The sequence below is a fragment of the Bubalus kerabau genome, chromosome 2, assembly GCF_029407905.1.
Source record: "Bubalus kerabau isolate K-KA32 ecotype Philippines breed swamp buffalo chromosome 2, PCC_UOA_SB_1v2, whole genome shotgun sequence".
Classification (NCBI taxonomy): domain Eukaryota; kingdom Metazoa; phylum Chordata; class Mammalia; order Artiodactyla; family Bovidae; genus Bubalus; species Bubalus kerabau.
This window is the reverse complement of record NC_073625.1, coordinates 93905373-94049551: the sequence shown is the minus strand read 5'-3', so window position 1 is coordinate 94049551 and position 144179 is coordinate 93905373. Positions and strand designations below refer to the sequence as shown.

At 37.1% G+C, this 144179-nt stretch overlaps 1 long non-coding RNA gene and 1 other non-coding gene across 4 annotated transcripts; both read right to left on the bottom strand.

The window, feature by feature from the left end:
* Nucleotides 1–60719: 60719 nt before the first annotated feature.
* Nucleotides 60720–131023, bottom strand: LOC129643477 (uncharacterized). Of its 3 annotated transcripts, XR_008710325.1 has the most exons (4): nt 130894–131023; nt 94725–94828; nt 63241–63321; nt 60720–61335 (listed from the first exon to the last, which is right to left on the bottom strand). It is a non-coding gene; the product is annotated as an uncharacterized LOC129643477 (long non-coding RNA). The 3 variants fall into 3 exon arrangements; XR_008710324.1 differs by lacking the exon at nt 94725–94828 and having other exon boundaries at nt 130894–130993; XR_008710323.1 differs by lacking the exons at nt 60720–61335; nt 63241–63321 and adding an exon at nt 93711–94298.
* TRNAF-AAA (transfer RNA phenylalanine (anticodon AAA)) lies at nt 109254–109325 on the bottom strand. Its single transcript has one exon. It is a non-coding gene; the product is annotated as a tRNA-Phe (tRNA).
* Nucleotides 131024–144179: the final 13156 nt, after the last annotated feature.

Here is a 144179-nt window from a genome sequence, read left to right as displayed (position 1 = left end):
TGCTACTGCTGTGTTAACTATTCAGATTTAAAATTACATACTATTTTCCCATGATGTTTTATTGATTTTCTCTTGGTTCAACTTCAGTGATTAAATGAGACAAAACATATGGTATTGAAGTTTCTCACTGATGTTTTCATCAAGACTGGATAAAATCCAAATGGTGCAGTATCTTCTGGCTTTCATAAAAGTCCTGCTTTTATGGGATAGTAATTTCGTTATTTATTTTTCTTTCAAGAGCTTCTTTCTTTCCCTTGTTGCTAATATTGCCATGTAGTTACAGAAGTGATTTTTAAAGCCTCACTTCCCCATATATGATAAATAATATATATGATATATATTTTAACAAAAATTGCTTAAGTCATTGTAGGTTCTAGAAACAATAGTCAAATGGTATTCTAGAGAGACAGAGATGGGAAAAAGAAGAGAAGATTAAGATTAAAAGAAAAAAATGATCATTTAATCAATTTAACTATCAAATAAATACTTGTCATTTGCTTTTATCTGTAGCTTTCTCCTTTCTGAAGATCCTAACTGTGTAAGTTGTATAACATAAGAATTTATTGTACTATAAGAATGCTACACAATATTGTAAATCTGTGAATTGTTTCATGTTCCCAGATGAATTTGTCTGGAGGAAGGCAACTTTATGTGCCTGTCAGAGATTTTGAGAGTGAATTAAGGATCATTTTAACATCTATGAAATATACTTAACACAAGTCTGAACTGCCAGCTTTCTCAGTTACCTTTCCTTAACTCTTGAGTTGTTCTTTTACTTAATAGTAAAAAAAAAAAAAAAAAAAAAACAAGAAGAAGAAGAAATGACCAGACCACCTTACCTGTCTCCTGAGAAATCTGTATGCAGGTCAAGAAACAACAATTAGAACCGGACATGGAATGACTGGTTCAGAGCTGGGAAAGGAGTACAATAAGGCTGTTTATTGTCATCCGGCTTATTTAACATACATGCAGAGAGCATCATGCAAAATTCTAGGTTGGAAGAATCACGAACTGGAATCAAGATTTCTGGGTGAAATGTCAACAACCTTACATATGCAGATGATATCACTTTAATGGCAGAAAGTGAAGAGCAACTAAAGAGCCGCTTGATGAGAGTGAAAGAGGAGAGTGAAAAGTTGACTTAACACTCAACATTCAAAAAACTAAGATCATGGCATCTGATCTATCACTTCAAAGCAAGTAAAAAGGGAAAGTTGAGTTCAGTTCAGTCACTCAGTCATGTCCGACTCTTTGCGACCCCATGAATCGCAGCATGCCAGGCTTCCCTGTCCATCACCAACTCCTGGAGTTCACTCAGACTCACGTCCATCAAGTCAGTGATGCCATCCAGCCATCTCATCCTCTGTTGTCCCCTTCTCCTCCTGTCCCCAATCCCTCCCAGCATGAGTCTTTTCCAATGAGTCAACTCTTCACATGAGGTGGCCAAAGTACTGGAGTTTCAGCTTTAGCATCATTCCCTCCAAAGAAATCCCAGGGCTGATTTCCTTCAGAATGGACTGGTTGGATCTCCTTGCAGTCCAAGGGACTCTCAAGAGACTTCTCCAACACCACAGTTCAAAAGCATCAATTCTTCGGTGCTCAGCCTTCTTCACAGTCCAACTCTCACATCCATACATGACCACTGGAAAAACCATAGCCTTGACTAGATGAACCTTTGTTGGCAAAGTAATGTCTCGGCTTTTGAATATGCTATCTAGGTTGATCATAACTTTCCTTCCAAGGAGTAAGTGTCTTTTAATTTCATGGCTGCAGTCACCATCTGCAGTGATTTTGGAGCCCAAAAAAAAAAGTCTGACACTGTTTCCACTGTTTCCCCATCTATTTCCCATGAAGTGGTGGGACCGGATGCCATGATCTTCATTTTCTGAATGTTGAGCTTTAAGCCAACTTTTTCACTCTCCACTTTCACTTTCATCAAGAGGTTTTTGAGTTCCTCTTCCCTTTCTGCCATAAGGGTGGTGGCATCTGCATATCTGAGGTTATTGATATTTCTCCTGGCAATCTTGATTCCAGCTTGTGTTTCTTCCAGTCCAGCATTTCTCATGATGTACTCTGCATATATGTTAAATAGCAGGGTGACAATATACAGCCTTGACAAACTCCTTTTCCTATTTGGAACCAGTCTGTTGTTCCATGTCAAGTTTTAACTGTTGCTTCCTGACCTGCATACAGATTTCTCAAGAGGCAGATCAGGTGGTCTGGTATTCCCTTCTCTCTCAGAATTTTCCACAGTTTCTTGTGATCCACACAGTCAAAGGCTTTGTCATATAAATAAAGTCAATAAAGCAGAAATAGATGCTTTTCTGGAACTCTCTTGCTTTTTCTGTGATCCAGCGAATGTTGGCAATTGGATCTCTGGTTCCTCTGCCTTTTCTAAAACCAGCTTGAACATCAGGAAGTTCATGGTTCACATATTGCTGAAGCCTGGCTTGGAGAATTTTGAGCATTACTTTACTAGCGTGTGAGATGAGTGCAATTGTGCAGTAGTTTGAGCATTCTTTGGCATTGCCTTTCTTTGGGATTGGAATGAAAACTGACCTTTTCCAGTCCTGTGAACACTGCTGAGTTTTCCAAATGTGCTGGCATATTGAGTGCAGCATTTTCACAGCATCATCTTTCAGGATTTGAAATAGCTCAACTGGATCTTCTCAACTGGAATTCCATCACCTCCACTAGCTTTGTTCATAGTGATGCTTTCTAAGGCCCACTTGACTTCACATTCCAGGATGTCTGGCTCTAGGTCAGTGAACCTACCATCATGATTATGATCTTTTTTGTACAGTTCTTCTCTGTATTCTTGCCATCTCTTCTTAATATCTTCTGCCACTGTTAGGTCCATACCATTTCTGTCCTTTATCAAGCACATCTTTGCATGAAATGTTCCCTTGGTATCTCTAATTTTCTTGAAGAGATCTCTAATCTTTCCCATTCTGTTATTTTCCTCTATTTCTTTGCATTGATCACTGAAGAAAGCTTTCTTATCTCTTCTTGCTCTTCTTTGGAACTCTGCATTCAGATGCTTATATCTTTCCTTTTCTCCTTTGCTTTTTGCTTCTCTTCTTTTCACAGCTATTTGTAAGGCCTCCACAGACAGCCACTTTGCTTTTTTGCAGTTCTTTTCCATGGGGATGGTCTTGATCCCTGTCTCCTGTACAATGTCATGAACCTCATTCCATAGTTCATCAGCACTATATCTATCAGATCTAGGCCCTTAAATCTATTTCTCACTTCCACTGTATAATCATAAGGGATTTGATTTAGGTCATACCTGAATGGTCTAGTGGTTTTCCCTACTTTCTTCAATTTAAGCTGAATTTGGCAATAAGGAGTTCATGATCTGAGCTACAGTCAGCTCCTGGTCTTGTTTTTGCTGACTGTATAGAGCTTCTCCATCTTTGGCTGCAAAGAATATAATCAATCTGATTTCAGTGTTGATCATCTGATGATGTCCATGTATAGCCTCTTCTCTTGTGTTGTTGGAAGAGGGTGTTTGTTATGACCTGTGCATTTTCTTGTCAAAACTCTATTAGTCTTTGAGGCAATGACAGATTTTGTTTTCCTGGGCTCCAAAATCACTGTGGACAGTGACTGCAGCCATGATATTAAAAGATGTTTGCTCTTTGGAAGGAAAGTTTGACAAACGTAGACAGCATATTAAAAAGCAGAGACATCATTTTGCCTACAAAGTTCTGTAGAGTCAAAGCTATGGTTTTTCTGATAGTCATGTATGGATGTGGGAGTTGAACCATAGAGAAGGCTGAGCACTGAAGATTTGATGCTTTGGAACTGTGGTGCTGGAGAAGACTCTTGAAAGCTCCTTGGACCACAAGCTTCCTTTAAGATTGACTGGATCCAACCAGTCAATCTTAAAGGAAATCAACCCTGAATATTCATTGGAAGGACTGATCCTGAAGATCCAATACTCTGGCTACCTGATGCGAAGAGCCGACTCATTAGAAAAGACCCAGATGATGGGAAAGATTGAAGACAAAAGGAGAAGGGGGAGGCAGAGGATGAGATGGTTAAATAGAATCACTAAATCAATGAGGGAATGAATTTGAGCAGACTCTGGGAGATAGTGGAGGACAGAGGAGCCTGGCATGCTGTAGTCAACTGGGTAACAAAGAAAGAGTTGGATACGACTTGGCAACTGAACAACAACAGCAACAGCAAATTGTATCCAACTGAAAACATATTACATTGGGAAGCATGTATTTTTTAGAGACAGTGATAGACGGTAGCTATATAGACTGCCCTACACAACTTCATAGGTACAATTTAGGCAGTCTGGGATATGAATGATGTACCCTGAAGTTCTATAACACAAGGACTTTAATGGTAAATTCTGATAACTAAGGATCTATTCACAACAGTAGTAATTTCTAATGATGTTATTAATGTCAATGAAATTTTAACACATTAAAAATTATATATCAATAAAAACCTGTTGATGAAAATCCTTTGAATTATTGGAAAAATGATTTCTATTTGTATATGTATAAAAATATTTCCAAAGAAATATAACTTCTTGAAGTAAATTACAAGGTCATAATAGTAAATGTCAGTCAGTTAATCAGTAATTTAGAAAGTACTACATATTTGTCAAATAGGAAAGTACTTAACACAGGAAATGAAAGGTTTGCAAGAGTTACGGCAGTGAAGATTAGGAAGCTCCAAACCGATTTCACAAAACTGGTAACAGTAGTGATTGTAATCAACTGCCACTGACATGCTCAACAGCATTCAACAGCTTTCAGCAACAAACTGAATGACTCTCAGAGGACAAATGGAGGTTTCTTGCAAAAATTCATAACTAAATCTGCCAAGCCACATGCCTGCTCACAGCTATTGGCTAAAAAATAATTACTTCCACTTTTCTCTCATTTTGCAAACATTTGAGGGTTCCTCTCATTGGTGGATAGAGCCACATGGCCAGGAGATAATGAGAAATCCAGTTTCTAAAGTCTAATTTCTGTCACGGATGTGAAAGGTTAGAAAGGAAGATTGTTATATTTTATATAGAACTTCATTTTGAATGCTTTGTACCACCTCAAACCTCAACTCACAATTTAGATTTTCCTCCTAATATTGTTTCTTTGTCTACTGTTAAAATTTAAGGCTCTTACAAAAATTATAAGATTATACAATTTTATTTTGTCATGTCCACCATTTTATTCCTAAATAATAGCCAACTTTTGCAATTATTCTCATGAAGCAAAGTTATAATACCTATATAGAGATTTGAAACAGCATGTGTGAAAAATACCTGAAAAAAATGAAAGTTTCTGGACAGATGTTATAAGAGTCTTGCAGAAAAAGCTATCAGCATTACAATCCAAATTCTAATTTACTTTACATCAGGCACTTAAATTTATTATCTTTAGGCCATATGTTCCAAATGGAGTTTGGTTCTATATTCATGAATCAGTTGACAATGAATAGTTAAGTTCTGCTAATTCAGAAAGGTGAAGTTGAGTGAGTTAATTTAAATGGCAGAATATTTGTAACTACAAATTCTACATACCATCAGAAAACTTTCCAGAAAGACTTGCCATATGTTTTAAACCATGATGAAAATGGTCTTCTTAAAAAAGCTGCAGCTTTTATGTAGCATATATTTGAGAATATCTTAGCATTTCCATTAAAATTCTATTTTGAGATTTTTAAACTTAGCTTTTAAAATTCATTGTATATTAAAATTTAACATGAAATATAAGTGAATATTATTTAACTGAATATTTTAAATTAAATGTTTTCCACATTTTATAGTTATTTAATACCTTAGCGGTATGTTTAGATTTAAATTCTAAAAATAAATTTGTGCCACATGAACAACTGGCTTTGACTGACTTAGGTGTGCTAACAGGCTGTCCAAGTAAGTATACCAGTCACAATCTACGTGAACACAGATTCGTTGCTGAAAAGAGTAAAAATGCCAACAGGTAGAAAAACTGGGGGTGGAAGGTAGTATCCTTTGTTTTCCTTTTTTAAATTAATTAATTAGTTTTAATTGGAGGATAATTACTTTACAATATTGTGATGGTTTTTGCCATACATCGACATGAATAATCCATGGGTGCATATGTGTCCCCACCATCCTTTGACTTTTAAATGGTTCTTAATTCATTTTCACATTACCTTAGCTCACACAATAAGCATTCAAGCCTTTTTGTAGGCCAAGTTCTTTGCTAAAAGCTGACAAGAAAAGAAGACATAAAATAAGTTTCTTGCTCTAAAAAACTTGTAGTTCCAAGGGTAAAGCTGATAGGAGTGAAATAATCCTAATAGCATGAGATAAGTGCTGATAAAGTCAGATGCACTATGCATGTATATCAGAGGGAAATGTTTGGGAAGGCTTCTTAGAGGACATAATGAAATAGGTTTAAAAAAAAAAAAAGTCGAGCATATGAATAAAGGGAAATAAAATTCTAATAGCAATAACAGCACATTCAAGTTGTGAAAACAAGAAATAATTTAGTTTGGAAAAGTCTAAAATTATAGTAGTTACCTATAGAGAAAGAAGGTTATACACAGAAAAGTCAGAAAGATTTCTGCTAAATCATATGGGAATCTGTCACAGAATTTTAAGTAGATAACTGGTAGAAATAGTTTTGAATAGGAGAGGGATTATTCTGGTAGCAGTGTAAAGAATAGTAAGATTGTAACCAGTGAGACGAATTAGGAAGTTATTCAATAATCCTAAGGAAATATCCAGAATTTCAGAGTTATGCAATCTTGGGAAATTTAGTTGGGATCTTAATTGACCTTTGTGAGCCTCCGTTTCATTAGTATTATATAAGTTTAGTGTTTATATTAGTATTCTGTAACTTTAACAACAATAGCAACGACAATGTGAGGCATATTACCTGCCAAAGATTGATACAAGGATTTTAAATTTAAAAACAAAAGAAAACCTATGTGACAGCAATGAACACTGGCCCATCATAAAGGAGCTAAACGTACTTGCTCTTATCTTTCATTCCAATCCACAGTGTTCCAGGTACATAAACACTTGCAGATGGATTTTTGAGCTGTTAGATATTTTGTTTGTGATCATTTGGGATCCAGGCAGAAAAGGGTGACAAGTGATAGATATCTACATCTGCTCTAGAGAAGAGTTTCTCATAGTTTATGTACAAAAAAAAAAAAAAAAAAAAAAACAACTGAGTATTTTGGTTAAAATGCAGATTCAGAGTGAGCAGGTCTTGAATAAGGCCTCAGTTCAGTTCAGTTCAGTCGCTCAGTCGTGTCCCACTCTTTGCGACCCCATGAATCACAGCACGCCAGGCCTCCCTGTCCATCACCAACTCCCGGAGTTCACTCAAACTCACGTCCATTGAGTCAGTGATGTCATCCAGCCATCTCATCCTCTGTCCTCCCCTTCTCCTCCTGTCCCCAATCCCTCCCAGCATCAGAGTCTTTTCCAATGAGTCAACTCTTCGCATGAAGTGGCCAAAGTACTGGAGTTTCAGCTTTAGCATCAGTCCTTCCAAAGAACACCCAGGACTGATCTCCTTTAGAATGGACTGGTTGGATCTCCTTGCAGTCCAAGGGACTCTCAAGCGTCTTCTCCAACACCACAGTTCAAAAGCATCAATTCTTCGGCGCTCAGCTTTCTTCACAGTCCAACTCTCACATCCATACACGACCACTGGGAAAACCATAGCATTGACTAGATGGACCTTTGTTGGCAAAGTAATGTCTCTGCTTTTCAATATGCTATCTAGGTTGGTCATAACTTTCCTTCCAAGGAGTAAGCGTCTTTTAATTTCATGGCTGCAATCACCATCTGCAGTGATTTTGGAGCCCCCAAAAATAAAGTCTGACACTGTTTCTACTGTTTCCCTATCTATTTGGCATGAAATGATGGGACCAGATGCCATGATTTTCGTTTTCTGAATGTTGAGCTTTAAGCCAACTTTTTCACTCTCCTCTTTCACTTTCATCAAGAGGCTTTTTAGTTCCTCTAAGGCCTACCATGATGTATTTCTAAAAAACAAAACAAAAAAGAAACTCTTGATGTTGATGCTTCTGGTCCATTAACCACCTTTTGAGTTACAAAGCTCTAAGAAATGCCTGTAATTTTGACCATGCTCCCAGCAGTTGGAGAGGTAGATTTTAAAAAGCAAATGCTGGAGATACAGAATTACCTGTACTGACTGAAATATTCCTGTGATTCATTTTGTAGATCAAATTCTATTTTCCATAACAAATTTTCCTTTTTTTTCTTTAAATGTATAGATAGCACATACATTAATTGTATGTTTTCATTACATACTACTTAATTTCTGAATTGAGAAGACATTAACTGCTTATTTATATTTTAAAATCACTCTCTCAAATGAAAGATTTCAAAGTACATTATCACAACACACTCAGGGCCCCTCAGCACACTGACTTCTGTGGAAGCAAGGGATATCAGGTGAAATTTGAGGATGAAAAAATTCAAGTGTCAGAACTGGGAAAAAAGATAATTTATTCTGCTACTTTTCCATAGATTTGGTCAACAGCATGGAATTTCATGTAGCAAGACTAAGAGGTATTTCCTGGAGTAAAAAAAAATGTCCTGTTGGCAGCTGAAAAGAAAAGTGATATCCAATTACCTTTGACTCAGGGTTAATGTAAAGAAAAGGACTTTGCCTTTTTTTTTTTTTTTTTTTTTTTTTTTTTTTTTTGCTTTATAATATCATATACTTTATTTATATATTTTCTATACAGAGACCAGCTAATAGAACTAAAAGGATAAAAAGACAAATCTAAAGTTATAACTATCTTCATAATGAGAAGAACTTGGGAACCACTGTCAACCAACATAACCAACATGATATTTATAGAACGTCTCCACTCAACTATACAAGAATATAGATTCTTTCAAATGTGCATGGAACATTCACCAGTATAAAACAAATTCTGAATCAATGAAAATAAATCTTATTAAAATTAAAAAGACTAAAATAATACAAACTCTGTCCTCTTTTCACAAAAATTTAGAAATTAAATCGCACACTTTCAAGTAACCAAAGATTCAAAGAAAAAAAAAAATCACAAGAAAAATTGAAAAATACTTTTAACTGAATGGAAATGAAAGCAACATAACAAAAAATTTAGGATGCAAACAAAACAATGATTAGAGGAAAATATTAGAGTATTAAAATTCTCATATGAGAAAAGAAGAAAGTTCTCAAATCAGTGATCTAACTCTCCACTTTAAGAAGCAACAAAGAGAAAATTAATGCAAAGTGTGCAGAAAGAAAAAAATATTAAATGCAAACATCCAATTGAATACAGAGAAAACACTGAGAAAACTCTACACAACCAAATGATAGCTCGTCAACAAGATAAGTAAAATTGATAAACAACTAGTTGGAATGATCATGAGAAAAAAAGAAGAAAGACAAATAACTAATATCAGGAATAAATAAGAAGGGAGAAATCACTATAAAACTTAAAAATACTTGAAACATGTAAAATATCATGTATGAAATGAGTTGCCAGTCCAGGTCCGATGCACGATACTGGATGCTTGGGGCTGGTGCACTGGGACGACCCAGAGGGATGGAATGGGGAGGGAGGAGGGAGGAGGGTTCAGGATGGGGAACACATGTAAACCTGTGGCGGATTCATTTTGATATTTGGCAAATCTAATACAGTTATGTAAAGTTTAAAAATAAAATAAAATTTAAAAAAAAAAAAAAAAAAAGAGATATTGATCTATACTTAGATATTTAATAGAACTCACCAGTAAATTCATATTGTCTTGGAATTTGAGTTTGAATGTGTATGTCTGTGTTTAGAAAGTTTTTAACTATAAATCTAAGTTAATTAATATGGGTTACTTAGGTTATCTGTTTCTTTTTAAAGTGGACTTTGGCAATTTGTGTCATTCAAGAAGTTGTTCTATTGTATTTGTTATCAAATTTATGAAAGTAAAATATTTATAGTATTTCCTTAAAGGACTTTGCCTTTGAGCTATGTGAGGAGTTTGGTTATTGAGCACTCTGATTGTTTCAATTTATAGGGAGTTAAGAAATAGGTATCATATAATGATACAGGATATATCAAAATTGCATTGGCTCAAAAATGTACTATATACAGTTGTGCAACATAGAGGTTAAACATACCTCAACATTTTCTTTTATTTGGATTAGAAATATTTCAAAGATATATATATATATATATATATATATGTATATATATATATACACACACAGAGATATATAATTATATAATAGTATGAAGCAAAGTTAGTAAAAAAAAAAAAAAAAAAGATGAGGATTGGCTTTTCAAACAAAAGTCCATGCTTTAGAACTGACCTCAAAATTTGATTACAACTGTTCTACATTTAAATGTATTTTAGTTTTTAATATTTAAAATGATTATTATAAAGGCATAAGGAAATCTATAAGGGTAAAAGACAGGGAAGCCTGGTGTGCAGCAGTCCACGGGGTCACAAAGAGTTGGACATGACTGAGAGACTGAACTGAAATGAACTGAACTGAAAAGACAGAAGTGCAGTGTTCCTTGCTGAACAGAGTATTAGCATCACTTTGTTCATGAGATTTACACAGGACAATATTTCAGTCAATACAGAAAAAGCCAAAATACATCTCCATATTTGTTTCAGAATGACCATTCTCTATAACACAATATAGAGAAGCATTTTGTAAATTTCATCAGTACCTAAAATGAAACCTGACAATACAGAGAATGACTAATCAGGTAACTAGGCACCTTTTGATATCATCCAAGGTCATAAATTCTATTTAAAAATGCATTGCAAAATCTAGTTTAAAATCTCTTTTTCATGCTTTATTTATGATAGAGATTGAAAAGTGATCAGTTGCAAAGAAAAGAAATTTAATGTTTGGATTAAACAAAATGTGCCATTTCTGGAAAAACTGCCATTTTCTTGTTGTTGTTTTTTTTTATTTTTCACTTCATACATCTGTGCTTTAGTAAAATAAAAGCTAGTTATCATGGCAACTGGAGAATCACATGTACCATCTCAGAGCTAAAATACACCTTGTTTGAAAAATATTATGTTCATTGTTTATTTGAATATGTGTAATACTAATTCAGAGGATAAAATATTTTATAGGTACCATATCATAAAATTATTCAATAATTTGTTTAACTGTTTCCCATAATTAATTTACTGTTATTTAAGCAATATATTTAATAGTAGCAATGAAGAAAACCCTGATACACAAAAATAAATTGAAGGAGATTAAAAATGTAACATTCTACTTTAACATATGAGGCAATAATATAAAATGAAAAAAAGTCTCCAGTAAATTTTGCTGGGAAAGTTTCACAGTAGTGTGTAAATTGGTGAAGTTAGAACACACCCTCACACCATGCACAAAAATAAACTCAAAGTGACTTAAAGACCTAAACATAAGACATAACACCATCAAACTCCTAGAAGAGAATATAGGCAAAACATTCTCTGACATAAATTATAGCAATGGCCAAAGGTCCGTCCCCCAAAGCAGTAGAAATGAAAATGAAAATAAATGGGACCTAATCAAACTTAGAAGTTTTACACTGCAAAGAAAATCATAAATAATAAAAACCAAAAAGACAACTTTTGTAATGGAAGAAAATATTTGCAAATGATGCAACAGACAAGGACTTAATCTCCAAAATATATAAACAACTCATACAACTCAACATCACAAATAAAAACAGCCCAATCAAAAAGTGGGCAAAATACCTTAATAGACATTTCTCCAAAGAAGACATACAGATGGACAGTAGGCACATGAAAAGATGCTCAATATCACTAATTATTAGAGAAATGTAAATCAAAACTACAATGAGGTACCACTTCACATTAGTCGGAATGGCTATCATCAAAAAGTCTACAAACAAGAACTGGAGAAACCCTCTTACATTGTTGGTGGGAATGTATTTTGATACAGAAACTATGGAGAACAGGATGGAGGTTCCTCAGAAAACTAAAAATAGAATTGTCATATGATCCAGCAATCCCACTCCTGGGAATATACCCAGACAAAACTAAAATTCAAAAAGATTCACACACCCCTATATTCATAGCAACAATGTTCACAGTAACCAAAACATGGAAATAATGTAAATGTTCATCAACAGATGACTGGATAAAGAAGATGTGGTATTTAAATACAGTGGAAGAGTACTTAGCCATAAAAAAGAATGAAATATTGCCATTTGTAGAAACATGAATGCAACTAGAGATGATCATAGTAAGAAAGAGAAAGACATAAGTGGTAATATGATACCACTTATATGTGGAATCTAAAATACAGCACAAATGAACCTATACATAAAACAGAAATAGACTCAAAGACATAGAGAAAAGACTTGTGGTTGCCAAGGGTGGGGGGAGGGGTGGAGGATGGATGGGGAGTTTAGAGTGGGTAAATGTACATTGGGTCCTAATGTATAGTTCAGGGAAGTCTACTCAATATCCTGTGATAAACCATAATGGAAAAGGATACAAAAAGAATGTATATACGTGTATAACAGTCAATTTGTTGAACAGTAGATCTTGGTACAACATTGTAAATCAACTATATTTCAATTTAAAAATGTAAGAAAAAATAACATCCTAGATAAATCTCAAGACAACTGAAGGATTCTACTTTCAATAAAGAGTATAAGTAATTTTCCTAAATATATTCAACTATAATATGTAAAGTTACTAAGGAAAAATTATAAGTTAAATAATAACAACAGCAAAACAGCATCAACATACGCTACAAAACTGCTTCATGTTTTACCATCATTCTATTATTCCAGGCATTTTATGTGACAATTTAAACCAATAAACATAAAGAAGAGAGTTATGGAATCAACTTCAAATTTTTAGGAGGGATAGGGTAATTCTGGATCTGGGGATGGATGAACCATGGTCCAGAATGCCAAGAGACTATTAAGTTTTGATTTTCTTTTTGAATTATCTCTATTCTCTCCTACTTCCTTCCTTGATCGACAAAGCAGGGTGCACCATCTATGACATCCACATATTTTTAATTTTTTTACTATTACTTTTTACTTAAAACATAACCACTTGACAGTCACAGATGATTCTCATGGGCCAACAGGTTCAACCACATCTCTAGGGCCCACCACAGTCCTACAGCCTCCTGCTCCAACTCCAACAGCATGAAAATGTGACCCTCGCACAAGGGGTCTTTTAAGTTTGGGATGATAAAGCTGCTTATGTCCTCCACAAATTCCATGTACACCCAACCAGCACTTACCATGAGCCTGTAACACCTAGCACCTTGGTGTCCCTGGCCAATTTGACTGACTACATGAAGCTCATGTTCATGATGGTGGTGTGGGAGGGGTTAAGTGGAGTTATAGTCTATTTTAAAACTAGAGAGAAAGGGAAATTTCCTTTCAGAAGGAAGAACAACCCTTCAAGAAACATCCTGTTTATGGTACTCTGTTCTCATTTAGTCATGATTAAAAAAAAAAAAAAAAAAAAAACAACTGGAGAACATAAATGAACAGAAATGGAATGGCCATGACACCTAGAACTGTATTGTGATGGACAGCTATAATCCTGAATCCAGTATGTATATTCTTTAATTACCCAGAAATCTAACACTGAATTCATCTTCTCTGAATTAAGTCATTCTCATTGTACAGGAATATTGCTTGCGTATCTCATACTCATTAAGGCCCATGTATATTTCATGCAGACTTTCTTTCCATATCAGGAGAGATGTGTTCCCTTGCTTTGCAGCAGTAGGGTGCCTGCTTCCATCCTCATTTCCATAGGTTTTCTTTACCATGCCTTAGGAGTGACTTATAATTTCAACATTTCAAAATAAATGAACAATGGGAGGTTTTGTGAAATAATTGGGTGTGTCTTGCTAAGAAAGCATAGTAAGAAGGATATTGATGGCCAGGAAATAGACCCCGAAATATTTTATCCTTGCATCCCCTGAAATCTTTATAAATAACCAAGGACTGTAAGTATTTGAATTGGAGAGAAGAAAAAAAAAAATCAACCTTTGTGTTGTTTGTAGAAGTAGAGGCATGTTTCATCATCGTCTTCCTCTCTTCAGCTTTGCCTTTATCTTGTCATTGTTTCTGTCTACCTCTTCAGGGAGGTATACATCAAACAAAATTCAGGGCGCTATAAATCCACAATGTGAGGATTTCCTTAAGATATATTTAGGATCGATAAACCAAACAAGTTAAATGACACCAAATAATTATATTAAAAAGCCCTTTCTCATATAGCTAATATATATACTTGTACAAATTAAAATTAAGTGCTTTGCCAGACCAAGTGTCTTCATGTGTGAACCTTAGATACCCCAAGTCAAACAATTAAGAATATAAACATTTATAAATCCTATTCATTTGACAGGACTTGAGCAATATCATTAACATGTTTGTGACCAGCACTGTAATTTATATGCATTGAGTAATGATGTTCCAGAGGCCATGCCAAGCACTTTCCATATATTATTTCATTTAATTGACACCAAACTCCACAGGGGTAGTTACTATGATTGCCCATGTTTCCTAGTTAAGGAACTACTGAAGATGTTAGATAAATTGCCTTAGAATATAGTTTAAACCTGCATGTGTGAGTTATGCAAAATTATCTTGAGTGCTATCTGTCTTTGGAAGATGAAAAATTATTTGCGATAATATGAAAATCTGTTTGATATGAAAAAGTGGTGGAAGTGGATGAAATTCAAGTAGGTCCTTAACCAGTGTGAATGCAGGATGATATACCACTGCTTAATTCTGACCCCTCTGTACTCAGTGATACTCAACTTAGCAATTGAAATAGTGCAGTTATAACTACCCTCTTCTATCTGCAATAAAATTGCTAGATATTCTCTTTTTTATATAAATTTCACAAGAAAAGTTAATGCATGAATATTGGCTAATGTCAATTAGAGTAACCAGTGCCCTTCTCTATTGACTGGCTCTTTCCTCAAACCCCAAACCCATCTCTTTATACATTGGAAAAGACATTATTATAGTTTGTAATTCATGTTGCCAAATTTCCTTCACAAAAATTAAAGTAAAACTAAATAGAAAATGCTATGTCCTTAATATAGAACACTCTGTATTAGGCTACCTATGTATGTACTCTCATCAAGTGTTTCAGGCTGCATAAAAACTGTCTTTGTTGTTTCATAACACTCGTATATTTGTTTTAGTGAAAGAATCCCAGGAATTATTTGTATTTATCCAATCCAATTTTCCAAAGCAGTTCTTAATTTTTTTTTAACTTTCTATTTTGTATTAGGGTATAGCTGATTAACAATGTTGTGATAGTTTCAGGTGAAAAGCAAAGACACACACGTATCAGCCATATATACACATGTATCCATTCCCCCCCAAACTTCCCTCCCATCCAGGCTGCCATGTAACAGAGCAGATTTCCATGTGCTCTATATACACAGTAGATCCTTGTTGGATCTATCTATTTTAAATATAGCAATCAAAACAGTTTATATACATGTAGCATAAATTCAAGGGGCCTCTCAGGTGGCTCAGTGGTAAAGAATTCGCCTGCCAAACAGGAGACACAGGTTCAATCCCTGGGTCAGAAATATCTCCTGGAGGAGGAAATGGCAACCCACTCCAGTATTCTTGCCTTGAGAATCCCAAGGACAGAGGAGTCTGGTGGGCTACAGTCCATGAGATGCAAAGAGTTGGACATGACTTAATGATTAAACAAAAACAACACAAACTCAAAGCGATATTAAAAGCTATCTTTTTTAAAATAGGGAGACATGATTCAAATACTTGCAAAATTCTGGATAAGTTTTAAAGTAAAAGTCTTTCAGAGTCTTTAATGTGTTAACTCACCATTAGTTTCCAAATAACAAATAGACAAACCTAAGTTGCTGAATTTCACAAAGTAAGTTAATCATGGATCTCATCATCCTCCCATTTATTCTCATGGGATCTTTTATAGGACTGATATTCCTTGAAACATATTTTGGGAAACATAGCTGTATGCATACTAATGTAAATATTATTTCCCAAAAAAACTTTGAAATAGTTTTCCTTTGCTCATATGATTTCTCCATACCTCAAATATCCTTTTGCTCTCTTCCTTTTCCAATTAATACCTGAACTTCTACTCATTTTTTAAGACCTAGATCAACTATCACATTTTCTACCAAATAGTATTTAACTTCTCTGGGCAAAAATAATACTTAGAACATTTTGAATATGTCTATTTTGACTTGTTTTTATAAAACTTTCTCATCAAATGAATGATAGTTCCATAAGAAGAGAGGGCATTTTTAATCTGTCTTAATTGCATTTTTAATTTTCTATTCATAGGAAAGGTTTTTGAGCAGAGAGTACTATAACCCAGCACTAAAGCAGTACTTTGAAGTGAGAACTGAACTTAAGAGAGATTATGGTTGAGTAACTGGTTAGAAAGTGATCACTGTCATACAAGTAAGAAGTGCTGTTGGTCCAAATAAGTGTCATTGAAAGAAAGTGAAAGTGAAGTTCGCTCAGTTGTCTCCAACTCTTTGTAACCCCATGGAATATATAGTCCATGGAATTCTCCAGGCCAGAATACTGAAGTGAGTTGCCTTTCCCTTTTACAGGGGATTTCCTAACCCAGGGATCAAACCCAGGTCTCCCACATTGCAGGTGGATTCTTTACCACCTGAGCCACAAGGGAAGCCCAAGAATACTAGAGTGGGTAGCCTACTCCTTCTACAGCATATCTTCCCAACCCAGTAATTGAACCGGGGTCTCTTGCATTTTTTACCAACTGAGCTATCAGGAAAGCCCGTCATAACATTAGGAATGGGAAACAGGAACAAAATGTGATTTGATAGATACCTGAGCCAGCTCACTGGTAGATTATGAAAATGGGAAAATGATCTGATGGCAAAGGATATAGGAAATGGAGGTGCAAAAGATGGCATGATGTTTCCTACCTGGCATCTTGAAATTTGTTAGTACTAGGGAGTGAAATTAGTAAAATAATGATTGTGTATCATCACATATAGGAGACTAAGGCCTTTAAAGAGATATAAGGAAAGAGGAAGAGTTGTGAGTAGTAGGATTTATATTTTCAGAGGTACTCTAAGCAGTGGTTAAGAACATCTCAAGGAAGGATACCTCTCTCACAATTTTTCTAAGAGCAGTCCAGGGGCATCCAGAAATAATTGAGAAATTAATGCAAAGTAGTGATTACAATTATTATAATTCTGTTCAACATTTTACATTTAATCAGTGTATGTTGTTTTCTAATCTATGTTTTGTATTTGTTCATATAGACGATCATAAAATAATTAAATAAAGACACTATTTCTGCCCAGGGTGAATAATTAGAATTCTAATCATGTTTCTATTAAATTTATAAGACATTTATTTCAGTTTAATTTTAAATTTATAAAATTTGTCCTATTTCCCTACCTCTAAGAATGGAGCTAGTGTGCATGTCTGCCCTTCAGATCACAAAAGGTAAGAATACATCTAGCTCTGATTCTACCCTCAAAGCCAATTCTTCACTGAAAATAGACAAATCCAGATGAAGTTGAAGTCTTTGAGCTATTGCCTGAAGCATGCATTCCTGCTCTCCAGCTTTGGAAAGCAGCTTTCAAAAGGCACATGTCTTGTGTAGATGTATGTACCGTATGTGAAAGAAGCAAAGGGCATGTAACTTTAGAGCAGTGTGACTCTGATAATGCTGAGCCTCTCCTTTCATGCCTTGGCCGTGTCTAAACATGAGACATCATAGCAACCAGGAAATTACAGTAAGTCTCATGAGGAAGCATGTTATCTCTTGTCACAGACTGAAATGGTTGTAACAGAAAACTCACTCTAATGTGTAGAAAAATCTTTCAATGCTCTCTTGTTTAACTCCTGTAATAATTTCTGCTACAGAATTCAAAGAAATGCATGCTCATAGGCAAATTTAATTTGGGTAATCAAAAGAAAAACTTTAAAATATATCCAAATGAATTACTAATTAAATATTGCAACTATTTTCCTCTATATTCTCACAATTATTTTTATATACATTTGGCTGTCATTATTTTTTGCATATTTCTTCCCATGGCTATGTCCGAGTATCCATTGATTCTTAGGATTGATGTATTTTTAATGTGCATGTTAATTTTTAGTAACAAAAAATGAGAGAATATCTATTTATATTTTTAAATATACTGACTCTGTTGGTTAGCAAAAGAAAACAATACTTAGGTTGTATATATAAATGATCCTTAGCATTATTTATTTTATTTTCATTTACACATGATCATAAAACAAGAATAAATTGAAGATATAGGTCATTCTCCCATTACATGCAATAAGCATTTTAAAAATATTAATTTCATGAGGTTGTGTTGTAAAAATGAGCCTTAATGAGGTAGACCTGAAACTTCTGCATATTCACTTTTTCCCTTAGGAAATAATCTTTACAGGAGTCTATGAATGAACTTAAGGACCAAAACTGATACATTTTTAAGGTATAGACTGAACTGTAATAAACTCAATTTTTAAACTAAACAAAGAAAATGAAAGTACTCAGGTTTAATTAATGTACTAGCCTCTCAGTATATTTTGAATGAAAGGAAGTAGCAGCCAACTTGTGAGTGTTTTGAATTTGAGGCTCAAGAATTAGACTTGTTTTATAGAGATATGTACAGATTTTCAAGCAGGGCCTGACATGAACAAAATACCATTTGAGGAAGATTAATCAGGCAATGTATTATGCAATGGATTGCATTACCAAGAGTCTTGAGGGAGGCAGTTCAATTAGCAGATAATTGTAATAGCCTTGGGATTATCTGATGGTGGCCTTGATTAAAGTAGAAGAGGGTGGGTCTGGAAGAGAGTTAAGGACAGTTATGTAAAACTCCATGGAGGAAAACTGGCAGGCCTTGATAAATGACTAGAAAAGAGAGCATGGGTGTGGGAGGAATGAAACATAGGTCAACTGATTTACCATCAATTGAGCTGTATCCTGATGTAGGAATTTTGGAGGAACAAATTCAAATGTGTAACACAATGATTGTTTTTTTAGTGAAATTATGATGTGTGTAGGGAAAAAGCACATGGCAAACAAATGAAGATGTCAGACATGAATTTGGGGGTAATGAGACAAAAACCTACCCTTCTTGAGAAAATATTCCAACAAAGTCTTGCTACTTGAGCATTGACTTTATCTCCCAGTCTCTACACCAGTGATCAGGCGATGTACATTACTCCAAATTTACAGAGCAACTCCAGTTCCACATGCTAATGATGTGCTCTGTGTAAACAGGAAATGTTCAATCCTCATCTTCATTTTTCTCTGGAGGGGAGGAAAATTCTACCCTGGAGTAAAGATTTTGGAGGTGACTTTCAACTCTTTTTTTCCACAGACATTTCTGAATTCTTACCTTGAGAGGAAAAGTGATTTACCTGATTGTTAGAGAAAAGGGAAAACATCTTTAGGCTCAATCCCTTTATAGCTTTCTCTTTTTGAAGCAGCCTGCTCTTAAATTAGACTCCTTCTCCTCTCCTTTGCAGTAACTAACAGGTCCCTAAATGAAAGAAAGATCTGCATTCAATCAATTTTGCCTGTAACCAAGCAGGTATGAAAGTGAAAGTGGAGAGTGAAAAAGTTGGCTTAAAGCTCAACATTCAGAAAACAAAGATCATGGCATCCGGTCCCATCACTTCATGGGAAATAGATGGGGAAACAGTGCCAGACTTTATTTTTCTGGGCTCCAAAATCACTGCACATGGTGACTGCAGCCATGAAATTAAAAGACGCTTACTCCTTGGAAGGAAAGTTATGACCAACCTAGATAGCATATTGAAAAGCAGAGACATTACTTTGCCAACAAAGTTTCGTCTAGTCAAGGCCATGGTTTTTCCAGTGTTCATGTGTGGATGTGAGAGTTGGACTGTGAAGAAGGCTGAGCACCGAAGAATTGATGCTTTTGAACTGTGGTGTTGAAGAAGACTCTTGAAAGTCCCTTGGACTGCAAGGAGATCCACCCAGCCCATTTTGAAGGAGATCAGCCCTGGGATTTCTTTGGAAGGAATAATGCTAAAGCTGAAACTCCAGTACTTTGGCCACCTCATGCGAAGAATTGACTCATTGGAAAAGACTCTGATGCTGGGAGGGATTGGGGCAAGAGGAGAAGGGGACGACAGAAGACGAGATGGCTGGACGGCATCACTGACTCGATGGATGTGAGTCTGAGTGAACTCCGGGAGTTGGTGATGGATAGGGAGGCCTGGTGTGCTGCAATTCATGGGGTCGCAAAGAGTCGGACACAACTGAGGAACTGATCTGATCTGATCTGAAGCAGGTATGATTAATAAAGGACATGGGGAGTGCCAGTCTGTTTGTGTCAGTAATTCTAGTCTCCTTCTGGTATCAGCTTTACAACTAATAAAATTAATATTTTGATCTTCTTATCTGAGTCCATTGTGCATTTCTTTTTTTCTTTTTTTTTTTAATTTTATTTTATTTTTAAACTTTACAATATTGTATTAGTTTTGCCAAACATCGAAATGAATCTGCCACAGGTATACCAGTGCTCCCCATCCTGAACCCTCCTCCCTCCTCCCTCCCCATACCCTCCCTCTGGGTCATCCCAGTGCACCAGCCCCAAGCATCCAGTATCGTGCATCAAACCTGGACTGGCGACTCGTTTCATACATGATATTATACATGTTTCAATGCCATTCTCCCAAATCTCCCCACCCTCTCCCTCTCCCACAGAGTCCATTTAGAATTTGGGAGGTAACCCCTGCCCCCAGTACACACACACAAACATACACACACAATTATTAAAGATTCCTTTTTCAGATTTCTATAATATCATCTAATGTAGCCAAAAGTTACCATTTTGAGTCTCTTTACTTATTAACAAGAGTAACCACTACTGGCATCCCACTTATTGACCAAGTCCTCTTACATGACTTGCCATCTACATAGAATTTCTTATGATCATATTTTTTATTCCCTAGGTTTTCCTATACATAGTATTTGTACAGAAGGATAAGATAAGCCATAAAACCTAAAAGTAAATTAAGTGCTATAGACATTTGGAAAGGGGGAACTAATGAGTTCAGAAGTATCTAGGGATGCCTTGTAAATGTAAGGGAATTGATGTGGGGCTTAAGTACATTTCAGAAATAAATAAACCATGAGTGGAAGGGATATAATTTTAGATACAAAAATTCACAGCAGGTAAAATATGAAATAAACTAAAAAGAAGCATGGTATATTTATGGAAAACATAAGGATTTAGAAGACAGAGATATTGGAGTTATTTTGCACTATTACTTAAATTATAAATATACTTAAAACACAATAGATTAATTTCAGATTGTGTGCTATAAAAAGCAGTTCTCAATATTCCATGTGTTCCTGTACATTTCTTACCATCTTATGATGTTTTGGGATTCCCTGGTGGCTCAGAGGGTAAAGTATCTGTCTGCAATGTGGGAGACCCAGGTTCAATCCCTGGGTCGGGAAGATCCCCTGGAGAAGGAAATGGCAACCCACTCCAGTACTCTTGCCTAGAAAATTCCATGGATGGAGAAGCCTGGTGGGCTATAGTCCATGGGGTCCCAAAGAGTTGGACATAACTGAGAAACTTCACTTTATGCTGTTTTATTAAGGGCTTATCACTAGTAATGGCCAACAGACTGAACAGAAGTGACATACGCCACTTTTAGCCGAAGGTAGATTAAAGATTGATATGTCTCTTCTATGACTATTTTTCCATGTCATGTGGGCCAAGTGTTAAAATAGAAGCATTACAAAATATAAGAGTATTTATCTGTTCACGAGATGGAAGAAAACTCTGGCCACCTACAATGAATAATATGTGATTAAGAAATAAACATTTGCTATGATAAGCAACTGAGATTGATTGAGGTAGATAATATTGCCTAAACATAACAAATATAAATTGCTAAGGAATTTAGAGTAATGGTAGGCTGAATATTCATTGGAAGGACTGATGCTGAAGCTAAAACTCCAGTACTTTGGTACCTGACTTGAAGAACTGACTCATTTGAAAAGACCCTGATGCTGGGAAAGATTGAAGGCAGGAGGAGAAGGGGATGACAGAGGATGAGATGGCTGGATGGCATCACCAACTCAATGGACATGAGTTTGAGTAAACTCTGGGAGTTGGTGAGGGACAGGGAGGCCTGGCGTGCTGAGTCCATGGTGTTACAAAGAGTCAGACGCAACTGAGTGACTGAACTGAACTGAACTGAGGCTGAACTGTTATTCAAGTCATTTCCTGGCCATAAATTAGCAAAAATAAGGCGTATCTAACTCAAGTAATAGTCTGCTGCTGCTGCTAAGTCACTTCAGTCATGTCTGACTCTGTGCGACCCCATAGATGGCAGCCCACCATGCTCCTCTGTCCCTGGGATTCTCCAGGCAAGAACACTAGAGTGGGTTGCCATTTCCTTCTCCAATGCATGAAAGTGAAAAGTGAAAGTGAAATCGCTCAGTTGTGTCTGACTCTTAGCGACCCCATGGACTGCAGCCTACCAGGCTCCTCCACCCATGGGATTTTGCAGGCAAGAGTACTGGATTCAGGTGCCATTGCCTTCTCCAAAGTAATAGTCTAGCTATGGTTTAAGTATCTTGCAGTGTGCTGAGCAAATATGTGCTGTGTGAATATATTCTACAAGCTAACCCTGCTACCGGACCACACTAGGAATGTGACGTTATCTGACCAATCTTGTGGGATACATTTTACAAAACACCTGGTGTCTTCTATTGGAACTGGGGAAAAAGAAGTCTATGAGAATTAATTCAATAACCTCTCTTCTTCCATATCATATGGGTAGATAGAGCAGTAATACAAAAACAACCAAAAAGCTAACACTAACCAAGTAATGTCAAATGAGTCTCCCATATGCTTATATCTGTTGTACCTTATGAAAGATGTTAGGATTTCAGTTACTCTTTGTAGGAGACATTTTAGGTATTTTGAAGATATGGGGGAAGAATTGCAAAAAAAAAAGGGGGGTGCTCAAGAATAGGTGAGGCTGACTTTAAAGAACTGTGACTAGAACAATTTGGTTGGCATGTATGAATGCTATGAAGGAATAGATAAATCAAATACTTAAGTGAGATTCTGAGGTCAGAATTTGGTAAATATTTGCAGTTTTGACTTTGTTTGAAAATAGAGACATTTAAAATATGTTGATGCAAGGGTTTACACATGCTGTTACTCTGGATTCTTATCAACTGCAGGAGATTTCTATTTCCCTTCCTTGGAAAAGTGATATAGGAATATATTGCTTTAACATCCTACTTATAACAATGACTACATCATTCAGACAGACCCCATGAACTGCAGAACGCCAGGCCTCCCTGTCCATCACCAACTCCCAGAGTTTACTCAAATTTATGTCCATTGAGTCAGCGAACAGTATGAGGACACTACCACTACCTAATTTTGTGCATATCTATCATTTCTGTACCAGGAAAGAAACATAACTGCCACCACTGCATTTTCTGCATTTGCACCAGTTCTGTTTCAGAAAGACCCCTTGCATTCACCCATGCCCCGAAAACCAAACGTCTCTACTACCTTCTTAACTGAAATGTACACAGTGTTTGAACCCTCACATTTCTTACTCAAGAGTCAACACTTCACCATGGTGAGTTTGACTGGTGGATTTCAGGTTATATGCCCATGCCCTAGATGTATAGAAAGCTGGAAAAGCCATTTTCAGACTTTAAAGAAAGTTGTTACTTAGAGATAGGAAAAAAAAAAAAACAAACACAAAAAACATAAGAACTCTGTATAAAGGGGCCTGAGGGCTGAATCCTACAAGAGTCCCTCATATAGGTTATAATGCACTCTACTTAATCTCATGGAGTTAATAAATAATAAAGGAAAAGAGACAAAATGCATATTAGTGTAAAAAGAGACTGTTGTAGTAGTAGTCTACTCAAAAAGCAACATGATCCTAAAGATACTGCCTGAGAGAAAACAGAGAGGATGCTAAACAAAGGCATTTAGAAGGTTTAACAGGGACTTGGACACTTATTTGACTACAGATGGAACCTGGAAGAATGCAGCATTTGTACCCCTAAAAGTTGGATCATGTGTATATAAAAGATAATGGGGCTTTCCAGGTGGTACAGTGGTAAAGAATCTGCCTGCTACTTCAGGAGACATGGGTTCAATCCCTGAGTCGGGAAGATCCCCTGGAGTAGGAAATGGCAACCCCCTCCAGTATTCTTGCCTTGAAAATTCCACGGACAAAGGAGCCTGGTGGGCTACAGTCAATGCGGTCACAAAGAATCGGACATGACTGAGCATGCACAGACGCACATATAAAAGATGACAGTATGATGAAAGCTAATTGATAATTAAAGAGGAGAAGCTAATTTGGAAAAAGAGGTATTGATTTTTCAGATTTATTGAGTTGGAGATACAGTAACACATGCAAATTATAAAATAAGTAAATTCAAGAAGATCATGGAAATTTTAAAGAAAACCAGTATTTTGATTAAATGAGTTTCTAAAATAAGATTAAGTTTAAGGAGGCCGAAGAAACAGGATGCTATTTAGTTTTAGCTGAGTAAACAAGGGCCTTTACCTATTTGATTTTAGGGATTAATTGCAGTGTTGTGTTGACCTATTGTTCTCTAATTCCACTGTGGCGAAACCATGGGAAATCAGTTCATTGGGAAGAGTATAAGGGCTGTTAGGCATGTGGGTGGACTACTCAGCTAGACTATGAGATATCTTCTGAAGATCTCTGCATATGAGATAGGACGTCTAATGGTCTGGCTTTATTTCGAAGCCATAAAATTTGCAGTCAGAGGATGAGGGACAATAGTTTAAGTTATTAAAATCATCTACTATATTGTAGTTCTAGAATTCTTTTAAAAGATTGCCCAGTTTTCACGAAATTGCATGTGCAGTTTAAGAAAGCCATTTCTTTACTAATGTACAAGAAGATCTCATGACTCCCTAGAAAACTCTACCTTAAACCACAAACCTCTTCTTAATGAAAAATGATTAAAAGCATTCTCCAAGGGTAAGAGAGAAAACTCTGTTTCCTACTAGTTTACCTGTAATTCTTGTCAAATATAATTGGTTTCTCAATCATAATGAGCCTAAAACAGCAACAAAAGATATTACTCTTTTTATTGACTGTTAGAGAATTGACCCCTTAAGTCCAAAACTGTTCTCAAATTCACAGGTGACTTGTTTAATTACATAAGATACAGTTATTGTAGTCATTATCTTTGGTTCTTGGTTAACCAAGAATACAGAAACAAAGCAGAAAAAAAATGTACTTTTAAAAACAGCTGTTCTCTATCACCACTCTAGGGAGTACAGAGAAGTAATAGTTAATAGTTGATTTAAAGTTCTGCCACCACAAAAACTACAGCAATAATAAGTTACATTAAAAGTAAAAAATGACTAGATGCTTTGTGCTTCTGAAAAGAAAATAAGTAATCATGTATATGAAGGCTTCTAAGATAAAATTTCCCAAGAGACATATGGGTTTAAAGAAGAGTGAGCTGACAGACAACTCTTCTCACAAACTTAAGCTGAATAAATAAGCTCAGGAAAAGACCCATAGGAACAAAAAGCTTAATTTGTGGAGCTAATGTGTCTGTAACTCTTAAATTGGTCAGGTTAGCTTAATTGAAATGGTGAAAGCTCTCTGCTTGTTTTAACAGACTCCAAGTGTCAATAGAATGGGATTTGTTGAGTACAATCTTTGATGGGAGACTGAATTCTTGGGAAGTTAATAATTAATCAGGCCTTACTCCCCCTAGAATCAGTATCCACGAAATGACTTTGGGAGCAAGAAGAGTAGAATAAGAAATTGTGGCTTTCCATGAAGAAACAAACTATTTTTAAAACAATGAATTAAATTCACACAGAGATTAACATTATTTTTTGCAAAGCTAAAGTTGCTAAGTCATGTCAAACTCTTTGAGACCCCATGGACTACACAGTCCATGGAATTTTCCAGGCCAGAATACTGGAGTGGGTAGTCTTTCCCTTCTCCAGGGGGTCTTCCCAACCCTGGGCTCAAACCCAGGTCTCCCACATTGCATGGAGATTCTTTACCTGCTGAGCCACCAGGGAAGTCCAAGAATACTGCAGTGAGTAGCCTATCCCTTCTTCAGCGGATCCTCCTGACCCAGGAAACAAACCAGGGTCCCCTGCATTACAGGCAGATTCTTTACCAGCTGAGCTACAAGGTGTTTGGCAAAATATCACTAATTTGACATGTTTTCCAATCCAAGTGCCTCTGGGAATAACACATGAGTTCAGGACAGCATCACACCCTCTGCTGATCTCTATGAATACATTCCATTGATATCAACAGATGACACCACCCTTATGGCAGAAAGTAAAGAGGAACTGAAGAGCCTCTTGATGAAAATGAAAGAGAAGAGTGAAAAATCTGGCTTAAAACTCAAGATCTTCAAAAAACTAAGATCGTGGCATCTGGTTCCATAGATCATGGCAAATAGATGGGGAGAAAATGGAAACAGTGAGAGACTTTATTTTCTTGGGCTCCAAAATCACTGCAGATGGTGATTGCAGCCATGAAACTAAAAGACGCTTGCTCCTTGGAGGAAAAGCTATGACCAACCTAGGCAGCATATTAAAAAGCAGAGACATTACTTTGCCAACAAAGTTCCGTCTAGTCAAAGCTATGTTTTTTTCCAGTAGTCATGTATGGTTGTGAGAGTTGGACTATAAAGAAAGCTGAGAACTGAAGAACTGATGCTTTTGAAATGTAGTGTTGGAGAAGACTCTTGAGAGTCCCTTGGAAAGCAAGGGGATCCAACCAGTCAATTCTCAAGGAAATCAGCCCTGAATATTCATTGGAAGGACTGAGGTTGAAGCTGAAACTCCAATACTTTGGCCACCTGATGCATAAACTGACTCATTGGAAAAGACCCTGATGCTGGGAAAGACTGAAAGTAGGAACAGAAGGGGTTGACAGAGGATGAGATGGTTGGATGGCATCACTGACTTGATGGACATGAGTTTGAGTAAACTCTGAGAGTTGGTAATGGACAGGGAATCCTGGCATCCTACAGTCTATGGGGTCGCAAAGAGTTGGACACGACTAAGCCACTGAACTGAACTGATATCAACAGTAATACAGTCATTCTCCTTGTTGAGATCATTATCAAATATTTATTGACCACATACTGGATGCTATGCCACTAGAAAGGTACACAGCTGTGATTTCACTAAGATGCACAGGAGGAATCACCTGCCTGAAAAGACTATGCTCCTTTTTGAGATATAGTGACTATTCTATAGTATAGGATAGCAGTATGGATGATTATACTGCTTTTCACAATAATTGCACCCGGGCATACCATTCTCAATCCCAGGGGGAAAAACTCATGCAAAGAATGAGATTTTACTGTGGTTGACAGTTCCTAATATTTGGATCAGTCTGGTAATGGTTCTGATTTGTGCACAGCTGTTTTCATTTCCCCTGGATGTCAGCAACCCTGGGAATTTGTTTTTAATTAGCCTGATAATTTGGTCTCTGTGGTAGACAGAATGATGCCACACATTATACTCTCCCCCCTACAACCCTATCGTCACCTCAGAGATCCAGATCCTAATCACTGGAACCCATGAATATGTCACCTTTCACGGCACAACGTGTATACCTGTGGTGGATTCATGTTGATATATGGCAAAACAAAATACAATATTTTAAAGTTAAAAAATAAAATAAAATAATAAAAAATAAATAAATGAAAGAAAAAAAAAAAAAAAAGTTCCATTCTCCAGAAAAAATAACAATAAATTTGTATTGCTTTAAGCAACTCAATTTGTGTTAATTTGTTACAACATCAACAGGAAACTAATATAGCCTCTAATATATAAAAGAGTCTTGGTATTTTTTAATTTATTTACATTTTTGAGATTAAAATGTATGTACTATGAAGTTAGATATTGTGTACAATTGTTTGCTTTTGACAACTAAACACTCATATAATAACTATGCAAATTAAGATATAGATTATTTCCATTCCCCTAGGAGGTTATTCTTGTCCATTCTGATCAGAAACTCATGTGCCCACAACCCCACCTCCTAAGCAACTACCATCTATACTGTCTCATATCTACCAGCTTAGATTAGTATGACTGTCTTTGGATTTTACATATGTAGGATCACACAGGATATACTCACTGGTGTCTGATACTTCATTCAATATATTTTGAGATTTTTGCATTCTTTCAAATTGAATAATTTTAGTATTCAATTTTCATTCTCTGTATTGACTTGTTGGCTGTATCTCAAATTTTTCAGTGGTTTCTCTAGGAATTACAATGTGTATCTTTAACTCCTCAGAGTCTATTTTAAAATAAATAGTATAATGCTTCACCAATAATGCAAGATATTTAAAACAGCGTAATCCATGTCTCTCAATTTTTGTGTTGTTGTCAATAGTTTACTTCTACATCTTATAAACCTTATGAACTACTTAACTTACATAACCAGCATTTTAACTTTAAGCCATTTAAAAACAGTGACTTAAAGTTGCTTTAATACTTGTGATTACTCTGCAAGAGACAAATTTTCTTACCTTCTGTATGAATATGCCTTATTATGCTTTCATTTGTGAATGACAGTTTCAATATGACAGTTTAAACATTTTTAGAACTTTACAAAATTTTTACAGTACTTAAAAAGTATAATTTTGTTGTCATCTGGCCTCTCACTTTTTCTGAGTAGTCACCCATCATTCTTATTGTTCGCCTAAATATAAGCAATTTTTTTCTGGTTGTATTTTTTTTCTTTTTACATATATTAATATTTTAGTAGTTTGACTTCGACTTTCCTCAGTGGTATTTTTTTTTTTGCATTTATTTTAATTGGATGCTTCTAAATGTCCTCAATCTGTGGACTGATATCTTTCATCAACTTCAGAAAATTCTCTACCAATATCTTGCCTCTACCCCATTCTCTCCTTCTTCTCTAAGTTTTCAACAACACTTTTATCAAAACATCATATTGTACCACATGTCTGAGGACCTGTGTTCACTTTATATGTTTTATTATTTCTTTTCCTTTGATAATTTCTATTGACTTATATTAAGTTCTCTCACCCTTTCTTCTGCTGTGTTCAATCTTCTGTTAAGCAATTGAATAAACTGTTCCTTTCTGATATTAAGTATTTCAAGTAAAGATGTTTTTAGTTTTCACTCTTTTATTCCCCATATATTTACAATATGTCATTATCTTTTAAGGTCTGTATTATTTATCTTGAGGACTTTCATGCCTCTTGACATACAGTATTGTTGCTAATCCTGTTTACTTGCCACTATGTGCTCACATTTTTCAAATAAATAGGAGAAAAAAATAAAGAAAAAAAAATGTGTGCCTTTTTGAAGAATGAACCCTAGATCAAGGAACTTCACAAGTGTACCTCTGACATCACCTGTGACTTTTTGATGAGTCTATCTCCAGAAGAGCGGCAACACACTAGAAATTGTTCTGAGACATGACCGACTGACTGTGTTCTGTACAAGCTTTAGTTGTGGCTGAGGTTTTAAGATCAAAGTTTCTAGCTTTCTGTTTTTGTACATCTCTGTGTGTGAACATAACATACTTCCTCTCTCTGTAAAAAAAGTTAGAGTTTAACAAGTCTGTTTATAACTAGAGCTCTCTTTTTCTCAACTTTTGAAGATCTATTTTCCACATCTGTAATTCCTACAAATGACAGGCATATCTATGGAAACAGATCTATCAGCAAAGGGTAGAAAATACAGTACACACTTCTAGTGACTTATGTAAATGTTTAATGAATATCAGTAGCCAGTGATAGAAACACTCTTCTACTGTGGTAAATCCTACTAGTGAATATTTTCCTCTTTTACCTAATAACAGAGCTACAATTTTGTAATAAGTAGCAACATGTCCAAGCTACAGTTTGTATTTTTTAAGAATTTCTTGCAGCTAAGGACAGCTACCTGATATAAATCAAACTCAGGAACCCAAAGTTTATCTCTGGACTTTAAAAAAGGTGTCTCTTTTGGATTCATGTGCTCCGAACCTGTTTCTTTCCTAATTTTGGCATTACTCTCTACGACGTTGTTTTTTTTTTCATTAGTTAGCAAAAGGAAAAAGATCTTTGTTATGGTTGGAGTAGCCATCTGGAGATCATACCTGAAGGGCTGATAAAACTCCAGTAACCTCAGTATTTATACCTTTGAGCTGACTAACACAGAAAATCCTTAATTTCCTTTTCTCGTGTAACAAGAAAAATAAACTCTTCTGTTTTTCAGAGTCCTTTTGATTTATTTTAATATAAATTTATTTATTTTAATTGGAGGTTAATTACTTTACAATATTGTATTGGTTTTACTAATGATTGAACATTAGTTTTAACTAACATAGTTGCCTGGAAATATTTATAATCTTACACAAGTTAGAAGCAAAAGCCCCAGAAAAAGACTAATAATAAGTGAAATAACTCATGCTGAGTTTAAATTGATATTAATTACTACAGAGATTAGAGTTCTAGTCATGGAAGAAAAACTCATACAATAAAACTAGAGATAAGCATTGCATTCTTTTTGCTAAAAAAAGTAAAATATATCAGTAGGGAAACAATGATGACATTCAGTAACAGAAAACATAATCAAGAGTATAAAAAGCCAATATTTTTTTTTATAACATTTGACAGTAATACATCCTGTTCAATATTTATTTTTCCTTAGTACTTAAGAACAAGCAGTATGTCATGTTCATCTTTGCTTCCCAAGTTCTAGTAAAGTGACTGAAAAACAGATTATGATAAACTTTTGTTAAATGATTGATGAATATACATATATATTTAGAGCAGAGATATAAGAGAAAAATGGAGAAACAACTTGATATATAATAGTAGATATTTCAAACTTAAGATGGTTGTCATCTAAAGATAAGAATGTTTTCTGAGCTGGAACTTGAAAAAACTGCAGCTGTACCTTGGGAAAATGCATCATCAGTGGTTTAATAACATATAAAATAGAAGAAAATTGATTCTCAGCTACAAAATACATGTAGTATGCCAAGAATGATACTAATTAAATAAAAGATAATGATTTAGGATGATGAAATAATGAATAGAAACAAGAAAGTACATAGAAAATTAATAATGAAGGATCAGCAAGACAATGAGTTCAGATAAGGAAATAAAGAAAAGATGTTTCTCAATATTAAAATTAGGGGAAATAAGTACATAATAACATTCTTTTCATAAATGCATAACTTTGGCTCAAGCTGAATGACATCTGACTATATATACTGAGTTTGAGGGGTTTGGAGACAGGGAAATTTAGGTAGAAGTTATTGGCAGGTGTAGAAAGTGAGGCTTTGAGAAAGGTAAACTTGAGACACAGTTTTGAGCTGAACACATTTAAACTACTAATGAATTAGCAGAAAAAGACTGATCAAAAAGAGAGAAGTATAATTTCTTTAATGAGGTGTTAATGAAAGTGAGGATATTGAGAGCAACCAAGAAGGAACTGATTTAGAACTAAAACAGGAATCACCATGAAGATTTCAAGTAGAAAGCGATGGTCATATAACAAGTGCCTTAGCAAGTTCAAAGAAAATTAGGAGTCATTCAAAGAACCCTGGATTTAATATTATAAGAGAATTTTATGTCATTGAAGAAAGAAATTTCAGTAACGGTACAGGAGCAGTTAGACTTTATTGTATTAAAGAGTGAATGACACACAAAGATGTGGAAGCAGGGCACATAGGTTATTCTTCGGTGATCAGGATGGTGAAAAAAAGTGAACAATATGAAATGGTACCTGAAGGCATGTTCCCATCATGAACTGTGAAATGTCTGAGAATTTATTCTATTTGCAAGTTAAAATGTTATCCTATCACAATTTCATAAATGCTGGCAGAAGATACAGACTCTTGGATGAGAGGAAAAATATTTTTTTACTTACGCTAGTAAAGTAGTAATGCTCAAAATTCTCCAAGCCAGACTTCAGCAATACGTGAACTGTGAACTTCCAGTGGAAAGCCAGATGAAAAGGCAGAGGAACCAGAGACCAAATTGCCAACATCTGCTGGATCATTGAAAAAAGCCAGAGAGTTCCAGAAAAACATCTATTTCTGCTTTATTGACTATGCCAAAGCCTTTGACTGTGTGGATCACAAGAAACTGTGGAAAATTCTTCAAGAGATGGGAATACCAGACCACCTGACCTGCCTCTTGAGAAACCTATATGCAGGTCAGGAAGAAACAGTTAGAACTGGACATGGAACAATAGACTGGTTCCAAATAGGAAAAGGAGTATGTCAAGGCTGTATATTGTGACCCTGCTTATTTAACTTCTATGCAGAGTAATCATGAGAAATGCTGGGCTGGAAGAAGCACAAACTGGAATCAAGATTTCCAGGAAAAATATCAATAACCTCAGATATGCAGATGACACCACCCTTATGGCAGAAAGTGAAGAGGAACTCAAAAGCCTCTTGAAGAAAGTGAAAGAGGAGAGTGAAAAAGTTGGCTTAAAACTCAACATTCAGAAAACTAAGATCATGGCATCTGGTCCCATCACTTCATGGGAAATAGATGGGGAAACAGTGGCTAACTTTATTTTTGGGGGCTCCAAAATCCATGCAGATGGTGAGTGCAGCCATGAAATTAAAAGACGCTTACTCCTTGGAAGGAAAGTTATGACCAACCTAGAGAGCATATTCAAAAGCAGAGCCATTACTTTGCCAACAAAGATCCGTCTAGTCAAGGCCATGCTTTTTCCAGTTGTCATGTATGGATGTGACCACAGAGTTGGACTGTGAAGAAAGCTGAGCACCGAAGAATTGATGCTTTTGAACTGTGGTGTTGGAGAAGACTCTTGAGAGTCCCTTGGACTGCAAGGAGATCCAACCAGTCCATTCTGAAGGAGATCAGCCCTGGGATTTCTTTGGAAAGAACGATGCTAAAGCTGAAACTCCAATACTTTGGCCACCTCATGCGAAGAGTTGACTCATTGGAAAATACCCTGATGCTTGGAGGGATTGGGGGTAGGAGGAGAAGGGGACGACGGAGGATGAGATGGCTGAATGGCATCACTGACTCGATGGACATGAGTTTGAGTAAATTCCTGGAGTTGGTGATGGACAAGGAGGCCTGGGGTGCTACAATTCATGGGGTTGCAAAGAGTCTGACACAACTGAGCAACTGAACTGAACCGAACTGAACTGAAAGAATTCACTTGCAATGCAAGAGACCACCTGCAATGCAGGAGACACTAGTTTGATCCCTGGGTCAGGAAGATCCCTTGGGGAAGGAACTGGAAACCCACACCAGCATTCTTGCCTGGGGAAACCCATGGAGAGAAGCCTGGAGGGCTACAGCCCATCTAGTCTCGAGAATCAGACATGACTAAGTGACTAAACCACCACCACTATTCACGACAATAGCTGTATCAGCAGAGAACCATCATTTGCAAGTGTTCCCTGAGCACCGCTTCTCACAAACAGCTAGCTGAGATGCCAGGTGAAATGTTTGCACATACAATGTGCATATAAAGGAAAAACTCAGAGCTTAGGGGACCCACTTATAAAGGATCATAAGCTTGTTTGACCTTTGTCATGAAAGGAGACATTATTATTATACTACACAGTAAAAAAAAAAAAAAAAAAAAACTTTCTTTATTCCAGATGGAGACACTATCTCTTTCTTCCATAGCTATTTGCTCTACAAACATCCTGGAAAAGATAACCCAAAATAAAGTCAATCAATACCTGATTTGCAAGACATACAGAAATGTGAGATATCCATGGAGAATTGTCTCCCTGTAATTATGTTGGAAAATAAAACTTTAACATGTGAGAAACTTTAGAATGTCTGTGGCAGAAAGACAAAATCTTTAGTGAAAACATTTTTAATAAAGGAGAAATTAAATACGTGAAAAAATAAATTACGGTATGGTCAAGCATACAGATAGTCAGAATTGCTAGAACTTGGTAGATTTGGAAATATTTTACTTTGGATAGGGAAAAAATGTTGCAGAGCCATGTTAATATTAACAGAAAATTAGGAGCAGAAGAAATTTTCTGTGACTCGGTAGATGTGTGAGAAGATAAATTTTTCAATGAGCATATATTAGATCTAAAGTTATTTAGTGAACAATGGCACCCCCCTCCAGTACTCTTGCCTGGAAAATTCCATGGACGGAGGAGCCTGGTAGGCTGCAGTCCATGGAGTCGCTAAGAGTCGGACACGACTGAGTGACTTCAGTTTCACTTTTCACTTTGCATTGGTGAAGGAAATGGCAACCCACTCCAGGCAAGGCCTGGAGAATCCCAGGGACGGGGGAGCCTGGTGGGCTGCCGTCTATGGGGTCACACAGAGTCGGACATGACTGAAGCGACTTAGCAGCAGCATGAAACGAAAAATTAGATCCATGGACATAATGTGAACTGAACAGCAAGAAATCCTCTATATATTGTTGAATTTAAGCACAAGTCTGTGGGTTATATTGAATCTCTCAGGCAGATTCTTGAGTTAACCTATGTTTCATCAATAGTTGTAGTACAACCTGGAACCACCAAATGCATGATTCTATTGAGTCATAGAAGATATTTGAACATTAATCACAATTTAACCTCAGAGAGATCATGAAATTTTACTAACATCTTTATATTTTGACAATCGTTTAGGTTTCCTTACAGGAATTAAAGTAGAATTGGTTTAAGTCAAGCTGCCCCACCCTGGGCACTGGCCCAGTAGTTAGATAATTGTGTGGTCTCTCGCATTCAGCATCTTCACTTCATATATTACCTAATATGTATTATTTACAAATTCAAGCAGAGGGGAACCATTTGGAGACAACTTACTCATGTTACACATACACTTAAGGGCAGATTTACCAAGCAGTTAAGTTAAATTTCCTAACTAATTGTTGGCACATTCAATTATGAGATGAGCTTTAACAATTGCATTCTCCTCACCAGAGTGTTAGTAAGGGATCGTTAATGTCTCATTTTCATTTGTCCTTGGCACTTTAACCAGTCAGTGTATCCACAGATGAAGAGGTCAGAAATCTATAAAAGCCTTAAAAAATCTCCTGCAGACAGCAGCTCCTGTATCTGTTATTGTCCATGTAATCTCTGTGTGGGCTCCCACCTTATCAACCTATAAGCAGTACTTGTAGATGCTGCAGGCCTGTCTCCCTGCACTAAGCTGTCCTATTACAGCCTCAGGTCCACAGATTCTGGCACTACTGCTTTCTTTGAACCATACCTCTCCCATTCCCTTGCCCTCTCTCATTGTTCTGCAATTCAAAATCCCTCAGCCTTTTCACTGAAAATCTCCCAGGGTAACTTCCCTACTGCTTGTTCACTGCACCCCCAGTCTTTTCCCATGCCCTGATAAATTTAGATGCATTCCAAAACTTTAAAATTTTTGAAATCCTAGAGTAAGTGATCACACATGTCATGCATATTTATGATTTAAATTAAAGCAGTTTCAAAAGCTTTTAATTTATTCAATAATTATTTGAGAGCTCTGTTGCTCTTGGTGCTATTTTTCAAGAATACAACCATCTGAGTCCAGGTTCGATGCAGGATACAGAAGGTTGGGGCTGGTGCACTGGGATGACCCAGAGGGATGGTATGGGGAGGGAGGTGGGAGGGGGGTTCAGGATGGGGAACACGTGTACACCCGTGGCAGATGCATGTTGATGTATGGCAAAACCAATACAATATTGTAAAGTAAAAAAAATAATAATAAAATAAAAATAAAATAAAATTTCTAAAAGTTTAAAAAAAATAAAATAAAATCTAACCTTCTACAAAAAAAAAAGAATACAACCATCTTCACAGCATGTTTCTCATATTGTGTAACTTTCAAACTTCACATATTTCATTATTTAGCCCTCTGTGTATTTCTGTATTTCTAGGAAGAGAACCGGAGAAGGCAATGGCACCCCACTCCAGTACTCTTGCCTGGAAAATCCCATGGATGGAGGAGCCTGGTAGGCTGTAGTCCATAGGGTCGCTAAGAGTCGGACACGACTGAGCTACTTCCCTTTCACTTTTCACTTTCATTCACTGGAGAAGAAAATGGCAACCCACTCCAGTGTTCTTGCCTGGAGAATCCCAAGGATAGGGGAGCCTGGTGGGCTTCTGTCTCTGGAGTCGCACAGAGTTGGACATGACTGAAGCGACTTAGCAGCAGCAGCAGCAGGAAGAGATCTCTGTCTTTGTCTCTCTTTTGCTGATGTTTTTTCATCGAGCTGGTGGTGGTGGTTTAGTCGCTATGTCCAACTCTTGTGATCCCATTGACTTATATGTAGCTCACCAGGCTCTTCTGTCCTGCCAGCAAGTCATCCACTTCAAAGATGCCTACTCTTGCCTACTCCTCTTCACTCCTTTTCTATGTGTTATCTTCCTGACTAAATTTATTCAGGACAAGAATAACTAGTCATTTTCCCCCGAAATATATTCCAAAACTAGAGGAAAACACCTAGCTCCCAAACAAAAACCTCAGAAATAACATAGGCGCTCTCTCTGTGTACTGTTCATTTGTTTCTAAGCTTTTCTTACATTCTCCAGAACCATACACAGTATGACTTCAAAGGTACTGGACAACCTCTCCGTGGATTTACTAAACAGATGCCTTGATCCAGGAGCTGATCATTAAAAAAAAAAAAAAAAGCAACCAATATAGCACAGGTAAGAGCTAATCCAGAAAACCTGTAGCTAAAGCCTAGAGGGATTTCTGCAGGCCACCCACTGTGACAGCCATTAATTTTTCAGTTGGTTTTTGAAATGGGGAACAGAAGGACCTAGGTGGTATGAGGAAGGAGTGGTGTTGCCAGGAGTGGTTGTTTGAAAACCTGATCAGAAGACTTTCACTATTGTAACTTCTAAGGCCAGGCCAATGAGTTCTGGCTAAGTGTTACTCTTGCCTGTAACCCTTTGCTGCTTATTTCCCCAGAGTAAAAAATTTTAAATAATCCTTTCAGTATTGTATCAGTTCAGTTCAGTTCAGTCACTCAGACATGTCCCACTCTTTGTGACCCCATGGACTGCAGCACAACAGACCTCCTTGTCCATCACCAACTCCTGGAGTTTACCCAAACTCATCTCCATTGAGTCAGTGATGCCATCCAACCATCTCATCCTCTGTCATCCCCTTCTCCTCCCAACTTCAACCTTTCCCAGCATCAGGGTCTTTTCAAATGAGTTAGCTCTTTGCATGGGGTGGCCAAAGTATTGGAGTTTCAGCTTCAACATCAGTCCTTTCAATGAACACTCAGGACTGATCTCCTTTGAACACCACAGTTCAAAAGCATCAATTCTTTGGCGCTCATCTTTCTTTATAGGCCAACTCTCACATCCATACATGACTACTGGAAAAACCATAGTTTTGACTAGAAGGATCTTTGTTGGCAAAGTAATGTCTCTGCTTTTTAATATGCTGTCTAGGTTGGTCATAGCTTTCCTTCCAAGGAGTAAGCATCTTTTAATTTCATGGCTGCAGTCACCATCTGCAGTGATTTCAGAGCCCAAAAATATCAAGTCTGTCACTGTTTCCACTGTTTCCCCATCTATACCATGAAGTGCCATGATGCAGTATTGTGTAAATTGCCCTAATGGTAAAACTCACTTGGACCTCATGTGAATACTTCAATATGGGGAGTCATACCCCTGCCCCTCTAAATCAGAATTTCCAGGGGAGGGTCTAGGCAGTTAAATCTTCCATAATCATTAGAAGCTGATGCTTCTCATTAGAGAATTTCAGAATTAACAGTGGCTTACTCTACATGATCCTCACTACAACGGGATAACTCAGGCAATGTGAACCTTATGAGGGCTATTTGAGGAAAGGAAAAGGAACCATATCAAGGTTTCATAACTTGATCAATATTAGGAGACAGGGATTCTTTTTCTTATTTCTAAAGTCTCAGAATAATTGTATTGGATTATTTTCCTGCACTAAGAAGTTTTTAAAAATGGTACCATTTTTCTTCATATTCTATCTTTCTATGCTTGTTTTTTCTCTATATCATTTTTAGAAGATTATTCAAAAAACAGTTAGTATTACTTGCTTCTTAAAATCAAACATAAAATATTAGCCTCATTCATAAAATATTAGGAGCACAATTTTTAACATAGAATGTTGTCCTAATAAATGTTTTGTTTTTTTTTTGTCAATAAAAACTAATGCAAAATTGAGAGAATTTAATTCCCTTAAAGTGCACAGGTATTTAAAAGTAACATAGAAATAACACTGGAAAATAAATAATACTGTTCAACCATCTCTCTTGCCATCACCTGTTTCTGTGACACAAGATTCTTTTATCTAGTCTGCCTTTTGGAAATACTTATGGAGCATTTTCTTAGCCTCTTTATAAATGATTTGTTTTTTGCTTCTCTGAGGTTAAATATCATTGTTTCCTACCATTAGAAGACTGATCTGTGTTAAATATAGATAAAGGACAATAGACAATAGTAAGTGACAAATGAATGAATGAAAATGGACAATATATATAATCTAAGGATAGCGGCATGTCACTCGTTGAAAAATCTGAAGGTGGAGACATGTCACTCATTTGTAAGCCATCTGCCTGGATAATTCAATCCAAATGGCTTTGCCAATAAAAAAAGAAAAAAATTGCCAGACCATCAATAATCAACTGCAAGACAGGCATTATGTTAGGCTGGGTGAATTTCAGATGGACAATGTGCTTGTTTTAGTACTGACTAGAATTTCTATGTAGAACTGGCTATATCAATGTGACTGCCAAGCTTATGTTCCTGGAAATTAGGAGTCTAACATCATATATCACTTTGCCTCAGTAAGGGGATTCAGAATTTTAGGCCAAATAAAATTAGGTTGTTTCTAAGGACCTTACTCTGGGCTTATATCTAAAAGGCATTTTGAGTGACTAAGCAGAATGGGCAATTTGTTGAATGTTTTCGAGATTGTTGGGAGACATATGTATACACAGTCATAGCAACAGAACAACTGGCATTTTGTACTTTTGTTTTCTGTGGATATTCAAAACAGGCTTTCTCAAAAAGAGTTATTTGGATCACACGTCAGAATTACTGGACTGCTTATCATTAAGGCATATTTCTGAGCCCCTCTGAATAAAGTTAACTAACAAGCATCTATGTATCTATGTATTCATTGATAAGCATTCTAGATGCTTCTTACACACAGCAAACATTTCTGCTGCTCTGCAGGTTTTTGGCTTCTCAGGTGGCTCAGTGGTGAAGAATCTGCCTGCCAATGTAGGAGACAAGGGTTCAGTCCTTTGGTCAGGAAGATACCCTGGAGTAGGAAATAGCAACACACTCCAGTATTCTTGCCTGGAAACATATGGGCAGAGGATCCTGGCAGGCTGCAGTCCATGGTTTGCAGAGAGTTGGACATGACTGAGAGACTGAGCACGCGCGTGCATGCGCGCGCACACACACACACACACACACACACACACTATCCTTACTGAGTCAGATGCTGTTCTACAGAGAAGTGAAAGTGAAGTCATTCAGTCGTGTCCAACTCTTTGCAACCCTGTGAACTGTAGCTTGCCAGGCTTCTCCATCCATGGGATTTTCCAGGCAAAAGTACTGAAGTGGGTTGCCATTTCCTTCTCCAGTGGATCTTCCCAACCCAGAGATCGAACCCAGGTCTCCCACATTGTAGGCAGACACTTTACCATCTGAGCCACTAGGGAAGTTCTACCAAACCATGTCCTAAAAGTTTACAGACAGAATTCAGTGCTTCTTCAAACATGCAACTTTCTCATGTGATTTAAAGAGTACTAGAATTTCTCCCCATATGACAGGACAGTACAATTATAAATCTACCAAAGAACCTAAAGCTTCATTTTGTAAGATTTATTTCTTCAGATTAAATCAAGCCATCTTTATACATTTTCTTCTACCCTTCTATTAAGGGTAAGTCAGTATCAATAATAGTGATAAAAATCATTTCAACCCCTTTGTTAAAATATTTTATCAGAAATCTTTTCTCCATAAATAGCTGAGACCAAGACATCAAGAAAAGGATGATAAAAACTGCAAATATAAACTAAAGCTATATATTTCTACGCATGTTGTGCTTGCATTTTATCTTTTATTGTAACCAGCTATGTCTGCATGCAATATCACCCATAGTCTCTAATAAATTCTTTAAGGGCAGGGACTCCTTCATCTTTCTATCTCTGGGGGATTCCAGGGCTTGTTATAAGGCTTGACATATGATGATTTATTATCTGAATAATAATACTATTACAAAGAAATTAAGGAAAAAATGTGAGCTAATACTTGACAAAGGCTGAACTACCAGGACACTAAGGTTAGTATACCTCAAAGAAGAAACCAAGGAAATCCAAGGAAGGATGAAAATAAAGAGGGGATGCATTTAGATTTCTTTTTAACTCTTCAGAAATTAATACATCATTCAGAAATATGTTTCCCTCTGAACTTAATTATGAAGCCACTTAGTCGTGTCCGACTCTTAGCGACCCCATGGACTGCAGCCTACCAGGCTCCTCCATCCATGGGATTTTCCAGGCAAGAGTACTGGAATGGGGTGCCATCGCCTTCTCTGACTTAATAAGTGCATATATCTAAATACAGATATATGTGTCTGATATTGATAGCTGTAAGATTTTCCTCTGTTTAATTTAATTTAGTGATTACTTTACCCAAATGGCTTTTTTAGAGTATCCATACATTTTTTAGGAGTCTTCCCTGGTGGCTCAGAGGGTAAAGTGTCTGCCTGCAATGAGGGAGACCTGGGTTCGATCCCTGGGTCGGGAAGATCCCTTGGAGAAGAAAATGGCAACCCACTCCAGTTATACAATAGTGATTCAACAGTTTATTTTTTGCCAAACAACAAGATAAATACAGAGAATTTTGAACTAAACAGGTCACATTTTAGAAGTTCACATATAATCTTTAGGAATTGACTAAGAATAAAAATCATAAAATGAACTGTAGTCTAAGATCAACTACTTCCTTCTGAGTATATAAGGTGAACAATTTTATTGGCTATAAGATGACCATGAGTACCAGTTACCCACCTAATGTGATGTTGAAAAGGAGCAATGTATGTAAAAACATTTAGCAAAAATTAATGCCTATATATGTGTTTTAATCAATGTCATACATTAAAATTATAGCCTTAACATTTCCTCTGCATTTGAAAAATGTTCTTGAGTAGCATCAGAATTTGACACTGTTTTTATTATTCTTATTTTCATCTAGCTATTTACTAGGTTCTATCTTCTGAGCAGTCATACTAGTGGACAGAAAAAGTGACATATGGTGTAAACAGTTAAAAGGATCAGACATTGGACTTTATAGCTTTTATGTGAAGCACAGCTATTTTCAGTTATTTGCAATTGCTTTTGTCCAAACCCTGTTATGAAACCTCTAGGAAAAAATACTAATTTCTTTTTTGATTAAGTTAAAATCATTTAACTTGTGAGTAGGAGGAAGAGAGCATGATTTCAATTCTACTGAATTGCAACATTTTCATAAAGTCTCAAAATTCTGATTCTGGTAACAGAAGCATATTCTTTCTCTGCTTAGATTAATATTGTAAGACTGTGACTGATATTACTAAAATTTTTACATACTTATTGATTATGGTGGTAGGCTGAAAAACTCAATAGGATACCCAAGTTCTAATACTCAGAACCTGTTGATGGTATCTTACATTGCAAAAGGGGCTCTGTGGATATGATTAATTTAAAATCTTGAGGTGGAGAGAGTGTGCTGGATTATCCAGGAAGGACCAATGCAATTACAGAGTTCTTCAAGAAGGAGGTAGGAAAGTCAGGATTAGAGGAAGAGATCACACATAAACAAAGGTTATTTTTATGAGTTTGTGGTTTTTTTTGATTCCACATATAAGTGATATAATTTGTATTTCACTAACTTATCTTAATATAATTCTCCCAAGGTCCATCATGTTATTATAAATAGAAGGATTTTCTTCTTTCTATGAATGAATTATATTCCATTGTGTGGGTGGGGGGAGGTAATCATTTTTTTTTTAATCAATTCATTTGTAGACAGGAACTTAGCTTATTTCCATATCTTGATTATTGTGAATAATGCTTCAGTGAACATGGATGTGTAGATTGCTTTTTGAAATTTCTTAATTTCTTCAGGTATATACCCTGGAGTAAGAATGCTGCTAATGCTATGGTGGTAATCATATTGAAATACATAAGTGTATTAAACCAATACACTGTGTATCTTAAACTTACACAATGGTAGATGTGAATTATAAAAAAAAAAAAAAAAAAGCCAAGGTTGTGATTATTTGACTTCCTACAGGGAGGCCACAAGCCTAGGAATTTGAGCAGCCTCTAGAAGCTTGACAAGGAAGTAAAATCTCCCCTATGGCCTTCAGGAAAAAATGCAGCCTGGTTAATACATTGATTTTAGGGATATTATCTTCCAGGACTATAAGATATTGAATTTGGGCTGCTTTAAGAAAAGGAATTTGTGATAAAATGTTATAGAAATAATAGGAAGCTAATGGTTTTTCAGTAGTCATGTATGGATGTGAAAGTTGGACTATAAAGAAAGTTGATTGCTGAAGAATTGATGCTTTTGAACTGTTGTGTTGGATAATGCTGGGAGCCGGCATATTGCATATTGAGTGCATATTGCATATTGAGTGCAGCACTTTCCACAGCATCATCTTTCAGGATCTGGAATAGCTCAACTGGAATTCTATCACTGCCAGGAGCCAGCGTGAGGAACTCCGCCCATGACAAAGGTCATGAGGAAGGAGGATCGGCATACGCAAAGGCGGATCGAGCCTCAGGAGTCCCCCTGGAAATTCTCGAGCATCTACCCCCAAAACCAGAGTCTGCCTACTTTCTGCTTTGTGCTCTCACCTACACCTTTGACTTTACAGGGGGCTGTCCCCCACTACCTCTCTCTGAAAAAAGAGTTAGCTTACAGCTCCAGTTAACAATTCCTGGGTGTGACAGTGTTTCAACCTACAAACTCCTTTGGAAGTCCTCTAGCCTGCCTGAATAGGTTTTTCCGGCCACATGTGATTGTTCAGAGCCTCCCAACTGTGAGAGGCAGGAGATGTTCTAAACTGTCTAAACACAGATTCCTTTGAGTAGTTAAAAGATTGATTAGAAATTGTATTGGTGAAGGGTTTTTCACTTATTGGGCCAATGTTTGCTGCTAAGTCTCCATACTCCTTACCTACTGTGTCCTTGGCAGTGTATTGATTGATATAATGGGTGTATAGAAATGTAAGTAGGAGCCTCAATGTTTGTAACGTGGGACCCTTGAGTTAATTCTTTTCTTGATTGAGCCCACCTCACCTTTGCCCTATAGGAATGCAACTTTGTCCAATGCCTTTTTGGAGGCTGGTGCCTGACTTTGGAATAATCACCTTTAGAGAAAAATAAGTTTCTTAAAATGTTAACAGGCCTCCTGGCCAGAAGATGATGTCAATCACCTGAACTTTTGCATATGATAAATTTGAAAGCCTGGCTTCGATTAGAACCAGGAACTGCTGTCCTTGCATGACTCCACCCTTTCCCCCATTATCCTCTATGCATAACTTAAGGTATAAAAACTACTTTGGAAAATAAAGTGCAGGCCTTGTTCACTGAAACGTGGTCTCCCCATGTCACTCTCTCTCTCAAATTCTGGCTGAGTCTCCATCTGGAGCACGGAACCCACCATGCTTGCTAATTATGCCTGGGCTTCTAAGATCCGACCGGGGAGGCCTCAGTGTCTCCTCTCCTTCGGGAGAACGGAAGGACGCCTGAGGCCTACGTAAGTGGTGCAAACTTCTTGTCTTGAAGTTTTATTGGTCTCCCGCGTAAACCAAGCTACTCAGCCTCTTTTCTCCACTGAATTTTCCTACTGAGCTATCCTCATTCTATTACTCTTTATATCCTTAATTAACGTTTAATTAAGCAGTTGTTTCCTGATCCTTGCCTATGCCATCTCTCCTTCGAATACCCTGGATCAGCCGGGGCTGGACCCCGGCAGGATAAGACTCTTGAGAGTCCCTTGGACTGCAAGGAGATCCAACCAGTAAATCCTAAAGGAAATCAGTCCTGAATATTCATTGGAAGGACTGACGTTGAAGCTGAGACTCCAATAGTTTGGCCACCTGATGCGAATAACTGACTCATTTGAAAAGACCCTAATGCTGGGAAAGATTGAAGGCAGGAGGAGAAAGGGATGACAGAGGAGGAGATGGCTGGATGGCATCACCAACTTGATGGACATGAGTTTGAGCAAGCTCTGGGAGTTGGTGACGGACAGGGAGGCCTGGCAAGCTGCAGTCCATGGAGTTGCAAAGCGTCGGACATGACTGAGAGACTGAACTGAATGTAGTCATCAAATATAGCCATAATCATAATTTCCATTGAAGTGCAAAAAAGTAAAGAAATAATGGTTAAGATTTTAGTCTGTGGAGCAAGATGCCTGCATTTAAATCCCCTTTTCACCACTTACTGAGTTAATTTGGCAAGTATTTGTCTGCTTGTACAGTGGGCATAATGAGAGTACCTTATATGGTTTTTGAGAAGATTAAATGAATTCATCAATTTAAACCTATTAGAACAATGTATGACACATGGTAAGCTGTTATACGATCTAAACCATCATTTTATTATTGTCATTATTGAAGTTATGATTATCACCTGCTTATTCTTTAAATAAAAATGTCACTATATTCACTCTATAGGTGCCATTTGAAGAGGAGGATATCAAAACTATTTTATCAAACCTCTGCTTTCAGGAAATTTATTATCAAGTGGGAGACATAAAGTATATACATAAAATACCACAGTTCATGATGGAAAACTGTGAATGTCATAGATTTTTTTTTTTCCTTCCTACCATCCTGCTTTGAGTCTAGCAAGTATGATGAATGGTGTACTATGGACCTGCCCTTGATTGTGGAAGTATCTCAATTGTAGTTCACTTTTTGATTCAATTATGTACCTAAAATTTCTTTTAATTAGAAAAATAATTTGGAGTAGAAATAAAAGGTATTTGATTCGGCTATGTGTTGAATTGCTGTCCACATATTATTGCCTCTAGATAATAAGTTATAACCTCTAATTATCACATAGCTCATCCACTCCCACATAATTGTCAGATATGGAAATCACCTCAGTTTTAGTACTCACTTAAAAAAGGAAAAACCAACAACAATAATAAAAACTATGTTTTATACCTAGTGGTAAACCACCTCTCTGGTAATAGCTCTTATATTTTTTTCAGAATTATAAAATGACAGCTCAGGACTGTAGATAAAGCCTCAGACAAGAAACAAGAAAATAATAACAATTTCTGAGTCCATGTACCAATTTTCCTCTAAAATTAACCTTCAAAATCCCATGATGGATTAAACAGGTAACATTTTCAGATGTCATCTATAAAAGGAAGAGCATTCAAAGATGTAAGACCTGTCAGCAAAAAGCCAAATGGATAAACATCATCATCATCACAAAAACATATTTAGCAAGTGCTTTTGTTATTTTTGTTTGGATTTGTTTTACACGCTGTGGTGTACTTTCGGCAGTACTAACAAAAATCCTTCTGGTTTCAAAACAGGACTCAATTTGCATACTTGTGATTGAACAGCTAATTAGTCACCTTCATCTGAACAAGATGCTAAAATATGGGCATGCTAGCCATTCATGGTGATCTTCATTGCCCACCATTCTACAGCTTAAGAAAGTCACATTTACCATATAATTACATGGATAGTTTTAGTATTTGCTCTAATTTTCTGGAGCCATAATCTGAATCAATCAATGTTTAAAACAATACTGTTTGAAATTAGTGGAAGAGCATGAAACAGAAATTTTAAAATGAGCCAAAATACTAAGATCACTATTCAGAAAGGATAGATTCAAGGTAAATCTAGAAATTTTAACTTGTGTTTTTGGTTATGTAAAGTTCAAAGAAAAATTATCACATACATTTTGTACTGATTTTTCCTAGAAACACTCTCAACTTGTAAATGCACATATGTTGTTAGATCTATGTTGCTGCTGCTGCTAAATCACTTCAGTCATGTCCGACTCTGTGCGACCCCACAGATGGCAGCCCACCAGGCTCCAAATATAAAATTGTGTCACTAACTGACACAATTTTTAACTGAGAATATCTGACTTTGCATCATAAGCCCAGTTAGCATCTGAATAATTCAGACCAAACACTATTTAATGAAGTCAATATTAGCAATAAAATGCTACAGACTCAAAGGAACCTGTGCCTATTTTAAGGAACTTACTGTATTTTAACCTTCACTGAACTTCAAGATCTTGCTAATGTTTTGTCAGGCAACATTAAATTTATCCATAGAGTATTCATATTCTATTTTTGCTTTTATTTGGACAAATGCTAGAGAATGAAGTCCTTGGCCAAAAAAATAGAACATTCTTCACGAGGAGTCATATGGTACAAAGCCACATACTAAATCTAGGCTGAATAGAATGGGTTTCCTCCAGAGTCAGAATTTTGATATGGATCTGGGGAGCATATTTCGACAACTGAATGATATACACTGACAAATGCTAGCTAGCACATTGCTTCCGATTACAGCATTTTCAAGTTCACACTGACACATGCCAGGATCTGGAGGTACTGATGTTCTTTAGTTTCAAATCTCAGAATCTAGCTACAGCTTACCTAAACCAAGAAAAGAATTTTATTATAATTTTTAAAAAATACACAATTGTTGGTAAGATGGGAGACTTACACTCAATATTAGATAGGAAATTCTGGATGGCAAGGCATAGGTCTTCTGGTAGGTGATATAATCTGAAAGCCTCTTTTCAAATGAAATGAAATTGAGTGTGTTTGCATTTTTTCGTGGTGGAATGCTCAAGTTTCTGATTCTAATTGACCTTGGTTGTATCACAAATTGAATATTTCCAAAGGCAGAGGAGTGCACATAAAAGTCCCACCATACTGCACAGAATAGGAACAAGAGATCTGATTGTAATTAAAAAGGAGGAATTACTACCACATAGCTCACCTTCCCCCACCAAATACAACTGCATGCTATAGATATATTCTCATATTTTGGCAATTAAAAAAAATTTACAGCTAAGAATTAGGAAGCTCAAATATTTCTTCAAAGTCTCATCAATGACATTAACAGAAAGTGGACTAGTTGAGGCAGAGATATGGTGAAGGTAAAAGGAACATTTTTATTGAATAAATTTTACTGGAAAGATAAAATTTTAAAGAGTTCTTTTCAGGCTAGATTGATAATTAATTCTGAATCTTTTTTATCAAGCAAGAAGCTGGAAATAAATCAAGTCTCCTATATTATAACCCAGACACCTGCCATCCTCAGTTGTGATATATACAGACTAAATTGTTTGAAGTTTTATTTAAATGCAGTTTAAAACAGAATTAAATTAAACCAAATAGGACAATAGCTCTAATTGCAAAATGCATTATCTTAGTGAATAAATAATATATAAACTATTGAATGCATACCAACAGAACTTTAATATATTTATTTGTATTACTTTCACCATTAGTAATTTTATAATCTTTTAAAGTCTAACTCTTCATGAACTGAAATTATTTTAAACTTTTCATATGCTGACAAACAGAAACCGTTTTTATTCTCCATTTACAAAATGACATCTGCTCTATTTCTACTTTACTTCTTCAAAATGTGTTCCCTTTAGTATTTTATTTCTTATTTTGTCAAACAGCTTTGCCAAAGATGGTGAAAACCCAATCCCTATAGACTAGAAATTGCATAAACATAGACATAACACTTTGCATATGGTAGTTATGTGCTTCACATTTTATATTGAGATAGTTTAGACATATATTCCCCTTTCTCTATTTTTTAACCCAAGCAAATTGCAGGAAAAGTTTAAACAATAAAAATCAAGCAAATTAGCAAGTAGGATATTGATTGCCTTATTTTAAATGACAGTAATCATATAGTATTAATAAGATGAATCAGTTTTCATGTCTAATCATCTAAATACAATCTGTAGCTCTTTCTATTCAGTGACAACAACAACAAAAAGTAAAACTGATTACAGCTGTGCTGCTGTTGTTACCTGGTCACCTCATTTCTTCTTCATATCATCTTTCCTCTCCCTACTGAATGCACCATGTCTATTCACACACAGGCATACACATGTGTACACACATACACACACACACTGGAGTGTGGAGTTTAAAGCTGTAGATTCTGATGTCTGTCTTACCTGGGTTTATAGTCAGATCTATCATTTACTAAGTATACACATTCAGCTATGTTACTTACCTTCTCTTAGCCTCTATGTCTTCATTTGAAAAAGAAAGATAGGCACCATGCATAATGTCAGTAAGTGTAAAGTGCTCTGGCTGCAATTACTACTATTGTAGGTATAGTGATTTTAGGAGAAGCAGTAGTTGTGACATTAGTAAGTATTCATGGTTTATCCTCTGTATTTAAAACGTTTATTCACAATCATAATCCAATAGAAACACCTTATTATAAGATCATTCTCAGAACATAGCATATATAATCAAGGATAATTATGAAGCCTAGTATGAATCATAACTCTAATAAATCCTGAGGTAATTTATCATTAGAGATACATATTCCTATTTTCATTTTAATCTTCTCTTACCTTCTTATACAGAAATCAGAATATGAAAATGGACTCAGCAATGCTGAGTACTGATGAATTTTAACAAAGAGGATTGGATGAATTAGAGTCCAACACATTTTGTTGTATAATTACAAAATATTATTTTCACTTGTTTGTACATGATATACCACTATAGGTAATTTGGCTCAAAGATGAATTTTATCAATGTTTTACTCAATACCATTCCAGAAAGATACAATGTTATATTAAGCAGTCGTATTGTTTTAAATTGTGATCCTTTCAACTTTTCTCCATTTCTTTGCTAAAATGCCTGACGTCTTCCTCCATATATGACATCATAAGAATCAGCTTTTAAATAACAGATGTCCATCTCTTCTGTGTCTGGCTTAAAGAATATTCCCTGCAGAAGATAAGACTTCTCAAATCATATCTGAGCTACAGACACACAAAATATTTTTCTCTGTTCTGATCTCACTCCTTCAGGTCTAGCCTTCAGGCTATAGCATTTATAATTCATAAATCTCCTTCTTTTTGATAAAGATGAAAAATAATCTTGAGCAAGATTAGTGTTGAGGAGCAAACACTTGACTAGAAATCAGGAAGTCTGGTCTAGTCCAGAATCACCTTCAGTCCAACTTGGTAACCTTATCAAATAAAACTTAGTCTTTCTGTAAGTTGTCAGTTTAGTTCAGCTCTTCTAAGCATCACTCCAGTGCTAATGTCCGTTGGGACGAAAAATCCATCACTATGTGTTATTTTAATCTAAATGATAGTCTTCAAAAGACAAACTTATACACATAGACACCATATACACGCCACACATACTCACAGACATGCACACTTTCCTAATACCCCTACCACTATTTCTCTTTATCCAAGTATGGAAATTCAACACTCTAAATACTCTTATTAAGCAAAAGAGCAATCTAAAAAAAAATGTCAGCAGATCAGGAGAATTCTGTGCAGATATATTTCCCTAGGGAAATGTATGCCAGTGATAGAATTCTAGGTCTGAGTTTTGTATGTGATAAAATGCCTATTTGTTTTTTTGTTGTTTTTTTTTTGTTGTTGTTGTTTGTTTGTTTGTTTTGCTGGTTAAGGAAAAATGAGCTCGAGGTCATTTACCACCCAAAGGAATGAAAAGTTCTGAGCAAATAATTAAGTGAAATGTCCCCTCACCATTTAAGACACCTGTCCTCCTAAGCCCATATCTACTTTTATTATTGATTTTTAACTTCTTTACCTTCAAGAAATAACAAGAAACATGTTCAATTCTAGCCTGGGGTAAAATAGAGAAAAAAATGTAACACCATAGATCTATCTTACTCTGGTGAAAAGAATGACTTGATGATCTAATTGGCCCTTTGTATGACTCACAGTTAAAACTCCTTGTGCTAGGTGGAAACCAAATTGGGCACCATGGTAGAAAGAGAAGCAATAGGAAAGTTGAAAGGTAAATTAGATGGGCTTGTCTGAGTCTGACTTTTCCAAGCTCTTTTATCTCCATAGCAATGTATCATCCATCCCTAAGATAGAGAGTTAGAAGAGCCATTAGAAGAAAAATAAAGTCAATTCTTACTGATCTTCAAAGAAATAAACATTCTGTTGGTATGCCTCTTGGTTTGTATATAGTGAGATGTCTATTACATGAGTAGAAGCATTTCTGGATCATTTTACCAAGATATATTTTCATATTAGTCAGAAATCCAGGATTGTACTAACAACTCAATAATGGCTTAGAAATATTTCTTAGTTATGGCAGCTGAGTTGATTTGACTGCTCAAACTCTTCCCTCTAACTCTTCAATAGACACATTAGAGAATTGCATGAAGTAGCAATTAACATGTTCTTACCAGTACAGATGATGCAATACCGGGAAAAATTCTTCCTGACTTATCAAATCAGATCTGTGTCACAGATTTCTTCTGTGCACTTGGTCAAAACAAGAAATCTGATCACATATGAATTTAAATAAATGTTCATTAGATGATTCCATCTGTCACATTTACAATAGTAGGAAGGGTAGAATTGGATAATTATCTTGACTTATCTGTCCTTTTTTTTTCAGCTACCTTTTACTTTTCTACCAAACTCATAGCAGAAATGTATTGAAGAGTACATGCTGGACCATAAGTAATCACCTTGATGAGCACAGCTAAAGAATGCCTACTTGCATGTATATTAGCTGAAATCCCAGACACTGTATTGAAAAATGCCTAATCTATACCCATAATATAGCTGCAAACTCTTATTCTACTCATGGATTATATGGGAGAGGTCTGAATCTGAGTTTCCTTTTTTAAAAAACAATTAATTCTCCTACATGCCAAGGACTAGGAAAAGGTTGAGTATGCCACATCATTATTTCAAATCTATTAAAACTGCTAATAAAAAATCTAATATTATTTATGTGCTTATTGGTCTAAATTTACACAAGCGCGCACACACATACACACATATATATATATATATATATATTCAAACTAGATAAAACTTTGATATCTTAATTAGAATTCCATTAATTCCAGTTTTATTTCTTCAGATTACCACACTGTATAACTCATACCTTCAAGTTTACATTGAGATTGAAAGTTCAGATTAACTAATATTTTGTTGAAAAGAATTTTTATAAACTACCAGAAGCTAATACTATAAATAAAACAAGAAACAGCATAATAAGCAAATAAATTAAGGGGAAATGGGCCTACCTTTCCTGTGGTAGATGACAGTCGTCAGGCATAGAAATGCAAAGGTCTGAGCACACCAGTTTATGTAGATGCTGTCCATTTTCTGCCATGAGAGGGATACAAGAAGAAACAGAATAAATTGAGGATGTTAAAGCTAAATAGATTTCTATTTTTTCCTGAAGAAAGCTTTTTGCTATTAGTTTTCACTTAAATATTAATAATACATAATCATCCATACTGCTTTCCTCTTCTAGTAGGATAATGAAGAGATAGAGTAAAAAAGTGAAAACATGTAACTTTGAGAGACTTCATTTTGACTTATTATCAAATCCATATGAAGAAATAGAGAAATTTTCTTTAATAGAGTTTATTGAACTTCAAACACTATATCAAGAAACTCCACAAGTTAAAGCATCAGTGACTTGTCCCTCAAACTTTATAACAAAGAGCTATCATACATAGGGCAGAGGATAATAACTCAGTCCCCCATGCTTCACACTGTCAAATAAACTTGCTTTCCACTGTCAAATGAACAAATATCTTTGGGGTGTACATCCCTATTTGAACAATACAGGCTGGGTAAGTTGCAAATTTGCATAATTGTGGATTCAACTAGAAAAGAAATGATTTCCAGCATATTAATTCAATTTCTACCCGTGAGGAATTAAAAATGTGTAGTGTTCAATGACTGCAATTTAAAAATATAAAATGAAATGAACAAAAGATTACCTTGACTAATATCAATTCATAAACCTTAAACTTTGGCAATCAACCTTACAAATGAACTACTAATTTCAGTACATGAACAATACTTATGTTTGTGCAGGAGTAGTACTTATACACATGGTCTAATGAATCTGAAACATTTGTTGAACATATACAGTACGTGTATAGAATATGTACCCTGTAAGATTAGAGAAGAACAAATGAATATGATTGCTTCACTTCTGAAAGTTTATAGTAAAATATGTCCTCATAATAAAGTATTGATGAAATGTGATCCAAATTTTCAAAAAAAAACAAAAACAAAAACAAAAACAAATGTGAACCCTTCAAAGCTTAAAGAGGTGAGTATTAAATGAGCCACCTCGTTCTGTCTAACTTGAGGTGCTATCCTATAAAGTATACCTTTAGCCTGTAGATTTCTCAAGATCAAGGACCTGGTCTCCTCACCTGGGACTAGATTTTTGTTGTGTGAAAAGAGCTTGCCAAAAATCAGATTTCCTCTGTCTCTCTATCTCTCTCCCTAAGGAAAATCAAGGAAGAAAGCAGGAAAGAAATTTATACAGATTGAAGCTTTCTAAGGGAGGAAGAAACACCTTTTGAAGATCAGTATGAAGGCAGAGACAGAGAGGATCTCAAATTGCACTGTTTCTATTTTGTAGAACCTGGCATCTCGCTTTAACATTATACCATTATCTATACGTTTCTTTGTGTTTATCCAAACACAGAAACTCCCCAGAATGATTCCTACAGTTTGCTTTAAGCTTAGCTTCATCAATTCAGTTCAGTTGCTCAGTCATGTCTGACTCTTTTCAACTCCATGGACTACAGAACACCAGGCCTTCCTGTCCATCACCAACTTCCAGAGTTTACCCAAACTCATGTCCATTGAGTCGGTGATGCCATCCAATCATCTTATCCTCTGTTATCCCCTTCTCCTCCTGCCTTCAATCTTTCCCAGTATCAGGGTCCTTTCAAATGAGTCAGTTCTTCGCATCAGGTGGCCAAAGTATTGGAGTTTCAGCTTCAGCGTCAGTTCTTCCATGAATATTCAGCAGATAACACCACCCTTATGGCAGAAAGTGAAGAAGAACTAAAGAACTAAAAAGCTTAGTTGCGTAATACTAAGCATTTGGTGAGAATCAAATAAGAACCTTCTGGACAAGGGTAACAGAATTTCACACTTCTAGTTAGGATGTATAATCCTAAAAAAAAAAAAAAAAAGTTTTCCACATCTACCACAGCAACATAAATAGATGGATATACAAACCAAAATTTTCTTAACTCAGAGAACTGAGGTCACAGAGCAACATACCAACCAACGATCTATAAAAACATAGGGTCTTCCAAAGAGATATGACACAGCACTCACTCACCTGGGTCAATGATATAGTTCAGATGCTAAATTGTGTCTGACTCTTTGCAGCCCCTTGGACTGCAACATGTCAGGCTTCACTATCTCCCAAAGTCTGTTCAAACTCATGTCCATTAAGTCAGTGATGCCATCAAACTATCTCATCCTCTGGCGTCTCCTTCTCTTCCTGCCTTCAACCCTTCCCAGCATCAGGGTCTTTTCCAATTAATCAGCTCTTTTCATCAGATGGCCAACGTATTGCAGCTTCAGCATAAGTACTTCCAATGAATATTCAGCATTGATTTCCTTTAGGATGTAGTAAGCTATTAATAAAAATTCAAGGAATCAGTTCAGCTAAAATGTGAATTGGTGAATAATGAGTATGAGCTAGGGTGAATGTACAGAAAACCTAGGAGCTGACACAAAGGTAATTTATGACAATTTGTAATGTTTTCTCTACAAACCTCAAAAGGCAATTGTGAGAAAAAATTAGTCAAAGTATGAAACAGGGAGCACCCCTCATTATGCATGCCAAGTGGAGGGAGTTTCATGAGGGAAAGATGTGAAGTCAACTCAAAACCTTCCATGCTGTACCCCTGGAACAAAAGTTTAAGCCACTGGCATAAATGAGTAAAACATATCGCTCTCAAGATATAGGTGAAAATTTTTTTCATTTAGGAGAAGGAAACTTAAAAAATCACCTCTACTTATGAGGAACAGCAGAAAAATACTCAAGTCTCATATCATTAGAAATTATCCACTGGGGAAAAAGGGTAGGATCCCTGAGGAGATCCTTACACTCTTAAGACAGACCTTATATTGTCCACCTAAGACCAGTTCTTTCCACTCCCACAACCACATAATCAAAAGTTGCATGATGAATAACAGCAGTCTACTACATGGAAAAAAGTAAAATTGGGGAGAAATATCTAACATAAAACTGCTAAAAGAAGATCTAAAGCAGAGAATGGAGAAGATACTGATGAAAATCTTTCAGAAAACCAGCCTCACACTACACGAAAAGCAAAGGTAGAAAAGTTTCAAGTTGGTAATACAATAAAGGTAACCATAACAACGACAGCAATCATAAAACAACAACAATGATGTAGTTCATCTTCTGACTAGAAAGCTCAAATTCTCACACTAGAGGTTGAGCAAAAAGAAGTAGTTTCACATTCCCAGGTATTAATATTACACATCAGTCTTTATGCTCCTATACAAGATGTCTAGCATTCAACCAGAAACTACAAGATACACAAAGAACATGGCAAAAACAACACACTGTTCAGAGACTAAGTCTGGCTCAACAGAACCACTCAAATGACCCAGATGTTGGAACTATCAGAGAATTTTAAATAACTATATAGTGTTTCATTGCTGGTTGATCTATGTGTAAAAGTCAGTGAAGAAAAGACTGACAATGTGAATGGACAGGGGGCAGAAAGAGAGAAATAAGAAACAATCAAAGGGAAAGATTTAGTAATAGAAGGATACAGCCCCTTAGATACACTCAATACAGTAATATAATAAACTCAGCACAGCAAAGAAAAGAATCATTGAACATGAAAATAGATCAATAGAACAAACACAAAGAGAAACACTGAGAGAAAAAATGAGTGAAAAAATGTTTCCAAGAGCTCTAGGATACAATCTAATACATTTGAAAATAAAATTCCAGAAGTAAAATAGAAACAGAATAAAGCAAAAGGAGTCTTTAAAGAGATAATGGCCAAGGCCCCAAACTACAAACCCTAGTAGTTCAGCAAACAGCAAAAGTCTAAATAAAGCACGTGCTCACACACATATCTACAGAAGTTCATTATTGTGAAACTTCTGAAAACCAAAGTAAGAACATACATTGAAAGCTACCAGAGAATGAAAATCTAAATTACAGTAGGCTGCTTAGAATAACAATAAGAAGTTCCATGGATTTGTTAAACAAGGGAATGGCATTTTAAAGTAAAATAGCTATTTATTTAAACTTTTATACCAAAAAGTAGCTTCCAAACATTAAGAAAGGATATGTTTTACAAGAAGATTTCTGAAACAGTAGAGTGTGTGTGTTGTGTCTGACTCTTTGAGACCCCATGGACTGTAGCTCTCCAGGCTCATCTATCAATGAGGATTCTCCAGGCAGGAATACTGGACTGGGTTGTCATGCCCTCCTCTAGGGGATCTTCCACACCCAGGGATAGAATTCAAGTCTCCTGTGGCTCCTGCATTGCTGGCAGATTCTTTTACTGCTGAGCCACTGGTGAAATGGTAGAACTCCACAGAACTCTCTTAATGGCAAAACAACTGCTTAAGTGATGAAAAATATTAAAAAAAAAAAAAAAAAAAAACAAGCAATAAATGAATAAAGACTCCCACTGTCTTAAGGGCATGTACTAGTTTTCTGTGATTGCTGAAAAAGATCATTACAAACCTAATAGTTTAAATGACACACACTTATTTTCTTACAGTTCTCAAGTTCAGAAGTTCAAAGTAGTGTCTCTCAGCTAAAATCAAAGTATAGGCCGATGCACCTCCCTCCTGAAGACTTTAAGAAGAATCCATTCCCTTGCCTTTCCTGGCATCCAGAGGCTACCCAACATCCTGGGGCATAGGGCCTCCTTATATTTTAAGGCCAGCAATGACTGAAGAGTCTTACAGGGCATCACTCTAATGGCTGACTCTCCAGGTTCCCCCTTTCAGATATAAAGACCTTTGAGATTACACTGGCCTCATCATAACAACTCAGAATAATCTCCCCACCTTAATGTAAATGTATTAGCAATCAATTCCATTTTCTAAGTTAATGCTCCTTTTCCATGTTACATAATATTCATAGGTTCTGAGGGCTGACCTGGACATACACAGGGGCCATTATTGTGCCTACAACAATCTACCATCTGACACCCAAACATTCACATCCATCTCATTCTATCCAGGGTCACCAAAAGACTCAATCAAATACATCAACTCAAATACTAAATCTCATATCAAAATTTTCAGATGCCATTACTTAAATGCAGCTAAATTAGGTATTGATAAGACTGTGGGTATAATCCATCCTAAAGCAAAAAACAAAAAGTTTTTATCTGTGGACCTGAGAAACTAGTCCTATGAAACTGTTCCCTAAGAAAATAAAAATGGTAGTACAGGAATAGATTAACAAGTTATAGAGATTGCCAGTCAAAAAGGAAAACAGCAAGAAAAAAAAAATAAGGAGTCACTTGTCTTAAGCAATTTCAATGCCCAGCTGGGAAAACAATATTAGGTTTCAAGGCCTGGGAATAACACTTTGTTGCTGAAGGGTCCACCTACTGGGCTCAGGGCTCTGTTCTTGAAGTCATTATTCCTTTTCGTGAAGGGTAGAATGTATTTGAAGTTTTGTGATTCTGTCACTATTTTGTACCTACAGGATTTTGTCTGACAGCCTTTCATTTTGTCATCTTTCTGTCCCTTTAGAAGTTGACAGTATTCCTCTTCTATAAAAATTGCAAGTACCTGGTGTGTCTCCCATGGACTAACCCTGTTAGACTAAAGTTTCTCCCACAGACCTTTCTGGATAAGCCTATATCTATTCCTAGCTTCTGCTGAGAGGATCTGTATGTCACAAATCTAATCTCACAAAGCCCTCTATGTGACTGAATACCCTGAACTTCTAATCCTGAGACATTATGAAATGATTGCCTAGCCACAGCTTGGACTATTTCCAAAGCATTCTTTTCTAGTAGTGACTTAGTTTTGGCATGTTTTGCAATCTGGATAATCTGAGAATTTCCAAAATCATCATTTCCTGGTTCCTTTTGTTAACCAGCACTTTCCTCCATGTATCTCCTTCCGTTCATTTTTACTATAGACAGCAATAAGAAATTGGACCACAATCTCAATAGTATTTGCTTAGAAATCAGTGAAACTGAAGCCTCACAGGAAGAAAGAACTTGAACACAACCTCTGATCAAATTTTTAAAATAGGCTACTTTGACCCAAGTTTGACATCCAAGAATCCAAGATTAAAAACATCATAGTCATCCCTGACACTGCAATACTGTGTATAAGCCCAGTCTACGCCTTTTCAGAATTGAAAATTCCAAGATACAATTTTCTGATTGTATGTGGGACAAAATAATAATAATAATAATATATTTTTAAAAGTGAAGCAGTATTTCTCTCTAATGTTTTATTATAAGGAAAGCATTCAAATATCTTATAACTCCTGCATCTAACTGCAATTGGTTTGTAAATTTAATGAAAGAACCAGGACATATGATGGTAAGTTCATATAATTGAATTCATTTATCCTCTAAGATTCTCAAATCATGAGCTAGCAAATATAACTATGGGTAATAGCTTATAAGAAATTATCAGTAGAGCAGAGCTTATATTACTCTTTAACATAAGTTAAAACAAAGTCATTGCAACGTATATTTAACTGAGGTACCTAATTCTGGTGTCTGAGTCCCCAGTTTTACCTTCATCCACTGACAAAACAAGTATCACTAATTTCAGAACTTTGGTATTCTTTGACTGTTCAGTGTAATTATCTCAAGTTGCCTTTGTTGTCATTTTTTTTTCCCTAATTAGATTTTCTTCATGTTTTATACTGTTTTTCATCTGGTAATACATTGCAAGTTTTGACACATTCTGATGGCATTTATCAAAGTGTAAAGGGCTTGATTTTCTCATTAGTCATCTTTCATCTTTTTGTGTTTTTATTGATTTTTGGCTTGAAACACACTCCTTTTAACATTCTGTAACCAAAATTCCTATTTTGTTGACAGGAATGTTCCATACGACATTGTCTTATTTTTCTAATAAAGTATTAAAATCATGTAATCATTTACAACATCACACAGCTTTAATAAAAACAGTGTTTTGTGGGTTTTTTTTGCAGTTTTCTGAATACAGCAAGTTAAAATGAAACAAGGCTTATAAAATTCCATGATCTGAACAATTTTCATGAAAGTTTCTGATCAGACATTATCCTAGCTATTAAAAGCAGGCATAAGCCTAACTATTGATGCTTAGTAATTAGATCAAAATTGTAGATCTGGAAAAAATATCATTCTCTTTTTTGATTCTAGAAGACACAGGGGTGAGAAATATGGGTAAGCATGAAACTGCTCTAGGGTATTTTTAGAAATTCCTGGGGGCAGGTGGGCACCCAGCTGGCTCCAGCCAACACTCCTTCGGGCAGCATACCAAGACTGTGGTGTTAGACCTTGAGGTCTCAAACTCTTGCTCCTCCTCACCATCAACTCCTCTTCCTAATGGAAGTCCAAAAGGACACTTTTCCTCTTCAAGTCAAATAGCTTGACTTTCTTTAATATTTTCCCCATGAGGTAGAGGGCAATGATATCAGCAACAAGAATGAGGGTTCAACATAGAGTATGATACCATTCCAATTTTCCCAGGACTGAGGAAGTCTCCAGCATTTCCTGAGGAACCAGGAGGACTTCATCACACTAGTGCAACACCATGTTAAGATACCCTCAGCACTGGGGTGCTTAAGGGCTTGCAGATCCCAGCACCGAAAGATGATCATGTGTGTCAGATGAGGGAATCAGAACACTTCAGAAATATCACGCCCAGATATTTTTAGGGGTAAATGACTGATACACATGGAATAAAGTACATACTGATATTCAGATGCTGTCAAAAAATCAAATCTCTGCAAACTCTTTACCTGGAATTATAAACTAATGACTAATTTATAATTCTTGGTAAACCACTTATTTTCACTACTAGTGGAAATCTAGCCCCGGACATCTGAAATCCTTCATAAGCACAGGGAAGCACAATAGTCACTACTAGTTACATGTGGATGAGAGAACAGACTTCAGAAGCAGACAGTCTGAATTCCAGCTGCACCAGGTATTCTGGGCTGTTACTGAAAGTTCTTTAACTTCCCGACTCCAGTTTCTTAACTTCCTTAACGCCAGTATCTGTCTCACGGGAATCTTGCAAGAGTTTAAAGCATTAATATATCCAAAGAATTCACAACTGTGCCTGGTTCACAGTAAGTAGGAAAAAAAGCAGAAGTGTTCATTATTTATTTCCCCACTCTGTCACTCATTTGCTTGAGAAATATCATCAGTGTACATTCCAAGCCTAATGTTTTTTTATCTTTTCTAAATCCCATGGATGGAGGAGCCTGGCAGGCTACAGTCCATGGGGTTGCAAAGAGTCGGACACGACTGAGTGACTTCACTTTCACTTTTAGTGCCTAGAAAGAGACCCGGCACTTAGAGTTGATAGATGTTTGTTAAGTGACTGTGTGGCAGGAAACTTGGTTAAATGATGAAATTTAACCAAGTCTCCTCAGGCCATGACACTCATAGTACACAGCCTGAGATGTCACCATAAAGAACGAGCCATCAGTGAAATATAGTGTTAATTTAAAAGGATTTCTTTTAACTAAGGGGCACTGAAGAAACTCACTTTGGGATAGTCCATGGAAAGGACACGACTAGAAATACTTTGGTAGGATATTAAGCTATTGCACTGGTGTCATGGAGGCTGTGAACCAAGGTCAGATGCCCATTTCGTGATTGAGGGATTTATTCCCTCATGTGCCAGTTGTGAAGCTCCACTAAAAATTACTGAGCTAAAGGAAGCTCGTACCCTAAAAGTCATTCCCAAGAAGCCCTTTCTAGTGACTGACTGATGCACACAGGGGTAATAGTGATTTGAGGCAATGGGGTAGTATCAATAAGGAAAACCTAAAGGGCCATCCTCAGCTTGAATCCACAGAGTTGGTTCAGGCTTTGTGGTGGCGCCTACCTCTCCCCAGTCTTCATTCTCTCCTTTCTTCAGTGCACTGCTTTCCACAACTAGTAAAGTAACTATAAGGGTCAAATGAGCTAACTTACAAAAAAAATGATGAAGTGATGTTTTTGTAAATGGTAAACAATAACTATTAGAAATTTGCACTTTTATTATTGAAAGAAACAATCAGTTTCATATAAAAATCCATGTAGCATTCTCTGAAGGCTGATTCACCCACCATCTGAAAAAGTCTTATCAAGGAACTTATTTTTTATATTGAGCAATCCTGTTAAAAAATCTTTAGTTAATACTAAGTCGAAATCTGTTTCTCTGTATAACTTGTTTGCATTTTCTTCTATATTATATAAAATAATCTTTTTTAAGTTTTTCCATCTTGGTTAAAAAGAAAAATTTTCCCATCACCTATAAATTACTCTCTGTAACACATTTTTTTTAATTTTATTTTATTTTTAAACTTTACATAATTGTATTAGTTTTGCCAAATATCAAAATGAATCCACCACAGGTATACATGTGTTCCCCATCCTGAACTCTCCTCCCTCCTCCCTCCCCATTCCATCCCTCTGGGTCGTCCCAGTGCACCAGCCCCAAGCATCCAGTATCGTGCATCGAACACAGCAGGATCCTCTATGACCCACCTCCCAGAATATTGGAAATAAAAGCAAAAATAAACAAATGGGACCTAATTAACCTTAAAAGCTTCTGCACATCAAAGGAAACTATTAGCAAGGTGAAAAGACAGCCTTCAGAATGGGAGAAGATAATAGCAAATAAAGCAACTGACAAACAACTAATCTGTAACACATTATAGTTGCTTTGGTTTTTGTTTGTTTTGTTTGGAGCTTCCACATTGATCATGAGTCCTTCGCTTGTTGGTAGCAGACTAGAGAAAGAATATCTTCAAGAAAAAAAAAAAGTCCCTCTCACTTATTTCCTTTGTATTCCTATTAGTGTATAGATAAATCTGTGGAATCCGTTCATATTAGTCACCATGCCAGCTTCATGAAGAAATCTTATTAAAGAGATTACTCATAGAGGGTGAATCTTCTACTAGTTTATAGTCAGAGTCAGCTTTCTTTTTTTTTTTTTTTTACCACAGCCAGAATATTTAGAAAGTCTTCATGAACCTCTTCTTTATGAATGCAAGCAATCACTGAAAATGGGTGAGCTGAGGAAATGGGACAAAAAAGTACAAAACCACATTAGTAAATGAGGATTCCTTGTGCTTGTGACCACATCTCTTCCAGGGACCATCTCCCAGCATCATACTGACATGAAGCAGACGGCAAATCCTACTAGATAGATGTTCTAATGCTTTACATAGATAAGAGCTTTTATTTATTTATTTATTTATTTTTTGCCCATCCAATTCCAACTTTGGAGAAGGCAATGGCACCCCACTCCAGTACTCTTGCCTGGAAAATCCCATGGACGGAGGAGCCTGGTAGGCTGCAGTCCATGGGGTCGCTACGAGTCGGACACGACTGAGCGACTTCACTTTCACTTTTCACTTTCATGCATTGGAGAAGGAAATGGCAACCCACTCCAGTGTTCTTGCCTGGAGAATCCCAGGGACGGGGGAGCCTGGTGGGCTGCCGTCTATGGGGTCGCACAGAATCGGACATGACTGAAGCGACTTAGCAGCAGCAGCAGCAATTCCAACTTATTCCTACATGCTTCCATTATTAAAGTGTTCCCATTCTTGGTAGCACAAGAAACTAAAGCAGAAAAGTTGATAAATTAATAATCACAGAGGTATCTCACTTTGAATGTGGTTATTTTCTCATTTGTGATATTTTTATTCTTTAAATCCCCATACATGTGATACAACATATTAAAGAGTGAAGATTAGTAAAACAGTCCATGGAGAATCGTGTGAAAACACTGACGTTTTAGAAACCTTTAACTCGTAAGTTTATCTTATGTAAGCTTTCAGGGGACAATAGCATATACAAAAATTCTAAAGCACACAAACATACTTCTCAACAACAGAACCATGCAATCACTGCCTCTTTGGTGGAGCAGGTCTGAGATACAACAATGATTTAATACTGTGTCTGTCAGAGCACACTTGATGTGGGGTGTGGATATTTCCAGTCTCACTATGCTAGCTGGCAGGTGTACACTTATCATTTGATGACATAGAATTGATTACTCCAGAGTGCAAACAATGCACCTGAGACCAAAGGGAAATAAAATTTAAAACAAAAGATAATGGAGAAAAAACAGTAAATCATCACTCATATTTTTCATCTCCTTTTTTTTAATGGCTGTTTTTACTGGCTTAAAGAACACAGCAGATGTTGCATGTGTCTTTGTCACAGGCATTAATGATTTGCCTAGAGAGCTAGAGCACCAAGGCAGAGTCACAGGAAAGCAATATTATATGATTCAGAAATCAGAACAAATATGGTATTTTAACACATATTCCTAATTGTCTTGTATGCATTTTTAGAAATTAGTAAGTACCCCATAGTTTTAATTTTTGCCATTCTTTTCTTTGCAGCCTACGGATTGCATGTCCCCTGAACATGAATCACAATAACATAATCTGGCATAACTAGTCCTCAGTAGTAAACATAGTAAAACAAATCTGAAAAATCTCTGACCACTCGCACATGTAAAACTCATACCACCATAAGTCACAGGGTAGTATTCTAAGCTGCTGTCAAGTTTTAAAACACCAAACACTGGTCTTGTGCCAGGATCTTTGGTACAACTTCACATTGATGTATTTTTTAAATTACCCTAGACCTTCCTCATGTATGAAAGATCAAATAATGGACCAAGGGTAGTAGGGATGGTTTCTTTATAAAAGATTGAAAAATTATCTACTTCTCCATAAACTTTCCTGAATCCTGTTGCTAAATATATTTTCTGGAGGCTTTAACAAATCTTTGAATATTTTAGGTCTATTCTCTGCCCAACTGGAGAACTGACTCCAAAAAGCGATGTTTCACAGCACTGAATTTTAAGGTGTGAATTGTCAGCTTTATGTTTCTTAAAATTGCTGTAAGGGATAAGAAAGGTTTATGCAAATCCATGGGGGTAAAAAAGGAAAATCTATACATACTTCTTAAAATAAGTGATGTTGGCAAGTATCTAGTGGAACTCCATCAGAAGCAAGTAACAATGCCAGGATGTTCAGAGGACTCTATTGAAAATTTAGGAAAAAATACAATCTGTTTCATAAAGAAAACATACACAAATATATACACATAAATACACAAGCCTGCATGAACAAAATAGCTTGAGAACTATTTCAAATGTAATCATTGGAATGGTGTGTATTAGCCAAGGTGTTCAGCTGCAATGAAAAAAAATTCAAATCAAACTTGTCATTTTTTATTGAAATTACTGGCATACCTAAATGAAACCTCAACTCATAGCTGGATTCAGGGGTGTAAGTGATGACATCTGGAGAATAATCTCTCCCACTGGGCTGATTTATTATTTTTTGTGCTTTCATTTCATTTTCAGACCACCTATTGCAATCTGATGGACCCCCAGCACCCCAGCCCTACATTCTCACAATATATAGTGTGAAAGTAACAAATATTTCTCCCTTTAGTTTCTATAGAAGAACTTCAGTTGAGTATTGCAGGATAGCATGCCTTGAGTCAAGCATGTTAGTTACTGCCCACTATGGAGAGTGGTCAGGAGTTGATTAACAAAGCTTGGATTTTATACCCAACTCTGGAAGTAGGGTTTTAATCAAGTCCAAAAGAATCATGTAAAATGAAGATGGAAAAGAGGATTCTCAAAAGTAAAAGATAGTCCTGTTACCAGAAAAATGAGAAATGTTTGCATATTTCAGCAAAACAATATCTTTCAGAATTTACCTTTGACAAGTAGTATAATAGGATAAAATGCTTATTGACAGTTTACTAGTAAGGCATTGCATGAGTTTCAAAGTAATCTATTAATTCAACTAACATATTTCTCCAGAAAGTTTGCGATTGCTGCAACCATTTATCAAAAAGAATACATATGAATCAGTTCTAATGAGGTGGATGAAACTGGAGCCTATTATACAGAGTGAAGTAAGCCGGAAAGAAAAACACCAATACAGTATAATAATGCATATATATGGAATTTAGAAAGATGGTAATGACAACCGTGTATGCGAGACAGCAAAAGAGACACAGATGTAAAGAACAGTCTTTTGGACTCTGTGGGAGAGGGAAGGCGGGGGGATGATTTGGGAGAATGGCATTAAAACATGTATAATATCATATAAGAAACGAATCACCAGTCCAGGTTCGATGCAGGATACAGGAAGCTTGGGGCTGGTGCACTGGGATGACCCAGAGGGATGGTATGGAGAGGGAGGTGGGAGGGGGGTTCAGGATTGGGAACACATGTACACCCATGGCAGATGCATGTTGATGTATGGCAAAACCAATACAATATTGTAAAGTAAAAAAAAATAATAAGAAGAAAAAAAAATTAAAAAGAAAAGAAAAGAAAAAAAATGTACCACAAAACCTGTGGGATTCTGCTATTTCATGCCTTTACTTCTTTCTTCTCTGGAAATTGCATGTTATCTGGACAAAAAAATTCAAACTGGCATCCCCTACCTACTTCCCTAGATGAAAGACCAGTTTGCCAGTGCTATAATTTTAAAATAAGCAATTACAATTTAATTCAAATATTCAATGATTTACTTACAATAGTTTAGGCATCAGGCATTATGCTACTCATTGTATTAAACATAAATACTTTTAGCCTCAATTCCTGACTTATTACCTCAAAAAGTTATGTAGAGAAGCAAGATCTATCTGTGAACTTCTGAAAAATAAGAGTAATAGATAACAAAGTTGCACTAAACTTATAAGAATTTTCTTAAAATTAATATGTATAAATGAATTCTTAATACAAAATAAACAGTAACTGATATATAATAATACATAAAGACATAAATTGAAGAGTAGACAAGGAAGCCTATAAGTCACCTAAATATATTTGGAAATGTAATATATAAGAAATGAATTTAAAATTAAATGTATTTAAAATGAATATATGAAATAGTTTGGGAAAAGAGCAGATAGTTGAAAAAATTAAAGGCAGATATATGTCATATTAGGCAACACAAACTTTAAGTGAATCTAAAAGTTAATTGTGGAGAAGGCAATGGCACCCCACTCCAGTACTCTTGCCTGGAAAATCCCATGGACGGAGGAGCCTGGGAGGCTGCAGTCCATGGGGTCGCTACGAGTTGGACACGACTGAGCGACTTCACTTTCACTTTTCACTTTCATGCACTGGAGAAGGAAATGGCAACCCACTCCAGTGTTCTTGTCTGGAGAATCCCAGGGATGGGGGAGCCTGGTGGGCTGCCGTCTATGGGGTCGCACAGAGTCGGACACGACTGAAGCGACTTAGCAGCAGCAGCAGCAGCAGCAAAAGTTAAATGTAAATAATAAAAACATCCAAGTATTAGACAAAATTATGAAATATTTACATGTATGTACATATATACATACATATTAAAGAGGTTTTTATAATTATATCCAGAATCAGAGCATTATATAACAGCCTGATGAATTAAATTATATAAAAACTAAAATTCTTAATTCATATTATCAAAATCAAAGTACAAATATCACAGTGGGAAATTTTTGCTACTCATGCCTCAAAGGACTCAGTTCTCTAATATATAAAGAGCTAATCAAAGTTAATAAGAACAAGATTATAAGGAAGACATGCAAAGACAAGATATAGAAAGATGTATCACAGGAAATTTTATATAACTGCTCTAAATTAAAATATTTTAATTCCCTCAAAATGAGACTGATGTTAGCATAATTACAAAATTGCCTTTTAAAAACTTATCAGACTGATAAAATGAATATATTTCAAATAATTCATTGTAAGATATGGAAAAGTTGTTACACTGATGATGGAAATGCAAATTGCCACAAAATTTCAGAGCATTTTGGCAATGCCTACCTCAGCAACTTCATATCTAAGAATATTTCTTGAGAGGTAGACTCCTCTAAAATAACATACATATAAAGTTAATTATGTAGAATTACCTCTAACAAATAAAAATTGAAAGTAATCTAAATGTCCTCAGAGCAGGGGTAAAATCAATTATGGTACATCCTTAACAAAGGAACACGTAAAAAGGAATGTGATATTCTTTCTAGAAATTATACTAATTACACTGAACAAATAGGAATCATGACCTGTATTCACAAAGCAAGTCATTTTTACTTCTACTGTTTCTTTAAATTTTATTATTTTTTCTCCCTTCACTACTTGAGACTTAAGATGGTTCCATTCGCTTTTGAATCTTGCACAGATTATAAATATTTCTATAGTAACTTACAGAAGGAAAGCACACAAGTTTTTACACTTAAAGGTTCAGTCTCATCTGATAACCATCTCTTCTTGCCTAATACAAACTTACTTTAACTCCTGGGAAAGCTGCTGGTGCACTAGGGTTGGGTCAACCTTTAATTTCCTTACCTCCATCCCCATTCAGGAGCCTGTTCTGAAGGGTCAGGAAAGAAGACAGGTTACCAGGACAACTCTTAATTAACAGGTCAAGAATCCACCTCCCAATTCAGGAGACATAGGTGATGTGAGTTCGATCCTGGGTCCGGAAGACCCCTGGAGGAGGAAATGGCAACCCACTCCAGTACTCTTTCCTGGGAAATCCCACGTACAGAAGAGCCTGGCTGGCTACAGTCCATGGGGTCACAAAAGAATTGGTCATGACTGAGTGACTGATCACACACACACACATCTGAAATTTGATCTTGCTGATGTTTATAATTGACTTTTTTCCTTTGGTGGATCACTTTTGTGACTTGACTTTAGAAAACCTCTGAATCACTCTCCTGGCATAAACACACATATGCCAACACACACATATCATTGGGGACTTTGCAATATATGCCCTCATTCTGTACACACTCTACTTCAACAGGACTTAGGAGCATTGTCTTATCAGCTTTCTTGTATGCATAATTCATGGTTTAAGATAATGAAAAAACTAGTGACGACCAAAAATAAAAATTTACAAATCACATTTCTCACAAGAAAACTGAATCCAAATTATATAAAGAATTCTCAACATAACCATAAGAAAAACAAGTCTAAAATAAGGAAAAAATTTAAATGGGGAAAGTATGAGAACAGACATTTTACCACCGAATATACAAAATGGAAAATAAGCATATGAAAAAATGCTAAATATCATTAGTCAGGGATATGCAAATTGAAAGCACAATATGATACCACTATGAATTAATTATAATTACTACTATCAAAGAAAGTTAAAATACCAAAAGCTAGCAAGAATGTGGAGCAGCTAAAACGCTTACCCACTGTTGGTCAGAATGCAGAATAGTACAACAACTTTGAAAAGCAATTCTTGTTTCCTAAAAACTTTAACACACAAAAACCCTGCAACTCAGCAATCTCACTGTTAGCTATTTACTTAAGACAAATGAAAATGTAAGAAAACACACAAAAATGTGAATTTTTTTAGCAGAGCACAACAGCTCTGAAGTGGAAACAACCTCAAAAATGGAGAAGCTAAATATGATAGGTCCATACACAGAATAATACTCAACAATGAAAAAGAATAAACTGTTGAATGCAGCTACATGTATGAATCTTAAACACATTTTGAAAAGTGAAGGAAGCCAGACTCAGAAGCTGCATACTATATGATTCTATTCATATGAAATTTCTAGAAAAGGCAAACCTATAGGGACTGAAATCAGATCACTGGTTGCCAGCAGTTAGGGATAAGAAGAAGGATAGATAACAGTTGGCAGCATGAGAGAATTTTTGGCTTGTTAGAATTGTTTACATCATGATTGTGATCATGGATACATAACTCCATGCTCTGTCATAGCCCATAGACAGTCCAGCACAATGAGTAAGTTTTAATATTTGTCACTTAAATAAAATCAAACATGGGGAATTTTCTGGTGTTCCTGTGGTTAAGATTATGCTTTCGTTGCTGAGGGCTTGGGTTCAGTTCCCAGTTGAGGAGCTAAACTCTCATAAGCTGCATGTGGTGGCCAAAAATAAAATAAAAATCAACTATGATAAGTGAGAAAATGAATGAAAATGACAACAATCAAGTCTAACTATGTTACCAATCAGTAACAGCCAGACTACAAGGAAATAAGACATCTAACCTAATTAATTTAGAAAATAATATTTTACTATAAGGCTAAAGAGTAAAAGAGGGGGTGTTTCCCAAATGGGTCAGTGGTAAAGAAACTGCCTGCCAAGCAGGAGATGCCCCAAAAATATTTTATCAAATCCCTTATGATTATACAGTAGAAGAGACAAATAGATTCAAGCGATTAGATCTGATAGAGTGGCTGAAGACTCATGATATTGTATAGGAGGCAGTGATCAAAATTATCCTCAAGAAAAAAAAATGCAAAATAGTTGTCTGAGGAGGCCTTATAATTAGCTGAGAAAAGAAGAGAAGGGAAAGCCAAAAGACAAAAGGAAAGATATACCCATTTGATTGCAGAGTTCCAAAGAATAGCAAGGAGAGATAAGAAAGCCTTCCTCAGTGAACAATGCAATGAAATAGAAGAAAACAATAGAATGGGAAAGACTAGAGATCTCTTCAAGAATATTAGAGACCCAAGGTAATATTTCATGCAAAGATGAGTACAATAAAGGATAGAAATGGTATGGACCTAACAGAAACAAAAAATATTAAGAAGAGGTGACAAGAATATACAGAAGAACTACATAAAAAAAGCTCTTAATGACCCAGATAACTATGATGGTTTGATCACTCACCTAGAGCCAGCCAGAGATCCTGGAGTGCAAGTAAAGTGGGCCTTAGGAAGTATCATTATGAACAAAGCTAGTGGAAGTGACGAATTCCAGCTGAGCTATTCAAATTCTAAAAGATGGTGCTGAAGTCAATATGCCAGCAAGTTTGGAAAACTCAACAGTGGCCACAGGACTGGAAAAGGTCAGTTTTCATTCCAATCCCAAAGAAGCATAATGTCAAAAAATGTTCAAGATACCACACAATTGCATTCATTTCACATGCTAGCAAAGTAATGCTGAAAATTCTCCAAGCTAGGCTTCAACAGTACATGAATCAAGAACTTCCAGATGTTCAAGCTGGATTTAGAAAAGGCAGAAGAACTAGAGATTAAATTGCCAACATCCATTGGATCATTGAAAAAGCAAGAGAATTCCAGTAAAACATCTACTTCTGCTTCATTGATTATGCTAAAGCTTTTGACTGTGTAGATCAAACAAACTGAAAAATTCTTTAAGAGATAGAAATACCAGACCACCTTACTTACCTCCTGCGAAGTCTGGATGCAGGTTAAGAAGCAACAGTTAGAACTAAACATGGAACAGCAGACTGGTTCCAGATTGAAAAGGAGTACATCAAGGCTGCATATTGTCACCCTGCTTACTTAAGTTATTTGCAGAGTACATCATGGGAAAAGCCAGGCTAGGTGAAGCAAAAGCTGGAAACAAGATTGCAGGGAGAAATATCAGTAACCTCATATATACAGATGACACCACTCTTAAGACAGAAAGTGAAGAGGAACTAAAGAGCATCTCAATGAAGGTGAAAGAGAAGAGTGAAAAAGTTGGCTTAAAACTCAACATTCAAAAAAAGAAGATCATGGTATTCAGTTCCATCATTTCATGGCAAATAGATGGGCAAACAATGGAAACAGTGACAGATTTTATTTTCTTGGGCTCCAAAATCACTGCAGATGGTGACTGCAGCCAAGAAATTAAAAGACACTTGCTCCCTGGAAGAAAAGGTATGACAACCCTAGAAAGCATATTAAAAAGCAGAGATATTACTTTACCAGCAAAGGGCTGACTAGTCAAAGCTATGGTTTTTCTAGTAGTCACATATGGATGTGAGAGTTGGACCTTAAACAAGGCTGAGGCACCAAAGAAATGATGCTTTCAAACTGTGGTTTAGAGAAGATTCTTAAGAGTCCCTTGGACAACAAGGAAACCAAACCAGTCAGTCCTAAAGAATCAGCCTTGAATGTTCATTGAAAGGACTAATGCTGAATTGAAGCTCCAATACTTTGGCCACTGTTGGGAAGAGCCAACTCTTAGGGAAAGACCCTGATGCTTAGAAAGATTGAAGGCAGGAGAAGGGGACAACCAAAAATAAGATGTTTGGATGGCATAACTGGCTGAATGGACATGAGTTTGAGCAAACTCTGGGACATGATGGACAGGGAATCCTGGCCTGCTGCAGTCCATGGGGTCTCAGAGAGTCGGACATGACTGAGTGATGGAACAATAACAATATATTTAAATATATATATATATATATATATACACACACACACATCCACACACAAATGTGTGTATTTTTCTATATATGTGCATATGCTAGTACCATGCATATATTTTCTAGCCTGTTCACTGAGAGGGCATAGAAGCAATAATATATGAGTGGCAATGAGCACACCTAATACTCAGATCTGGGTTTCCAAGTACTAACATCCTGTAGTAAGAATTAGGACTTCTTTGAGAAACGACTGATTCCAGAGCTGGAGCAAAAGAAACAAAGTGAATCTGGAACCTGGTTTGAGAAAAGAAGGAAGAACTCCTGAAAGAATTGGGGCATGTCTAAAGGTCATAGGAACAATATGGAAGATTTTTCAAAAGATAAATTTGAAAATAAATAAGATTAGTATTGAATAATAACTTATTTAATAAAATAAATATTCATGATTCTATCCTGATATAATAAACAATTGAATAAATAAAGCAGTGCAATGACTATATTTAAAGTGAAATACTGGATTGGGTCCTGAAACATAAAAAATATATATTAATTAAAATAATGATAAAATCTAAATAAACTCTGGAATTTAGCTAATACAACTATCAGTTCAGTTCAGTCGCTCAGTTGTGTCGGACTTTTTGCGACCCCATGAATCGCAACACGCCAGGCCTCCCTGTCCATCACCAACTCCCGGAGTTCACTCAGACTCACGTCTATTGAGTCAGTGATGCCATCCAGTCATCTCATCCTCTGTAATCCCCTTTTCCTCCTGCCCCCAATCCCTCCCAGCATCAGAGTCTTTTCCAATGAGTCAACTTTTCGCATGAAGTGGCCAAAGTACTGGAGTCTCAGCTTTAGCATCTTCCTTCCAAAGAACACCCAGGGCTGATCTCCTTCAGAATGGACTGGTTGGATCTCCTTGCAGTCCAAGGGACTCTCAAGCATCTTCGCCAACACCACAGTTCAAAAGCATCAATTCTTCGGTGCTCAGCTTTCTTCACAGTCCAACTCTCACATCCATACATGACCACTGGAAAAACCATAGTCTTGACTAGATGGACCTTTGTTGGCAAAGTAATGTCTCTATTTTTCAATATGCTATCTAGGTTGGTCATAACTTTTCTTCCAAGGAGTAAGTGTCTTTTAATTTCATGGCTGCAGTCACCATGTGCAGTGATTTTGGAGCCCAGAAAAATAAAGTCTGACACTGTTTCCACTGTTTCCCCATCTATTTCCCATGAAGTGATGGGACCAGATGCCATGATCTTAGTTTTCTGAATGTTGAGTTTTAAGCCAACTTTTTCACTCTCCTCTTTTACCTTCATCAAGAAGCTTTTTAGTTCCTCTTCACTTTCTGCCATAAGGGTGGTGTCATCTGCATATCTGAGGTTATTGATATTTCTCTTGGCAATCTTGATTCCAGCTGGTGCTTCTTCCAGCCCAGCATTTCTCATGATGTACTCTGCATATAAGTTAAATAAGCAGGATGACAATATACAGCTTTTGACGTACTCCTTTTCCTATTTGGAAGCAGTCAGTTTTTCCATGTCCAGTTCTAACTGTTGCTTCCTGACCTGCATACAAATTTCTCAAGAGGCAGGTCAGGTGGTCTGGTATTCCCATCTCTTTCAGAATTTCCCACAGTTTCTTGTGATCCACACAGTCAAAGGCTTTGGCATAGTCAATAAAGCAGAAATAGATATTTTTCTGGAACTCTCTTGCTTTTTCAATGATCCAGCTATACCTATTCAATATCTTAGTTTTTATAATCATATTATGATTATACAATATGTGAACATTAGGAGAAATGGGTGAATGGTACCTATAATATTTTTGCAATTTACTAATTTTTAGAAATATTTTAGAAATAAAATGGCTTCAAAATAAAAAGATTAAAAGCATGGTTCATAAGAATATAATGGTATGTTTTATATATGTTGTTCAGTCACTGGATTGTGTGCATCTCTTTGCAACACTATGAATTGCAGCATGCCAGGCTCCTCTGTCCTCCAGTATCTCCTGGAGTTTACTCAAATGCATGTCCATTGAGTCTGTGAAGCTATCTAACAACCATCTCACCCTCTGTTGCCTCCTTCTCCTTTTGCCTTCAATTTTTATATATGCAGTAGTATGTAATATGTACATACATATGGAATAATATGCTATTAAAGTATTAGAAACATATTTTTAAAAATCTAATAAATACAGCATAAACTGTGACATGCTGTGAAGAAATATAATTCTCAAAAATTCCTGGAGTCTGTGGAGGCAGGTATCACAATTAACTAGGATAGTGATTAAAGATACCATGGAAAAAAGAGGTGTAAATTCAAAACTGAATTTAACTCTAGAAGGTGGAAATTAGTGGAGTGGACCACAGGAAAAGAGAGGCTTAGAGATAGAAGGAGTAGCAATGAGAGCAATTTGGAGGTAAGAGGAAGAAATTTTTAGGGAACTGTAACTAAAATTATCAAGTCAGAACATGTAAAAGTATAACAGGAAAAAAAAAAAAAAAGACCATCTCTAGGAAACCAAAAGCAAAGAGGCAAAAGTCATCCTACAATAAGATAAAATATGTGCTTGTTCATGTGATTTATAATTTTACACAGAATTCACAGATAATAGGAGGTAGGAGTCAAGTGAAATTCTAAGATACATTAAGTCCTTTTCAGTTCAGTAGCTCAGTCGTGTCCAACTCCTTGCGACCCCATGAACCTCACATCCATACATGACCACTGGAAAAACCGTAGCCTTGACTAGATGGACCTTTGTTGGCAAAGTAGTCTCTGCTTTTTAATATGTTGTCTAGGTTGGTCATAACTTTCCTTCCAAGGAGTAAGTGTTTTTTAATTTCATGACTGCAATCACTATTTGCAGTGATTTTGGAGCCCAAAAAAATAAAGTCAGCCATTGTTTCCACTGTTTCCCCATCTATTTCCCATGAAGTGATGGGACCAGATTCCATGATCTTCATTTTCTGAATGTTGAGCTTTAAGCCAACATTTTCACTCTCCTTTTTCACTTTCATCAAGAGGCTCTTTAGTTCTTCTTCATTTTCTGCCATAAGGGTGGTGCCATCTGCATATCTGAAATTATTGTTATTTCTCCTAGCAATCTTGATTGCAGCTTGTGCTTCATCCAGCCTGGCGTTTCTCGTGATGCACTCTGAACATAAGTTAAATAAGCAGGGTGACAATATATAGCCTTAACGTACTTCTTCTCCTATTTGGAACCAGTCTGTTGTTCCATGTCCAGTTCTAACTGTTGCTTCCTGACCTGCATACAGGTTTCTCAAGAGGCATTTCTGGTCTGGAATACCAGGTGGTCTGGTATTCCCATCTCTTTCAGAATTTACCAGTTTATTGTGATCCACATACTCAAAGGCTTTGGCATAGTTAATAAAGCAGAAATAGATGTTTTTCTAGAACTCTCTTGCTTTTTCCATGATCCAGAAGATGTTGGCAATTTGATCTCTGGTTCCTCTGCCTTTTCTAAAACCAGCTTGAACATCTGAAGCCTGGCTTGGAGAATTTTAAGCATTACTTTACTCGCGTGTGAGATAAGTGCAATTGTGCAGTAATTTGAGCATTCTTTGGCATTGCCTTTCTTTGGGACTGGAATGAAAACTGACCTTTTCCAGTCCTGTGGCCACTGCTGAGTTTTCCAAATTTGCTGGCATATTAAGTCCTTTACCGAGTAAGTAATCAATAGCTTCCAGCTTTAGAAGGCTTTGCTTCATACAGTGTTTGGTTTGTCTCTAAAGCATCTATTTCAACTCTAGTAACAAAACTCTGAAATTGATAAAAACTTTAAGTGACTCATACACCATTCTTCAGCCAGTTGGTAAATGAGTTGGACCTAAAATCACTTCTATCAAGTTCCTTCTTTGATACCTATTCAATATATTATGCCTCTGTCCGCTTTTTATATTACCATTTATTAACAGCCCACATTTTTAAGAATAAGTGGAAGAAATAACATTTAAAATTCTAAAGCTGAAAGGAGCCCTGGAGATGAGTTGGTCTAGCTCCAAAGTATAGTAGCTTAAGGAGTAAGAACTAGCCTAAAGGCATGCAATCAGTTACCACTATGGTAACCAGACCCAAGTTTCTTATCTTCTGGCTTTTTCTACTATGTCAAATGTTTTCTTTTCTGAAAGCTTATGTTAAAGAAAGCCAAGACAAAACTAAGACATTTCATTAATGACCATACTGAAAAATCTCAACTTTCAAAAAAAGGATTGCTATAAAATAACACATCCCCCCCCAAAAGTATATTACTAAAATTAAGCTATCCTAAGCTATGTCATTTTCTAAATCTATAAATGGTTAGCTCAGCTCTTATGGTCACATTGGAGAAATTAATACCTACAAATATAGGCATCACGAATATATTATAGCACAAATTCCAACTTGAAAAAGAAGGTTGGAGAAAAGTGGGCATATATTGACATTGACAGCAATCATTACAGCAAAACTGCTTCCAACACCACTCACCTAAGAAGAAAAACTTAATCATTTTCTCATTAATCAGAAGACAAGCCTGAACTAACTTAGCATAAAATGGCTTTAAACAGTTCACAGAATTCAGAATCAGTGAAACATTTGATAGGGAAGAGAAAAAACTGGCATAGTAACTATCTGTGTTTCTAGGACAGAATTGTACCCATGCTGCTGAACACCACGGACACAGACACCACTGAAACATGTCCCTGTGAACACTGGGCTGTGGAACTGCACCGATTACCCTTTCTTTTCTCCTCCTTCATCCCTTTCCTTTTTTCTGCCAGCTCCCCTTCTGCTTTCACTCTTGCCACAACCCCAGGTCTTTATTATATTTCTCACAAGCTGAAGTGAGCTTAATACTGAGAAAAACATCTCACTAACCATTTCAGCAATCTTCACAATGCTATCATCTAATACCCACGATTGGGATGTTCAGCCAGGAAGCACGGCATGAACCATGAAAAGTAAACTAGCTCTTGAAACATCAGGATAAACTCACACAGCTTCTGTCTCAAAGAAGCATAATTATACATTGAAGGATGACAGTCACCTTGTGGGTAAAACTCAGACTAAACAAGGTAATGAAAGCAGACTCAGAATAGTGCACATTTTCTCATCATACATTTCTTAAAAAATGTAGTTCTCAAGATGTTTTGGAGACAAATATAGACTTTTCAGTTTCTTCCAATTGCTAATTTTGTTCTAATGAATTCACTGAGATAGTCATTACTCTCAGACCCTTACGGTAAATAACATTTATACAGAATAATACTTTTGAAGTGTTATTTAAATAGATGGAGAATAATTTCTTACTAGTGCACCTATTGTAACATCTTCTAAAGGAGGGATAATACAACAAAAGAAACACTGTAATTGATCTTTATGTGTTTTCCCAAAATTGATTATAATAAACAGGTACAAAGTTATAAATCTTGCATAATAAGTGGCTGAATAACCCAGTTAACTGTCTTTATCCTTTATTTGCTCTGGCTGAAGTATCTTGGACATTATGAAGAACAGGAATGCACTGGCATCCAATTCTAATAATGATTCATGAAAATAATATGATACATATTTGTGTATACGTGGTCTGATCCAGACACTTAACCTTTCTAAGCATCTGTCTCTCATGGAGGATTAAAACAACATATATTCAATGAACATCTAAGGTTACAGAAAAATGCTCATCATATATTACAAAACTACAATGAGGTATCACCTCACAGTGGTCAGAACAGCCATCATCAAAAGAAAATCTACAAACAATAAATGCTGGAAATGGCGTGGAGAAAACAGAACACTCTTGCACTGTTGGTGGAAATGTAAACTGATACAGACACTATAGAGAACAGTATGGAGGTTCTTTAAAAAACTAAAAATAGAACTACTATATGATGCAGCAATTCCACTGCTGTACATATACCCTAAGAAAACCGTGCTGGGAAAATTGGTCAACCACTTGTAAAAGATTGAAACTAGAACACTTTCTAACACCATACACAAAAATAAACTCAAAATGGATTAAAGATCTAAACATATGACCAGAAACTATAAAACTCTTAGAGGAGAACATAGACAAAACACTCTCTGACACAAATCACAGCAGGATCCTCTATGACCCACCTCCCACAATATTGGAAATAAAAGCAAAAATAAACAAATGGGACCTAATTAAAATTAAAAGCTTTTGCACAACAAAGGAAACTATAAGCAAGGTGAAAAGACAGCCTTCAGAATGGGAGAAAATAATAGCAAATGAAGCAACTGACAAACAACTAATCTCAAAAATATACAAGCAACTCCTACAGCTCAATTCCAGGAAAATAAATGACCCAATCAAAAAATGGGCCAAAGAACTAAATAGACATTTCTCCAAAGAAGACATACAGATGGCTAACAAACACAGGAAAAGATGCTCAATATCACTCATTATCAGAGAAATGCAAATCAAAACCAAATGAGGTACCATTTCACACCAGTCAGAATGGCTGCGATCCAAAAGTCTACAAGCAATAAATGCTGAAGAGGGTGTGGAGAAAAGGGAACCCTCTTACACTGTTGGTGGGAATGCAAACTAGTACAGCCACTATGCAGAACAGTGTGGAGATTCCTTAAAAAACTGGAAATAGACCTGCCATACAACCCAGCAATCCCACTGCTGGGCATACACACTGAGGAAACCAGAAGGGAAAGAGACACATGTACCCCAATGTTCATTGCAGCACTATTTATAATAGCCAGGACATGGAAGCAACCTAGATGTCCATCAGCAGATGAATGGATAAGAAAGTAGTGGTACATATACACAATGGAGTATTACTCAGCCATTAAAAAGAATACATTTGAATCAGTTCTAATGAGGTGGATGAAACTGGAGCCTATTATACAAAGTGAAGTAAGCCAGAAAGAAAAACACCAATACAGTATACTAAAGCATATATATGGAATTAGAAAGATGGTAATAATAACCCTGTTTACGAGACAGCAAAAGAGACACAGAAGTATAGAACAGTCTTTTGGACTCTGTGGGGAGGGGGTGATGATTTGAGAGAATAGCATTGAAACATGTATAATATCATATAAGAAAGAATCGTCAGTCCAGGTTTGATGCAGGATACAGGATGCTTGGGGCTGGTACACTGGGATGACCCAGAGGGATGGTATGGGAAGGGAGGTGGGAGGGGGGTTCAGGATGGGGAACACGTGTACACCCCTGGCAGATTCATGTTGATGTATGGCAAAACCAATACAATATTGTAAAGTAGTTAGCCTCTAATTAAAATAAATAAATTTAAATTTAAAAATAAAAATTGAAAAAGACACATGTAACTGAATGTTTACTGCAGCACTATTCACAATAGCCAGAACATGTAAACATCCTAAATGTTCATCGACAAATGAATGGAAAAGAAAATGTGGGGTGTGTGTGTGTGTGTAATGGAATATTAGCCATAAAAAATAATGAAACTGGATCATTTGTAGAGACGTGGATGGACCTAGAGTCTGAAACACAGAGCAAAATAAGTCATAAAGAGAAAGACGAATATCATACTAACATATATGTGAAATCCAGAAAATGGTACAGATGAACCTATTTGCAGGGCAGGAATACAGACACAGATGTGGAGTATGGATGTGTAGATATGGGGGGCGGGTGGGGTTAATTAGGAGTTTGGGATTAACGTATATACACTACCATGTGTAAAACATTGAGCTAGTGGGAGCATGCAGCATAGCATAGGGAGCTCAGCTCAGTGCTCTGTAGTGATCTAGGTGGCTGGGATGGAGCAGCGTAGGAGGGAGGTTCAAGAGGAAGAGGATATACACATGCCTATAGCTGATTCATTTCACTGTACAGCAGAAACCAATGTAACATTGTAAAGCAATATTGCTAAGTCACTTCAATTGTGTCTGACTCTGTGCGACCCCATAGACGGCAGCCCACCAGGTACCCTGTCCCTGGGATTCTCCAGGCAAGAATGCTGGAGTGGGTTGCCATTTCCTTCTCTAATATACCCCAATTTAAAAAATAAAACAGAAAAAAAAAAAAAAGCAAGCAAAGTATTATAATAAAAACTAACTATATTTATACACATGCATATCTGTTTGTATGATACCCGTACCCCCTACCCTGCCACGAACCCTCCATGTGTATTCATGCTAATCCCTCTACAGCCTATCAGATGTCATTAATCCTGTGAAGCCTTCCCCATCACCTTGACTATCAAAGGTGACAGGTTCTATAAAGAAGATTATTGAGTTGATTGATATGATGTCATTAAATCCATTCAGTTACATAAAGATAACTGAACGAGAGAATAGAATTGATAAGAAAAAGACTGATTTAATGTCTAGATACAATATTGTATTGTTTCTTTTATCCGTATTTTTCTTTGTATAATTATTTTTCCATTTCAAAGATCAGTGAGTGTCTGTGAGTGATTTATTTAAACTCCTCCTGACATAAAGAAAAGTAGGGTTTGGGGCTCTGTGATGATCTACAGGGGTAGGATGCTGGGGGGTGGGAAGGAGACTCAGGAAGGAGAGGACATTTGCATACATATGCTGATTCACATTGTTGTACCACAGAAACTAACAATTATCCTCCAATTAAATAAACAAATGAAACTAAAAAATATTTAATTCAATGTTAAACTGTATTTAATTAATATCAAAAAAGAGTTAATGACTGAAGAGTCACTCTGGTGAAATTGGCTTTTTAGCAATGATCTGTCATTTTTGAATCATGTGAAATCCGGAATACCACTGGATCATCTCATGCTTTCCTCTGTTGAGTAACAATAATTCTTTTGCCATTTTCATGGAACTCTTATGATGATCACACTGATCATATATGTAAAATTATATTAAAATACTAACTACTTATTTTAGACCAAGTACTCTCCTCTGCAGATACAAAGATAGGATTAAACATATAGGATTCAGCTAAGAGAAATGCCTGTGAGGAAATGAGGACAACTTGGGGGCAATGAGGAGAAATGGGGAGGAAACTGGAGAAGACTGGGGTTGCCATCAGACTGCAATGCAAATGTAAGCCACAGTGAAGTATGCTGAATGGGTTGAGAAACGTTTGGCAAGGCTGTTACAGAATCCTCTGCCTTCTAGCACCATGTCTACAAGAGAGATGTCTACAGTATTCAGTCATCGGCTGGGGAAAGCCCATTGGTATTGGCTTCACCGCAACTGCAGAGATGGATCTCAGACCCCAGCTGCTGTGACCCTTGACCAGTAAGGTTTTCTGTGGTTCAAGGAGGTCTGAAAGGCACATCTCTGGACTGCTATATTACACAAACATTTATATTACAATTATGGTCAAAGTTTGGGCATGTTAAATTTAACTGATTGTTTTTGCTGGGTGTAGAAAGTCTCCCTGGAGAAGGAAATGGCAACCCACTCCAGTATTCTTGCCTGGAGAATCCCGTCTGTGGGGTCGCACAGAGTCGGACACGACTGAAGTGACTTAGCAGCAGCAGAAAGTCTCCCATCTTTTAGCACAACATTTTTAGAAGAGTGCAGTATGCTTATGTTGCTTTCTGTTTAACCCTTAGACAACAAATATATTGTTCTTAAGAGTTTTTACTGGATACTAAATTACTGTACAAACATTCAATGATATGTGATGAAGAAGAAAAGACAATCAAATTTAACATATTATATTTTAAAATCTCATATCTGATACCTTTGACATTCCATAAATATTCTGCTTGATGTGAAATTACAAATGCAAGAAAATGATGAATATAACTTATTCAGTCTACAATATTAGTTGTTCTATGGCTTCAGAGGAAATATTCACTTGCTATCTTGAAGTTTTTATGCATCTTTTTCATTCTCTTCTTTGATTATTAAAATACAAGCAGTAATATAATCTGAATTACATCTGCACTTTGCAGGGGATTCTAAATTCTTGTGATGAAGTAACTCTTTGTCTAAAAAATAAGAACCAGAAAACAAAACAAACTAATGCAAGATTTTTTTTTTTTTTCTTTTGCTGCTTAGTGCTGGTTACTCAGTCATGTCTGACTCTGTGATCCCATGGATTGTAGGCTTCCAGGCTCCACTGTCCATGGAATTCTCCAGGCAAGATTACTGGAGTGGGTTGCCATTTCCTTCTCCAGAGGATCTTCCCGTCCCAAGGATTGAACCTGGGTCTCTTGCATTACAGGCAGATTCTTTACCATCTGAGCTACAAGGGACTTTTACGCATAATAGTAGTCATTTGTAAATATTTCTCAAGCCAAAAACAGGTAATAGAGAAATATTTCACAGCATTTATATAGACACATCAGGATTCCTTTAAAGTAAAAACTTACCAACTCCAGTAGAAAATACCTCTATTTTTTTGAAATAAATCAGTTGTTTTAAAAACTAGAATATAGTAGTAGTTATTAGAATTTACTTTATTCCATAACCAATAATAATGCCTACTAAAATTATAACATAAATGACAGTAAGATACAACTTTTGATCTTTCTAAATCTATAATAATAAATAATTTTCCATGAAACAAATTGTTTTGTGAGTTTCCCTGGTAACAGAGGCAATAATAGATGGAAATCATCACTATTAAAAAGTCTGAAACACATTACTCTTAAAAATCAAGACATTAAGATCCATCCTGGGAAACCAAGTACATCACAAGTGTGTCCATGTGTGGCCCAGTAGTTCCACATATGGTTCTTAGGTCACTGAGGCACTTGAAAGGAGATTGAAAGACCAACAAACTCAATAGCTGGATGAGAGGGTCCAAGCCATATATGTTTTTCATTCCTAGCATCATTAAAAATTCCTGACCCTGAGTAGGAACCTGGAATGTTAGGTCTATGAATCAAGGTAAATTAGAGTGGTCAAACAGGAGATGACAAGAGTTGACATTGACATTTTAGGAATCAGTGAACTAAAATGGACTGGAATGGGCAAATTTAACTCAGATGACCATTATATCTACTACTGTGGGCAAGAATCCCTTACAAGAAATGGACTAGCCATCATAGTCAACAAAAGAGTCCAAAATGTGCTACTTGGGTGCAACCTCAAAAATGACAGAATGATCTTTGTTCATTTCCAAGGCAAACCAATAATATCACAGTAATCCAAGTATATGCCTCAACCAGTAGTGCTGAAGAAGATGAAGTTGAACAGTTTTATGAAGACATACAAGACCTTATAGAACTAACACCCCAAAAAGATGTCCTTTTCATTATAGGAGACGGGAATGTAAAAGTATGAAGTCAAGAGATACCTGGAGTAACAGGCAAATTTGGCCTTGGAGTACAAAATAAAGCAAGCAAAGACTAACAAGGTTTTTTTAAGAATACTCACTGGTTATGGTAAACACCCTCTTCCAAGAACACAAGAAAAGACTCTACACATCACCAGATGGTCAATACCAAAATCAGATTGGTTTTATGCTTTGCAGCTAAAGATGGAGAAGCTCTATATAGGCAGCAAAAATAAGACCGGGAGCTGACTGTGGCTCAGATCATAAACTCCTTATTGCCAAATTCAGACTTAAATTGAAGAAAGTGGGGAAAACCACTAGACCATTCAAGGATGACCTAAATCATATCCCTTAGAATTATACAGTGAAAGTGACAAATAGATTCAAGGGATTAGATTTGATAGACAGAGTCCCTGAAGAACTATGGACAGAGGTTTGTGACATTGTACAGGAGGCAGTGATCAAGACCATTCCCAAGAAAAATAAATGCAAAAAGGCAAAATGATCATCTGAGGAGTCCATACAAATAGCTGAGAAAAGAAGAGAAGTGAAAGGCAAAGGAGAAAAGGAAAGATATACCCATCTGAATGCAGAGTTCCAAAATGAGCAAAGAGAGATAAGAAAGCCTTCCTCAGTGATCAATGCAAAGAAATAGAGGAAAACAATGGAAAGAGAAAGACTATAGATCTCTTTAAGAAAATTAGAGGGGGAGGAGCCAAGATGGCGGAGGAGTAGGATGGGGAGAACACTTTCTCCCCCACAAATTCATCAAAAGAGCATTTAAACGCGAGTAAATTCCACAAAACAACTTCTGAATGCTGGCAGAGGACATCAGGCACCCAGAAAAGCAACTCAACTCTTCGAAAGGAGTTAGGAAAAAATATAAAAGACAAAAAAGAGACAAAAGAGGGAGGGACGGAGTTCCGTCCCGGGAAGGGAGTCTTAAAAAGAGAGAAGTTTCCAAACACCAGGAAACCTTCTCACTGCCGAATCTGTGCCGAGCTTTGGAAGCACAGAGGGCAACATAACAGGGAGAAAAAAATAAATAAACAATTAAAACCCACAGATTGCGAGCCCTACAGTAACTCCCCCAGCGGAGAAGCAGCACAGACGCCTGCACACGCCATTAGCAAGCGGGGGCTGGGCAGGGAGGCGCAGCGCGGGCTGCATCGCTTAGAGTAAGAACCTGGCCTGAATACCCTGAGCACTATCTGAGCGAAATAATTTGGGCTAGCAAACCAGACTGTGGGATATCTACCATGCGAAAAGCCAGCCCTAACCTAAGACACCGCCAGGCCCGTGCATGGAACAAAGGACTGAACAGAGATAGCCGGCTGCAGACCTTCCCCCTCTGGTGACAGGCAGCCAGAGCCGGAAGGGGGCAATCGCAGCCCCAGAGAGACATTATCTATAAAACTGTAAGCAGGCTTCTTTGCTAACTAAAACTTCTTGGGGGTCTGGACGGTCAACATCTGCCTGAGAAGGCGCACCGGTTGTACACCCAGATAACCGAGTGGTGGGGAGGCGATAAGTCTCAGCAATGGCGCTCGCCAAACACCTCATCACCTGAGCTGCTCGGACCTGGGAAGAGCACAAAACGCAGGCCCAACCGAGTCTGTGCCTCTGAGAACTACCCGAGTGCCTGAACCCAAGTGGCTTGGACCTGGGAGGTGCATGCAGCCCAGGGCCGGCCTCGGATAGTTCCCGGCGGAACAACCTAGAGCCCGAGCAGTGTGGGCAGGGAGGCTACACGCGCCATGAGCGGGGGCAGACCCAGTGTGGCTGAGGCAGTGTGAGCGCACGCCAGTGTTATTTGTTTGCAGCATCCCTCCCTCCCTCCCCACAGCGCGGCTGAACAAGTGAGCCTAAAAAAAAAAAAAAGTGTCCTCCACTGTCCCCTTTGTGTCAGGGCGGAAACCAGACACTGAAGAGACCAGCAAACAGAAGAAGCTATAACAGAGGGAACCGCCTTGGAGCTACAGGCAATAGATTAAAACCCTGTGGTTACTACCGACTACATAGGAAGGGGCCTATAGATCTTGAGAAATAGAAGTCAGACCAAGGAACTAGCCAAAAATGAACTGAACCCACAATACTCACAACAATACCAGAGAAAGTCCTAGATATATTTTTACTATTTTTACAATCATTCTTTCTTTCTTTTTTTTTTAATTAAAAAAATAAATTAAATCCTCTATTGTTCCTTTAATTTTCATTTTTATAACCTATTACTTTGCAAAAAAAAAAAGACCCTATTTTTTTTCTTCAGCAAACTTCATATATTTTTTTTTTACAATTTTTTGACCTTGTTTTTTTTTTTTTTCCTCTTCTTTTCTTTAACATTGTATTTTTGAAATTCCAAACTCTACTCTAGATTTTTAATTTTAGCTTTTTGGTATATGTTATCAATTTTGTACCTATAGGTTTTTTTTTTATAATTTCTGTGACTTTTTTTGTCCCTCTGTTTCTTTCTCTTCTTCTTTTATATAACATTGTATATCTGAAATTCCAAACTCTACTCTAGATTTTTAATTTATGATTTTTGGTATTTGATATCAATTTTGTACCTGTATTTTCTTTATAATTTTTGTGACATTGTTTGTTTTTGTTTGTTTGTTTGTTTTCTCTCTTTATTTTTCTTCTTCTTTTTTTTAACATTGTATTTTTGAAATACCAAACTCTACTCTAGATTTTTAACTTTTGCTTTTTGGTATTAGTTATCAATTTTGTACCTATATTTTCTTTATAATTTTAACGACCTTGTTTGTTTTTGTTTGTTTTTTTTTTTTCCTCTCTTTCTTTTCCTTCTTCTTTTCTTTAACATCATATTTTTGAAATTCCAAACTCTACTCTAGATTTTTAATTTTTGCTTTTATGTATTTGTTACCAATTTTGTACCTTTAAGAACCCAATCTTCAGTACCCATTTTTCACTAGGGAGCGAGATTACTGGCTTGACTGCTGTCTCTCCCTTTGGACTCTCCTTTTTCTCCACCAGGTCGCCTGTGTCTCCTCCCTAACCCCTCTCTACTCTACCCAACTCTGTGAATTTCTGTGTGTTCCAGACAGTGGAGAACACTTAGGGAACTGATTACTGGCTGGATCTGTCTCCCTCCTTTTCATTCCCCTCTTTTATCCTCCTGGCCACCTCTGTCTCCTTCCTCCTTCTTCTCTTCTCTGTATAACTCCATGAACATCTCTGAGCAGAGATGCAACGCCAGTTGTGGAGTGCACATAAGGAAGTGATTACTGGCTAGTCCACTCTCTCCTCTATTGATTCCACCTCATCTCATTCGGGTCACCTCTAACTCCCTCCTCCCTCTTCTCTTCTCCATGTAACGCTGTGAACCTCTCTGGGTGACCCTCACAGTAGAGAGAATTCAGCACCACCAAACCAGCTCTCCAACAAAACTAAAGGATATTCTCTAGACAGGAAACACAAAAACGGTGTATAAATTTGAACCCAAAACAATAAAGTAAATGGCAACGGGGTCATACTTATCAGTAATTACCTTAAATGTAAATGGGTTGAATGTCCCAACCAAAAGACAAAGACTGGCTGAATGGATACAAAAACAAGACCCCTACATATGTTGTCTACAAGAGACCCACCTCAAAACAGGGGACACATACAGACTGAAAGTGAAGGGCTGGAAAAAGATTTTCCATGCAAATAGGGACCAAAAGAAAGCAGGAGTAGCAATACTCATATCAGATAAAATAGACTTTAAAACAAAGGCTGTGAAAAGAGACAAAGAAGGTCACTACATAATGATCAAAGGATCAATCCAAGAAGAAGATATAACAATTATAAATATATATGCACCCAACATGGGAGCACCGCAGTATGTAAGACAAATGCTAACAAGTATGAAAGGAGAAATTAACAATAACACAATAATAGTGGGAGACTTTAATACCCCACTCACACCTATGGATAGATCAACTAAACAGAAAATTAACAAGGAAACACAAACTTTAAATGATACACTAGACCAGTTAGACCTAATTGATATCTATAGGACACTTCATCCCAAAACAATGAATTTCACCTTTTTCTCAAGCACACATGGAACCTTCTCCAGGATAGATCACATCCTGGGCCATAAATCTAGCCTTGGTAAATTCAAAAAAATAGAAATCATTCCAAGCATCTTTTCTGACCACAATGCAGTAAGATTAGATCTCAATTACAAGAGAAAAACTATTAAAAATTCCAACATATGGAGGCTGAACAACACGCTGCTGAATAACCAACAAATCACAGAAGAAATCAAAAAAGAAATAAAAATTTGCACAGAAGCAAATGAAAATGAAAACACAACAACCCAAAACCTGTGGGACACGGTAAAAGCAGTCCTAAGGGGAAAGTTCATAGCAATACAGGCATACCTCAAGAAACAAGAAAAAAGTCAAATAAATAACCTAACTCTACACCTAGAGCAACTAGAAAAGGAAGAAATGAAGAACCCCAGGGTAGTAGAAGGAAAGAAATCTTAAAAATTAGAGCAGAAATAAATGCAAAATAAACAAAAGAGACCATAGCAAAAATCAAGAAAGCCAAAAGCTGGTTCTTTGAAAGGATAAATCAAACTGACAAACCATTAGTCTGACTCATCCAGAAACAAAGGGAGAAAAATCAAATCAATAAAATTAGAAATGAAAATGGAGAGATCACAATAGACAACACAGAAATACAAAGGATCATAAGAGACTGCTATCAACAATTATATGCCAATAAAATGGACAACGTGGAAGAAATGGACAAATTCTTAGAAAAGTACAACTTTCCAAAACTGGACCAGGAAGAAATAGAAAATCTTAACAGACCCATCACAAGCATTGAAATTGAAACTGTAATCAGAACTCTTCCAGCAAACAAAAGCCCAGGTCCAGACGGCTTCACAGCTGAATTCTACCAAAAATTTAGAGAAGAGCTAACACCTATCCTGCTCAAACTCTTCCAGAAAATTGCAGAGGAAGGTAAACTTCCAAACTCATTCTATGAGGCCACCATCACCCTAATACCAAAACCTGACAAAGATCCCACAAAAACAGAAAACTACAGGCCAATATCCCTGATGAACATAGATGCAAAAATCCTTAATAAAATTCTAGCAATCAGAATCCAACAATACATTAAAAAGATCATACACCATGACCAAGTGGGCTTTATCCCAGGGATGCAAGGATTCTTCAATATCCACAAATCAATCAATGTAATACACCACATTAACATATTGAAAAATAAAAACCATATGATTATCTCAATAGATGCGCACATATGGACACCTTATCTTTGACAAAGGAGGCAAGAATATACAATGGATTAAAGACAATCTCTTTAACAAGTGGTGCTGGGAAATCTGGTCAACCACTTGTAAAAGAATGAAACTAGAACACTTTCTAACACCATACACAAAAATAAACTCAAAATGGATTAAAGATCTCAACATAAGACCAGAAACTATAAAACTCCTAGCGGAGAACATAGGCAAAACACTCTCTGACATACATCAGAGCAGGATCCTCTATGACCCACCTCCCAGAATATTGGAAATAAAAGCAAAAATAAACAAATGGGACCTAATTAAACTTAAAAGCCTCTGCACATCAAAGGAAACTATTAGCAAGGTGAAAAGACAGCCTTCAGAATGGGAGAGAATAATAGCAAATGAAGCAACTGACAAACAACTAATCTCGAGAATATACAAGCAACTCCTACAGCTCAACTCCAGAAAAATAAATGACCCAATCAAAAAATGGGCCAAAGAACTAAACAGACATTTCTCCAAAGAAGACATACAGATGGCTAACAAACACATGAAAATATGCTCAACATCACTCATTATCAGAGAAATGCAAATCAAAACCACTATGAAGTACCATTTCACACCAGTCAGAATGGCTGCGATCCAAAAGTCTACAAGTAATAAATGCTGGAGAGGGTGTGGAGAAAAGGGAACCCTCTTACACTGTTGGTGGGAATGCAAACTAGTACAGCCACTATGGAGAACAGTGTGGAGATTCCTTAAAAAACTGGAAATAGAACCACCTTATGATCCAGCAATCCCACTGCTGGGCATACACACTGAGGAAACCAGAAGGGAAAGAGACACGTGTACCCCAATGTTCATCGCAGCACTGTTTCTAATAGCCAGGGCATGGAAGCAACCTAGATGTCCATCAGCAGATGAATGGATAAGAAAGCTGTGGTACATATACACAATGGAGTATTACTCGGCCATTAAAAAGAATACATTTGAATCAGTTCTAATGAGGTGGATGAAACTGGAGCCTATTATACAGAGTGAAGTAAGCCAGAAAGAAAAACACCAATATAGTATACTAACGCATATATATGGAATTTAGAAAGATGGTAACAATAACCCTGTGTATGAGACAGCAAAAGAGACATTGATGTATAGAACAGTCTTTTGGACTCTGTGGGAGAGGGAGAGGGTGGGAAGATTTGGGAGAATGGCATTGAAACATGTAAAATATCATGTATGAAATGAGTGTCCAGTCCAGGTTCGATGCACGATACTGGATGCCTGGGGCTAGTGCACTGGGATGACCCAGAGGGATGGTATGGGGAGGGAGGAGGGAGGAGGGTTCAGGATGGGAAACACATGTATACCTGTGGTGGATTCATTTTGATATTTGGCGGAACTAATACAATTTTGTAAAGTTTAAAAATAAAAATAAAAGAAAATTAGAGATACCAAGAGAACATTTCATGCAAAGATGGGCACAATAAAGGACAGAAATGGTATGGACCTAACAGAAGAAAAAGATATTAAGAAGTGGTGGCAACAATACACAGAAGAGCTATACAAAACAAGGTCTTCATGATCCAGATAACCATGATGGTGTGATGACCCACCTAGAACCAGACATCCTGGAATGCGAATCAAGTGAGCAATAGGAAGCATCGCTACAAACAAAGCTAGTGGAGGTGATGGAATTCCAGTTGAGCTCTTTCAAATCCTAAAAGATGATGCTGTGAAAGTGCTGCACTCAATATGCCAGCAAATTTGGAAAACTCAGCACTGGTTTGGGTGGACTCCGGGAGTTGGTGATGGACAGGGAAGCCTGGCATGCTGTGGTTGATGGGGTCACAAAGATTCAGATACTGCTGAGTGACTGAACTGAACTGAACTGGGGAAGAGTATGCTAAAAATAAGCTTATGAAATTATAACTCCGAATACCTCATCCTTCATCAAAAATATCCAATTTTTTTTAAAAATTAGAATGAACCAAACTCCTTGGAATGCTCAAAGGCCATATATGGTAAGTTCTCTAATTACTTCTGCACCTTAACGTTATACTAATTTATCTCTTGTTCTCTATATTTGAAATTAATTATGCTTCCTACTGTCAATTAAGAGGGTTAAACTCAGAGACTTTATAGATTTTAATGCCTGTACTTTGTATGATCTTCCTCCAGCAAGATGGATTTTGAGCATCACTCAGGTCTTTGCTCAACTACCATTCAAATGTTTTCTCTTCAGAGATGTCTTCTCTGACCATTTTATCTACACACTGAAATATTTAAAATGAATAACCAACAAGGACCTACTGTATAGCACAGGGAACACTGCTTAACATTATATAACAATCTAAATGGAAAAGAATTAGAAAAAAGAACAGATACATGTATCTGTATAACTGAATCACTTTGTTGTACAGCTGAAACTAATACATTGTTAATCCCCTATATTCCAATGTAAAATAAAAAGTTAAAAAAATCCGCAACTCCAGCTCAGTATATATTTCTTCTTTAACATAATATATTACTTTACTGTTTTTATGGCACTTATTGTTTGGAAATATCTTCTCCCATTCAATATGCTGGCTTATCATTTTGTTGAGAGTTTCTTTTACCATGCACAGGCTTTTTAGTTTGACAGAGTGCCATTTGTGTATTTTTGCTTATGTTTCCCTTGCCTTAGAAGAGACCCAAGAAAATATTTCTAAGACTGATGTCAGAGAACACACTGCCCACATTTTCTTCTAGGAGGTTTAAGGTTTCAGGTCTTACAATAGACATTTTCCTAAAGATGTATAGATGGCCACAGACACATCAACAGAGGCTCAACCTCACTAAGCATTAGGAAAATGTAAATCAAATAATAATACAGCACCCAGACCTGTCAAAATGGTGATCATCAAAAAGACAACAAATAATAAGTGTTGGCAAGGAGGTGAATAAAAGGGAAACCATATGCACTGTTGGTAGGACTGTAAATAGGCCAAGCCTCTATGGAAAACAACATGGAAATTATTCAAAAAATTAAAAGCAGAATTGCCATATGATCCAGTAATTTCACTTCTGAGTATTTATCTGAAGAAAACAAGAACACTAATTCAAAATGATATCCACATCCCCATGATCATTGCAGCACTATTACAATCACCAAGACATGAGAGTAAAGTAATCATTCATCAATTGATAAATAAAGAAGATGTGATATATATATATATATATATGTGTGTGTGTGTGTGTGTGTATATACACACACACACGCGCACACACACATAATAATATATGTGTATATATACACACATACAATGGAATATTATTCACCCATATTAATGAAAAACACTGAAATCCTGTCATTTGCAACAACACTGATGGATCCAGGTGGTATTTTGCTAAGTGAAATATGTGAGACAGGGGAGAGAGAGCAAGTTGGCAGAGAAAAAGGGTGGAGCTCACCTTCCCCCATGAGCACATGAAAAAAACATCTGCAAGTGGAAAAGTTCTCACTGAAAACTAATTGGAAACTAGTAAAAGGACTCCTGTACAGCCAAGACTGCAAGCAATATACACACATAATCAGGTAGGAAGGGAAGAAAAGTGATCAGGTCAGAATCTGTGCCCCTTGGAAGAGAATTCAGAGGAAAAGGGAGATTACAAGGGTGGACATGTGCCATGGGGAGTGAAGTGACTGAGCCACAGCTGGGTTTCCCAGTAGTAGGGTTCTACTTGGTGTAGATAAGTGCTCTTGGCTGGCTCATAGACTGCTGCGACAAATACAACCCCTTGTATTTGCACTCTTGACCAGTGCAGGTACTGACTAGCTCCGAAAGCAGGCTGGAGAGAGATCTGTTCTAGTTGCTGCCAGGTGTTCTGTGACAATTTCACCATATACCCCACCCCCAGCCCAAGCTGTCAGAGAATGCTTGGGATCCACTCACTCCATACCACAATATGACATTGGGTTTGGGACAGCCAGGACAGAGGAAAAGACTCAACTGTAGGACACAAGAGGCAAAGCCCAGGTAGGGCAGCAGTGGCTATGTAGGCACTTACTCAAAAGGCACCCCAGAAGTTGCTCAGATTTCTAGACAGTAGCCACTCCTTCACAACTCACCCCCTATACCTGCAGAGAGAACACAGAGGCTGCCATGCCTACTCTGCAAGGCATGTCTTGCTCTGAAAAAAAAAAAAAAAAAACCTATGGAATGAGAGAAAATATTTCAAATGATGTAACTGGCAATATCCAAAATATATAAACAGCTCATACAACTTAATATCAAAAAACAGAAACAACCTAATCAAAAAATGGACAGAAGACCTACATAGACATTTTTCCAAAGAAGATGTACCTGTATCAACAGGCCCATGAAAAGATGCTCAACCTAATTATTAGAGAAATGCAAATCAAAACCATGAGTTATCACCGGTTAGAATGATTATCATCAAAAGTGTACAGATAGCAAATACTTAAGAGGATGTGGAGAAAAGCAAACTTTACTACACTCTTGGTGGGAATGTAAATTAATACAGCCACTATGGAAAACAGCATGAAGCCACCTCAAAAAACTAAAAATAGAAATAGAGTATGATCCAGCAATTCCACCCTTGTATATATATGAAGAAAAATAAAAACACTAATTCAAAAATATACATTCACTCCAATGTTCACAGCAGCAGTATTTATTATAGCCAAGATAAGGGAGCAATCCAAGTGCCCATCAATAGATGAATAGATAAAGACAATGTGATACTACATACACACACATATACATTTATACATAATAATATATATATAATAGAATATTACTCATCCATGTAAAGCAATGTAGTCCTGCCATTACAGCAACATGGATGGAGCTAAAGAATATTATACTTAGTGAAGTACATCAGAGAAACACAAATATTATATGATGTCACTTCTATGTGGAATCTAAAAAAAAGATAAAATATATATGCAAAATAGAAAGAGACTAACAGATATAGAAAATAAACTGGTGGTTACCAAAGAAGAGAGGGAAGGGGGAGGGACAAACAGGAGTATGGGATTAAGAGATACAGATGACTATGTATAATATAGACAAGCCAAAAGGATGAATTATATAGGACTGGGATCTATAGCTATTATCTTATAAGAACTTAATGGAGTATAATCTGTAAAAATACTGAATTACTATAGTGTTTTCCTGAAACTTATATAATTTTGAAGATTAAGTATATTTTCAGTAAAAATAAATGAATAAAATGTAAAAAATGTCAGAGAAAGACAAATATCATATGCTTTCATTTATATGTGTAATCTAAGAAACAAAACAAAACAGAAAGAGACTTAGAGATGCATAGAAAAATGGGTGATGGCCTGAGAAAAGGGGCTTAGGAGATAAAATAGATGAAGGGAATAAAGAGTATAAACCTTCAGTTATAAAATATATTAGCCACAAGGATGTAATATACAGCATAAGGAGTTTTAAGTCAGCTTTTTCACTCTCCTCTTTCACCCTCATCAAGAGGCTCTTTAGTTCCTCTTCACTTTCTGCCATAAGTGTGGTGTCATCTACATATCTGAGGTTATTGATGTTTCTCCCAGCAATCTTGATTCCAGCTTGTGCTTCATATAGTCCAGCATTTCGCATGATTTACTCTGCATATAAGTAAAATAAGCAGGGTGACAATATACAGCCTTGAAGTACTCTTTTCTCAATTTTGAACTGGTCATTTGTTCTATAAATAGATCTAAAGGTTGCTTCTTGATTATTTCATAATGTATGCAAATGTCAAATCTATTAAATCTTAAACTAATATTATATATCAAATAATTTCAATAATAATAGTAAAAATGAAATGCATTTCTTTGTTTCCTTGCTTAAATAATAGTCATATGATCAGATATGCTCCATCTTGTAGCATTAATTACATTGTTTTATTTTCTGCACACACTTTTCTTACCCCTGCAGATCACAAACACAAATAAACAGCAACCATGTCCACTTGCCCCCTACAGTTTATCCTTCGTATCAAAACAGATATATATGAGTACAGAAGAAGCACTGAATGTTTGTTGAAGAACTCATGAACATGGGAAATGATAGCAAATACTATACATATTTTTATTCTAATGATAAACTGTTGACCTGTACTTCCTTAAGATATACTCTAAGTATTATTTTAAATGTACAAAGTGATCACTCGAAAAGATAGTTGACTATCATTGGTTGTAGTGCTAACATTAAATTGAGGTTGATAAGGATATTAAAGAGATGCATCCTTGATAATAAAATCTATTTTGATTTCTGGTTGGTGAAAACAGACCGATATCTAACTAATAATTTAGGCCATTTGGTGACATCTATTTGCAACATCTCCCAAGAATTTCAAAGTTGAGTTAGTTTCTCTATATAAACGGACAAGGTTTTAATTTTTAACCATTGTCCATTATATAAGATGAGAAGAAGCCTGGAAGCCACGAGGTACTGTTTACAAAGTTATTGCCAGTTGGAGTTATATGTAATTACCGAAGGGGCTGGAGCAAGTTCTGATTTCATTTGATTTGATTTTAATTGGTTGTAGGGATCATTTCCATTTAAGCAATATTAAAACACTAAAGCCTGATATGTTTACAAACTCTTCTACATACACACTAAAATATGATCTTCAGTCTGAACACATGTTAACTCTAAAACATTATCTCACTTTCTTTCATTTTTCACCAGATGTTTCACAGGTCTTGCTGTTTGGTCACTAAGTCGTGTCTGACTCTTTGTGACCCCATGGACTTCAGCATGCCAGGCCTCCCCATCCCTCACTATCTCATGGAATTTGCCCAAGTTCAAGTCTATTGAATCGGTAATGTCATTCAACCTTTTCATCCTCTGTTGTCCTCTTCTCCATCTGCCTTCAGTCTTTCGCAGCATCAGGGTTTTGTTTTTTTTTTTTTCCAGTGCGTCTGCTATTCATATTAGGTGCCCAAAGTATTGGAGCTTCAGCTCCAATCCTTCCAATGAATATTCAAAGTTGATTTCCTTTAAGATTGACTGGTTTGATGTCCTTGCTGTCCAAGAGACTCTCAAGAATCTTCTCCAGCACCACAATTCAAAAGCATCAATTCTTCAGTGCTTTGCCTTCTTTATGGTCAAAATTCGCATCTGCACATGACTACTGGAAGTAGCCCAGTAATCTCATGTGTCTTAATTTTGTTTAAAATTAGGGTCTGGTTTTTGGTTCATATTAAATGGAAAGGCCTTGCTTCTATGCACAGGCTATTGAAAAATCCATGGAAATAGTAAATAAAATATAAAAGGAGAGATGTGCTTCCACTTGAGACATAGAAAGCTTTCAGACCATCATCCTGAACATAAAAAAAAAAATAGATAAACCAAACAATCTACACAAATCATAATTGTTTTTAGGCTTAGAGGAAAAATTTTAAATCTTATATATTAAAGGGCGAAATCCATCCTATTGCGAGAAGTCATACATTTTTTAAGAGCATCAAGGAAAGAGGTGATTACCATAAATGTGGATAAAACAAAACCAGCTGATACTGTCATAAAAATTTTAAAAGGTCAAGTGTGGGCTAGCATATCAATGTAGCATAACTGGGAGATCCAGAAACAAAGACAGTTCTAATAAATATGAAGATATTTTAATAGACCTCCACTAGTGCTTACCAGAAAGACTGGGAGTAAGATATGGGACTGAGGAGAAATACCACTTGGTGTCAGACATGCAGGCTATGATTGGGTACCACTGGAAGACAGGCGTGATATCTTACCTGCTTCTCTAGAGATTTCCCTCACAGGAAGTAAAGGTTTCAAACTGATGGTGCAGGAATAACAAAACATTTCACTCACAGCTTTCATACAAAATCCATTGCCTCTGTTGGAATGGAAAAAAAATGAAATCTGCTTGCCTCTGGAAGATGGGTAGAAAACACTTCCAATTAACAACACAAGCAAGAATTCATTGCTAATAAAGTAAGGTAAAGAAAAAAGAGAACCCTCTCTCCCTGGGCCCAATAATATGAATCAGTACCAAGAAGAGATCTGCTACTGCTAATGAGGAGGCAAAAAAAAAAAAAAAAAAAATCCCTACTACCTAAAATCAATCACAGGTCAGAGAGTTAAGTTGCATTGGAGGGGTGAGACAGCTGAGGCACCCATACCCTTAGGCATATGCACATAGAACCTGCCTAAAACAGTCTGATACAAGATAATAAGGAGCCCCTCCTGGCATCCCTGTGTGGAATAAGCAGCAGAAATCTGTCATCTGCCAGAGGGAAGAATTACAGAGAAAGCTCCACTCCAAGATAACATATATACAGTAACCTGTGAAAATGAGAGTGGAGTAGGAACCCTAAGAAAAGGTCGCTAGCACTTTAAGCCCCATTCAAGCATAAGGTAACAGCAGCCAGCAGCAACTATCCTCTGTGATGGCCTGACAGAAGAAGAGGTGTACCCCAGTACAACTACGACTCCTCTCATTTCTTACTGTTCTTCCCCACACATTATCAGTTGTTAAGTAAAAAATTTTATGAGGTACTCAAAAAGAGGAAGATAATAAACACATTTACAAAAAGAAGTTAATCAATAAAAGTAGATTCAGAGATTATGCAGATGCTAGCAGTATTAGAGAGAGAGTACAAAATAATTATGATTAATATGACAGCAGATCCGGTGGGAAAGGTGAACAATATGCATGAAAACATGGAGAATTTTAGTAAAGAGGTAGAAACTACACAAAAAACCAAAAGGAAGTGCTAGGTGAAATATAATACCATAAATAAAGAATTCCTGTGATGAACTCAAGAACAGACTGGGTATAACTGAGAAAAACGAAGTGAATTTAAATATATGTTGACAGAAATTATCTACAGTGAGACATAAGAAAAGTCATAGTGCAGTCACTCACTCGTGTCCAGTTCTTTGTGACCCCATAGACGGTAGCCTACCAGGCTCCTCCGTCAATGGGATTGTCCAGGCAAGACTACTAGAGTGGGTTGCCATTGCCTTCTCCAGGAGATCTTCCCAACCCAGGGATTGAACCCAGGTCTCCTGTATTGTAGGCAGACACTTTACCGTCTGAGCCACCAGGGAAGTCAACAGAAGAAAATAACAATAAATAAAATAAAAGCAGAGTATCCAAGGCTTGTGGATAATAAATAATAGACTATCATCTATGTATCAGGATAAAAAAAGAGAGAGTGAGGTACAACAAAAATGTGATAAATAAATTGCCAAGAAATTTCCAAAATTAAAATACAGTTTCAAGAAACAGAGAAATCAAAGTAGCACAAATACATTTTTTTTTTAAAGTGACTGACATATAATAGACAAAATGTTGATAAACAAATAAGGAAAATAACTGGAAAGCTAAAAAAGAAAAAAGAAACATTATATAAAGGGGAAAACAACAACAACAAAAAATGTAACAGATTCCTCAGGAACTATAAACTGTAATATAAGGAATGACATTTTTGAAGCATTGGGAAAAAGAAATAATCTAAAGTTATGTACCCTCTAAAAATATGTTTCTAAATTGTTTCAGATCAGATAGATCAGATCAGTCGCTCAGTCGTGTCTGACTCTTTGCGACCCCATGAATCGCAGCAAGCCAGGCCTCCCTGTCCATCACCAACTCCCAGAGTTCACTCAGACTCATGTCCATCGAGTCAGTGATGCCATCCAGCCATCTCATCCTCTGATGTCCTCTTCTCTTCTTGCCCCCAATCCCTCCCAGCATCAGAGTCTTTTCCAATGAGTCAACACTTCGCATGAGGTAGCCAAAGTACTGGAGTTTCAGCTTTAGCATCATTTCTTCCAAGAACACCCAGGGTTGATCTCCTTCAGAATGGACTGGTTGGATCTCCTTGCAGTCCAAGGGACTCTCAAGAGTCTTCTCCAACACCACACTTCAAAAGCATCAATTCTTTGGCGCTCAGCCTTCTTCACAGTCCAACTCTCACATCCATACATGACCACAGGAAAAACCATAGGCTTGACTAGACGAACCTTTGTTGGCAAAGTAATGTCTCTGCTTTTGAATATGCTATCTAGGTTGGTCATAACTTTCCTTCCAAGGAGTAAGTGTCTTTTAATTTCATGGCTGCAGTCACCATCTGCAGTGATTTTGGAGCCCAGAAAAATAAAGTCTGACACTGTTTCCACTGTTTCCCCATCTATTTCCCATGCAGTGATGGGACCAGATGCCATGATCTTCGTTTTCTGAATGTTGAGCTTTAAGCCAACTTTTTCATTCTTCTCTTTCACTTTCATCAAGAGGCTTTTTAGTTCCTCTTCACTTTATGCCATAAGGGTGGTGTCATCTGCATATCTGAGGTTATTGATATTTCTCCTGGCAATCTTTATTCCAGCTTGTGTTTCTTCCAGTCCAACGTTTCTCATGATGTACTCTGCATATAAGTTAAATAAGCAGGGTGACAATATACAGCCTTGACGTACTCCTTTTCCTATTTGGAACCAGTCTGTTGTCCCATGTCCGGTTCTAACTGTTGCTCCCTGACCTGCATACAAATTTCTCAAGAGGCAGATCAGGTGGTCTGGTATCCCCATCTCTTTCAGAATTGTCCACAGTTTATTGTGATCCACACAGTCAAAGGCTTTGGCATAGTCAATAAAGCAGAAATAGATGTTTTTCTAAAACTCTTTTGCTTCTTCCATGATCCAGTGGATGTTGGCAATTGGATCTCTGGTTCCTCTTCCTTTTCTAAATCCAGCTTGAACATCAGGAAGTTCACGATTCACATGTTGCTGAAGCCTGGCTTGGAGAATTTTGAGCATTACTTTACTAGAGTGTGAGATGAGTGCAATTGTGCAGTAGGTTGAACATCCTTTGGTATTGCCTTTCTTTGGGATTGGAATGAAAACTGACCTTTTCCAGTCCTGTGGCCACTGTTGAGTTTTCCAAATTTGCTGGCATGTTGAGTGCAACACTTTCATAGCATCATCTTTGAGGATTTGGATAGCTCAACTGGAATTCTATCACCTCCACTAGCTTTGTTCGTAGTGATGCTTTCTAAGGCCCACTTGACTTCACATTCCAGGATGTCTGACTCTAGGTCAGTTCTATTGATATTTTTGGGTTTTTTATTGTTGTTGTTCGTTTTCACTGTCACTGATTTTTGCCATAATTTTCACCATTTCTGAACTCTGTTTACTTCAAATTTTATTTGTACCTTTATTGATTTTCAGGGATTCTTTCTTTTTTCCTTTTTTTTTTAAGAAAGACACTGAAAAACTACTTTCCTCTTCTCTAATATAAATATTAATATTTCTTCTTCTTTATTTAGTGCTATTAATTATCCTTTAATTCCTGCTTTGATGGAAACTTAAAATTTTAATATAATTTTTCATCTTCAATATAGTTAGAAATACTTCCCTGAATTTCTATTAGACTACTGCTTTGATCTATGTTTTATTTAGAACTTTTTTAAATTTTATTTCCATATTTTTGAGGATATTCTAGAGATCTTTCCCTTATGTTGTTATTGATTTTTATTTTAATAATATGTGTCAGAGAATATATTTGGAATAACTTGAATTATTTTAAATATATTGAGAATTTATTATAAATGTATTTAGTCTCCAAGTACTTAGAGATTTTCCTATTATCCTATTACTGATTCCTACTGTGGTCAAACACCAGTTCTAACATGATTTCAATTCATTCTAGGACCAGAATATAATCTATCTTGGTACATATACTGTGAAAGCTTAAAAATACTGTATATTTTTCTGTTGCTGGTTGGAGTGTACTGCAAATGTAGATTAGATTCTGTTTCTGATGGTGTTAAGGAATTCTTTTATATCTTTGCTTACTTTCTGTTTAGTTGTTTTATCATTTGGTAATAAAGTGCTGAAGTCTCTAATTATAATTGGACATTTGTCTTTGTTTTATCAGTTTTATCAGCTTTTGTTTAACATTTTTTGAAGCTTTTTTTGGTGTGTAAACACTTAGGATTGCTCTGTCTTCATGTTGATTGGCACATCATTTTTCAATGTGCCTCTTTGTCTCTAGAAATTGTGTTGCTCCGAAGTCTATTTAATCTGATAACAATAAAGCTATCCTTGCTTTCCTTTGGCTAATATTTGTATGATATATCATTTCTATTCTTTCACTTTTAATTTACCTATGTTACTATATTTTAACTGAGTTTCTTATAGATGGCAAATAGCTAGATCATGCTTTTATCCATTCTCCCAATCTCTCCTTTAAGTAATGTACTTAAACCATTTACAATGAATATAACATTGATATCTTATGGCTCTGGCAATTATCTGGGGGGAATTTTACAAGATTTAAACTAATAAACAAATCCTCTATATTCACTCATGGAGGCATCAATTCTGACTCTCACCATACTTTTTGTACATACATATTTTCATCGGGTATAATTTTCTATCTGAAGGATATTTCTTAAAATTGTTTTGTAGTATAGGTCTGATAGTGATAATTTCTTTCATTTTTTGCATGTTGAAAAAACCTTAATTCCTCCTTTTTTATCAAATGAAAATTTTGCTGGGTAACTAACTCTATTTTGACAAGCTTTTGTTTCTGCAGAACCTTTCTCCTTTGTATTCCTTTCTTCATAAAGTCTTCTTATCCAATTGCTTGTAAAGTTTTCTCCCCATCTCTTGTTTCAAGCCATTTATGATAAGACTTGTATCATTTTCTTCATGTTTCTTTTGTTTGGGGAACACTGAGGACCTTCTATCTGTGAGTTTCATTAACTTTGGACACATTTTATTCATTATTTCTTTAAATATTTTTTTGTCCCCTGCCTTTTTAAACTTTTGTTTCTGTTGTTCAGTAGCTCAGTCATATCCAACTCTCCATGATCCCATGGACTGCAATACACCAGGCTTCCCTATCCTTCACTATCTCCTATAGTTTGCTCAGATTCATATCCATTGAGTCAGTGATGCTCTCTCATTCTCTGCTGCCCCTTCTCCTCCTGCCCTCAATCTTTCCCAGCAACAGAGTATTTTCCAATAAGTTGGCTCTTCGCATTAGGTGGCCAAAGTACTGGAACTTCAGCATCAGTCTTTCCAATGATTACTCAGAGTTGATTTTCTTTAGGAGGGACCGGTTTGATTTCCTTGCAGTCTCTGGAGAAGGGACTTTCAAGAGTCCTCTCCCCACCACAATTCGAAAGCATGTAATCTTCAGCACTTAGCCTTCTTTATGGTCCAACTCTCATATCCATACATGCTGCTGCTGCTAATTTGCTTCAGTCGTGTCCAACTCTGTCTGACCCCATAGATGGCCACCTACCAAGCTCCCCCATCCCTGGGATTCTCCAGGCAAGAACACTGGAGTGGGTTGCCATTTCCTTCTCCAATGCATGAAAGTGCAAAGTTGAAAGTGAGGTCGGGTAGTCATGTCCGACTCTAAGTGACCCCATGGACTGCAGCCCACCAGGCTCCTCCGTCCATGGGATTTTCCAGGCAAGAGTACTGGAGTGGGTTGCCATTGCCTTCTCCAATGCATGAAAGTGAAAAGTTGAAAGTGAAGTCGGGCAGTAGTGTCCAACTCTTAGTGACCCCATGGACTGCAGCCTACCAGGCTCCTCCTTCTGTGGATTTTCCAGGCGAGAGTCCTGGAGTGGGGTGCCATTGCCTTCTCCGCATCCATATATGACTACTATCATTTTGACTTTACAGACCTTGTCATCAAACAGATGTCTTTTTTAAGTCCCTCTTAACTTTAGGGACTCCAATTACACATAGATTATGCTGCTTGAAGTTTTCCTACTCTTAACTGGTATTCTGTTCATTATCAAATTCTCTTACTTTTTCTTTTGCTAAAATTTCTATCTCTGTGTATTAAAGTTCACTAATTCTTCTGCAATTTCTAATCCACCATTAATCCCATTCTTATCAGAGAGTAGTTCTTATCTTGTTGTAGGAATTCAGAGACAAGACATGTAGGTCAGGAAAGTAAAGGGAGATTTTATTAAGCAACAGTTTGCTCCCAAGGGGAGAGGGGGCAGACTCAGGTAACTAGCTGCCCTGAGTTTCTTTGGCAAGCTCGTTATATGGGGTGTGAAAATGAATGGGTGAATATTCATTGAGGAGGAGGGATTCGGGAACATAATTCTTAATTTTCATCCCAGCTCCACCTTTCCTAGGGAAGGGAGGCTTTTTGTCCTTATTTAGTCTTAATCAGAAGTGTCATGATACAGATACATGATGGGTACTTCTTATCTGCAAGGCTAATTTTATTGTAATGATGGCATAATGAGGAAAAGGTTATATTTAAATACAGGAGATTCCTACCTTTTCCCACCTTTTTTTGTCTGCCTCCAGGACCCTTGTCACTCCAAGATGTGTGGTTTCCTATCCATTCAGAGGTTCCTGCTTTTCCTTGCCTATCCAACAATCCCTGTTGTTCACAAGATGTATGGTTTCCTGCCACCTGACCTGTGCCCACATTTCTCTGCTCATATCTAGCAATCTGTCTGCTCTAACACTATCTAGTATATTTTTTCTACAGTGTATCAGGTATTTTAGTTTTCATCTTTAGAAATTTAATTTTTAAATAACTTTCCTACTCTTAGCTTCTTGAACATATGAAATACAGTTAAAATAAATTTAAATTTTTCTCTCTGCTAAAGCTAACATTTTTGCCCCAGTGGGTCTGTTTTAATTGACTGTTTCTTCACATGTCAAGTAATTTCTTATGGGATACCGTATCTCATTAATTTATTTTTTAGGTGATACATATTTCACATTTCAATACATATTTTGATCTTTGTTCTGGGATAAAGTTGGATTTCTTGGAAATAGCTCCATTCTTTCATTCCAGGTTTAAAATGTGTTAAGTGGGACTGGAACAGTGCTCAGGTTAGTACTAAGCATTCCCCTCACCTGAGACATTTCCATTCTGTGTAGCCTATTCAATTTTCCCTGAACTATGAAGCTTTCCAATATGCCTGGCAGGATTAACACTATTCCTGTCACTGTGAAAGCATCATGGGATATTCATTTTATTCTCTTATGTGTTTCTTTTCCCAGTCTCAAATAACTCCTTCACACAGATATATAACATCAGTACTGGGTTGAATACCTGAGAAGGACTTTGTGTTTACCTCTGAAATTCTCTCTCTGTGTAGCCTCTTCCTGTATTGTATTCTGGCTTTCAAACTTGAGACACCCTGTTTTCATCACCTCAGTGAATGTTCAGGCTCTGCATAAGTTTTCTCTGGATTGAGGCCTGAAAATCCTCTCAATGGAGTAAAGCTCAGACAATCCCGATGTACACCTCACTTTTTTCATACTAATCAAGGATCACAGTTCTTCCCTGATCACTGTCTTGAAAACAACTGGTTTACATATTTTGTCTGATTTTCATCTATTTCAAGTAAAACGGTGAATCTCATCTCCATTACTCCATTTTTGGGCGGAAGCAAAAATTAATGGTGTCTTTAAAGCTAGAAGAAATACATGCTCCTTTGTTATAATTTCCCTATATTTTTATGTTATTTTGTGAATTACAAGCTATTTTACAAGGTCATTAAAGTAATAAATCAACTTTAATTAGGAGATAGAGCTTGAATGCTCAAGTCTGCGTTACCACTGTTGGTAGGAATAATAAAATAAGAATCATCAAAACAACATCATGTTGTCATTATTTAATGACTGATGGGACCATGACAGCATCTTGATGCTAGAAAACATGAATATTCATTCAATTACTTTGAATCACATTGTGACATCAGAAAGAAGCTTCAAGGGTATGCTCTTTCCCGTCTTCTGACTTCAGGGCAGACAGTAATGTCAAAATATTACCATATTGTGATAGGAAGCTCACCTGTTTCTTTCTCCCTTTGAAATTATCATCAAGTTCTGGAAAGGGTTGTAGTCATCACACTCAAGATTTGGCTACTGAACTTGTGAACAGAATATTAGGAAATAAGCTAAAGAAATCAATAAGCAGTCAACAAGTTCAGAAGCTGTTATATCAGACTACTTTAACTACTGTTTCATTAACAGCATTTCTCACTAGGGTATTAAAACGTGTTCAAAGAGTTCTCTTTTTAAAGTGAATAAGCAGTTCACCTTCATGAGGAGATACGAGAAAACACAGAGTTCCTCTCTCTGGGTCTGTCTGTCTCCATCTGCTTCTCTTTGTCTGTCTGTCTGTCTTTCTGAATGGCCTAGTTCAGTTTCAGCAGCATTTCAGTGGGGGTGGGGAGAGGACTGCTATACAAACAAGTTACCTACATTGTTCATAAAAATAATTATTAAGCTTTTTTACAGATACCAAACCAAATATTTCATTAAAATATAGGATTTTTATTCTTAGTGACTACAAAGATATATACCTCTATGTGTTAGGTGGACAAATGGTCTGCTAAATAGATGTATACACTAATCTCCATAACAGAGATTATACTACCCTATATGGCAAAAGCGATTTGGCCAATGTTATTAAGTTAAGGAACTTGATGAGGGAGTTTATCCTGGATTATCTGGTGGAGCTCAGTGTAATCACAAGAGTCCAATTAAGGGAACAGACGAAAGCAGGAGAGCCAGAGTCCGAGAAGGAGATATGATAGTGTTAGCAGAACTTGGAATAATGCAAATACTGGAAGAAAAAAGGCCACAAGACAGAAAATGTAGGCATTCCCTAGAAGCTGGAAAAAGAGAGAAATTAATTTCCTCCTAGGACCTCCAGAAGGAAGGCAATGCTCCAGGCACCATGAACTTAGTCCAGTGAGACTGATTTTAGACCTTTGACCTCCAGAACTGCAAAAACATAAATGTATGTTGTTTTCACCCCATTCACTGTGGTAATTTGTTACAGCAGCAACATGAAATTACACTCTGTAATGAAGCAGCACTTTGGCTCTGCTTTAGAGTTATCTGTGTAAAATAGGCTTTCTCCGATATGCTACAAGCCTTTTGAGGTCAGGTATGTTGCATAACATAGTGGCTTTTATCATGTGTGTTCCAAATATAAAATAATCTCACCATCAATCAGATCCATGCAATGAAAGGTCCCCAATAAATAACAATCCTATGATGCTGGGAAAGATTGAGGGCAGGAGGAGAAGGGGACGACAGAGGATAAGATGGTTGGATGGCGTCACCGACTTAATGGACATGGGTTTGGGTGGACTCCTGGAGTTGGTGATGGACAGGGAGGCCTGGTGTGCTGTGGTTCATGGGGTTGCAAAGAGTCGGACATGACTGAGTGACTGAACTGAACTGAATGACTGAAAAACCTAGTAAATGAGAATATATCCAGTACTAGGTATTAACTTTATTTTCTGAACTTATCTTTCTAGAAGTTTGGCTTTGTATTGAACCTATAGTCTTGATCAAATAAAAACAATAGCAAAAAATTGAATGTGTTAAATATCTATGGCAGGATATTATCATTTAGGTGGCTTTAACGGGAAGAGGTAAATATGTTCTTTTCCCCATGCCTTTTCAGTATTAAAAGTCAGAATTTAAGGTTTGTCTTTTTCCTTGTGTAACCACATTGAGTGACCAATCTTCTGTAATATTAAAGAAATCTAGTGAGATTATGGAGAAGGAAATGGCAACCCACTCCAGTATTCTTTCCTGGAAATGTGGTGAGAAATGTTTGTGTCTATCTTTGGGGAGAGGCCAAAACAAACGAATCACACTGGGTCTGAGATGGGATGCTGAAATCCCTGTGATTATACCTTGTAAAATACCCAATTAAAAATGGAAAATTCATTGTTGGGAGAATTCTGCTTCTTATGGAGTAAATGATAAAGTCTTTTTTCTCTGACTCAGGAGATAATGTGTTCTGCCAGCACCCATAAAACGATAGCAAGCCAATTTGTTAGAGTGCCAGTAGAGAAACTCTCAGATCCTACACATCCAACTGTGTTTACAACATTCAACTGAGCTGTATTTTCATTAGTCATTGGTTTCATTTAGATATAAACTTTCATGCTTTTATGTTTACTGTTTTAGATACTAAGTCCTGTCCAACTCTTTTGCAACCCATGGACTGTAGCCCACCAGGCTCCTCTCTCCTTGGAACTTCCCAGGCTAAAATACTGGAGTGAGTTACCATTTCTTTCTCCAGGGGATCTTCCCTACCCAGGGATCGAACACCCATCTCCTGCATTGCAGGCAGATTCTTTACTGCTGAGCCACCAGGGAAGTATATACTATGACACAAACAGAATAAACATGGAGACTAACTCAGTAATTGTCAAAATGTGTTCTTTGTCCCATTTTCATGACCTCCAGGTGTATCTGTTATATATATATATATATATATATATATATATATATAAATGTGTGTATGTGTATATTAATATATATTACACACACATACACGCCTCTCTGGGTCAGAGTCCACTTACTGTAATAGAATTTTTGACAATAGGATACAGGGATCTACAGTTTAAAAAATCTGCTCAGGCTATTCTAGAGCAAACTCTAATGTTTGTTAGCCACTAAATTATAGAATCTATATGGATGAAAAGTAATGTACAGCAACACATTTCCCTTTCCAGTTGTATTGTTACTTGGATTTTTTAAATTAAAGGTTGTGGTTTATTGGGAAGCATTTCTTGGACAGAAGGGTTTGTTTAGAAAAATATAGATTAGTGAGAAGGAATTATCAGCTCTCTAGCTCTGTCAAAACAAACACTAGGCATCACACTTAGGAGAATTCTTTCAAGTTCTAAGCAGTCTGTGATAATACTGTCATCACTTTATATTTTTAGGTTTGCAAGTTCAGCTCTTAAAAGGATGATTTTAGTGTTTAGGGAGTTTTTTTAAAGCCATTGTTTATTCAATCTGCAGTGGGCACAGGTTTCTACCCATCAATGTTGCTGACTTGTCCACTTGATTCAGAGGCTCAAAAAGTAACATTTCAGCAACAGGAATATATAAGTGCAAATGAAAAGTGAAAGCATTTCTCACTCTGTCATGTCTGAGTCTTTCTGACCCATGGACTGTAGCCTACCAGGCTCCTCTGTCCACGGAATTCTCCAGGCATGAATACTGGAGAAAGTAGCCATTCCTTTCTCCAGGGGATCTTCCTGATCCAGGAATTGAACCCAGTTCTCCCACATTTTTGCACACAGATTCTTTACCATTTGAGCCACCAGGGAATATTCTCTGAATATCAATTACTTAGTTGTTTTTTTTATTTGCTTATAAAATTGAAACTATAAAGTTATTGCAACAGAGTGGAAAGAGTGTGACTATGAATTAAATCCTGACTCTCTTCTTGTTCTGAGATCTTAAATGAATAAAAAGATAATTGAGTCCAGAATTACATAATTATAATTAAAATACATGACCTATAGAGCCTACCTGTTTCATAGGCCTCAATAAGCACCATATTCCCATTTTAATGAACTATGTGATAAAGTTCATATATGTTAAAAATGATGATGTTCAAAATTACTACAAAATCTATAATTTGAATAATATTTAAAGCAACATATACCTAAATATATGTATACAATTAGACACAATCATCATGAACATTAATTCATATCATTACATGGAAAATGGAAAACAAACCTTCCCACCTATGCAGACACACATTGAAAGATTATTTTTAGATCTAATTTCTCTCCAAGGATAATTTCAGGATAAAAATTATCCAGGGCTTTCCAGAGGGATATAAAACATCAACCAATTTGGTAATACTCCTCCACATCCATAGCTTTTCAAAATAATTTCCTTAAAGTTCTAAAACAGGAGTTATTTTACTGCCTTGCATTTTTCTTACTCTGCTGCTAAGCTGCTGCTGCTAAGTCACTTCAGTCGTGTCCGACTCTGTGTGACCCCATAGACGGCAGCCCACCAGGCTCCCCCGTCCCTGGGATTCTCCAGGCAAGAACACTGGAGTGGGTTGCCATTTCCTTCTCCAATGCATGAAAGTGAAAAGTGAAAGTGAAGTCGCTCAGTCCTGTCTGACTCTTAGCGACCCCAGGGACTGTAGCCTATCAGGCTCCTCCATCCATGGGATTCTTCAGGCAAGAGTACCAGAGTGGGTTGCCATTGCCTACTCTGACTTGGACAAAAATGGTACCTAGATTTTTTTTTTTGGCTACTATATGCAATGTTCTCTGTTTCTATAAACCTCAGCTCAGAAAGTTTAAAGGGAGACAAAATTTCAGATCAATTTTTAAAACTTAAATAAATAGATTAGGTATGATAATTTATTGATAGATTTATAATCTTTCCTATCTCTGTGAACATCTTAATTCAGGTATTAAACGTTTAGTAAAATGTTTGTGTGCCTCTCCAAAAAGTTCACTAAAAATAACTATTTTTCTTTAAAAAAAAGGCAATGTGTTACAAATTTGTAATCAGTCTATGAGTCAGGGAATTAAGATAATGATACAAGTTCATGTTCACATGTAAAAGTCTGCCTTAGATAACCAGGAAATATGCATTGTATATTCTGTGCTCCATAGATGCAGATACTAGATACAGGTCGATTCTTTGCATCTGTATGCACTGTAGCCCACTAGGCTCCTCTGTTCATGGAATTTTCTAGGCAAAAGTACGGGAGTGGGTTGCCATGCCATTCTCCTGGGGATCTTCCCCACCCAGGGATTGAACCTAGGTCTCCCACATTGCAGGCAGATTCTTTACCTCTTGAGCTGCCCAGGAAGCTGCTCAGATATGGGTAGGATATAGGATATAGGTGCTATAGCATATAGGTACCGTATCAATTAGGATTAGGTTTGAAAGGAAGGAAGGAAGCAAAGAGAGAATAAAGAATCTCACATTAAAAGACATCCAGAGGTCTGTTCTCTGCTGATGGGTGGGTGGGGTGGGGCTCTGTGCTTCAGGCCCTCTACCAAGTCTCATCTCTATTCTGCCATCTTTAGCCTGTGTCTTCCACCTCTTCTTGGTTCGATGTGTCATTATATTAAGAAAGGAGAAAGAGTTTTTCCTCTCTATCTAGGAAACATGCCACTTTACGTGTCTGCTTATTTTTACTGGAGGAATTTAAACCACTGGCTACACCTAGTTGTTAAGCAGTGGGAGAGCAGAAAAGCGATTTTTATTTTAGATGACAATGTGACCCACTAATAAGAAATGTATTACTACTGATAGTTAATATAGGATGTGTCTATTGAAACTTTTCTATAAATATTAAGTGAAAATATTGGAAAGAAAAGAGAAGGAGGTAATATGTATACATTTTCTTGTGGAAGACCTTTTAATATTTTGAGGAATTTCTGTCAGAAGTATCTTTCTAGCTACTGGAAATTTTATTTGCCTGCTGGAAAGAAGTACCTTATCTCACTTAAAAGCAAACAACAACAATAAAAATGCCCTTTGAAAAGCTTTAAATTTTCCATTTCTTGGAAGTGGAAATGTGGGCTGTCACCAACCGATTGATATATTATGGACATTATCTGGAATAAACAGTTTGTTATCACCTTAGCTAAACATCTAGATGTGAAACCTAAACAGTATATTATCTAGGATAATAAATTATAAAACTTTGCTTCTTGATCTAAATTTGTCTCAGATAACCTATTTCAACTCACTTTATAAAGCTGGAAAATAAGGAAGTAACTTGGTACAACTCCAAACAAAATCATGGCCTCCTAACTGATAACTTTCTCCCCCAGGTTGAATTTTTAGTAACAACTGTTTCATGGCCTATTCTCTCAATATTCCTCTCCTCTCTCCCTGTCTCCCTTCCCCTTCTCTGTGCTGTGTGCTGTGTTTAGTTGCTCAGTTGTGTCCAACTCTTTGTGACCCCATGAACTGCAGGCTTCCAGGCTCCTATGTACATGGGGATTCTCTAGGTATAACTCTTCTCTAATGACATGTATTTTATTTCTGGTAAATATCATGAAAAAGAATAGAGATATTACTCTTCTGATATTCAGTAAAAACAGTACTGAGCAAATGAAGACTATACCAAGCTATGTGCCATGTGACAATACAGTCTGAAGAAACTTCAGAAAGCAAAACAGTACGGAGTAACAAAAGGGAATGTATAATCTACATTTTATTTTATGTAATGAAAGTCAGTGAAAAATATGTTTATGTGCTGCTAAGAGAGACCTAAAATCACAGTTGATTAAAACACTGATGTTCATTTTTCCCCCATGTAAAATGAAGACAGGATATAGTAGATTAGGGGTGGTACAGAGGTTCTGCAATGTCAAGTGAGTGAGTGAGTGAAGTCGCTCAGTCATGTCTGACTCTTTGCGACCCCTGAACTGTAGCCTACCAGGCTCCTCCATCCGTGGGATTTTCCAGGCAAGAATACTGGAGTGGGTTGCCATTTCCTTCTCCAGGGGATCTTCCCTACCCAGGGATTGAACCCGGGTCTTCTGCATTTTAGACAGACACTTTACCGTCTGAGCCACCAGGGAAGTCTGCAATGTCAAGAGTGTCCCCAAATCCTCCTCCTTCTTTGTCTCCCCACCTATAGCATATGTGCCTTTCTGTGCAGTTTCCTCATATTTGCAGTGGATGACGTTCCACCCTGTCCCATCATATTCTCACTGCAAGTAGAGGAAGATGAAATGAGTACAGACAGAAAGGAAATTGCTGGTTGAAGCAACCTAAATTTGGGGGCTTTGCTGGAAGCCCCACTGCATCACTTTTTATCATGTAAAAAGCACTGACTGAGCCAAAGCATTAGTCACATGCCTACCCCTGTCTCAAACAGAGACCTAGAAATATACTTTCATTTGGTTACATCACTCCTCATGAAAGCAGTATCTTATCTTTAAGTGTGAAGAGGAGACTGGACACTGAAATTATGGCCAAGAGGTTCAGTCACAGTATCAATTCATGAAAATGTCCAAGAAATATGTGGTACTTATAGGAAGCCCAGAATTTGCCAGGCTAAAATGTCTCCACAACTCTAATAAATCTGCTGGTAAATGGTCAGACTGTTGGCCCTCAGTGGGGATTTAAGTCCACTTCAATATTTGCTTCCCTCGTAGCTCAGGGCTGCCCTTGTAGCTCAGTCGGTAAAGAATCTGCCTGCAAAAGGAAACCTGGGTTCGATTCCTGGGTCAAAAAGATCCCCTGGAGAAGGAAATGGCAACCCACTCCAGTATTCTTGCCTGGAGAATCCATGGACAGAGGAGCCTGGTAGGTTCCCAGTCCATGGGGTCGCAAGAGTTGGACATGACTTAGCAACTAAACCACCACCACAATATTTGCAGCTTTGTGTAGACAGTAAGGAGATAGCACGAAAAAGAAAACATCTATCAAGGAACTGGAAGATTTTCCTCCTGGAGAATTTCTCTCTTAACCTTTCTAGAGAAATAGATACTGAAATCAATTATCTCTTCTTGAGTAAAGAATAGCAAAGAACATTGTTTTTACAGGAAAGAAAATTGCCTAAGACTCTCGAATACATTGGGCACTTTCTTAAGACTTGTCAGGTTCAACCGAACTTCTCTGTGCAATCCCAAATCATAATCCCAGTGCTTGCTTCAGCAGCACATATACCAAATCATAATTCCAAACCAGAATCTTCTCTAGTGATTTTGTCTACTGATAACTACTAATGAAAATCAAAATTTCTTCCCAAAAACAATTTTCAGCAGATGTGTGGTTAATTTTCTTTACTAGAATCAGACTGTAATAAATAATGATACTCAATGTTTCCATAGAAACAGAGTTTTCAAAATGAGACCTGATTGTAATCACAGCTTACTAACAGTGTCATTGAACTTATAAAAATGGCTTTCCTAATTCTAACAGTAACCATGGAATAAATAAACTGTCAAATATAAATTGAATTTATAATTTTTCTCTGTTTAATTGTATGGAAAAACAAACAAAAAATCACAAGTGGATTCTTTTAAGAGAAATTAAGTCAATATTTACTTGTTCTTATGTCTGATTACAAGTGACATAATATGTTTTTTAAAGTTAAGTACAGTTGATTTGCAATATTGTATTAGTTTTAGATGTACAGTAGGGTGATTTGGGGTTGTTTCATAGAGTATAATAATAGGTTTAACTACTTTAAAAATCACAAATTCAATATGATATCAATGCTTGTTTTTTTTTTTTAAGATAAAAATCAATATTTAACCATCAGTGGCAAATCACTCACCTCTTTTCACAGTAATCAGAGAGAAAAAGAACATACAATGTATTTTAACCTGTGCCACAAGGATAAGTTAAATAAAATTTGGGAATTTAGGCAATTATATTACTGTAATCTCTCTGTTTATTTATGAATTAATTAGTTATTCACAAGACACATATGTTTATTCAATATCTACTGTGTACTGGGTCTCTCAGTTGTTGTTCAGAATCCCTCTGCTGCTGCTAAGTCACTCAGTTGTGTCCAACTCTGTGTGACCCTCTGCACTGCCCCCACCAGGCTCCTCTGTCCATGGAATTCTCCAGGCAAGAATACTAGAGTGGGTTCTCATACATTCCTGCAGGGGATCTTCCCAACACAGGTATCCAAACTGGGTCTCCTACATTGCAGGAAGATTCTTTACAACTGACCTACCAGAAAAGTGTCATAGGTTAAAGAAATCATTGTCAGCATCAACATTATCTACTTATCTTTCTTCATAAGAAATTTTTACCTCCATTTCTTCCTTTCCTTCTATCAGCAATATAAGCCAGCAGCATGAAATGACACATAGTGCTGAACTGAATGTAATCTAGTGTCAACACTCATGATGCAACCAATTTAGATTTTGGAAAATTAAGACAGGTCAATATGAACTGAAGTTATGTGGGAGTTGATAGATGAATTGAAGTCGATCAATTTTAAATGGCTTTCAATTCAGTTCAGTTCAGTCACTCAGTCATGTCCGACTCTTTGCAACCCCATGGATCGCAGCACACCAGGCCTCCCTGTCCATCACCAACCCCCGGAGTTCACTCAGACTCACGTCCATCGAGTCAGTGATGCCATCCAGCCACCTCATCCTCTGTCGTCCCCTTCTCCTCCTGCCCCCAATCCCTCCCAGCATCAGAGTCTTTTCCAATGAGTCAACACTTCGCATGAGGTGGCCAAAGTACTGGAGTTTCAGCTTTAGCATCATTCCTTCCAAAGAACACCTAGGGCTGATCTCCTTCAGAATGGACTGGTTGGATCTCCTTGCAGTCCAAGGGACTCTCAAGAGTCTTCTCCAACACCACATTCAAAAGCATCAATTTTTTGGGACTCAGCTTTCTTCACAGTCCAACTCTCACATCCATACATGACCAGTGGAAAAACCATAGCCTTGACTAGATGGACCTTTGTTGGCAAAGTAATGTCTCTGCTTTTTAACATGTTGTCTAGGTTGTTCATAACTTTCCTTCCAAGGAGTAAGCGTCTTTTAATTTCATGGCTGCAGTCACCATCTGTAGTGATTTTGGAGCCCAGAAAAATAAAGTCAGCCACTATTTCCACTGTTTCCCCATCTATATGCCATGAAGAGATAGGACCAGATGCCATGATCTTCATTTTCTGAATGTTGAGCTTTAAGCCAACTTTTTCACTCTCCACTTTCACTTTCATCAAGAGACTCTTTAGTTCTTCTTCACTTTCTGCCATAAGGCTGGTGTCATCTGCATATCTGAGGTTATTTATATTTCTCCCGAAGTCTTGATTCCAGCTTGTGTTTCTTTCAGTCCAGCATTTCTCATGATGTACTCTGCATATAAGTTAAATAAGCAGGGTAACAGTATGCAGCCTTGATGTACTCCTTTTCCTATTTGGAACCAGTCTGTTGTTCCATGTCCAGTTCTAACTGTTGCTTCCTGACCTGCATACAGATTTCTCACGAGGCAGGTCAGGTGGTCTGGTATTCCCATCTCTCTCAGAATTTTGCACAGTTTATTGTGATCCACACAGTCAAAGGCTTTGGCATAGTCAATCTCAAAAATGACAGAATGATCTCTGTTCATCTCCAAGGCAAACTATTCAATATCATGGTAATCCAATCTATGCCCCGACCAGTGACCCTGAAGAAGCTGAAGTTGAACAGTTCTATCAAGTCCTACAAGACCTTTTAAAACTAACACCCCAAAAAGATGTCCTTTTCATTATAGGGGACTGGAATGCAAAAGTAGGAAGTCAAGAAACACCTGGAGTAACAGGCAAATTTGGCCTTGGAATACAGAATGAAGCAGGGCAAAGGCTAATAGAGTTCTGCCAAAAGCAACCACTGGTCATAGCAAACACCCTCTTCCAACAACACAAGAGAAGACTCTACACATGGACATCACCAGATGGTCAACACCAAAATCAGACTGATTAATTTTTTGCAGCCAAAGATGGGAAAGTTATATACAGTCAGCAAAAACAAGACTGGGATCTGACTGTGGCTCTGATCATGAACTTCTTATTGCCAAATTCAGAATTGAATTGAAGAAAGAGGAGAAAACCACTAGACCATCTGAGTATGACCTAAATCGAATCTCTTATGACTATAAAGTGGAAGTGAGAAATAGATTTAAGGGACTAGATCTGTTATACAGAGTGCTTGATGAACTATGGATGGAGATCATGACATTGTACAGGATACAGGAATCAAGACCATCCCCAAGAAAAAGAAATGCAAAAAACCTAAATGGCTGTCTGAGGAGGCCTTATAAATAGCTGTGAAAAGAAGGGAAGTGAAACACAAAGGAGAAAAGGAAAGATATAAGCATCTGAATGCAGAGTTCCAAAGAAGAGGAAGGAGAGATAAGAAAGCCTTTTTCATTGATCAATGCAAAGAAATAGAGGAAAACAATAGAATGGGAAAGACTAGAGATCTCTTCAAGAAAATTAGAGATACCAAGGGAACATTTTGTGCAAAGATGGGCTCAATAAAGCATAGAAATGGTAGGGACCTAAAAGAAGCAAAAGATATTAAGAAGAGGTGGCAAGAATACAGAGAAAAACTGTACAAAAAGGATCTTCACAACCCAGATAATCACGATGCTGTGATCACTCACCTAGAGCCAGATATCCTGGAATGTGAAGTCAAGTGGGCCTTAGGAAGCATCATTACAAACAAAGCTAGTGGAGATGATGGAATTCCAGTTGAGCTATTTCAAATCCTGAAAGATGATGCTGTGAAAGTGCTGCACTCAATATGCCAGCAAATTTGGAAAACTCAGCAGTGGACACAGGACTGGAAAAGGTCAGTTTTCATTCCAATCCCAAAGAAAGGCAATACCAAAGAATGCTCAAACTATCACACAATTGCACTCATCTCACACGCTAGTAAAGTGATGCTCAAAATTCAGCAATAAGTGAATTGTGAACTTCCAGATGTTCAAGCTGGTTTTAGAAAAGGCAGAGAAACCAGAGATCAAATTGCCAACATCCACTGGATCATGGAAAAAGCAAGCAAGTTCCAGAAAAACATCTATTTCTGCTACATTCAGTATGCTAGCAAATTTGGAAAACTCAACAGTGGCCACAGGACTGGAAAAGGGCAGTTTTCATGCCAACCCCAAAGAAAATCAATGCCAAAGAATCTTCAAACAACCTTTCAATTGTACTCATCTCATATGCTAGCAAAGTAATGCTGAAAAGTCTCCAAGTGAAGCTTCAACAGTTCACATGATCCATGAACTTCCAGATACTCAAGTTTGATTTAGATAAGGCAGCGGAACCAGAGATCAAATTGCCAACATCCACTGGATCACAGAAAAAGAAAGAGAATTCCAAGAAAACATCTACTTCTGCTTTATTGAATATGGCCAAAGCCTTTGATATGTGGATCACAACAACTGTGGAAAATTCTTAAAGAGAAAGGAATATGAGACCACCTTACCTGCCTCGTGAAAAATCTATATGCAGGTTAAGAGGCAACAGTTAGAACTGGACATGGAACAATGGACTGGTTCAAAACTGGGAAAGGATTATGTCAGGGCTCTATATCATCACCCAGCTTATTTAACTTATATCCAGAGTACATCATGCAAAATGCTGGGCTGGTTGAAACACAAGGTGGAATCAAGATTGCCAGGAGAAATATCAATAACCTCATATATGCAGATGACACCACCCTATGGCAGAAAGTGAAGAGGAAGTAAAGAGCCTCTTGATGAAAAAGAGAGATAAAAGTGAAAAATCTGGCTTAAAACTCAGCATTCAAAAATGAAGATCATGGCATCTGGTCCCATCACTTCATGGCAAATTCATGGGGAAACAATGGAAACAGTGAGAGATTTTATTTTCCTGAGCTCCAAAATCACCGCAGATGGTGACTGCAGCCATGAAATTAAAAGACGCTTACTTCTTGGAAGAAAAGCTATGACTAACCCAGACAGTTTATTAAAAAGCAGAGACATTATTTTACTGACAAAGGTCTGTCTAGTCAAAGCTATGTTTTTTCCATAGCATAGGTAGTCATGTGTGGATTTGAGAGTTGGACCATAAAGATAGCTGAGCACTGAAGAATTGATGCTTTTGAACTTGGTGTTGGGGAAGAATCTTGACAGTCACTTGCCCTGCAAACAGATCAAACTAGTCCATGCTAAAGGAAATCAGTCTTGAATGTTCATTGGAAGGACTGATACTGAAGCTGAAGCTCCAATATTTTGGCCATGTGATGTGAAGAACTGACTCAGTGGAAAAGACCATGATGCTGGGAAAGATTAAAGGCAGGAGGAGAAGGGGACAACAGAGGATGAGATAGCTGGGTGGCATCACTGACTCAATGTACATAAGCTTTAGCAAACTCCATGTTTTGGTGGTGGACAGGGAAGCCTGGCGTGCTGCAGTCCATAAGGCTGCAAGAGTCAGACATGACTGAGACTGAACTGACTAAGCTTCAAAAATCATAAACATTTTTTATGATTATTGTACAAAAATAATTTATAATCTCTGATATTTAAATTAATTCATGGTACATTGAATCTGCCTGAAATGCATATGAATCTGCCTGCAAAACAGAGACCTGGTTTCAATTCTTGGGTTGGGAAGATCTCCTAGAGAAGGAATTGGCAAACCACTCCATTATTCTTGCCTGGAGAATCCCATGGACAGAGGTGCCTGGCAGGCTATAGTCTGTGAGGTAACAAGAGTCAGACATGACTTAGTGACTAAGCTGCTGCTAACTTCTACTATGGTATACTGAAGAGTACACTAGGACTCATTCAGTTCAATTCAATTCAGTCACTCGGTCGTGTCCGACTCTTCGTGACCCCATGAATCGCAGCACGCCAGGCCTCCCTGTCCATCACCAACCCCCGGAGTTCACTCAGACTCATGTCCATCGAGTCAGTGATGCCATCCAGTCATCTCATCCTCCATCGTCCCGTTCTCCTCTTGCCCCCAATCCCTCCCAGTATCAGAGTCTTTTCCAATGAGTCAACTCTTCACATGAGGTGGCCAAAGTACCGGAGTTTCAGCTTTAGCATCATTCCTTCCAAAGAAATCCCAGGGCTGATCTCCTTCAGAATGGACTGGTTGGATCTCCTTGCAGTCCAAGGGACTCTCAAGAGTCTTCTCCAACACTACAGTTCAAAAGCATCAATTCATCAGTGCTCAGCCTTCTTCATATGCAGTCCAACTCTCACATCCATACATGACCACAGGAAAAACCATAGCCTTGACTAGACGGACCTTTGTTGGCAAAGTAATGTCTCTGCTTTTGAATATGCTATCTAGGTGGGACATAACTTTCCTTCCAAGGAGTAAGCGTCTTTTAATTTCATGGCTGCAGTCACCATCTACAGTGATTTTGAAGCCCAGAAAAATAAAGTCTGACACTGTTTCCACCGTTTCCCCATCTATTTGCCATGAAGTGATGGGACTGGATGCCACGATCTTCGTTTTCTGAATGTTGAGCTTTAAGCCAACTTTTTCACTCTCATCTTTCACTTTCATCAAGAGGCTTTTGAGTTCCTCTCCACTTTCTGCTTTAAGGGTGGTGTCATCTGTATATCTAAGGGTATTGATATTTTTCCCGGCAATCTTGATTCCAGCTTGTGTTTCTTTCAGTCCAGCGTTTCTCATGATGTACTCTGCATATAAGTTAAATAAGCAGGGTGACAATATACAGCCTTGACATACTCCTTTTCCTATTTGGAACCAGTCTTTTGTTCCATGTCCAGTTCTAACTGTTGCTTCCTGAACTGCATACAGATTTCTCAAGAGGCAGGTCAGGTGGTCTGGTATTCCCGTCTCTTTCAGAATTTTCCACAGTTTATTGTGATCCACATAGTCAAAGGCTTTGGCATAGTCAATAAAGCAGAAAAAGATGTTTTTCTGGAACTCTCTTTTCCATGATCCAGCAGATGTTGGCAATTTGATCTCTGGTTCCTCTGCCTTTTCTAAAACCAGCTTGAACATCAGGAAGTTCCCGGTTCATGTATTGCTGAAGCCTGGCTTGGAGTATTTTGAGCATTACTTTACTAGCATGTGAGATGAGTGCAATTGTGCGGTAGTTTGAGCATTCTTTTGCATTGCCTTTCTTCGGGATTGGAATGAAAACTGACCTTTTCCAGTGCTGTGGCTACTGCTGAGTTTTCCAAATTTGCTGGCATATTGAGTGCAGCACTTTCACAGCATCATCTTTCAGGATTTGAAATAGCTCAACTGGAATTCCATCATCTCCACTAGCTTTGTTCGTAGTGATGCTTTCTAAGGCCCACTTGACTTCACATTATAGGATGTCTGGCTCTAGGTCTCATTGGAGGACACTAATTTGATACTACCCAGATCTGGACAGAAGTCAGAGATACTTCTGTTGGACAAGGCAGAATACCTGTAAAAGACATGTTGTTGTTCAGTCATTAAGTCATGTCTGACTTTTAGCAACCTCATGAACTGTGGCACGCCATGTTTCCCTGTCCTTCACTGTCTCCTGGAGTTTGTTTCAACTCATGTCCATGGAGTCAGCAATGCCATCCAATCATGTCATCCTCTGCCACCCCCTTCTCCTCCTGCCCCCTGCATATCTAAGGTTATTGATATGCAGCCTATTCCATCCTATTTCCCCTTTGACTGCTAGCTATTAATGATTAATACAGAATGGGATTATAGAGACGTATTGTGAAAATTTCATATTCCCCTATAACCTTTCTGGATAATCAGTCTGAGTGCAAGTAAAGTGCAGGTTAGGAGAAAAAGGAGAATTTATAGCTGATTAACTGGGACATGGAAATTTGTGATGGTGGTTGTTTTCAATTGCCAAGTTGTGTGCGACATTATGCGACCCCATGGACTGCAGCACACCAGGCTTCCCTGTCCCTCACCATCTCCCAGAGTTCGCTCAAAAAATTCCAGTGTCTGGAAAATGAACATCTTAGGCCTAGGAGAAGGCAATGGCAAGCCACTCCAGTATTCTTGCCTAGAAAATCCCATGGATGGAGGAGCCTGGTAGGCTGCAGTCCATGGGGTCGCTACGAGTCCGACTCAACTGAGCAACTTCACTTTCAATTTTCACTTTCACACAATGGAGAAGGCAATGGCAACCCACTCCAGTGTTCTTGCCTGGAGAATCCCAGGGACGGCAGACTCTGGTGGGCTGCCGTCTATGGGGTCACACAGAGTCGGACACGACTGAAGCGACTTAGCAGCAGCAGCAGCAGCAGCAGCAGCAGGCCTAGGAAATGTTGGAAGTGTAAAAGGGAAACTAATGTTCTATCTGTCCCCTGGATCTATCTGACTCTAGTGGTAGCTGAGGTTGGCAGTCTGAGGGTTTGTCATTTCTCTCCACACATTATAGAAAAATTCATGTGGACATAACCAGTCCTGAATTATTCTGCTTTGGTTGAGGCTATTAATGGTAACTCACAAAGTTGATGTGTTCAGCTAACACCACTTTGTTTCTGCATGAATGACATAAATTCATATACTTCTGATGTCTGAATCGTTGTGCAGTTGATCAGTCATGTCCAGCTCTTTGCGACCCCATGGAATGCAGCAAGCCAGGCGTCCTTGTTCTTCACTATCTCCCAAAGTTTGCTCAAACTAAGGTCCATTGAGTGATGCTATCCAAAAATCTAACCCTTTGTCATTCTCTTCTCCTCCAGCCTTTAATCTTTCCCAGCATGAGGGTCTTCATCAATGAGTCAGCTCTTCATATAAGGTGCCCAAAGTATTGGACCTTCAGCATCAGTCCTTCCAATAACTATTCAGGGTTGATTTACCTCAGGATTAACTGGTTTGATCTTCTTGCAGTTCAAGGGACACTCAGGAGTCTTCTCTAACACTACAGTTAAAAAGCATCAATTCTTTGGCATCCAGTCTTCTTTATGGTCCAACTCTCACATCCACACATGAGTACTGGAAAAACCTTAGCTTTGACTAGATGGACCTTTGTCGATAAAGTATGTCTCTGCTTTTTAATACGCTGTCTAGGTTTGTCATACCTTTTCTTCCAAGGAGCAAGCATCTTTTAATTTCATGGCTGCAGTCACCATCTTCAGTGATTTCAGAGCCCAAGAAAATGAAGTTTCTCACTGTTTCTATTATCTTCCCATCTATTTGGCATGAAGTGATGGGATCAGATGCCATGATCTTAGTTTCTTGGATGTTGAGTTTTAAGTCAAGCTTTTCACTCTCCTCTTTCACCTTCATCCAGAGGCTCTTTAGTTCCTGTTCCCTTTCTGCCATAACTGTGGTGTCAGCAGCATATCTAAAGTTATTGATATTTCTCCCGGCCATCTTGATTCCAGCTTGTGCTTCATCCAGCCTGACATTTCGCATGATATACTCTGCATATAAGCTAAATAAGCAGGATGACAACATATGGCCTTTATATACTCTTTTCCCATTTTGAAAAAATCCATTGTTCCATGTCTGGTTCTAACTGTTGCTTCTTGACCTGCATACAGTTTCACAGGAGGCAGTAAGGTGGTCTGGTATCCCCATCTCTTGAAGAATTTTCCACTGGTGTTGTGATACACATAGTCAAAGGCTTTAGCATAGCTAGTGAAGCAGAAGTAGATGTTTTTCTGGAATTCTCTTGCCTTTTCTATGATCCAACAGATATTGACAATTTGGTCTCTGGTTCCTCTGCCTTTTTCAAATCCAGCATGAACATCTGGACATTCTTTGTGTATGTTTTGTTGAAGCCTTCCTTGCAGGATTTTGAGCATGACCTTGCTAATGAGCATGACCTTGCTAGCATGGGAAATGAATGCAATTATGCAACAGTTTAAACATTCTTTGGCATTGCCCTTATTTGAGATTGGAATGAAAACTGACCTTTTCCAGTCCTGTGGCCACTTCTGAGTTTTCCAAATTTACTGGCATATTGAGTGAAGCACATTCAGAGCATCATCTTTTAGGATTTGAAATAGCTAAGCTGGAATTTCATCATCTCTACTAGTTTTGTTCATAGTGATGCTTCTTAACGCCCACTTGATTTCACACCCCAGGATGTCTGGCTCTAGATGAGTGATCACACCGTCATGTTATTCATGTCATGAAGATCTTTTTTGTATAGTTCTTCTGAATATTATTGCCACCTCTTCTTAATATCTTCTGCTTCTGTTAGGTCTTTATTGTTTCTGTCCTTTATTGCGCCCATCTTTGTGTGAAATGTTCCTTTGATATCTCTATTTCTCTTTAAGAGATCTCTAGTCTTTCCCATTCTATTGTTTTCCTCTATTTCTTTGCATTGTTCACTTAATAAGGCTTCTTATCTCTTGTTGCTATTCTTTGGAACTCTGCATTCAGATGGGTATGTCTTTCTTTTTCTCTTTTGTCTTTCACTTCTTTTCTCAGCTATTTGTAAGGCTCCTCAGACAACCATTTTGCCTTTTTACATTTCTTTTTCTTGGGGATGCTTTTAATCAATGCCTCCTGTACAATGTTAAGAACCACCATCCATAGTTCTTCAGGCACTCTGTTTATCAGATATAAACCTTTTAATCTATTTGTCACTCCCACTGTATGATCATAAGGGATATGATTTAGGGCATACCTGAATGGCCTAGTGGGTTTCCCTACTTTCTTCAATTTAAGTCTGAATTTGGCAAGAATGAGTTCATGATCTGAGACACAGTCATCTCTTGGATTTGTTTTTGCTGACTGTATAGAGGTTGTCCATCTTCAACTACAAATAATGCAAACAATCTGATTTTGGTATTGACCATCTGGTGATGTCCATGTGTAAAACTGTCTCTTGTGTTGTTAGAAGAGGGTGTTTTCTATGTCTAAGTAGCCTCATGTTGTGCCATGTATGATAATTGAAGGTGAAAATACACCATGACATTGACCATACGGCTTAACCAAAGCAATATAATGATGAAATACAATATGAACTCTAGTGACCCATGCCCACCCTGGTTATATATTTATATACATGCAAAATGTCCCCATAAAATATCTTTTCATTAGGTATGGAGGTTGATTTTTGGCACATCTATTAGTCCTGTAATTTTATTGGCAGTGATACCTATATAGTCCTTTGAACTGCTATAACAAAAATGCCATAGACTGGGTAGCTTAAGTGACGCACATGAATACTCATAGACTGGAAACTGGGAAGTCTAAGATCAGAATGCTGGCAGAATTGGTGTATGGTGAAGGCCTGCTTCTTTTTTCATAGGTGGCCTTCTTCTCTCTATATTCTCACATTGTGGAGGGAGTAAGAGAACTCTTTGGAGACATTTTTATTAAGTGCATTAATTCAACCATGAGAACTCCACCCTCTTGACCCAATTCTTGCCCAAATGCTCCATCTCCAAATACCAATTATCCTGGGGATAGGTTATAATGTATGAATTTGGGGGAATATAAACATTAACTATAGCAACACCAAAAATCAGTAGGTCTGTCTAACCTGCCTTGCCTACATCACAACAGATAGTATCCTGGCCTAAGATATAGCCTGGTTGGCTAAAGTAAAATTAACTGTTCTTTCCTTAGACATATTTACAGATGGCTGATTCTGGGTCCTACTGAGCAAAATTGAAGTCAGTCAGTACTGAGTTTGACGTGGTGCTTGGAGTCCTGTTGATTATAACCAAAATATCATATCAGTAAAAACAGAATTGATTTTACACCAGTCTGCTGGGTAAAATTAACCAGAGTGTTTGACAGAGTGGCATATTGAAAATGTGAGTTTTGCTGAGAACATGCAGGGCAGGGGATAGATTCCTAGAAAGGATGACCTGCTTTGGGCTTTGAAGCACTTGCATATTCCTCCTGGGTATGCCAAGAATATAGCCTCTGATTGCCCTTTACTTGGTTCAGTTCTCAGAAAGCAACTTTGAGGAGGAAACAACCCTTCCCAAAGAGCAGGTTTCCTTCTAATCCCTATAAAAGCAGTAAGCCCTCCCAGTTTGGGGGTTACCTCAGGAAATACAGCCCACAGGGGTGTGCAGGTATCTACAAAAGACCCTTTATATCTTACTATAGGTTAAGGGAGGGTCTTTTCAGGTGGCTCAGTGGTTAAAAAATATCCACCTGCAAATGCACGAAACCGAGGGTCAATCCCTGGGTCAGGAAGATCCCCTAGAATGGTGGTGGTGGTTTAGTTGCTAAGTTGTGCCCAACTCTAATGACCCCATAGGACTGTAGCCTGCCAGGCTCCTCTGTCCATGGGATTCCCCAGGAAAGTATACTGGAGTGGGTTGTCATTTCCTTCTCCACCCCTAGAGTAGGAAGAGGAAACCAGCTCCATTATTCTTGCCTGGAAAATTCTATGGACAGAGGAACATAGCAGATTATACAGTTCATGGGGCTGCAAAGACTTGGCACGACTAAACAATTGAACAAAAGCATGGGTTAGGGGAGCATGAGAACCAACACAAATCAATGTGAATTTCTGGCTGCTCCTCTTTGAATAGTAAGTCCTCTGTCTTCCATCAAAGACTCCTATGTTTTCTGCAAGGCCATATAAAACAATAATAGGATAATTATTTAGCTTGTAAACAGGGTAAAATCCCAGACCCTTCCAGATCTTGTCAACAAAAAAAAGTTGTCTGCTCCACTGCTCCTTGAGAGGAAAATTTATCATTGGTAGAAAGGTCCAGTGATTTCTAGCTGTAACTATAAGTTTCAGAATATGAATTTTTACACCTACTTACTGCTCTGTTCTGGATTTTTGTAATTCAGATAAAACACTTAACCTCTTGATTCCTTATTTTTCTTCCCACATTTTTTATGTAGATAATAACAGGTAAGTTTCTAAGTTTAGGTTTTCTTAAGTGCTTTGGCATGTTTGGATTTAAAACAATGTTTTGTATTCAAGAGCCAAGTTTCACACCACAAAAGAATCTGTAAAGTCCTCCATCTCCTTTATTTCTTTATATCTTCAACTTCCTCCACACATTTTCCATGAATTTATAGACCTGAGGATATGCCACTAAGATTGAGAACCAAAAGATCAGTATCTTCAAGATCAGCAAAGAGAAATTTTTAGGGAGATACTGGTGAAAATTATAATAATCTACTTCTTATATGCTGAATTTGGGGATAACAAAGTACATCCCTAATGAAAAACACATTTATACTCAATTACTATAGACATAGTAGTGAAACCACCCATTATATTTCTTAATATGAAGGCTGAAATTATGGTAGAGATATTGCTTAACTTTTTTTTTTAACCTATTAACTTTGCTCTTGTCTTTTTATACCATCTCTAACCAATCATACCTACCTGGGGAACTAGTATACATATGAATTTTTGCATCATGTTTGCATGATTCCAATTTCTGAGAATGTTTGTTAACTTATTATTTTAAAATACCATTTAGAAATTAAAGGCAGAAAATTACGTTTTAGCTCTCAGAAGGACTGTTAGGTTTCTTTGGACTGAATAATTTTTATCTTCTGTATGATGATAGTAATTCCTTAGAATGCTTTTATGGGAATCAGGACTTCCCTGGTGGCTTAGATGGTAAGGCATCTGTCTACAATATGGGAAACCTGTGTTCAATCCCTGGGTAGGGAAGATCCCCTGGAGAAGGAAATGGCAATCCACTCAGTACTATTGCCTGGAAAATCCCATGGACAGAGGAACCTGGTAGGCTACAGTCCATGGGGTCACAAAAAGTCGGACACAACTGAGTGAACTCACTTTCCTTTAGATAAATACAGAATTAAATACTTCAAAAAATAAAAAGTGCTATTTTTATATAAAGCATGTGTATCAGTTTCCTAGCACTGTCATAACAGAGCAGCACAGACTGGTAGGCTTAAGACAACAGATATTTATTCTCCCAAAGTTCTAGAGGCCAGAAGTCCAAAATCAAGGTGTTGACTGGGCCACGCTTTCTTGGAGTCTCTAGAGCGGAATCTTTCCTTGCCTATTCCAACCTCTGATAGCCTCAGGTGTTTTCTGGCTCGTGGCAGCCTAAGTTCTATCTCTGCCTCCATATTCACTTAGCATTCCCTCCTCCTGGGTCTGCCCTCTTCTAAGGCCACTCATCATATTAGATTAAGGGTCCACACTACTCTGGTACAACCTCATCTTAATTCAATAATTTTTATCTGCAATGATCCTATTTTCAAACAGCACCACATTCTAAAGAAATGGGGGTTAGATAAACATTTTCAGGGGCCACAATATAACTTTTAATAGTTCACCTCTGGCTTCCAAAATTTAAGGCCTGCCTACATGCAGAATGGGCTTCCCTGATAGCTCAGCAATAAAGAATCTGCCTGCCAATGCAGGAGACATGGGCTTGATCCCTGGGCTGGGAAGATCCCCTGGAGAAAGAAATGGCAACCCACTCCAGTATTCTTGCCAGGGAAATATCATGTACAGAGGAGCCTGGTGGGCTACAGTCTACTGGGTCGCAAAGAATCAGACATAACTGAGTGACTAAACAGCAACAACAATGACTACATGCAGAATACCCAACATGCCCGAAAGTCCTAACCATTCAGCATCAACAACTGGTGAAAAATCTCATCTAAATATCAATCACTTACTATTTTAAACATCATCTTAGTTATGAATGAGACTCAAAAAAGTATTCATCTTGGAGCAAAATTCTTTTCTATCTATCAACCTGTGAAACCAGACAACTTATCGGCTTCCAAAATACAATAGTAGGACAGTCATAGGATAGATATTCCCATTCTAAAAGAGAAAAACTAGAATGAAAACAAGGGTCATGGATCCTATGCACTTCTAAAATCTAGCAGGGCAATATTCCCATTAGACAGCAAAGTTTGAGAACAATCAGTCCCCTGTGGCTTGATTCTGTGCCTCTCACAGGACATTGGGGGTGTTCACTTAGCCCATGGGGAGAACTGCTCTTCAGGGGTGTCCAGGAAAGGGCCTGTAGTGGTGAGGCTCCCCATTTGTGAGTGATATCTACATATCTGCAGAATCATCTGTAAACCAGGCTCAGACTTTATTTTCCTCAGCTAATTGACTGGTTTTCCCCATGAGACCAAAGGTGTGGGCCAGAAAAATAGTGTAACAGGAGTGAGGACCATGGGCATTTGAGTAACATTTTTATTTAACTTACTTATGTCTTCAGGGCCTGCTGACCCTGAGCTCATATGTACCACTTCCATTTGATACCTGAGTGCTGCTGTGCACACCCAATCTTATGGTTTGGTAAGCTGAATAGCACTCAGTTTATGATGAGCAGCTTAATTTGCATGGTAAATTGGTGGACATGATTAAACATTCACTCTCTGCTAAGACCCAATAGTGGGATTTAAAACTGCAATGTATCTTGTAGGGGGTACATTTCAACCCATAACATCTTGATAATTACCAACAATAGCAATTATATTTATTTGCACTGAGTTATTCCTACCTTCACAATGTTGAACTATGTCAATGAAATTCTAGCTTTGTCTCACTTTAATAACTTGGTTTTTTAAAATAAGATAACAAATGCTATTTTTAGTAAGCCAGGTAGAAGGGTTTACTTTTGCTAACAAAGCAGAGTGAGTAAGTATAGGGTCATGTGCAGTCATCATCCTAAATTCCAAAATGTTTCAATTAAAATAACACTACCTATTACTAATAACTATCATTTACCCATTACCCTACAAATATTTATTGTGTTCCTAGTATGTTCCAGGCATGATTCTAAATTTTGGGCCAAGGAAATGAACAGAATAGGCAAGTCTCCTGCTGTCATGGTTCCTATAGCTGGAGGAGACAGACAAGTAAATTAAAAATACATAACATAAATTCAGCTGGTGATTGATAAGCATTTAGAAAAAAAAATAAAGTGTTCAAAAGAGATAGTGTCTGAGTTGAGCACACTATATCAGCTTTGCATCAGGCATTTTACTATTCATTTTGCTTATTATTACACTGAAACTTCAGTATTTATAAAACAAATATTAAAAGTCTTCCCAAATATTTTCTATTTCAGTTTTTCTGGAGAGAAAATTGAGGGAGAGATTGAGTAAAATCTCTGTCATCATTCAAATAGTTAGAAGTGCCATAAATCAAAAGCAAGTCTATTTCTCCTCAAAAGACTGTTTTCTCAAATTCTGCATTACATCTCTGCATAGTAGTTTATATTGTGCTCAACATGGAGAAGCAACCAGAGTGTTCTGGAGGACTTATCATAGCTTATTTGCACTTCTCTTTCCTTTTCCTTAGCCTATTATTTGTATATACAAGTAGTACCTATTGTAATCTACCCCATTGTGAGTTTCTATAATTGTGCTTCCTATTTTGGTAAGAATCCTTTCATATACACCTGCTTTATCTCCATTAAAATATTGTTCTCATATGGGCAGAACAATGAAATAGGTGAAAAAAACCATGTTTTATGAGCTATGGTATCCACAAGTGCCCAAATCCTGCCCTTGACTCTCCATACACACACACTCTTATAAGGCCCTAGATAAAATAGATGCACAGACAAGCAGGAAAAAAAAGTATTTATTATTGGTAGTTGTGCATTCATGCCAAATTCCAAAGGGATAGCCTGTGCCTACATCTAAACTTATAAATAAAGCATGCCACAAAACCCAAACTAAATTTCAGTTCTTATGACGCTTATTTCAAGAAAATGGAGAACATATCCACTATTGAAAAGAGTCAGATGATATAATATGATTAATGTAATACCTAAGGTAAACTTTTTAGAATATTTTTTCATCCCATTTTTTAAACATTTCTGTTTAGGGAACAGAATAAAAACTATTTCTAAGAAAGTATGTTCATCTCAAGTGAGCATCTAAATATGATGTACAAAAATATCCATGGTTCAAAAAAATGGTTCTGGAGCAGCCTATTACAAAAGTATAAAGTTGTTTACCAATGCTACAGCATGTACAAAAATTAATTAAAATGGATCATAAACTTAAATGTAAGAGCTAAAAAGATAAAACTATTAGAAGAAAACACAAGACTGAATCACAATTATTTCGAGTCAGCCAGCAGGCTCTTAGATATGACATCAAAAGCTTAAGCAATGAAAAACAAAATAGGTAAATTGGGCATCGTCAAAATTAAAAATCATTCAAGTTTCCAAAGACAGTATCATAAAAGTGAAAAAACAATCCAGGTAATTACGATTTTCAGTTTCACACATAAGGAGCTTCTGTTGCCACTCCATCCGAACAATAGGTAAAACACCGAACAGACTAAAAAATCAGCAGACACATGAATAACATGACCCTCAAAGTAAGGGAAGAGTGGAGACTCAGAAGCAGAAACATCATGGGAACCAGCAAAGCAGAAGTAGGAAAACATTAAATGTAGCTGGTGAATTGCTAGAGGTTAAACACCAGGGGAACCTACTCATTGATAGCCCATACAATATTGTAAAATTTACAACCAGGAAATGGACCAAGTTCCCACAGTAAATATCAGAAAAATAAAATAAAAATACCCTCCTGCTTCAGGCAGGGAAAGGGGAAAAAGAGCCATTTTTAAATGCCCTGGAGCTCTAACAGGTTCTTCCCTCAGGGTGAAGCTAGTTAAACAGTGCCTATTTATTAGGATGTTATTAGAGCTTCACTGCACTGAGAGAGGGAAACACTCCACTCAAACTCACTCTACCCAACCTGTCCCACCTGAGGGAAGTTAAAAAAGAACCAGAAAGCATCTTCTGAAGTTCACAGTCCACAGGCATAGGTGCACTAAAAGACTGAAACTTAATATTAGGTCTATAGATTGACCACCACATTTTTAAAGGCCTATTTATAGCGCTTCCTTTTACCCAGTACATCACGTCTGGCTGTCATGAAAAAAATTAAAAGTTTCACCAAATTGAGACGCAAATTGAATCTATGTCAATTTGAGTAGACAGAGCAAGTATCAGAACCATACATGGCAGGGATGTGGGAAATGTAAGACCAAAAGTTTAAAACTATTATTAATATGCTATGTGTTCTGACAGACAAATTAGCATGCATGCACAGATGGGCAATAAAAACAGAGAGATGGACATCTTAAGAGAGAATCAAAAAGAAATTCTAGGAATTAAAAAATTACTTAAGATGAAATGTAAATGCCTTGATAGACTTTTTAATAGACTGGGATCCAATGAGGAAAGTATCTTTGAACTAGATATATATCAATAGCATCATTGAAAGGAAAAAAGAACAGAGGTTTTTGTTTCAAAAAAAATGAAAAATGGAACAGAATATACAATGATTATGAGACAACTACACAAGGTGTGAAAGTCACTTGGTCATGTCTGACTCTTTGCAACCCCATGGACTATACAGTCCATGGAATTCTCCAGGCCAGAATATTGGAGTGGGTAGTCTTTTCTTTTTCCAGGGGATCTTCCCCAACCAGGGATCAAACCCAGGTCTCCCACATTGCAGGTGGATTCTTTACCAGCTGAGCCACAAGGGAAGCCCAAGAGGACTGGAGTGGGTAGCCTATCCCTTCTCCAGCGGATCTTCCCAACCCAGGAGTCGAACCAGGGTGTCCTTCATTGCAGGCAGATTCTTAAACAACTGAGCTATCAGGAAAGCCCTCATATGCACAATGGTGGTGGTGGTTTAGTCGCTAAGTCGTGTCCAACTCTTGAGACCCTATGGACTGTATGTAGCCTGCCAGGCTACTCTGTCCATAGGATTCTCCAGGCAAGAATACTGCAGTGGGTTGCCATTTCCTTCTCCAGGATGCATAATGGGAAGAACAAAAAGAAAAGAAGGAAAGAAACAGAAGAAATATTTGAAACAACACTGACTGAGAATTTCCCCCTAATGTCAGACACCAAACCGCAGACCCAGGAAGTACAGAATGGCAAGAAGGATAAATGAAGAAGAAGAAGAAAATAGGAGGAAAAAAAAAAAAAAAAAAAACTACTCCTAGGCATATTATTTCAAACTACAGAAAGTCAAAGATACAGTTCTAAGAAAAGCCAGAGAAATAAAACATCTTATATATATAGGAATAATATAAGAATTACATCCAATGTCTCCCCAGAAACCATGCAAGCAAGAAGAAAGTTGAGTGAAATATTTAAACTGTTGAGAGAGAAAAAAGCGACAACAACAACAAACTGTAACTGTATACTCTACAAAATTTTTCATTAGAAGTAAAGGAGAAATATTTTCTCACAAACAAATATGGAAGGAATTCATTGCAGGCAGACCTTACTTACAAGAAACATATAAGGAAGTTCTTTCAGAACAATGTAGAAGAAATGGATATATCCCTAGACATACACAATTTACCAAGACTGAATCATGAAGAAATGAAAAATCTGATCAAATAATGAGTAAGAATCAGTAATCAAAAACCTCCCACCTAAGAAAAGCCCTAGACCAGATGATCTTAACTGGTGAATTCTACCAAGTTTTTAAAGAAAAATTAACACCAGTCCTTCTCAAACTCTTCCCCTAAAGAAGCCAAAACTCATTTTAAGCGGCCAACATTAATTACCCTGATATCAAAATAAGATAAGGAAACTACAAGAAAAGAAAACTACAGACAAAATATCCCTGTTGAATATAGATGCAAAATTTACCAATAGAATACTAGCAAATTGAGTTCAACAGTACTCTAAAAAAATCATTCACCACAAGCAAGTGGGATTCATCACTGGAATTTCCAAATGTTCACAATACATAAAATCAATGTGATACAACACATTAAAAGAATGAAAAATGCATATAATATCATCCTAATGGATGCAGAAAAAAAGAATCTAACACTATTCTTTCTCAATAAATTGAGTATAGAAGGAATGATAAAATCCTCAATAAGTTGAGGATAGAATTCAATAAGTTGAATATAGAAGGAACATACCTCAATACAGTAAGAATTATTTATAACAAACTCATTGCCAACATCATACTCAGTGGTAAAAAAGCTGAAAGCTATTTTCCTAAGATCAGGCACAAGACAAGGGTGCCCACTCTCCAGTCCTATTTAACCACATTACTGGCAGCCCTAACTAGAGCAACGAGGGAAAAATAAGTGGTAAAAATAAGTAATAGGCAGGTAAATAAATCAATAAACAAACAGATATATAAGTTAATAAATGGAATAAAGTAAAAAATGGAACAGAAGAAGTAAGATTGTCTCTTTTTTTGCTGATGATAAGGTTTTATATATAAATATATCCTAAAGACTCTGCAAAAAACTATAAAACTACTTAACATATTCAGTAAACTGCAGGATTAAATATTAATGTACAAAAATCTCTAGGATTGGGGGAGGAGATCAAGATGACAGAGTAGGACACAGAATTCACTTTCCTCAGCAAACACATCAAAAATACATCCACATGTGGAAACGATTCTCACAGAATATCAGCTACAAGCTAGTATAAGATCCCTTATAGAACCAAAGCTTTAAGAAAGCTTTCCCCCTGCTAGTATGCACAGCGGCCAGGTACTGAAACTTAGGCTTCTGCGCACAAACTGGGGAGAGGACACGGTTTTAACAGCTCAAATGGCCTGTAGTGTGGTCCGGGCTGCCATCTTTAAACTGAGCAAGAGAGGGAGGTCAGTTCACCATAGAAGACCCATTATGAGTGCACATGGGGTGGGGTGTGGGTTTGCGTTAGGACCCCAGTTGTCAGCATGCCCATAGCAGGGTGCAGCTCTGAGGCAGGAGGCTTTGTAAGCATGCACAGGCTGGGAGCAGGGCTGACATCAAAGCTAGTTACCAGCACTTCCTCAACAGGGGCAAGTCCAGAGGCAGGTCCAGAAGCAGCCGACTTTGTTGGCGCACACAAGGGGTGGTGACGAACATCACAGACTCTCACCTGCCTGGTGGAGAGCCCTTAAATACAAAGCAGCTCCATTGCCAGTGGGAGTGCTCCAGTTCTGCTTACCTCACACCACAGCTTGGAACTCGAAGTGGGGAAGGTTGAGGAAAGAGATAAAAGCTGTAAAAGGGCACAAACTTCCACTTATAAGATGAATAAGTTCTGAGGATCTAATGTAAAGCATGATCAGTAGTTTTAACAATATTTTACTGTATACTCAAAAGTTGCTATGAGGGTAAATCTTAAAAGTTCTCATCTCAAAAAAAAAAAAAAAAAGTAATTCTATGAGGTGGTGGATGTTATAGATATGTTAACTTTTGTAGTAATCATTTCTCTTTATGTAGATGTATATCAAATCATCCGACTCTACATCTTAAACTCACACAATGTTACAAATTATATCTAAATAAAGCTGGGAAAGAAAGGATCTTTAAGGAGAAGAATAATATGGGTCAGAAATTCAGATCTATATAATGTAAAGAAGAATATTAAAAGTAACAAGTGAAGAGAAAGTAAAATCACTTGGGTCAGCCCAGGTGGCTCAAAGATAAATAATCCACCTGCTAACACAGAAGCTGCAGGAGATGAGGGTTTTATCCCTGGGTCAGGCAGATCTACTGGAGAAGGAAATGGCACCCAACTCCAGTATTCTTGCCTGGAAAATTCTATGAACAAAGGAGCCTGGCGGTCTACAGTCCATGGTGTCATGAAGAATTGGACACGACTTAGCAGGCATGCACACACACACAGCAAAGTAAGAGCCACAATTTTTTAAATTTTTAATTGATGTAACAATCAACAATTTGTTCAAAATAATAAGGCCAACAATGTAGAGAAAATATGCTTGTGTATGTATCTTATGTAAAGCACGATCAGTAGTTTTAACAATATTGTACTGTATACTCAAAAGTTGCTATGAGAGAAAAATCTTAAAATTCTCATCACCAAAAAAAAGTAATTCTATGTATGCATGTGTATGCATGCTTATATATAAGTGAAATGAATGATAGCAATTTAAAAGGCACAAAAGGGAAAAATTATAATTATTTTGTTATTAGAAGGTACACTACCTATGAAGTGATGTAGTGTTATTTGGAAATGGATATGGATACCTGTATATTTATGTTGCAAACTCTAGGGCAGCCACTTAAAAAGAAGTTAACAAGTAAACGCTATGAAAAGACAGAAAATAGAATTCTAAAAAATTCTTAATTAAAAATATAAAAAGCAAAAAAAAAAAAAAAACCACTACAAAAGGCAGAAAAACAGTGGGGAAAAAAAGAACAAAGGCAACAACTAGAAAACAGTAAGGAATACAGTAAATATTAATTAAATTATGTCAATAATCACTTTGTGATCAGTAGGCTAAATGCACCAATTAAACAAATTGTCAGAGTGGAGCAAGAAAACAAGACTCATTCTTATGTTGTTTACAAGAAATTAACTTTAAATATAGACACAGACAGGTTAAAAGCAAATGAATGGAGAAAAATATACCATTCTAACACTAATCAAAACAAGCAGGAGTAACTATACTAATTTCAGTCTAAGCATACTTGAAAGCAAGAAAATTTATCAGGGCTAAAGAAGAACACAACCTAATGGTAAAGGAGTCAATTCTCCAAGAAGATGTAACAATTCTTAACATGTATGTGTCAGGAAACAGAGCATCAAACCATGTAAGGCAAACACCAACAAAACTAAAATGAGAAATACCAATACATGAATGTATTATCATAGTTGGAGACATCAACACCTTTTTACAGAAATGAGCATACGCAGCAGGCAGAATATCAGTAAGGACACAGGTGAACTCAACAATCCATCAACTACTTTTTTTACAAGAACAACAATATACATTCTTCTCAAGTTCACATGGAAAACTGAAATATTTTTCTGGGCCATAAAACATACTTTAACAAAATTAAAGAATAGAAATCTCACAATGTCTACTCTCAGACCACAATGGAATTAACTAGAAATAAGTAACAGAAAGATAAGTGAAAAATCCCAAAATATGTGGAGATTAAACAATATATTTCTAGTTAATACATGGATCAATTAAGAAATTTCAAGTAAATTAAAAACTATTCTGAACAAAATGAAAATACAACCTGTCAAAATATGTGGGATTCAGTGAAAGCAGTACTAAGAGGAAAATTTATAGCACGTGATGCATATATTAGAAAAGAAGTCTAAATTTTCACCTGAGGGAACTGGAAAAATAGCAAATGAAATCCACATAAGCAGAAGAAAAGAATAATGACACAAGAGATTTCAGAAAAACTGAGTTTTGAGACTCTATAGTGCTTAGTGATCTGGCTTTCCCCACTTGCTGTCTTATATAGCACCTGAAGGCTTTTGAAGATTCTTTTTTGAAGAATCTCTGTTGCCTGAATAAGAGTCATAAATATCTTAAGGCCACAATTACTAACATGCTGAAGAATAAAGTTAAAAACAAATGCAGAGGTAAGAATGAGAATGAACCAGAAAAAAAGAGCTGGTGTTCAAAGAGGATGGACAAGAATATATGCTCAAATAAAAAAGTGTTGAGAAATGGATAATTAGAAGTGATGTGTTTTGATGGTGTAAAGATGTTATATCACATCAAGGGGTGATTGAGGAAAAAATTTGTATAAATACCTCTGACATCATATTGATTAGTCTATGGATAACTAAGATAACAAAGTTGGTATAATTTTAAAATACAATGCAGATAAAGCTAGATGACTTTTCAAGTGTGCTTAAATTCAATAAATACAATTTCATTTGGTCTGGGTGGTATATACATAACCCATTTGATGACATTTGAAATGATAAAGAAATTATGATAATATCTAATTTGAACTAACATTTTACGTTACAATTTTTCTGAGGATTGTTTTATAATTTGGATTTCAACTATGATCTGGTTAAAAAAGATTATAATTTTATTAGTGTGAGAGAAACTTGTTAAAGCAGACTGATTTATTTCTCAGGCATCTGCTTCTCCTTAAAGGTTGGTAATGCCAAATATCTTAAGCAAAAAGTTAAAGCCACTTTGTTATTTTGCTACAATGGAACTTAAAATAAAAAACCCCATTTTCTATTTAAAAGGAGGGAAAAAAGCCTTTCTGACTTTGACTGCTTCTGGTAAGTAAATGGATGTTTTGAATAAACCATTGACCCTTTACTCATTAAGGAGCATGATTAAGCCATAGTTCTGATTAGCTTGTTGCCTGTACAGAGTCTTCCTATATACTCTAGTTACCAAGATATTCCTTTGAGGTTTTGGCACAATGTAAGAGAGGGAGAAATCTACACTTGAAGTAAGATAGTTCTATTTTATATATTTAAGTGGCATGTGGCAATTTTTTGCTAATTTTGACAGCATATACATTCTTTTCATGATTTTATTTTCCTACTATAAACATACCAACAAAAAAGCATTCTCAAAACTCAGTGTTTTGAACCTGGATTTTAATAACAATTTTGAATTTGTAAAGTCAGTAGCTGCAAAAATTCCACACCAGGTGGCACTCAGTAATCTTAACAGTGCATAAATTGATGTTTCATAACTTATTTTTTCACTATTTGTGCATAGGAAATTTCCCAAGTGAGAAAATTTATTTTGATCATATGCATGTATGTAGAATTTTTATAGCATAAAACATTATTTTAAAAGTGTCATTTTATTTTCAGAACTCATATACATGTAAGCTACAACTTACATGTTTGAACAACATGTTTGATAGTTTTTAGAAAAAGACAATGTGTACAAGTTGCTGTAAAATTTTCATGTTCGTACAACTTAAGAATTTATAAACTATTCAAATTATCTGTAAACTGGGGGGAAAGAGGGAATAACAGCTTCTTAAGAAGATGGTTTCTATATTCTAAATGGAAGAGTTACAACTGAGAAATATAATAAAAACAATGTCATGTGGCAGAGTTAAAAAATTAGAAATAATAATTAGAACAGAAATCAGTGATACTGAAAATAGAAAATCAATACAGAAACTCAAAGAAACCAAATGCTTGTCCTTTGAAAAGATCAATACAACTGAGAAGCCTGTAGCCAGGCTAACAAAGCAAAGAAGAAAGACAATGCAAAAACTAACATTTGAAGTGAAAAGGGGAAATCACTACATATCTTATAGATGTTAAATGGATAATAAAGAAATACTATGAAAACCTCCAAGAACACAACTTTGGTACCCTAAATGAAATGGATGAATTCCTTCAAACATACAATTCACCAAAATTCACACAAGAATAAATAGTCAATCTGAATAGACCTGCATCCATTAATAGTAAAGAAATTAAAACAATGATAAATAACTTTCCAAGACAGAAAGTAGGAGGCCCATAAGGGTTCATTGGTGAATTCTACCAAACATTTAAGGAAGAATTTATACCAATTATATACAATCTTTTTCAGAGGATAGAAGAAGAAGAAGAAATATTTCCTAATTCATTCTATGAGGCCAACATTACCTTATTACCAAAACTTGACAAGCATATTAAAACGACAGACCATTATCTCTCATGACCACAGACACAAAATTCCTTGAAAAATATTAGCATATTGAATCCAACAATGTATAAAAAGAATTGTAGACCAAGAGCAAATGAGATTTATCTCAGGCATGAAAAGCTTGTTCAACATTCAAAAATCAATTAACATAAGCAACACATACATCAACAGGCTAAAACACACACACACACATACACACACACACACACACACACACACAATTATATCATTAAAATAAGGATTTGACAAAATCCAATAGTCATTTGCTAAGCCATGTCTGACTCTTTGTAACCCCATGGATTATAGAGTCCATGGAATTCACCAGGCCAGGATACTGGAGTGGGTGGCCTTTCCCTTCTCCAGGGGATCTTCCTGACTTAGGGATCGAACCCAAGTCTCCCACACTGTAGGCAGATTCTTTACCAGCTGAGCCACCTCTTGTGCATCTGTCTGCAATGCTGGAGACCAGGATTCGATCCCTGGGTCAGGAAGATCCCCTGGAGAAGGAAATGGCAACCCACTCTAATACTCTTGCCTGGAAAATCCCATGGACAGAGGAGCCTGGTAGTCTACAGTCCATGGGGTTGCAAAGAGTCGGACATGGTTAAGCGACTTTACTTACTTTACTAATAGTCACTTATCATAACACTTCTCACTAAGTTGAAAATAGATGGAAACTTTCTTAACTTGATAAAAAGTATCTACAAAAGCCCTACAACTAACACCAGAACTTAGTAGTAAGACACTTGAAACTTTCCAGCTAAGATTAGGTACAAGGAAATTATGTCTCTTCTGACCACCTCTTTTCAATATCATACTGGAAGTTCTAGCTATTTCAATAAGAAAAGGAAATAAAAAGTATATATATTGGGAAGAAAGACATAATACTATGTTTGTTTAAAGTTGACATGATCATCCATATACAAATTTGAAAAAAACGACAAACATCCTGGAGCTAATAAGCAATTATTGTAAGGTTTCAAGATACAGTGGCACTGGGGTGACTGTGAGGAGATACCCCACGTCCAAGGACAGAGAAGACCCAGCAAGATGGTAGGTGCTGGAGCGGTGCCTGCACCGCACTGGAGCGACTGTGAGGAGATACCCCACATCCAAGGGCAAAGGAGAAGCCCCAGCAAGATGGTAGGAGGGGCGAAATCATGTTTAGAATCAAACCCCATACCCACCAGAGTCGCTCAGAGGGCTCAAGCACCAGGACCCAGAGACCCTACAGAAACTGAGACAAAACTGTGCTTGAGTGTCTCCTGTGGCGGTACGGGTCAGCAGTGGACTGCCGCAAGTGCAGGGGCTCTGGGTGCAGCAGACTTGGGTATGGCATAAACCCTCTTGGAATGGTCACCATTAATTCCACCACAGAGCTGCCAGAACTGACACAGGACTGGGGAAAAGACTCCTGGAGGGCACAAACAGAACCTTGTGTGCACCAGGATGCAGAAGAAAGGAGCAGTGACCCCACAAGAGACTGACCCAGACTTGCCCATGAGTGTCCAGGAGTCTCTAGCAGAGGCGTGGGTCAGTGGTGGCCTGCTGCAGGGTTGGGGGCACCGAGTGCAGAAGTGTGTGAATGGGACCTTTTGAGGGAGGTCACCATTACCTTCATTACCTCCACTATAATTTGAACCCAGGTAAATAACAGGGAGGGAACAAAGCTCCACCTATCAACAGAAAATTGGATTAAAGATTTATTAAGCATGGCCCCGCCCATCAGAACAAGAATCAGTTTTCCCCTCAGTCAGTCTCTCCCATCAGGAAGAGATAAGCCTCTTCCATAAACCTCTTATCCTTCTCCATCAGAGGGCAGACAGACTGAAAACCACAATCACAGAAAGCTAAGCAATCTGATCACAGGGACCACAACCTTGTCTCACTCAATGAAACTATAAGTCATGCCCTTTAGGACCACCCAAGACAGACAGGTCATGGTGGAGAGTTCAGACAAAACATGGTCCACTGGAGAAGGGAATGGCAAACCACTTCAGTATTCTGGCCTTGAGAACCCCATGAACAGTATGAAAAGACAAAAAGATAGGACACTGAAAGATGAACTCCCCAGGTCAGTAGGTAGCCGAATATGCTACTGAACATCAGTGGAGAAAAAACTCCAGGAAGAATGAAGAGACAGAGCCAAAGTAAAAACTCCCAGTTATGGATGTGACTGGTGATAGAAGTAAAGTCCAATGCTGTAAAGAGCAATATAGCATAGCAACCTGGAACATAAACTCTGGGATTTGGTGATGGACAAGGAGGTTTGGGCTTCTGCAGACCATGGGGTTGCAAAGAGTCAGACATGACTCAGTGACTGAAGTGAACTGAACTGAACTCATTTAAAAGCCCTAAATGGATATCTTTATTTGCACATATTTATATAATTGTCCCAATATATTTTAAGGCTTTTATCTTTCACTTTATACTGGTAACCAGGTTCTTAGTAATTAAGTTTAATATTTATAAAATGTTTAATAATTGCATGAGCTCTAAGTTGATGAGACTAGTAAGGTCATTATATCAGAGATTACTGTTTGTCCCACAGTATATTTTCTCTCTTTTTTCCACAGAAATGAAACTTCTGAAATTAGCTAAGTGCATGGCCACTCTGAAAAAAAATCCCACATTCCTCAACTTCTGCAGTTAGACATGGACACATTACAAAGTTTTAGTCAATGAAAGCAGAATTAGACTGTTTAATTATTTCTGTTATAACAAATTACCAAAAACTTAGTGGCTTAAAGAAGCATAAATTTATTATCATACAATTCTGGAAGCTGGAAATTTGACTTTAACCCAGCCTCACTGTATTAAAATCAAGGTTTCAACAGGGTCCTGTTCCTTCTAGATATTTCAAAAGAGCATCTGTTACCTTCGTTTTCCCAACACCTAGATGTTTTCTGTACTCCTTGCTCATCTCCAAAATCAGCAGAATACTATCTTCAGTTCTCTGTGACTATGACATTAGCTCCAGCATCCAGCCTCCTCTTTCACTTTAGATACCTTTGTGATTATACTGGACTCATTTTAATAGCCCAGGATAATTTCCTTCAATCAAAGTCACCTGATAACCTTAATTCTCATTGTCGTCTTACTCTTGGAATGCAAAATTGATGATTGGGAGTGAATTGTCATGTTAATTTGAGAATGAGACCATTCACTGTAGAGCTCAAGACACAGCAACGATAATAGTGGTAATCAACTGCAAATATTGCTACAAAATTTTCATCTACCTTTGCGATGTGACTTCATAACTCCTCCCCCATCAATGACGATAGCATCTTTACTTCTTGAATAGGGGATGAACTTGCTTTTCCCTTTGGCCAGTGGGACAGTAGCAAACAATACAAACACAGATTTGGAAAAATGTTGTACACTAAAATTTGCTCTGTCGTCTTCTTTGAAGCTGGCCTTGTCACCAATGCCATGTGAAGATTCTCATTCCAACTCTATGGAGGATGAGCAAACACATCAATAAAGGGCCAGCTTTTTCAGTGAGGTCACGATAAACAAGCCAGCCTCAATGGGCCTCCCAACTGACCACAGATTGATGAGCAAATCCCACCTAGACATCAGCCAGGCTCATCTGTAACCAGTTCAAATTGCTAACTCAAAGAAAAATGAGCAACACAAATGGCTGATATTTTAAAACACTAGTTCTAGGATGGTAGTTACATAGCTAAAGCTAATGGATCACAAGCTCATGTGTATATAATTTACCCTGTACCTGGAAGTGTTCCAAGGTCACTATGGGTATTTTCTTTCTTAATTCTCAGAACTCCTCTATGAGCTATTTCATATTATCTCAATTTTACAGTTGCAAAAATTAAAGAACATGAAGATAGATTTATAAGGCATAGGCCATACAGAGAGTAGTGACACAAAACTTCAACAAAGTCATTATTGCACCAAAAATCATGCTGTCATCTGTCATATCCTACTGCCCTTAGATAGAAGGGCCCTAAATGCAATTCTGTGGGACTCCAGGACTGCCTATTAGAATTTCATGTTTCAGTAACTTTCAATACAGATATTCTGACACTCACAGCTAACCCTAACCTTAACTAAACCAGAATTTTGGTACCTGGATTATAGTGCTACAAGTAACAGAATTTGAGCATATACTGTTGGATTACTGAAATTTGTTGTATGTTGGATGAGAAGGATTGGATACTAGAAGTTAATAATACCTGCTATGTTGTGTCAAAATATGTGGCACAACTGTGTATTTGTTTTTGTTCAAAAGCAGATCATGTGCTAAAGGAGGTTATTGCACTAAAGAAATTCAGATTTTCAAACTGTAGATATTCATTAGCCATTTCTAGTTGCTTAATGGAGAGTAATACTCTGAGACTAGAATTTACCACCCAAAAAGCAGAGTTGGAAAGATCACCATCCTGCCTCAGAAAGCAATCTAGGCCTGTGCTAGGCAATTTTCATTGATTGAAAGTCCAATAATTTGAGGACTCAGAGGACTGAAGAAACAAATATGTTGGTAGTTCAAACCAAAGTCATTATTAATGGTGGCTCTCAAACACAGACTTCAACATGATAAGACTACTTACCCAAGCCTATTTAAAACACACTTTATTCTCTGTAAAGCAGACCAGACAAGGTGGTTTCTTTTCCACCTAATCTTGTTTCAGGAATTCTCAAAGTAGTGTACAGTAAGCAAGAGGGTGACAAATAAAAGACAAGAGACTTTAAGCTTCAATTAATATATATCAGCAAAATCCTCAGCAGCAATTGCTTGCACATGGAAAGTCCTAGAAGAAAATTGACTGGAAACCTATTAAGTTTTGCAGGAAATTACACTGTCAAAACCACAACCTTGATAAAGGTTGTAATTTCTCACACCATAAAGAAACAGCAAGCCCAATTGTAGACTAGCAGGAAACCCACTATAAAAGCTGAGAAGCCATCATATACTCTCCACTGTCAAACTCAGATGATGGAACCTGCAGGAAATGATCTCCTGTCATAGAAGGGATTCTTTTTTATTCTTGCCCAATAGGATGTGATAAAAGCTGACTAGTGACTGCTGCATATTTCCCTTCATCCATTCTTAATTTCATCATATTTGTTTTGCCCCTAAACCTGCTTAGTAGGAATGCAATATTCAGAAGATTTTAAATTGTGATATAGTTTACAGGTTATTAGAATATGAGGGTCTATATTCAGGGTCTATATATTTCTCAGGGATATCTATATCCCTTAGAAAACATGGACTACGAGCTCAAAATAATAACTCTACAGGACTCCATGATGTCTTTCTTAGGGAGTCATACTATATTCTAACTCTAGGAGGAAAGATATTTATAGACTCTTCCATGTGGAATATACTATTCCACAAAATTAATTAACTCTTCTAAGAAATAGTAGGTATATTGGTCATCTAGACAAATAATTTTAAATTCTTCATCTTCCCTTAGCACTGTATGTGGTCAGAAGGAATCACTGATAAATAAGATCTAACAAGAAAAAGTAGGTGCAATTTTCAGGAAGTGTCTCTAAATGGTATGGGCTATATCCCCACTTTGGTACTTCTACCTCCAGCAGGTTTGAGAATAGAGAAATGGAGCAAGTTTGGTCCTCTTAGACGATGAATTGAACTATAACCTGAAAGTCAGGCATAGTAGGGAATCATGAGGAACTAAATAGGCCATAATTGCCTATCATATAGAGAAGGAAGTGGCAACCCACTCCAGTACGCTTGCCTGGAAAATCCCATGGATGGATGAGCCTGGTAGGCTGCAGTCCATGGGGTCGCAAAGAGTCGGACACGACTGAGCAACTTTACTTTCACTTTTCACTTTCATGCATTGGAGAAGGAAATGGCAACACACTCCAGTGTTCTTGCCTGGAGAATCCCAGGGAAGGTGGAGCCTGGTGGGCTGCCGTCTGTGGGGTCACACAGAGTCGGACACTACTGAAGCGACTTAGCAGCAGCAGCAGCCTATCATACTCCTACTTAAACTTCTCCATTTTGCCACTCACAAATTAAACTGTAACTAATCACAAAGAATCATGCTTTCTGAAGTCAAATGCATACAGAAACACACATAACCCCAAGGCCACAAAGTAAGGATCCTCAACTTGATACAATTTAATCAACAACTACTTTTACAACTTGTGCCTTTCCCTGGTCCTGCATGGAAGAGAGAAGATAAAAGACACAGAAAAGTATGCAACCACTGTAATCAGAATAACTAAACTTAAAACAACTAAAATCTATTCAAGTATTTATTATGTCAAAAGTATAGATCAAATACATCCTATTACATAAGAGGAATAAAAGACATTATAAAAGTTGATAGCAATGAAGAAAGCACTGAGAAAATCTCTGCCCTCATGAAACTTTCATTCTAGTGAGGAAAGCAGAGAAACATGTTATACACTCCATTTTGGTGACTGTCAATCTATAATTCCATGAATATTTTAGTATTTCTGAAACCATAATGCAGCTTTCACTAAAAATGACACTAACAGGTAGCTTTTTTCTCAAAGTATTATATAAAATGATGTTATAGGTTATAACAGAGTGCTTTAGGATTAATAAGGTAATTAAGATACACAATAGTAGAAAAAACTAATAGAAAAGAACAAAATGTTTAAACACAAACTTAATAAAATAGCTAATAATCACATGATTTTTCAATGTGATAGATAGTATTAAGTGCTAAGGAGAAAATATAAAGCAATAGTAAATATTAAGTGCTAAGGAGGAATCTGTTCTTTTCAAGAGTGAAGACACTGCAATTTTATAAAGAATGGGTAAAGGACTCCATGATGTAATGTTTCTGTATAGATTTAAACTGAGAGGGTGATTTATGAATATATCTGAAGGAATACAATCCGAGACTGGAGGAATAACTCTTAAAAATAATCTGAACTAGAACTATGCCAGGCTTTTTCAGGAATAAACACAGTGTATAATGTGGCTCAAGCAGAAGAAACAAGAAAAACTACTAGGAACAGAATTAGAATGACAATGGAGTAATCTTCTAAATCAGATTAATCTTCTAAGTCAGTGTAATCTTCTAAGTCAGATTAACAACTTTGTTTCTTCTGTTTTTTCAGCTAGCCATTTCATATTTGTCTGAAGACATCCATGATCACATGAATTAAGGTTTGAAGAGTGGCACTGAGAGAGATTTTTCTAGTGCCCTTCAAGAGTCTGTTTCCCCAGTCATATGGAAGTTCTATAATCAAATCTCACTGACTTTCAGTGAGATTCCCTAGGATTTCCTATTCCCTTTGCTGGATCTCCAGGATGGGAAGTCTCATGTGGGACCTAAAACCTTTACAACAAAACCTAGTGCACACCAGGACCCAGGCAAAAGGATCAGTGACCCCACAAGGGACAGAGCCAGACGTGCCTGTGAGTGTTGGAGAGTCTCCAGGGGAGGCATGGATCAACAGTTGCCTGTTGTAGGGTCAGGGGTACTGGCAGCAGCAGTCCTGGGAGGCTGGGGATGTTTTCATAAGTACTCTTGAAGAAGATCACCATTAAGTGTCTGAGCCACCAGGGAAGCCCACCAAATAGCCTACAGCCCTACTATGGAGACTTAAGACTCCAGGACTGGGCAGCTTCAGGCCAAACCAAAGGGAGAGAGCATAGTCCTACCCATAAGCAGATAATTGGATTAAAGGTTTACTAAGTATGGCCCTGCTCACAAGAGCAAGATCCAGTTATCCCCACAAGCTGTGACTCCCATCTGGAAGCTTACACAAGCCTCTTATTCTCATCCATCAGAGGGAAGAGAGAAGAAGCAAGAATTTCAATCCCAAGGCCTCCAGAACAAAAGCCGCAATCACACAAAACTAACCAAAGAATCACAGCCTTGTGTAACTCAATGAAACTGCCATGCTGTGCAGGAAGTCCAAAGGCAGACAGGTCATGGTGGAAGACTTCTGACAAAATGTAGTCCACTGGAGAAGGGAATGGCAAACGACATCAGTATTCTTGCCTTGAAAACCCCATGAACACTATTAAAAGGCAAAAAGATATGACACTGAAAGATGAGCAACCACCCCCGTACCCCAGGTTGGTAGGTGACCACTATGCTACTGGAGAGGAGCAGAGAAATAGCTCCAGAAAGGATGAATAATCTGAGCCAAAGTGGAAATGACACCCATTTGTGAATGTGTCTGGTGGTGAAAATAAATTCGGATGCTGTAAAGGACAATATTGCATAGTAACCTGGAATGTTAGGTCCGTGAATCAAAGGTAAATTGGATGTGGTCAAATATGAGATGGCAAGAGTGAACATTGACAGTTTAGGAATCAGTGAACTAAAATGGACTGGAATGGGTGAATGTAATTCAGATGACCATTATATCTACTACTGTGGGTAAGAACCCCTTAGAATAAATGGAGTAGCCCTCATAGTCAACAGAAGAGTCTGAAATGCAGAACTTGGGTGCAATCTCAAAAACGACAGAATGATCTCAGTTTGCTCCCAAGACAGACTAATCAACATCACAGTAATACATGTCTATGCTCCAACCAGTAACGCTGAAGAAGCTGAAGTTGAAAGGTTCTATGAAGACCTGCAAGACCTTCTAGAACTAACACCAAAAAGAGATGTCCTTTTCATCATAGGGAATTGGAATGCAAAAGTAGGAAGTCAACAGATACCTGGAGTAACAGGTAAGTTTG